Here is a 144,179-nt window from a genome sequence, read left to right as displayed (position 1 = left end):
AAGCATATGCAAATTCATAAGACGCTGCATATGAAAAGTAATCATTAATAATGACCGGGATGAACGGTTGAGAGTTACTAGGTGCAAGTGACAAGTGAAGTTTTAAAGTAGTTTTGATGATAAGCTTGCAGCGTCTGAATTCTTTATCATGTTTTGGAATCAACTTGTTTAGACACAGGGTTTTTTTATTTTATTTTCAAAAGCACATCCTGGCAGTGAGCAAAAACTCACTTTGTATTTGTTCAGCAACTATTTTTGGTTCTGACTTCAAACTTCAAAGATCATCTTTAAATGAGGATAAAACTGCATCTTTATTTCGTTTTGAGCCAGATGCTTCTCTAAAATGCAACTTCATCTTGCAAGTTCATATTAAAACATCAAAGAACATTACATATTACAGTTAAAGTACATTACAACAGTAGGGATTTTTTTACTTGCACATGCAGTTGAGGCAGTAGTCAGATTTCTTGCAACACAAAAAAAAAATGTAAACTTTGTGTGGTAATTTAAATCTATAATATATACTAATATATTTCCATTTGTAATTTCTACTCTTAAATGTACAATTTTACATTCAATATTCAATATTTAAAATGTTTTAAAACATTATTATACATTATTATTGTATTATTCCATTATTATTATATACACAGATAAATATTATTTTATTATAAGTAGCATGAGTCATTATTTATTATAAATGCATTAACAAAAATTAGATAAATTAATATTTTACTACATAATTTGTGACCCTGGACCACAAAACCAGTGAAGTCACATGGGTATTTTTGTAGCAATAGCCAACAATAAATTGTAGGGGTTAAAATTATCGATTTGTATTCATGCCAAAAATCATTAGGATATTAAGTAAAGATCATGTTCCATGAAGATGTTTTGTAAATTTCCTATCAAAAAATATTTTTGTGAGTGGATATGCATTGCTAAGGACTTTATTTGGACAACTTTGAAGGCGATTTTCTCAATATTTAGATTTTTTTTGCACCCTCAGATTCCAAAAATCTAAATTTAAAAAAATTGCCCCTTATGACTGGTTTTATGGTCCAGGGTCACATTTATTATAGAAAAAATAATGTAAAATAGTAAATAGTAAAATAAAATAAAAAGTATGATGCCATACATAGTAAAGCATTACTGATTGGTTAGAAATTTCAGTCTGTTCTTACTGAGATGCTATCAAGGCTGTCACAAGGCTGGGTGCTTTCCATTTTAGCAAAACCTCATCCATGTCAGTCAGATAGATTTTACTTCAAAAGGAGAAATCACAACCAAATATCAGAGAAAACTTCAGTTTACAACTGCTCATAGCTTTTTAAAGAGGTCTCTGTAACTTCTTTGGTGTGTAAAACACATAATAATTTATGCAATGTAAAACAAAGCAGATTGTACTGTGTCTGTAGTAAGAAAACATATGCCAAGAATATAAAAGACAGAGGCAATGCTTGGCACCCACACAGTTGTTTGTGACTTCATCATTGTTCAGTTAGCTGGCCTAACAGAAAAAAAAAACCTCAACATTCATATAAGTGTAGCTTGAATTCTCTGCATCTCCACTTCATTGCCCGTTTCTCAAAGCCGTATACATAGAGAAACGATCCATGCCTTTGTGTTGCATGGCAACCTGAATTGATGTAGATATATGGCCAGAGTTAAATAAGAGAAAGAGAGAGACTGAGCAAAAGGGAAAGATAAGGGCACAGGAAAACATGGAGTTGTCGACAAGATGGAAAAGTGCCTTTCCTGGATACTGTATATCTATTATCTAGATAAGTTTTCCAGACAAATCAGTGCCTATAGAGGCAAGAAAAAGAGTTATGATTGTAAAGAGGTCAAATTAATTTTTTCATTTAACCACATCAGTCTTTTTCCTGTAATATTTTTACAGGGAGCTGCAGTTGTTTTTGTTTTTTTTTTGTCTGTTTGTTTTTTAAATATATTAGCAAGCAATATCAGCTTCAGTATGTGTGTAATTCAATGAAGGACATCATCTCTCTAACTGACTTCAACGCCTTTCTTTGTTTTAAGACAAAGAAGATACTTAACCCAAGCCAGCTGTTATTAAGTCATCAAAATGAAAAGCAAAGATTGAATACTGTACATGCAACAGTTTAAAACTGTAGGTGACAACAAATCGATTTGTACTCATGGCAGGACATCTTTTAAGACTTTAAATGCACAGATCAGCAAAGGATGGTATTTTATGCCAAATGGCAGAGTGATTCATTAAGACACACCTTTGCAACGGGGAGGCAGAGAGCACATGTCGATAAGTACTCTCAAAGCTGGTGTAAAACCAAGGGTAAATTTGATTTGCTGTTTATGACCGGAGTTAACCCAGTGCTCTGTAAATAAACTTTATGGTACAATTGCTTTTAATACTCCAGCTGTGCATCTGAAAACGTGAACTGCAACCATCAGAAAGTGGGAGAAAGAAGGCTTTTCACCTGTGTTTGACTTTTCAGACTGGCCAATGACTCTGAAATGTGGAAAATGTACAAGCCAATCACAATTTCCTTCAAAATCTCTTATTTAAAAATGACAGAAAAGTTCAGTTTTTCCCACTGTGATCTCTTTGGCGATTTTCTGCTTTCATCTGTAAAGTATGGTTCTGGTACATACACTAATATTCAAAAGTTTGGGGTCGGTATGAATTTTGTGTTATGTTTTTGTCTCATATGTTTACCAAGGCTGCATTTATATAATAAAATTGTAATAGTGTAAAATATTATTATATTATAAAGAGGACCTGTTATGCTTTTTCTTTTACCATTTTCAGCTTTCTTTAGTGTAATGTTTCTGTTTGAGCATGAAAAAGGTCTGCAAAGTTACAGAGCACAAAGTCCACTCTAAAGGCAATTATTCTCTATATCAGAAATCACGGTTTCTAAACTCCTTGAAACGCCTCGCCTCGTTTTGTAGTCTTGAGTTTTCTTCCGTGAACGTATGTTTCACAATATTCCTCATTTATATAATTCTCCCCAAGGCATACAAAGTGGGAAGGCTTAGTTGACAATTGTTAACTGTGCTAACAACTGTTTTTTACACCCTAAATCTAAACCCCCTTTTTTCACACGAAGTTCGCACAAACTTAGGAAACAGTGGTTAAAATGTGTTTTAACACTATTCCTCAGCAGTATACAACCACAATCTTTTGTTGTATCATAACTTGACTGCTGAACCTTGCAATTTGATGCAGATCAAATGGCCAATGACACAGCTGTAATATCACATCTCAAATGTAAGAGAGGTATAAAATAAGGAATTACCACTGTGAGGTTAGGGTTGATCAGCTTGTTCTTCTCGACTGTCATACTCTGACTCAAGCTCGAATTGATACGGCTAAAGTGACGCCATAGTTAGGTTCATTGGTTCTCATTGGTTATGGTAAGGGGGGTTACATTTAACGGAAGACCAATCACAACAGACTGGGAACGGCTGACCAATCAACGCAGACTGCTATTTTCAGAAGGTGGTTCTTAAAGAAACGAAAAATTTAAAAAAAGGTGCTGCAATAATGTAAAGTATAAGAAAAATTGAGTTTTTAAACATTAAATGACGTATTCTAGTAGACCACATAAACAAAAATTTGAACTTCGAAGTGAGCATATAGGGGCCCTTTAAAACAACTGTTTTCTGTTTTAATATATATGTAATTTATTCCTGTGATGGCAAAGCTAAATTATCAGCAGCCATTGCAGTCCTTAGTATCTTCAATATTTTACTGATCCCAAACTTTTGAACTTTTTTATTATATGCATGGACAGGTTTGTATAGCTGAAACATGAAACATGCATTATTAATGTTTTGACAGCTTCTAAAACATAAGCATTTTATGTACAAACAACTTTAGAGACATGCAAATGTTTTCCTTTTAGGCTAATTAAATATTATACTTATGGGTTTAATAGTTTTAATCAATGGCATTAATTATATATATGTTCAAAGCCATTATATTTTACCATTTTATTCATGTTCTGAGAGATTTCTAGTGTTTTAGGTTTCTATGAAAATTTCAGTACTGTTTCAGTGTTTATCCAAATGTTTTGTACAAATACTTGCAAACAATAAGATCTGTCTGGTTTTTGGCACTCGTTATTTGATATTTTTCTCTATTCTGATGTAGAGCTATGCAGATGAACTTGCCAATAACCAGCAAAAAAAGATGAGCAATTTCATCTTGAAATAAAATTACAAGGTAGCGGAGTAAAAGATAAGATGTGAGATAATCAAGGACAAGGGTTTTCCACAGAAATGAGAAGCAGATGATGGGGGTAAAAAGTAATCCAATTAAGTAGCTCCCAGGAGGGAGGTCAGCACAGGATTTTATTAGGGTTCAGAACAGGTCATTAAGCATTTATAACATTTCAGAAATGCAATTAGAAGACTACGAGGGACATTTCTTTTGGTTATTATCCAGTAGCTTTCAACTGAATGACTCGGGACTCCCATCAGTCTCTGTGGCTCAGATCTGTCAGAGGTGTTATGACGGCCTTCTTAATGCGTTTTCAAGCTGCTGGGGTAGAAAGACACCCAAAGAATTGCTGCAGAGCCCAATGATATGCTGTCTGCAGATTAGTAGCCCAGGGGTCACATTGATCTCCAGCAGCATGAGGAAGGTCTCTGTCCATGTTGTTGGGCTTATTGCTGTTACAGAGTTTCTGTAGCCTGATATATAATTAGATTAATAATTTTAAAAATGTGTGTATGGTTTTATCTTAGTTTAAGTAATGATTTGAAACATATTTCATGCAAATATCATTTATTTTATCATATGAATGGCTGACTCAAACAACTGTAATCCATTAAAGAACAAATATACTACACGAAAGGGCCACCAGCGTGAAAATGGCACAGCGTCAATCCAAAATAGCACACTGGCACTCAGCACTGCATTTCCTCTCAGCTGAGGTATGCTAATTGCCTTCTAAACAAGCATTGTAGCATTATTTCGAATGCTAGCTCACAGGTTTAAAAAAAAAAAAAATCTTTAATGTTCACTCTTCATCTGTCAAACCTATAAAAAGACCAGGCCTGCCAGGCCCATTTACTGCTGCCAAAAATGAAGCCTTGTCTCTCTGGCGTTTGGCATATTGCACCTGACAGGACCCAGGGCAAAGACCGAGAGCCAATTTCAGCTTCTTGGCAGGGCTGCAATGAGAGTTCGGTGTGGCCTTGCTGAAAGGTGAAAGACTGTAATAAAGAAGATGTGAGGTTTTAATATTAATGTTAGCAAGGGTGAAAATGGAGACGTAGGATCAGGTATGAACAATTGAGAGGGCACTCAGAGAGGCCTAGAGGTTGGAGAACTGTTTGCCTGCTGGGTCGTGCGGCTCTAAGTGTGTGCTGAGTGCAGAACATATTGACTGATTGAAGATTGTGGGACTAGCAAAGTATGCAAAAATACCTACGCTCTTCAATCATTCAATATTTAAATGTGTTTGAAATATAAATGTGGTAAATTTAACGTGTAGAGGAATATTTCAGGTTCAGTACAAGTTTAGGTCACCTGACAGCTTTTGTGGCATAATGTTGACAACAACAAAAAATTTATTTTTTTAAAAAAGGCACTTGAATGGTGAAAGGCGAAGCTTATAAGTTTATAAAAGCACTTACATTAATTAATCTGTTAAAACTTGTGTATTTTCTGAGCTGTAAAAGCTTTTATGTTGTTTTAATAGTTGTTTTAGGGTTTATGATGTTACACTGTCATGACAACAAAGTTGTAAACTTAGATTTATTTACACAAAAAAGGTTAGAAAGTGATTTGTTTCAAACTAAAATCATGTTAACACACATTTACATCTTGTGGCTATACTTTCTAAGCAGTATTTTATCCATCGAACGTGTTTTTACACGTTGTAATATACTGTAAGTCTAAGGTGTCCTCTGAATGTGTCTGTGAAGCTCAAAATACCCCATAGATTTTTTTTAAATACATTTTTTTAACCGCCTATTTTGGGGCATAATTAGAAATGCGCCGATTCAGGTTCAGCCCTCTCCCAAGCTCTCGACTCTATCATTGCATAAACAAAGTTCACACAGCTAATATAACCCTCAAAATGGATCTTTACAAAGTGTTTGTCATGCAACATGTCTAATCGCGTAAGTACAGTGTTTATTTGGATGTTTACATTTGATTCTGAATGAGTTTGAGGCTATGCTCCGTTGCTAACGGCTAATGCTACACTGTTGGAGAGATTTATAAAGAATGAAGTTGTGTTTATGAATTATACAGACTGCAAGTGTTTAAAAATGAAAATAACGACGGCTCTTGTCTCTGTGAATACAGTAAGAAACGATGGTAACTTTAACCACATTTAACAGTACATTAGCAACATGCTAACGAAACATTTAGAAATATCATGATATCATGGATCATTTCAGTTATTATTGCTCCATCTGCCATTTTTGTTCTTGCTTGCTTACCTAGTCTGATGATTCAGCTGTGCACAGATCCAGACGTTAATACTGGATTGTCTAATGCCTTGAACATGATCTGGCATATGCAAATATTGGGGGCGTACACCATGACTGTTACGTAACAGTCGGTGTTATGTTGAGATTTGCCTGTTCTTCGGAGGTCTTTTAAACAAATGAGATTTACATAAGAAGGAGGAAACAATGGTGTTTGAGACTCACTGTATGTCACTTCCTGAACTCTTGTTATTTAATTATGCCAAGATAAATTCAATTCAAGGGCACCTTTAATGCTTATGAATCAATCAACATTATGTCACAAGTGTTCTCGACTGAGCTTAACTTCTACTGAACCAGGAATATTTTTTTTAACACAGTAAAAGGGAAAACTATCAAATATGATTCTACGCTATAATCTCAAAACCAATAACCACTGTGCACTGCAGCGATGGAGTGATGCTCAGAGTCTGAAGAAATCTTCTCCTATTGATTTCCTCTTTTGCCTTCCTTTGACACAGGCAGACCTCCTAAGGGGAGTTTCCTTATGCCCAGATGCCCCCAGTAACTTACTTGGGTCATGAATCATTCAAATCATCTTCTGCTGAATAAAGACCCGTGGCAGCAGCGCAAACAGACAGCACAGGTTTGGAAGTGTGGTTGGCTCTGCTTTTAGGCACAAAGAATACATGTCTGGGAGTATGTTTTTAAAAAAATAGACATGGCAAATAAGACTTTTGATCTTGTACCCGGAACTGTTTTTAAAAGGAATACCTGTACCTCCTATCAAAAAGAGATTCACAAAAAACAAAAATGCTTTTAGCAAAAGTGAATTCACGACTTGATAAGAACCAGCCTAAGGTGGTTTGCTAGTCTTAGCTGGTCTCTCAACCTGGCTAAACTGGTGTTAAGCTGGTCTATAGATGGTTGCCCAGCCTGGCAAAGCTGGTTTAACCAGCTATATTCCATACTGAACTGATTACAAGGGCCGGAAGCCCCTCTAAAACCATTAAAACAGACATTCCTAGTCAGTTTAGCCAGGCTGAGAGACCGGCTAACCACTTTAGGCTTTTTTTCCAGCAGGGAATGTAAAATAATTGTATTTTAATATACTTAAAAGCTTCCCAACATGGAGATATATGCAAATATCAGATCTGTAATCACTATGACTATATTACAGCAATAAAATACATTCATATTGCAGGTCTGGTTGTACCAATTTATTTTTACTGAACTACAAATCTTAATTTAATTGTCTGTAATATTTTTTATTTTAACGCACTAAAAAAAAAAAAAAAAGCTGCAATAAAAAACTGAAACAATTGATTACTCAAATATGACTTTTTATACTTTTATACCAAATATTAATATTAGAATGATTTAGAATGATTTCTGAAGGATCATGTGACAATGAAGACTGTAGTGCTCGCAGAAAATTCACAGGAATAAACTGCATTTTAAAATATATTCGAATAGAAAAAATAATAATATTTCACAATATTGCTGTTTTTTGATCAAATAAATGCAGCCTTAGTGAGTAAAAAAAAACACACAGACCCCAAACTTTTAAACGGTAGTGTTCATGATGATCAAGAAAAAAATATATATATTGTTACTGATATTATTACTTATTATTAAAAACTAATAATAAATTAGTCAATTAATATTGAAAAAAAAGGTAATTAGAAACCAGCAAAGCCTTTGAAACTGCTGAAAAAACTGCTGTGTAATCATGACAATGGCACCAATAAAATGTATACAACCCGAATTTCAGAAATGTTGGGACATTTTTTAAATTTCAATAAAATGAAAACTAAGCTGAAAAGAAAGGACTTTCAAATTGCATGAGCCAATATATTATACACAATAGAACATAGATAACACAAATGTTTAAACTGAAAAATTTTACACTTTTATCCACTAAATGAGCTCATTTCAAATTTGATGCCTGCTACAGGTCTCAAAAAAGTTGGCACGGGGGCAACAAATGGCTGAAAAAGCAAGAAATTTTGAAAAGATTCAGCTGGGAGAACATCTAGCAACTAATTAAGTTAATTGATATCAGGTCTGTAACATGATTAACTATAAAAGGGATGTCTTAGAGAGGCAGAGTCTCTCATCATCTAAAGTGCATAACATCATCAAAAGATTCAGAGAAACTGAAGAAATCTCTGTGCGTAAGGGTCAAGGCCGGAAAACCATACTGGATGTCCTTGATCTTCGGGCCCTCAGACGACACTGCATCACTCATCAGCGTTATTGTGTCAATGACATTAATAAATGGGCCCAGGAATACTTCCAGAAACCACTGTCGGTAAACACAATCCGCTGTGCCATCTGCAGATGCCAACTAAAGCTCTATCATGCTAAAAGGAAGCCATATGTGAACATGGTCCAGAAGCGCCATCGTGTCTTGTGGGCCAAGGCTCATTTAAAATGGACTGTTTCAAAGTGGAAAAGTGTTCTGTGATCAGAAGAATCCAAATTCTTGTTGGAAATCACGGACGCCGTGTCCTCCAGGCTAAAGTGGAGGGAGACCTTCCAGCGTTTTATCAGCGTTCAGTTCAAAAGCCAGCATCTCTGATGGTATGGTGGTGCATAAGTACATACAGTATGGGCAGTTTGCATGTTTTGGAAGGCACTATGAATGCTGAAAGGTATATAAAGGTTTCAGAGCAACATATGCTCCCCTCCAGACAACGTCTATTTCAGGGAAGGCCTTGTTTATTTCAGCAGGACAATGCAAAACCACATACTGCAGCTATTTCAACAGCATGGCTTTGTCACAGAAGAGTCCGGAAGCTGAATTGGCCTGCCTGCAGTCCAGATCTTTTACTTATAGAGAAAAATAACTCTTCAGCAGCTGGAAACCTTTATCAGGCAAGAATGGGACCAAATTTCAATACCAAAACTCTAGAAACCCATAACCTCAATGCCCAGACGTCTTCAAACTGTTTTGAAAAGATGCTACACCATGGTAAACATGCCCCTGTAACAACTATTTTGAGACCTGTAGCAGGCATCAAATTTGAAATGAGCTCATTTTGTGCATAACATTTCTCAGTTTAAACATGTATGTTATCTATGTTCTATTGTGAATAAAATATTGGCTCATGTGAAAGTCTTTAAGTTTTCATTTTATCCAAATTTAAAAAACGTCCCAACATTTCCGGAATTCGGGTTGTATTTATATTGCATGTCTGCCCATATTAACTCAAGGCCAATTCAGGAGCAGCCACTGCAGCCATTATGACTTAACCTTTTAAAAGGGAGCAGCAGAAAATCCCTGTGACACTTGGGCATTGCATAAGCAATCAAAAAAAAGCTGAAAATACCACACTCAGAGATGTCACTGCCCTGACTAGGCCTGTTGGAAATAAGCTCAATACCCCTGGCAGACACAAAAAAGACCCTCACTCTCCCACACACACATACACACACAGAGAGAGACACACAGACAGACTGCAGCAGCTCTGTGAATGTGTAGGAATCCCCTCTCTGCTCTCTGTGAGCTTGATGTAAATGGGCCCCTGGTGCGTTGATAATAATTAATGATAATAAGAGGAATGATGGATGACATTGTTACTGCACTAGCAGACACAGCAGAAAAGTTCTCTGCTTCTTCTTTCTCTTTGTGACTCGTTCCCCTCCTCTCAGCATCCAGACTATCTGTCCGCAATTTTATCTGTCAGGCCTCAGTTGCACAAACAGGCTCCTCAGCACACCAGCCGCTCTGGATGGCCACAGGCAAAGCAGCTGTCAGCCTCGCGCTCTCGCTTTCGTCTCTTTCCATTCCCCTCTCCTGTCCTTGTCACTTTCTCAGCATTCATATTTACGCTCCCTCTTGCTTCCTCTCTAGCTATTTCGAAGAAAATATACAGTATGGTTCAAAGACATCCTAATGGAAAAAGTGACAGGACCTGGTTTTAAGCTTGGCTCATTGGAAAAATGCACCACTAACTACATTTTCTAACTCCAAAAACAGAATTCACTGGAGTTTCCAACTGAAATGAACACTAGTGTCAGTAAAACACCAACAACTTTTTACACAAATTATAATTGCAGGGGCAAATTATTGAGTAATACAGACTTATTTTCATATGGCTCCTTGCATAATACTACGTTATGACCCCACTTTGCCATAGTGCATCATTTCTAAACTAACACATTTGCATTACATAACCAGCTCCATATGTATGATTTTTCAGTAGTAAACTTGCTCAGTGGCTCACCTGGTACAGAACTGCACTTGTGACACAGAGTGTGAATCACAAGTCATGATAAAAATGGAATGATTGTTTTAGTAAATGCGTTTTTATCTCATAAAACGCGTTTACGTTTTTATCTCATGTTTGCTTTTGTTAACACTATCGGTGAGGTTTAGAGTAGGATTAGTGTAGGCGGTACATTATATTCAAACGTAATAAAACATTAACCTTTTGTGTTTCACAGATGTTCACATTGTCCCTCTCTTATGCAGACCAAAAGCAGGTGCTTCTTTCCCACCAAGAGTAGCACAATATCCCAGAGGAAACTTTAGTTAGGCTGGTGCTGGATTACATGTGGATTAGTGCTCCTAATGGCCCTGATCTCTCCTAATTCCCATCAATCCTTCTCATCTGAAACATGAAGAACGGTAAGAGGAATCACAAAAACCCAGCTTACACAAATCGGAATTTTTGGTATGCACTGAATTTTCTATACAACAGAAAGGCAAAGCCGCTCGGGTCAATGACATGACGTGCATATTTTTGTGTCCAAGTGCATCATTTCCTTTTCAAATAAAATAAATAAATTCATGACATGTTTCACTTTATTCATTTTCAGTACATTCAAATGATAAATATTATTTAATGTTTTGGTATCTTAAAGGATTAGTTCACTTTAAAATGAAAATTACCCCAAGCTTTACTCACCCTCAAGCCATCCTAGGTGTATATGACTTTCTTCTTTCAGACAAATACAATTGGAGTTATATTAATAAATATTCTGAAGCATTCAAGCTTTATAATTGTAGTGAACGAGAAACAACAAGTATGAAGCTCAAGAAAGTGCATCCATCCATCAAAAACATACTCCACACAACTCCAGAGGTTAATACAGGCCTTCTGAAGCATTTGGAAGCTAGATTTTTTATTTTATAACTTGTTAAATATGGACATTTTTCTTACACAAATGCATTGATTCACTTCAGATGGCCTTTATTAACCCCCCAGAGCCGTGTGGAGTACATTTATGATGGATGGATGCACTTTCTTCAGTTTCATACTCGTTGGTCCCGTTCACTACCATTATTAGGCTTGGAGGCGTCGGGATATTTATTAAAGGAACACTCCACTTTTTTTGAAAATAGGCTCATTGTCCAACTCCCCTAGAGTTAAACAGTTGAGTTTTACCGTTTTCGAATCCATTCAGCCGATCTCCGGTTCTGGCGGTACCACTTTTAGCATAGCTTAGCATAGTTCATTGAATCTGATTAGACCGTTAGCATCGCGCTTAAAAATGACCAAAGAGTTTTGATATTTTTCCTATTTAAAACTTGACTCTTCTGTAGCAGCAAAGTTTCTTGATTATTACGCCTGAATGAGAGTATAGTTCCTAGCCATATCAGCCTAGAAAATCACAACTTTTTATTTTCCGTTGGTCTTAGTACACGATTTAACTACAGAAGAGTCAAGTTTTAAATAGGAAAAATATCAAAACTCGTTGGTCATTTTTAAGTGCGATGCTAACGGTCTAATCAGATTCAATAAACTATGCTAAGCTGTGCTAAAAGTGGTACTGCCAGAACAGGAGATCGGCTGAATGGATTCGAAAACGGTAAAACTCAACTGTTTAACTCTAAGTGAGTTGGAAAATGAGCCTATTTTCAAAAAAAGTGGAGTGTTCCTTTAATAGAACTCCGATTGTGTCCATCTGAAAGAATAAAGTCATATACACCTATGGCTTGAAGGTGAGTAAAGCTTGGGGTAATTTTCATTTTAAAGTAAACTAACCCTTTAAAACCCCAAAAATGTCAGGTAGCGCAATGGTCCACACAAATGAACAGATTAAAAAAAATTATTTAAAATTGTGTTTTAATAATAATAAATTCAAAATAAAATACTATGACATAATTTTATGTTTGAAACCTTTCATCTAATCAAATTTACAAATATCAGTAGTTTTAGAGATAATTGGCACAACTGTAAACATGGGTCTTTTATTATGAACCGACAAAGTAATAACAGTAAGTATGATAATGTGGGCTCCAGAGGACCCCAAATGATCCTTGTGGCAGAGACAAAAGGTTTGCAGATTTCTCTCAAATACTGATAAAAACAGCTACTTTAGTATAGGTAGGTTGGTACACTTTTCATGTCAAATGGTACAACCAATGTAAAACTAGCAAAATACTATTTTATCATAAACTTCTTTTGATAAAGTTATTGTATTTTTATATTGTATTTAAAAACTATTTAATATTTAATTTGCAGTCTGAATCATAGTGATACCATGTTCATTTGTTGACCAGAGGAGAACTGGGCCCCCAACTGAGCCTGGTTTCTCCCAAAGTTTTTCTTCTCCATTCTGTCACCTGATGGGAGTTTGGGTTCCTTGCTACTGTCGCCTCTGGCTTGCTTAGTTTGGAACATTTAATATTCAACAATATTATTGATCTGACTGTACTAACTAACGCTGTTGTATGAGAAGAACTGAACTGAGCTGGACGATGACATCATTTATTTTTTGCAGAACTGCTTTATAGATTAAATTAACTAATTTAATAATTGATGATCTTGACAATGGAACTGAATCAACACTGAACTGACTTTAGCTAAACAACAGCCGAAATGCATAATTTTTTCCTGTTATCACTGTAAAGCTGATTTGAAACAATCTGTATTGTATAAAGTGCTATATAAATAAAGGTGTCTTGACTTTAAAAAATAATATTTTTATGAGCTTGCGAAGCATAGGCAAAAATTAATACAGGCATCCAAGTAGAAGTCAGTTCAATGTAAAATTAGTTGCAAAAGTCAGGTGGTGCAACCCGGAAGTCAGGTGGTGCAACTGCAATGAATGTCCGTATATGAAAAAACAAAACAAAAACAAAAAAAAAGTTATTTAAGCTAAATAAATAATACATTTAAACTAAGGTTGTCTGTTATTACTCTATTGTTTATTATTGTTCTAAAATATCAGTTTTAAGTTAAAGATTTTATACTTTCAATTATTTTCATGATTTTAGATGCCACAATCGTATCGAAGGGTAATTATGGGTGTCATTACAGAAATTAATTACTAGATGTAATATGCAGGCTTTTTTTTTTAAATATAACTTGCAGCCCTACAATGTAAAACATGTATATACACAATAAGTGCATTGTAATTGTAAAATAATCAAATGATTAATTTAAATGTTAGTAAATGGTAGTTAAAAGACACTTAACATAAAGTGGGATTGCACTACACAGGGAGCACTTTAAAAATGATCCAGCTGCAAGAGAAGCATATCGTGCAGAAAGAAGAGAGATGTGAGTAAGACCTTCGTTTAAACATTTTGATGAACGCACTTTTGATATTTTAATTCAAAATTCTCAAGTGACTTAAAGGGTTAGTTCACCCAAAATTGAAAATTCTGTCATTTATTACTCACCCTCATGCCGTTCCACACCCGTAAGACATTTGTTAATCTTCGGAACACAAATTAAGATATTTTAGTTGAAATCCGATGGCTCCGTGAGGCCTCCATAGGGAGCAATGGACACTTCCTCTCTTAATGTCCATAAAGGTACTAAAAACATATTTAAATCGGTTCATGTGAGTGCAGTGGTTCAATATTAATATTATAAAGCGACAAGAATATTTTTGGAGCGCCAAAAAAAAACCGAAATAACGACTTATTTAGTGATGGCCGATTTCAAAACACTGCTTCAGGAAGCTTCGGAGCATAAATGAATCAGTGTGTCGAATCTGCTGTTCGTAGCGCCAAAGTCACGTGATTTCAGCCGTTGGCAGTTTGACACATGATTCGATACACTGATTCATTTGTGCTCCGATGCTTCATGAAGCAGTGTTTTGAAATCGGCCATCACTAAATAAGTCCATTGCTCCCTATGGAGGCCTCACGGAGCCATCGGATTTCAACTGAAATATCTTCAGTTGTGTTCCGAAGATTAACGAAGGTCTTACGGTTGTGTAACGGCATGAGGGTGAGTAATATTTGACAGAATTTTCATTTTGGGTGAACTAACCCTTTATCTGATGAGTCTTTTTGTATCAATATAAAACATAACTTTGTTCAAATCACAATCGATTTTCGTTTTCATCAATTTACTCATTCTAGAGACTGTTGACTAAAACACTTGTATTTGTATTTTTTATATGTAATTGGTTGCTCCTTGTTTGAAGCTTTATTTGTCATTGACCCGCTTGTTAACTTTTTTTTCCCCCTCTAAGCAATTGAATACATTCCCTAATCAAGAACAGAGTCTTTCGAATTGAAACGAGAACCTTCCTCTTCAGACGGTTCCGCTAATTAATGTTTGCTTGAGGAAGAGAGAAATGTGTCGCGGTAACCTTTCACAGCAAGCTGCGTGAATTGGAAGATAGTGTCATGGGGAGCAAGAGTGTGACTGAAAAAAGAAGGCATAAGAGATCCTGATGAGGGATAGAGAGCTCTTTTCCCCTGGTAGCAGTTGGTGACTCAGTAAGGGAACGGATGTGCAGAGCCGAGTGCAATTAGCAAAGTGGCCCTAATGCCAAAATCACACAGAGAAGCAGAGGATGGCAAACCAGCCCTCTGGAGTACAACACAAGCCTTGGTGTAGTGTACGTCGCACCGTATGTCTCCTCATTCCAACAACAAAGAAAAGAGTATTGCGGGTGTAAATTGAATAAAGCTGCAGGATCAGAAGGTGGCACTCAAAACAAATGCAATCTGATAATGCTATCCCTCCTCTCAACTCAATACATTTTATGTTGGTGTTATGCTCAAAAGCGTTTACAATCACTTCAGCTGTCACTCGCACAAGCGCCGTCAGTGTCAGTTAATAGACGGCTTTATAATATATTTTGGTTTTCACTGTTTTTTGTGATCCTTAAAGTGATTCATGGTAAAGATAGCTTAGTAGTAATAAATGACAAACAGGGCGTCTGATGCAGATATAATAAAGTCAAAGTCGTAAAACTGTCATCTTCACAAATAGGCTAAAACAGAGAACATCTTTGCTTCATCAATTACCCGCCGAATTTCCTGACAGTCATAGCAGTGAGCGTTTTCTTCCCCTCTCTGCATACACACACACACACACACACACATATATATATATATATATATATATATATATATATATATATATATATATATATATATATATATATATATATATATATATATATATATATATATATATATCAGGACTGCAATGTAAATTGCTGAAAGGTCATTGGCAATTGAAGTTTGTCAATGGCTGCGTTACTTGTACAACATAATTTCCCCCACTTGGTGAATGCTTTTTTAATGTTCTGTGCACTACTTTAGTTTCGAAATTACTGAACATTATTTTCACAGTCAGAGTGAGCTTTAGAGCTGTCAGCTATTTCACAGGTTTCTAAAACAAACTGGGGAACAAAAATGAATAAATGTCCTGAATAATCAAACGATGATTCATTCATAATGACTTATCCTTTCTAAGTAGTATTGGAAAGTGAATTCTTGATTCTGCGCTCTACAAGCCTTTTAGTGACCCTTGAAAATGTAATGGATTTAGTACCAGGATTTGTTCCGCACCTTATTGGCACACAGCTGGCACTTAGTGCACCATGATTAGGGTTATGAGCAAAAAAATTAAATAAAAATAAAATGACATTATGACTTAGTCACATAAATACAGTACATTTTCTGCAGGTTTTGAATACTAAATACAAGAAATATCTTTGCTTATTGTTGCTTATATCATATGATTATACTTTTGTGATGGGTGAATTAATGAAAAAAAGTTTTGGCATTATCAACTGGCAATTAGCAAATACACACAGGAAAACACATCTAAAATTAACAGGCCTAATGTATTTCATGTAGTAACTTGTTTTATTAAAGACTAAAAATATTTTAAACTGACTAATATCAGGTTACGCCAATGCAATTCAGTTTTAACGATCAGATCAAGTAGAAATCGCTCCAAATCCTTATAACAGGCCTCTCTACTGGTAGAGCACATTTTGAGTCATGATATCCTGTTGTAGCTCAACTTGATTAAATCATCTCTGCTATGCTGTGCTAAGCACAAAACATATTCGTTGTCACTGCAGTTTTCAAGAATACACAAATAATTTCAAGATGTAAGAAAGAGTGAAATCACTCATCATGTGTGACTATTTTCATAAATGTTTCTAAGGCATTTAAGAGAGCATGTTTTGTTGTTTGTCTGGTTGTGCCAATTACCAACTGCATATTTTCCTTAATTTTTGTGCGCCTACATTTAGAAGTTAGATGATTACTGTTGTTCTTCTAGCTCTTTTTCTGGCAAAGCAAGAAGAATTTGATAAGCTTTCGTTACATAAAAGGCAACAGACCTAAGGACATTATGAATTATTATTTTCAATAAAGGAAGAAGCCACAAGGATGCCTCAGACATAAGATCTTGAGGAACAGAGAGAGAAGCTAGAAGGTTTCCAACTGTAAAAACTTCAAGAGTTTATCCAGGGCTCCATACATTATTTATAAATGCTTTTTTTTTTTCTCTCTCTCTTTTTTTCCATTATCACTGACTGTAAGATTTTCCCACACACATGACTCAACCATCTGAAGAACTTTTTGACAGTGGACAACAATTTAGACATCACAAAAGCAGACTTCCATTAGTTACCGGAGACTTTGAGATTAGCAGCTTGGTGCGGTGCATATTGAATTATGCGATGGCGTCGCATCAATCAGAGAGCAGTGACGCGCATTCAGCGAACTGAGCAAAGTAATGAAGCCCTAAATCTCCCTGTGGGTTTGTTGTGGCGCCGTTCATCTTGCAGCGTTTTAATTGATTTCGGACTTGCTCGCAAGTAAAGGTGATATGCGTTGCTGCATGGGGACAGCTGATGAAACCAAGGTTTATGCTGCGTTATACTGGAGTGTCACTGAAGCGAGGATGTGGAGAATTTGTGGAACATTATTTCGCATTCATTGAAAATGCTTGTCTATATAATGTAAGGCCTCACACAAAGGCACAGAAGAGATGCTGTGTATTTGAGAAGTATTGTATATATAGTATAGAACAGTATAGTATAGTATAAAGTAGTATAGTAGAGTAGAGTACAGTTCAGTATAGTGTAGTGTAGTATAGTACAGTACAGTACAGTAGAATAGCAATGAGTTCCCTCAGGAATTTCCAATGGGTTTGCAGAATAGCGCTTTTGATTTATGAGTGAAATAAGATCTGTGGTTACTTGAAGAGATGTAAAAGACACAAATTCATACCTCTAGTGAATTTGGAAATGTTGTTTTTTATTTTATTGCCATATTAGCATCAATGGCTATTTTCATGGCAAATCAGAGTATTTTTAAAGCAACAAACAGTCAAACAGGCTTCTTGCAACATTGCAATAACAACTATATAAGAACTTAAGAATATATAAGGAACAAAACTATTGATTGATAATTCACATCCTTGTGTCAGTTGTAGTTTAGCAACTTATACCTTTAAAGGTCACACTTTATATTAGGTGGCTTAAACTACTATGCACTTACATAAAAAAATAAGTACAATGTACTTATTGTGATCATGTTGTATTGTAAAAACACTTTTGCTGCTACTGAGGTGGGACACGGGTAAGCTAGGGACAGGTTTGGTGGTATTTATGGTTCGGTTTAACGGTAAGTGAAGAGTCAGCGGTGTAATTATACATGTAATTACAGAAATTAATTAAATATGTAATTATATGCAGGTTATAAGTGCATTGTATCAAATGGTTAATTTTAATGTTAGTACATAGTAGTTAAAGGGTTAGTTCACCCAAAAATGAAAATAATGTCATTTATTACTCACACTCATGCCGTTCTACACCCGTAAGAGCGACGTTCATCTTCGTAACACAAATTAAGATATTTTTGTTGAAATACAATGGCTCTGTGAGGCCTGCATAGCCAGCAATGACATTTCATCTCACAAGATCCATTAATGTACTAAAAATATATTTAAATCGATTCATGTGAGTACAGTGGTTCAATATTAATATTATAAAGCGACGTGAATATTTTTGGTGTGCCAAAAAAAACTTTTATAAGTTAGCGATGGCTGACTTCAAAACACTGCTTCATGAAGCTTCGGAGCATAATGAATCAATACTTTCCTTGGGAACTTTATGTAGATTTTAGCTTGATAAAAAAAAAAATTTAAGAGAAGGCAGACTATGCGACTGAGGTCACTGCTATTGCACGATAGGCTGAGAGGTGCCGCACGTGATTAAGTTAACCGTTATGCTTTCTCCAATGGTAAGAGATACAGACCCTCTCATCTCCCTATAATATACAATCTCTAGCCAAACTGCTGAAATCACGTGACTCTGGTGCTCCGAACCGCTGATTCGACAAACTGATTCATAATGCTCCAAAGTTTCATGAAGCAGTGTTTTGAAATCGACCAATAAATATATAAGTTGTTATTTTGTTTTTTTGGTGCACCAAAAATATTAATATTGAAACACTGTATTTACATGAACCGATTTAAATATGTTTTTAGTACATTAATGATTTAAATATGTTTTTAATGCATTAACGAAGGACTTACAGGTGTGGAACGACACGAGGGTGAGTAATTAATGACATTATTTTTATTTTTGGGTGAACTAACCCTTTAAAGGTACTACTAACCCAACAATGGTACTTCTTCTCTCAAGGTACTAAAGGTACTAAAAACATATTTAAATCAGTTCAAGTGAATTCAGTGGTTCTAATTTAATATTATAAAATGATGAGAATATTTTTTGTGCGCCAAAAAAAAAAAAAAAATGACTTTTTAACAATATCTAGTGATGGCCGATTTCATAACACTTCTCCTTGAAGCTTCAGAGCTTTATGAATCAAATCAGTGGATCGGAGTCATGTGATTTCAACAGTTTGGCGGTTTGATATGCAATCTGAATCACTGATTCGACTCAAAGGATTCATAACGCTCCGAAGCAGTGTTTTGAAATCGGCCATCACTAGATATTGTTTAAAAGTCATTTTTGGGGTTTTTTTGGCGCACAAAAAATATTCTCATCGCTTTATAATATTAAGGTAGAACCGCTGTACTCACATTAACTGATTTAAATATGTTTTTTAGTACCTTTATGGATAATAAATTACATTAATTTCACTTTTGGGTGAACTAATCCTGTAAGGATACCTAATATAAAGTGGGACCCATTCAGCGGCTTCATAATTATGTATAATTGTAAGGTATAACACAAAACACGAAAGTCTCTTCAAATAGCGTTAACCACAAACACTGTTTCCACTCTATATTACTAATAAATCTTAAAATAATGTAAAAACTGATAGGAAATTCCCAGCCTAAATTATCCATTTTGGCCAACAAACTGGCATCACAATTAAGCTATTGGTTTGACAACAGAAGTAAATCTTCACTGGTCACTCAACATCTAAACTACAACTGCTGGTACAGAAGAGCCAATGCTGCCTCAACAACGGCTGTCATCCTCGTACGTTTAACTGAGTTCAGCTCAATAATAACACGCCACCTACTTACACAGTAAATGTGAGTGTTAAGTAATGTACTACCACTCAGTGCAAAGCTTCCCTTCACGGGTCATGTCTCAGGATAATGGGATCTCACAAGCATGCCTTGTTTTAACATAAAAGTCACTACTATCACATGCAAAATACTTCAAGGTTTGTCACACAAACAAACAGACAGACAGACAGACAGACAGATAGACAGATAGATAGACAGATAGACAGATAGATAGATAGATAGATAGATAGATAGATAGATAGATAGATAGATAGATAGATAGATAGATAGATAGATAGATAGATAGATAGATAGATAGATAGATAGATAGATAGAGATTCATAGATATATTCATTCATATTTATTTGCCATTGTATCTAATTCTTTTGTCCCAGCAAATCGCATCTTCTGCAACAGATAAAAATAGGACAGAGCGTCAGATCGAACTAAGTAAAAACATTAAGAGGTGCGAGCGATTTCAGACCAAACAACTAAGACAGAGGCACAATTGGAAAGCTGAAAGTCTCTTCTCTCACTCACTGACTCACAGCCCTGCTCTTTGTCTACGTCTGTCACATTGAACTGTTTTCTTTGGTCTGCTCTGTATTGTTCTCCCATGAGACTGGATGGCTCATTGGTCTTGCTCCTTTGTGCTAGCCTCAGAGCATCACTCCGTTCCTGCGGCTTGTCAATACTGTGATCAATGCGAGTGCGCAGCCAAGTCCTGTGACTGGCGGATCTCCTTGCAATGTGTTTGGTGCCCTGTTAATCAAGTGATGTTTATGAATTGCTCATGCATTATGAATCTCGTCTGCAGTAAGTAAAGTAGACAGAGAATAAGAAAAAGGTATTCACTGGAATTGGAAAACATTTTCCCCAACAGACGGTTTTGTACAAAATTAAGAGTGCAAAATCAAGATTCAATAATTTCAGTATAAGGTCAAAAAGTTAACTTCAAAATAATATTTCTCACTGTAAATACATAAAATCAAAAACTTAAGTTTGATATCTTAAATTTGTGTGGTGTTAAAAAAAGTATCCGTCCTTTTAATTAGTAATGTAAAAAACTCTTTGAAATTGCAAATGGATGAAAACAAAAATGTTTGTAATAATAATAATAATGAAAACATTTTACAGTGCACATGTGACCCTGGACCACAAAACCAGTCATAAGTCGCACGGGTATATTTGTAGCAATAGCCAGCAATACATTGTATGGGTCAAAATTATTGATTTTTCTTTTATGCCAAAAATCATTAGGATATTAAGTAAAGATCATGTTCCATGAAGATATTTGGTAAATTTCCTACCATAAATATATCAAAAATGTATTTTTGTGAGTGGATATGCATTGCTAAGGACTTCATTTGGACAACTTATTTTCTCAATATTTTGATTTTTTTTTTTTTTTTTGCACATGCAGATTCCAGATTTTCAAATAGTTGTATCCTAACAAACCATACATCAATGGAAAGCTTATTTAATCAGCTTTTCAGATTTCAAAATTGACCCTTATGACTGATTTTGCGGTCCAGGGTCACATGTATAAAAATAAATACAGGCTATTTTCACCAATATCCTCTTTTTTTCTCTCTCTCTCTCAAACAAACAACTGCAGCTAACCTTGTCAGGTTTCCAAAATAAACCAGCAATCTTATTATACTATTGAAGTTTGTGATGTGTGCTACTGTTCGTAATCATAAAAGCATCCATGTGTAATGGAGTAAAAACAGAGTACAATCACAAACGAGACCACAGTGCCTGTTATTCCGTAAGCACAGCAAGAGATGTGAAGTCCGTGTCGGAGCTCAAGTACAGCTGACACTGAAGCAGCACAACATCCATCAGACGCGCTTTCAGGTATTGTCTTGCTCTGGCAGCCAGATTAACTTCCTTATCGATGCGATCTACAAACGCATCTCGATATAAACAAGAAACAACTCGGCGCTCTTCTAGCGCTATCAAGCGTTTGATGACTAGAGGTAAGTCTCGAGACTTGCACGCTGACATTAAAAAGCAATAATTGGATAATTGGCCTACATATTTCCCTAAGGCAAGTGATGTTGATACTGTGGGAATCACGCTGAAGTAAAACTGCTTATTGACTACAGGAGAATAAAACTGAGTTAAAACAATATAGACCAGCATACACTAGGGATTAAAGGCAATAAGTGTGTTTTGACACGTAACATAACACATAATTACTTTGCTCTCAGTTTACAATACGATATAAGTCTTGCTAGACATAAAGAAGCACCCACTTCTCGCGCGAAGCTCCTCAAGAATGTAGCACACACTGTAGTCTGTGCTTTATTCTCGGGGATGTGCCTAGGACAACATTAAAACATCAATAAGACACCAGCGCAAAGAAGAAACGCATTCCACCTGCTGTGTGGCCAAAGTGCAGTAGCATTGAATGTGAGATAGGCTACGGCCAAGCCATTCAGTGCTGAAGTACTTCAGCACCAGCACAAAGGACAGCTCCACTGCATCAAGATAGAGATCTCACTTCAACCCTCACTGAGCGACTCACCTCCGAGAGAGCAGAGAAAGGTGTAAACAAGCAACAGGATCTCCAGGCGGCCCATCCCCGACCTAAACCCTTCCAGCCACCACATCGTGATAAACTGACTGTTTACGCCCCGACGGCACGGACGCGATTTTTATATCGCTACGCTTGTCCACATTTTCAGCTCTTGCAACGGACCAGCTGTTCGCGCATGACGTAATAGTGAAGAGGCTATTCCGAGAAAGCCCCGCCCTCTGTCTGCTGTGATTGGAGGTTCGCCACACATCCATTCAATTGATTGGCGGATGAGAACGTCAGTCAAAGGGACTGGCGTCTCTCTCTGTCCTGGTAGGAGACATGAGCAGTTTGTCCGACAAATGAGCAGCATTTCAAGTTTACTTCCTCAAGAACCAAGTTACAGCGATGGTGTTCCATGGATTTAATTTCCAAAAAACGTTTTTTATGACTGTAATTTAATTCGTTTCGTTTACAACTGCTACTTATGACATCATTTATACGACTTATGCGATTGAACGAAATGATTTTGCTTTTTTCACTTGAATTGTCACTAGCGTTATTTCTTTTCATTACTTCGAAGGTAAACAGAAAGGAAACATTTTTTTTTTTGTATGCGGTTACATTTGAGATAATGTTCATTGGATTTCGTAGAACCTGTCAGCCTGTCGAAGACGGAGGGCAATACTGCCATCTATTGGCCGCTGACTGAAACACATATCTCAATAACTGAAAACTTTCATCCACAAATATTAGGCCCACTGAAGCACTACAAGCACTGGTTTATATATAAACATTTTTACAATGTACTATAGCATATATGTTCTTAATTTAATCTATGTGACGGTGCAGTAGGAGAAATGACCAAAAATAAGCTTGACCACCTTAAAGGGTTTGTTCACCGAAAAATGAAATTTCTGTCATTAATTACTCACCCTTATGCAGAACCCAGAAGCAGGGATGCAAGCAGGAGGTGTGGCATTGTGTGGCACACTCAGGACGGATTTGCTTTACTTGTTCATTAGTAGTAGGGATTTTTTTATTTATTTTTTATTACCTTATATGTCCAAAACTGTAATTTTTCATGAAAAAAACAAACATATTGTTGTAACATTTTACCAAAATCAAGATTGAATACATATGGACAAAATCTCATGTTATAGCTTAAAAGATGAAGTGCAGGATATTTAAGACAATATTGGCTGATTAGACAGCAATACTGAGCTGAACTGCAAACTGTTTGCCTGCACTGTTCCCACATCTCAGACCTCACATACATAAAATAAAAAAATAAAAAAATAAATAACGACTTATATAGTGATGGCCGATTTCAAAACACTGATTCATGAAGCTTCGGAGCATAATGAATCAGCGTGTCGAATCAGCGGTTCGGAGCGCAAAAGTCACGTGTTTCAGCAGTTTGACACGAATCATGATTCAACACGCTGATTCATAACGCTCCGAAGCTTCAGTGATGTTGCTGCCTATGGGTGGTTCAGAAACCTCTTGGATTTTCAAAAATTGAAACGGCATGAGGGTGAGTAATTAATGACAGAAATGTCTTTTTTGGGGGGGGGTGGGGGAACCAACCCTTTAAGCTGCCGCTGTGAGCTGTTAATGCTGGTTCTAGCTGGTCCAATAATAACTGGCCAGCCTGGATGAGTTCAAACCAGATAGAAATGAGCTTGAACAGCCATGTTCCAAAACACAAATATCAGCTGAATTAATTTTTTTCAGCACGGTGAATTTATGTTGAATAGTGTTTAAAAAGCCATTGTAAACCATGTTGTAAACCTTGTCAACGCAGTTTTATCAGTAGGCTAATTGATTTTGATAAACTTTCAATCACTGATAATACTGCGTTTACAAGGTAAACATGCCACCAAACTACTGAAAAACATACGCAAAACTACTGAATGACAACAACAAAGTTTACATCGGCATCTAAAAAAATTAGCCAGACAATGTAATCCTCGGTGGACGTGAGACAAAGTGAATCAAAGCTCACTTACCTTTAGGCTGAATTTTTCGGTAAGACCACTTATAAAATGCATATGTTGGACATCTTCTTGGTACAGTTGTTTCCACAGATATTTGAATTATTACTGAATGAATTATTTGAATGTAAACCTTGACATATGCATGCCGATGGATTGACAACAAGCTCAAACGTTGCTAGTTCAGGTGCACTGAAGTTCATACTACAACTTTTCTCAATCACAGCCTTAATTCACGCTTTCACCGCAAGATGTCGCTCCTTCCACATCACTGATCAGTAGTCGGAGCTACACAGTAGTTCTCCATTCTCTGTAATGATTAAACATTTAAATCTAATTAGACCATTTCATTTATGGTATTTGCAGATTATTATCTTCTTTGGTACTGTATTGTAATTAACGCGCAGGCTTGTCATGATATGTTACAAAAACAGTAACTAATAATAACAAGACTTCATCCTCTACTGTTTCTTATCCCATTCAGGAACTTTGTATAAGAACTGAATTATATATATATATATATATATATATATATATATATATATATATATATATATATATATATATATATATATATATATATATATATATATATATATATATATATATATATATATATATATATATATATATATATATATATATATGTATATGTGTATATATATATATTTTTTTTTTTTTATACAATACTTAAGCAAATTAAAGAAGGACACTGTTTATGATAATCTCATCTGATGCAGTTCGTTTTCACCCTAAATATGAACAATAGTTGAATAAATATTTAAATATAGGCCTGTAAAGAAAATATTAGACGCATGCAGTACAAGACGTGAGCAGAAAAGAGATGTCAATCGTATCGAGAGAGCCAGTGAATTTCCCTTCAACCATTATTGTTTTCATTTTTTCATTTTAAAAACTGCTTATTTTGTCACCTATAATAATAACATTTAATAAAATCTAAATGATGCATTTGTTGAGAATACATAGAATAATGAATTATTCTCTGTTAGTCAAACACCATCGCTGTTTTTGACAAGTCTTAATAGTTCCCAGATGCCTCTCTGTAGGCCTGAGGATCCATCATGCTGTTTTACTTTGGCCAGCTGGCCCCCCCACAGCTGCTTGAGGCTCACGTGCTCGCAGTTACTGCTGTCAGACCTGCATGAATTCAGCCTGTTGAACTGGACGGGCAGTGCGGAAACTCTGTTTGTGTGTGTGGCTCAGGTAAACCCTATGTTATGGGGACAAAATGTCCCAGAAAGTTTTCTGTGATGGGTAAGGTTAGGGGTAGGAGTAGGGTTAGGGGATATAATCTGCAGTTTGTACAGTACAAAAATCATTTCTATGGAAAGTCCCCAAACATGTGTGTGTGTGTGTGTGTGTGTGTGTGTGTGTGTGTGTGTGTGTGTGTGTGTGTGTGTGTGTGTGTGTGTGTGTGTGTGTGTGTGTGTGTGTGTGTGTGTGTGTGTGTGTGTGTGTGTGCTTTTGTTTATATTACATTGTGGGGACCAAATGTCCCCATGATGTAATATAAACCTGAGTTCACCTACATCGTGGGGACCAGCCAGCGGTCCCCACAATGTAAATGGGTTTATAAATCATATAGAATGAGTTTTTGTGAAAAAGTAAAAGTTTGCACAGTTTCCTGTGAGGGTTAGGTTTAGGGGTAGGGGCAGGGTAGGGGGATAGAATGTACAGTTTGTTCAGTGTAAAATGCATTGAAGTCTATGGAAAGTCCCCACAATTCACAAAAACAAACATGTGTGTGTGTGTGTGTGTGTGTGTGTGTGTGTGTGTGTGTGTGTGTGTGTGTGTGTGTGTGTGTGTGTGTGTGTGTGTGTGTGTGTGTGTGTGTGCGTGTGTGCGTGTGTGTGTGCGTGTGTGCGTGTGTGTGTGTGTGTGTGTGTGGGACCACCCACATTACCCACATGCTTAGTCAGCACTTTCTGATCCTTCTGGTCTTGCCCTCTCTTCTGCTCAAAATGTTTGGAGTTTTTATTAAGAAATTAATACTTTTATTAAACACAGACACAATAAATTGGTCAAAAGTGACATTAAAGAAATTTATAATGTTACACAAGATTTTTATTTCAAATAAATGCTGTTCTTTTGAACTTTCTATTTATCATTGATAATAATAATAAATGTTTCTTGAGCAGCAAATCAGCATATTAGATTGATTTCTGAAGGATCATGTGACACTGAAAACTGAAGTAATTATGCTGAAAATTCAGCTTTACCATCACAGAAGTAAATTACATTAAAAAAAAAAGTTATTTTCAAATATTTCACTTTTCATTTTTTTTTTTTTTTGTTTGTTTGTTTGTTTTTTTTTTTTTTGGTTATGTTCATATACAGTAATTACAGTCTTGGTGAGACTTCTTTCAAAAACATTAAAAAATGTATTTTGCATTCAAAATTAAAGTAATTGTGAGACTAAGTTTAAAATAACAAAAGTCACAATCATGCAATATAAAGTCACATTGAGAGATAATTATGTAATTATGAGAAATAATTGTGAGATTATTGCAATTGTGAGACAAAGTCACAATTACCTTTTTATTTCTTTTACTCTGAAGCAGAAGCTGCATAGACATACAGAAAAGGTACGGTATGTATACACTTTGAGCATTATAATGATGTTGTTTGTGTGTGAAGTCAGATAAGAGAGAGAGAAAGAGATGGATTTAAATGCAGGTTTACTTCAATTATATAAATGAAGAAGATAACAACCAAGTAAAACAATGAAACATAGAGAAAAAAATATACACAACACCCATGGAAGGACAACAACCAACATTGAACAGAGGAAACACAGGGGTATATATACAAGGGTTGGTAACAAGCTAACAAGACACTCCTGGAAACAATCAACACTAATCAACAGAGAAAACTACAAACTACAATCATGGCACTCAGTCCAAACACAGCACAGGGAACATGTAACAGTTTGGTACCTAACGCCACTTCAGGAATACCCTCTAAAATCTTTTATTTGAGAAACGAGTACCAATGCACTGTTTTCAGTGCAGTCAAAACCAGTGTTGTATAGGCTACTCGAGACTCGGACTCGGTCTCAAGACCATATTGTAATGGAACTTGTGTGCATGTTGACTCGTACTCGTGCATAGATATATACACTAGATGTCGCCTTGGGGTTCTAGGCATGCGTCCAAACCGCCGCCATCTTGGAACAGGGGTCTTGTCATAGGAAGTAGCTAGTTAACGCTGCTATCTCCGCCTGTACTTTGAATTCATGGACGATGGTGGACTTTTGTGCAGCGTATGGATGTTCAAAAACGAAAGAAATCTAAAAACCAGACAGCAAGGGATTAGCTACATTTTACAAGTGAGAATGTGTTTTATGATATTGAATGTTACGAAATTATATTGCTGGTTACGTTGGTTTGTTTCAATCCTTGGTTAACGACCACAGCTAATCCATGCTAGTTACCCATTAGTCTTTGACAGTTAGGAAAATCTTTGCGTTGCAGGGGCACCTGCTACTGAGACCATCATCAGACCCTTTCTGGTCTCGGTCTCGGTCTCGACTCGTACTTGACCCTCTCTGGACTCGGTCTTGACTCGGACTCGAATGAGCTGATCTCGACTACAACGCTGGTCAAAACAACAATCTTTAACAGGGATTACACTGTCTGGTATGATAATGCAGCATCTACTCCAACTGTACAGGGCAGGCATATGTTTGAAGCGGGAGGTTTTAGGGGAGATATCCTGTGCTGTACAGTCATGTTCTAAAGTTCATTGGGGTTGTGTGGTTTTGTCAGAGGGGGAGTAAACTCAACCTGAGTTGTGGCAGGAAACCATAACAGGTGCATCCTGAAGAAACATTTTCCCTTTCACCAGCATCTTCCAGCTTTTACAAAACTTTTTCCTTTTTCTCTTAACATTTACCAGAGAGTACATTTTGTTTAAATGAGTCACTACAAAAAAAAAAACATATTTCTTTGAGGGATTCAGAAAAAAGAGCTGATCGGACAAAAAAAAAAAAAAAGAAAAGATGGTTGCATTTCATCAGAGGTCAGAATCTTTCAGGAACTGGTTATGTTCATCATTTTTCCCAAAAGTGACTGCAAGAAAATAAAAAATATATTTTTTTTTAATTCTGCCCTAAAATGGCCTGTTTTCATCATATCATACTGTGTAATACTTAAAGACAAAATTATATACAAAACACGGAGAAAGGGAGTGTCATAAAGAGAGAAAACATGAAGAAAATGATTGTCATAAATCCCTCTTGGAGCATTTAAAACTATAATTATTGTGACCACCAAGAGAAAAGGATAAAGAAATGCACTTTCTTTTCACACTATGAATGAGTGCTGTTTTCCCAACCTGAGTATTATCCTTCTGAAAACAGCACAGTAACACTACATAAGTGGGGGGTTTGATGAGGATTTCTGCTTTGAATGCACTCAGGCCACTTATGGTGTTGGAGGAGTCCTAGCATTGTCAATGCACTGTTTAATGTCACTCTAAGTCTACCCACAAACAATACAGGCAGACTTTGAATAGCTGAAGTGTTCCAGGGCAGAAAGCCACTTTACACCAGAGTCAAATGCAGCATTTGTTCGCTCATCAGAATGATAAAAAAAACAAAACATATATATATATATATTTCTCACATAACCAACATAATTTCAATTCAAATCAATATTGCATGGTCATTGTATTTATCATACATTGATAATAAGTCAGACAATATATGATGTAAGTCAGCTGATCATTATCTCAAAACAAACCAAGGGTTTAAGATATTTTGATAATGGCTGGCTGACTGCATTGTAAACCCTGATAAGTTGAGACTACTCAAATGATTTAAGGAAACCCTTTCCCTCAATTTAATTGAGTAGTGGTGCCTAACAAAACTTGCTATTGAATTCATTTGAATTAACGGTCTGACAAAGATGCTGAGTGAGGACAAAACAGCTTTTAAATATTGAAAATACCTTGCAAAAAGTATTAAAATAAAACATATAATGTGATTAAGAAAAAAAGTGTATAACATCTACCTTTTAATTTAACATTCTCAGGGCATTGTTTGCATGATGAGTTTGTCAGAACTGCTGCGTAATGGAAATTCTCAAATATTTATGTTGCCAAAACATAGGCCTATTTTAAGTAAGTGATAACTTGATTTCTTTATCAATGACAAAATTAGGATTTACAGTGTACGTTATTCCACTTAAAATCTAAGATTAGAGAATCTAATGAATCTATGGGGATTTTTTGGGGAGAAAGATGTATCTGGGATTTAATGTGAGAACAGACTATAAAACTATAAATGTAGTAAATGAGGTTTTAAATGATGCGGCAGGCTTTTCTGTAAAACTGGCTGTAGTGGATGTTCTCAGATGGTAAATCTGTCTCAAAGAGCTCAACAACTCTCTGGGTGGCTCTTCTATCCTGAACAGCTTCTTGGCCAAATCAGATGGTAATGTTGGCGCTGAAGATGCTCTCAGTGGTTCTACTGAGAAAGCATTTCAAAACTCTTGCCTCATTTCCTCAAACACCTGAAAACAAGATGCCAGTCTATCTTGTTCAGATTTGCCATTTTGTCTGAGTACTTTCACAAGAGACATTTTATTCCTTTTTAATTCACAGAATTACAAAATTTTCAACCTCCTTATTGCTGCCTTAAAGATGCACTGCATATTTCTGGCTTTTCTATGACAATCTGTGACTGAAACTGGCGTTTGAAAAATTTGAGGCCTACATATTCATGGCTGACTATCAGAACGGACCTCACTTTTGGGATAGTTCACCCAAAAATGAAAATTCTGTCATCATTTATTCACATTCATGTCAGTACAAACCTTTATGACTGTGGGACATAAAGAAAGAGATTTTGAAGAATGTTGGTAACCAATTGGTTTTGGTTCCCATTGACCTCCATTGTATTTTTTGCGAAATAAGTCAATAGGAACCAAAACTGTTGTTTACCGACATTCCTCAAAATTTCTTTTATGTTCCACAGAATTTGAAATGCCATGGTAGTGAATTAATGATGACAGAATGTCTCAAGAGCACAATGAAAATGTTTACTGAACTGAGCCTTGTCTACACTTTTAAACACAGAGAGTAACCTCAACAAAAAAAACAAAAACAAGAAAGCCGCTTTAGTGTATCTGTAGTTTTATTCATATTTTGATTTCTTTTGGATTGTTCATTGTTCAGTATAAGTATAAACAGTATCTATGTAATTTTTAATAACTTAACAATGTTAATCCACAATGATGAGATCATTGTACAATGCATGTAAATGTTGTCGTATACCTACTATTACATCCCCAGGTTTTTAATATCTCTCTGTAGATTGGTGCCCTATAGATCCACAATAGCATTTCTCTTGACTTTAGTCTTCTCTCAGCAAACTAATAAGTTCCATATGTGGGTCTGTAAGAATTTTTTTCTCCATCAAGCACAGAAATGTTTTACTTGACAAGAAGGAAAGGGGTACGGCACACTGTTGTACATTTTATTCAGCATTCGACAAGGCAGCCTCTGTTGTACCTCGGGCAGCAAGCCAGGCTTCCCTACCTAATACACTAATACAACCACTAGTTGGTGTAAAAAGGTACTTTGCTCATGTTTGAGCAGCATTGTCTCTTCTAGATTTGAACACACTCTCACCCACAAAAACACATAAATGCTTAAAGTCCTTTGTGCTCGCTGTGTAAGACTGCAGGAGCCCGGGCCAGGATTCTCAGAGCGACTGGCCTCTCACTTCAAAGGAGAAAGACCACTAGCTTCCTCCTCTGACAGGGAAATGAAAACACTAAGTGACTTTAAGAATGCTCAAAGACACTTGTAGAAATAGGGAGCCTCTCTTAGGCTGGAAAGAACTGCCTGTGTTTGTGAAGGGAAATTATAATGTAAAGTTTGTCACCCACTGAGGCATTCCTCACCAGTTTGGCACGAGCTGTGGGGTCCTTTAGTGTCCACTTGTGAGGTGACTTTTTAGAAAGACTATGGTAAACAAATACAAGAATACTGACTAACTCACATCCAAGCACAACAATGTCAGGATTTACTGGAAAAATTGTTTACTGTTCTGTTGTACCAAAAAAAAAAAAAAAAAAAAAAAATTATGAAAACACTTCTAGGTATCTGTTACAACATCATTTGAGAGAATTTTGGGAAAAGATGCAACTCCTACATTCCGGGAATGCTCTCTCTGTCATTCTCTCTCTCTTTTTTTCTACTTTTCCTGCTGTGAATGGGATTTAATACATTCCAGACTGTCATTGTAAAAACCATCAGCATTGTGGGGGAAATACATCTGGTGTCCATTTCTGGATGATAACCTGTTTTTGCTTACGCCACTCACATTGGAAATGGTAGGAAAAAACTATGGATAAAGAGAACCAGAATTGCTCATCATAATTTTTTGTTTGTTTATTATTCCTTGATTTACCATTTTCATGCAAGACTTAGAAACAGAAACTGTTCATGATCTTTGAAATGCAGTCTTAGGACTGTTTCATGAATTGTTCTCATTTGAACTGCAGTTTTCTGTCAGATTCAAGCGTTTAGATGTAATGCTCTCTTCATGATGAGCTGCCGCCCTCCCACACACACTCTGACAGTGTAAACTTGGCACATGTTTGTGTCTCACCGGCTCTTGGAATTTAAGTATCAGCATTCTGGGAAAAGCAAAATACAGAGTGAGAAGAACACATTGCCGCTCCAATGGGCTAAATGAGAGGATGATTTATGATTATCTGATTCTTAAAGTGCTCCACCACAAAGGCATTTACCATAAATGCATCTCATTTTATGTATTGAGATATTTATTTTAAACATTCTTTACTTTTCTGCATTTTTTTCTTCTGCTCTAGTATCGCGTATAGCCAGACCTTCAGACTGACGGCAGAAGCTTTCATTGGCCAAGGACCGCCCAAGAGGATGTTTGACTGACATGTAACGCAACCAATCACAGTTTGTTTTGTTCCACATCATGTTTATGGGTGTGAAAATGTAAAGTCGATGTCCCTACAATAAAGTACCCGTTCCATCACCCAAAGTCTGTTTTTTTTTCTAAATCGCCTGAAATAAGGTCTGTGGTTAACAAAGCCTCTAAATATTTTTGGTCTATGACATAAAACATAGCAGTTATAACCTGCTTGTGATTATTTTTTATTTATTTATTTTTTTGTGTTTTTTGTGTCTTAAAAACGGTGGTTGCGAACAAGTTACTAAAAGGGACTACTTCCTTTGGCGGGGACTTTAGACGTCATCGTGACAAACAGGACATTTGGACAGCATTTCTCATAAAAAAGTGTATAAATCATATACAGTGCAGATCATAATCAGTGAGCATGTTTTAAAATAAAGTTGTTTTTTAAAGGTGCCCTAGAATTAAAAATTGAATTTACCTTGGCATAGTTAAATAACAAGAGTTCAGTACATGAAAATGACATACAGTGAGTCTCAAACACCACTGTTTCCTCCTACTTATATAAATCTCATTTGTTTAAAAGACCTCCGAAGAACAGGCGAATCTCAACATAACACCGACTGTTACATAACAGTCGGGATCATTAATATGTACTCCCTCAATATTTGCATATGCCAGCCCATGTTCAAGGCATTACACAAGGACAGCCAGTATTAACGTCTGGATCTGTGCACAGCTGAATCATCAGACTAGGTAAGCAAGCAAGGACAATAGCGAAAAATGGCAGATGGAGCAATAATAACTGACATGATCCATGATAACATGATATTTTTAGTGATATTTGTAAACTGTCTTTCTAAATGTTTCGTTAGCATGTTGCTAATGTACTGTTAAATGTGGTTAAAGTTACCATCGTTTCTTACTGTATTCACGGAGACGAGAGCCATCGTTATTTTCATTATTAAACACTTGCAGTCTGTATAATTCAGTGTAGCATTAGCCGTTAGCCATGGAGCACAGCCTCAAACTCATTCAGAATCAAATGTAAACATTCAAATAAACACTGTACTTACGCGATTAGACATGCTGCATGATGAACACTTTGTAAAGATCCATTCTGAGGGTTATATTAGCTGTGTGAACTTTGTTTATGTTGTTTAAGGCAAGCGCGAGGTCCGGGGGCAGGGAGTGTGAGGATTTAAAAGGGCCGCAGCCTGAATCAGTGCATTTCTAATTATGCCCCAGGCATAATGGCAATTAAAAAAATTTATTAAAAAAAATCTATGTGAAACTTCACAGACACATTCAGGGGACACCTTAGACTTATATTACGTCTTGTAAAAAAAACTTTTGATGGCACCTTTAAATAAAGTTTGAGGAAGCTTGGTGGTGGTGACGTTGATCTAGGACCATATTATAGCCTACTGTTAATGTATAAAACTTGTAAAGATTATCTTGATAGACAAAACGTGTAAGTGTCATAACCCTTTGTTAAACACAGAGCTTATTTTTTGTGATTTTCCAAAAGTCTATGGGAAAAATGCATAGGCTTTTGATCGAGGGAACCCGTGTGCCGCTAACTTCCGAGTTGGCCTACAAAAACACGTCATCTCTGAGGTACTCTATAATAGTATATTTAAAAATAGGCTATATTTAGATACCACTTAGGCTATAGTACACTTGAACCCATAGTGTACTACAAGTGGTAGCTAAATATATTTTTTAAATACAGAGATAGTATATTAAAATCACATTTTAGTTCATATTTCATGCTGTCTCAAAATAGCACAGTTGAGTACACTTAGATGTTCTCAAGATTACCTTAAGTAGTACTAAAGAAGAATTTTTATTATATTAAGTACAAAATTAGTGCGCGAAAATAAAGCACTATAAATACATTATAAAAATGTACTTTTTTTCACCTGGGACAAACTTAACATACTTTTGAAAATCCAGCTTTTAGTTGATCCTGCCTAGATCCTTCATCTTCTACGAGGGAGTTTGGCATCATGTCATTTGTTTCTATGCGGACCGTTAAAGAACACGTCACGCGGACATCCTGTAGAATTCAACCAACCAGATAACGACTTCGAAAATCCAGTTTCCAGTTAAGTGCTCCATATGCATCAGACATTCAGCCAACAGTCCGTGGGTATGACGTCTGAGGCTGAGACTACTTCTGCTCTAGCTTCTGTAGTACTCTAGCTTACTCTTGAAACTATTGACTTTGCGGTGCAAAGAAATCTCAGCTCTTGTGTAAAAAAAAATTGTGATGTTCCTCATTTGTATGTTGCTTTGCATAGGAGCATCCTGTGTGAAGGAAATGTCTTTGATGTTTTACTTAATTCATAACCACCCAAACATTTGGTGTAAAACAGTTCAGCAACAAAGACACATCAGTGTTGGACCATTCGACACACATACAATTGACTGGATTCTTCCTCTCATAAATGCAAGACCCTCGGAGCCAGTGAATGCAGCCTTTATTGGCAAGCCCCAACCCATTGAAGGGGTTCCTGTAAAATATGAGGTAACGTCATTTGACCACTGAACTTGGGAAGCCTTGCATGAATAGCTTGCAGTGGCCTTAGAGGAGTCGAGCACATTTCAGAGCGGAAGATCTACACCCCCTACTTTCCTATAAAGAATTTTCCATCCCTCCTTCATTTATCCATCCACACTTCCTTTCTAAATCTGTTTTTCAGACATACTATCCAGAGAAAAACACCTTCATATGTCTGGCATTATTTGAAAAGTCAAATAGTAAAACAAGCTCTGGGCATTCAGCCCTGTTATGGACCCATCACTATGGTAACTAAGCTTCATATTGGTCCAAATAAAGACTCCCGTAAGCAGTGGTTTAGAAGATGTTAGCTTTAGAGTTTGAAGACACGTCTGGTGTGGATTAAACCTGCTTTGTTTACAAGAGCATTTTTATTTTGCTATGTTTATTTTAACACTAATAGACACGATATATCTCAAGACTGGTGTCGTCTTTTCTCAACACACCATTGCTAATCTGACTATTGATTGACAGTTTAGTTGGAGATGGACCATATATTTCTTTTAGATAAGGGAGTTATCTAGACCTTTGCCTTATTTTGGCTCTAAGCAGAAATAGTGACAGTTTTGCGCTCAACAACAATTGTGGAGCAAAAAAGATTTTAAAATGCCTCTTTTTTGATGCATTTTTGCAACGATTTTATGAATGTGACTCTTTTTCACGTGTTTGATGAGTCAGCAGAAAAAAAGGGAAGTGAAAGGGACAGAAGGAGGGACTGTCTGTCATTTCAAGGGCTTTGAGACAACCACTCATATCCTTTTCACCTTTTTGTGTCTTTCCTGTGTCACAATTCATCTGTTGGCAAAATTTGTTGTGTGAATGTGCAATATGAGCATATTTATGTATGTGCTATATACAATACATCCTGTAGTACACCAAGGTTTAATACATATTTTCCTCTCATTGTTCACATTTAGCCATATAATGTATTTTATTAGAGCCAGAGATTACAAAACAACATTTTTCCCTTCTGACTTACACTGGAACACAAGCATTTCTTTTCAGCGTAGTACTGTACATGTTGTTCATTCATACACTGACGTCAGGGAACAAAAACATTGCTTTCAGCAGCAGTGCTCTCCTTAGGGCCACATCTTAACAGTTTCCTGGCCTGAGGTTCTTCATGACAGACTTGAAGAGTGAATATAAAAAAAAAAAAAAAAACACGAAACTAAAATACTGTAAACAAAATTAACAGAATGAACAACTAGACATACAGTATAGATTCGATTAATCTTCACGCCTCACAGTGTAACATCATTGTTTTCAACAGGATCCAATTTTAAAACAAGGGCAATGTTCTCTGAAACGATGCAAAACCTGCTCTAAAAATACTGACCGTTTAACTGTCAATCAACTGGAACACTGAGAAAACAATTCCCTTGCTTTCCTTCACTCTCCCTCACTATCACTAATTTTCTATCTCAACCTTCTCTGTTAAAGATACATTGTAATTTGCTCTACAAGTTCATAGATTAAACAAGGGTAAAAATCCCATAAACTTTAACTGAAGGAAGGACCAAAGTGATATATTAGGCTATTACAATACCCATGTTTTCTAGTGCTAAATCTCAACCCGTTGTGCAATTCATTTATATGATCAGTAATATTACTTTTCAAATATAATAATAATACAACCCAAATTGTTAGGATGTATTTTTAAATTTGGATAAAATGAAAACTAAAAGATTTTCAAATCACGTGAGTCAATATTTTATTCACAATAGAGTGCCCCAGGGATGACGCGTTTTTGTAGGCCAACCCGGAAGTTAGCGGCGCACGGGTTCCCTCGATCGAAAGCCTATGCATTTTTCCCATAGACGTTTGGAAAATCGCAGAAAATAAGCTCTGTGTTTAACAAAGGGTTATGACACTTACACGTTTTTACTATCAAGATAATCTTTACAAGTTAACACAACATTTATAGATTTTGAAGCCTAAATAAAGTCATCAGATATAAAAGGCTAACAGTAGGCTATAAACGGACTAACGGACTGTGCTGTTATGAATACTTTTCCACTTTTTCATGAGAAATGCTGTCCAAATGTCCTGTTTGTCATGATTACGTCTAAAGTCCCCGCCAAAGGAAGTAGTCCCTTTTAGCAATTTGTTAGCAACCGCCGATTTTAAGACACAGTAAAAGTTTAAAAACTCACAAGTTGGTTATAACTGGTGTGTTTTATGTCATAGATCAAAACATGAAAGTATTTAGAGGCTTTGTTAACCACAGACCTTATTTCAGGCGATTTAGCGTTGGAACCGGAACTCCTAAAATGCTAACTCGCTTCCGGGTTTTGCCTACAAAAACGCGTCATCCCTGGGGCACTCTATAGAACATAGACAACATAACAAATGTTTAAACAGAGAAATTTTACACTTTTATCCACTAAATGAGCTCATTTCAAATTTGATGCCAGCTACAGGTCTCAAAAAACAGGGGCAACAAATGGCTGAAAAAGCAAGAAATTTTGAAAAGATTCAGCTGGGAGAACATCTAGCAACTAATTAAGGTAATTGATATCAGGTCTGTAACATGATTAGCTATAAAAGGGATGTCTTAGAGAGGCAGAGTCTCTCAGAAATAAAGATGAGCAGAGCTGTGAAAGAGTGCGTGAGAAGATTGTGGAATACTTTAAAAACAATGTTCCTCAATGTCAAATTGCAAAGGCTTTGCAAATCAAGGGACAAGGCCGAAGACCTTTATTGGATGCCCGTGGTCCTCGGGCCCTCAGACGACACTGCATCACTCATCAGCATTATTGTGTCAATGACATTACTAAATGGGCCCAGGAATACTTCCAGAAACCACTGTCGGTAAACACAATCCGCCGTGCCATCTGCAGATGCCAACTAAAGCTCTATCATGCAAAAAGGAAGCCATATGTGAACATGGTCCAGAAGCGCCATCATGTCTTGTGGGCCAAGGCTCATTTAAAATGGACTGTTTCAAAGTGGAAAAGTGTTATATGATCAGACGAGTCCAAATTTGACATTCTTGTTGGAAATCACGGACGCCGTGTCCTCCAGGCTAAAGTGGAGGGAGACCTTCCAGTGTTTTATCAGCGTTCAGTTCAAAAGCCAGCATCTCTGATGCTATGGGGGTGCGTATACGGTATGGGCAGCTTGCATGTTTTGGAAGGCACTGTGAATGCTGAAAGGTATATAAAGGTTTCAGAGCAACATATGCTCCCCTCCAGACGACGTTTCTTTCAGGGAAGGCCTTGTGTATTTCAGCAGGACAATGCAAAACAACATACTGCAGCTATTTCAACAGCATGGCTTCATCATAGAAGAGTCCGGGTGCTGAATTGGCCTGCCTGCAGTCCAGATCTTTCACCTATAGAGAAAAATACATCAAAGATGACCACAAACTCTTCAGAAGCTGGAAACCTATATCAGGCAAGAAAAAAAAGCACAAAAACTCCAGAAACTCCTCACCTCGATGCCCAGACGTCTTCAAACTGTTTTGAAAATGTAGTGGTATGAACTCAAGTAGTTATGTATGTATTGCTTATCATTAATATTATTCGTTGTCATTTGTAAAATATGGTTCTTGTGTTAAATGTATATCAAAATATATTTGTATATAGTATTGTGCAATGATGCCAACTTGAACATCACGTAGACCTGTAGACGCTGGCGGGTGACGCTAGAGGGCGATCGTGAGCCGCAGGACATAGAGCTTCATTTATATATGAAGAAGCCACTCTGGCAGTCACTGATAAACAGTTGAAAATAACTAATTCCTATCTCTGTTTATGTGTTTTTACAGGTAAGATGAGTGATGTGGCATCACAGTTTGTGTTCATAAAATGTTATACGTTAGTTATATGTGTTAGTTTGATGAATTTGTATATTAATTCGATAAATTTAACGGTTGAGATGCGGCCGGCGGCGCCCGCGCGATGGATTGCGCAATCGCGGCTGGGAGGCGGCCGACTCCGCTGGGCTGGTGGAGGCCGCGCGAGATATTACAGCAACATAATCATATTGCTTAATGTTGTTAGTATTACAATATAATTGTAATAATTGGTTATGAAAGAGTTTATATTTGTTTATTGTTACGTTTGTGTTCTGTAAACCTGTCATGGGTTAGGAATAAATAAATTGCTGATACAGATCGTTTATAACAGAGCACACAGAGAGACATAGCATACTAAAAAGGAAACTAAGTGCTTATACACCGTTTGTGTATGTTTATTGAGTATTGAGTATTATTGTCTGTCTGATGTAATGGAAATGTTAATGTGTTACAGACAGTATACAGCAATATATTCTTATTTTCTTTTGATGTAGTGTCATAAGATTGTGCAAAGTGAGTTTAAGGACATAGAGCTTAATTTATATATGAAGAAGCCACTCTGGCAGTCACTGATAAACAGTTGAAAATAACTAATTCCTATCTCTGTTTATGTGTTTTTACAGCAATAAAACAATATATGTGCCACCAGAAGTCTCCGCCTCTTCTGTGTGTGCAACAAAAAGAGGAGATGCTACACCATGGTAAACATGCCACCGTCCCAACTATTTTGAGACCTGTAGCAGGCATCAAATTTGAAATGAGCTCATTTTGTGCATAAAATTGTAAAATTTCTCAGTTTAAACATTTATTATGTTATGTTAGTTCTATTGTGAATAAAATGTTGGCTCATGTGATTTGAAAGTCTTAGTTTTCATTTTATTCAAATTTAAAAAAAACGTCCCAACATTTCCGGAATTCAGGTAGTAATATTCTAATAATAATTTCCAATATTCTAATTATATTCTAATTTTGGGAATATAGCCTATATAAAGTCTAAAACACATAGCACTAACTGATGTACAGTAGAAAGACGGCAAGACAGCCCCTTGTCTCTCTTACAAAATCTACAATATTACATACAAATGAACAAATTACTCAGTATATTACTTTAATAAAAAAAAATAAAAATAAATAAAAAAATAAAAGGTTAATGTAGTTAAATGAAATAAAGAGTTTTGTTGACAGTACAGCATGTACAGCTTGCTGACGGTCAAGTATTGCATAATTTCTTTGACTGGAAACTGCATAACGTGTTGTAATGTCCTACTGAAATATGACTGTCACTACATGTGCTGTAGATGTAGGGAAAAAAGTGCAGAGGCTAGCAAATTGCACAATAAAAAAAGCCAGTGAGAGCACATTAGAAAAATTGGATGACACGATCATGTGTTGTGTGATGCAGTAGACGCAGTGAGTTTGAGGAGAACCGCCGTCTGGTCTTGAGAGGGTTAAATTTCACTTTGAGGGGGAGTTACTGAATCTGCAGTAACATCAGAGCGCATTCCTCAGAGCTGCCAACATCCCGGGGATAAGACCTTCGCCGTCAACATCTCAGAGCCACATCCCGGGAATATACCGCAGTACCGGACACGCGTCGACTCTATTGTCAAGCCGCGTTTTCTCTGCTGGTTCGGAGTAAGCGAGCTCCAGGATCCGCTCAATGTCTTAATGTAGGTGAGTATAACGTTGTCCTTAAATGAATCAGTAGCCTACTATGTCAGAAAACCTGGCGATTTTTGCAAGCTTTCGAGATGGATCTTGTGCTTTAATCAAACGAGTAAAGGGAAGAAATTTTAATTTAGTATTATTATTATTATTATTATAATTTTTAATAATAGGCTACAATGTTTTGTTTCCATTCACTGCAGCAGGAGCCCTGTTACTGTCTAAAGTCCCCATACTGTCTTTCGCAATGCCGTCTTATAGGCTTTATTCAAAGATTTCCCACGTAAACACTGAAAACATTATCACAGTAACAAGTGCTAATGCTTTAGCACTGACCAGACCAATGAGATATTCGAACGTCTTTCAATAAGGTGTTACGTTTTTAATGAGTCGTCTATACATTTATGAATACAATACATTTACTAGTCTCACAGAAATGAGGAATATTATATCTCTAATTAATGTCTGTATCAAATCTGTCCCTATCTTTATTCTGTTTGCCGATAGAACCTGTTGATTTTAAATGATTCCCTTTAAAAGAAATACGTAAAATTAGGTACTTGATATGACACTGATGTTTGCTGCTGGTCTGACCTAAATTCACAGATGTTTGCATTCACATACAATGACCACATCCTTTATCATGCAGCTTCATATTGACACCACACTCAAATGCACTTTGTGTAGGTTACTTGTATCTAATATGGCATAAAATGATACATGCAACAGCATAATCAGTATTTTTGAAGGAATTTGTATAAGTTTGAAGACACCCAGGAATACTAGAGCTCCTTGTCTTCATGTCTGAAGTCCAAACATATTTCTAAGACTGCCATTTAGACTAGATTTATATTTTATCATTCAAAGCGCATCATTTCTGAATCTGAACTTTTTAGACTTCCCAGCGGAATCACAGGAGGCCCAAGTTTGATGTAATGACCTTAAATAATAGTGCTTATTATTTGCTATAAACAAAATGTTGGATTGCTGTGCTGTTTTAAGTGGCATGTGAACTTTGGTGACCCTGTTTACCTTTTGGTTGTAACTATGATCTCAGTTAAAGGGAATGTATGTCATTAAGTCCTGGTTGCTCTTAATGGCAGTGCAAAAAAATCTAAGCCTTAAAGCGTGAGTGGCATTAGAGTAAGAGTGATGAGAGAAATTTCAGTATAATTTTAACTGTAAAGCGTACAGTTACTTTCTATTCCCTGCCATTTTCATCCCGTTTTGCTTCACCATCCCCCACAGTACTTTTGGAGGAGGAAATGCCACAGTAAATATGTTCCTCTCTTCCTCTTACAAAGATGGAAATGTCGAGGGAATGTAACTTTTTAGTGAGCTCACTTTGATGTAGTCAAAAATAAGACCCATTTGAAACACTGAAGGAAAACTTCTTTGTTCCTCACATTGGACATGGACAGATGCTTTCAATCTTATTGAAAACAGCAAATGTGCTTTTACTTAAGTATGTGTAAATTACTTTACCAAGGACAAGGAGCCAACACTGTGTTTAACTGTTTTAAAATGATGCTGGGTATGACTCACGTCAAGACATTCTTCTTTCTTTCTCCTGTTGGTACAGTGTGTGCTGTTTTATTGGAACCAGATGTTGGCACTCAATGTAGTTTCTCTTCTGTCTTTCATTCTGAACTCTTCAAATGCTATCCAGTACCTTTCCCCCTCGCTCTCTCTCTCTTCATAAAAAGACCAACATATTTCAGTGGAGAATGTAGTCCAAAAAAGAGAGAAACAAAGGCAACTCTCCATCACTTTGGACTCTTCTCCACTAACTCTGCTGTCTTTTCCATCCTCTGTGACTTTTTATTAGACAAAAGGGACTGCTATTGTATTTCATTGTAGACATATATAGGTCAGTAGAGAAGTCATGGCTGCCTTTTTATGTGTAGAATGGTATTTCACTGTGGTGGCCACATACTGAGGTAAGTGACCTTTGCCCCAAGTGTTTGTTTGTACTGCACTTTCCCCCTCAGAAAAAAGGAATGAAATTGGGATTTTTCCTTTACACGGGTAAAGAAAGAAAAAGTGTTTTAGGGACACGTGCAAGCCTTTGCTTTTCTTATCTGCTAGGATAACATTTGACCTCCACACACTTAAAGGGTTAGTTCACCCAAAAATTAAAATGATGTCATTAATGACTCACCCTCATGTCGTTCCGAACCCGTAAGACCTCCGTTCATCTTCGGAACACAGTTTAAGATATTTTAGATTTAGTCCGAGAGCTTTCTGTCCCTCCATTGAAAATGTATGTACGGTATACTGTCCATGTCCAGAAAGGTAATAAAAACATCATCAAAGTAGTCCATGTGACATCAGTGGGTTAGTTAGAAGTTTTTGAAGCATCAAAAATATATTTTGGTCCAAAAATAACAAAAACTACGACTTTATTCAGCATTGTATTCTCTTCCGGAATCCTTTCCATTGAATTGATTCCATTGAGTTGATTCCATTGAATCCTTTCATCTGTCGGCGTTGGTAATGCACTTTTACGTCGCCGTGGTTGTTTTTGGCGATTAGGACATCCACGACATGCACACTTGCGCACCATTTTAAATAATATAGCAATACTAAAATACGAACAATGTAGAATAGCTTGAATACAGCGTGCGTCTCCCTCAGACTGTAAACGAAGCTCGGGCGCACCAGATAACACGTCAGCAGCATCACTGCGGAGTCGTGATCCACACTCCGGAGCAGAAGGGGGCGGTAATGCACCAATAAGCTGGATGCCAACCGCCGTAAAACAGGAAAGAAGAAGAAGAAGAAGCGGAGTCATGAACGCGGATTGACAACAGACCCAGAAGAGAAGACAATGCTGAATAAAGTTGTAGTTTTTGTTATTTTTGGACCAAAATGTATTTTGGATGTTTCAAAATGTCGCGGATGTCCTAATCGCCAAAAACAACCATGGCAACGTAAAAGTGCATTACCAACGCCGGCAGATGAAAGGATTCAATGGAATCAATTCAATGGAAAAGATTCCGGAAGAGAAGACAATGCTGAATAAAGTCGTAGTTTTTGTTATTTTGGACCAAAATGTATTTTCGATGCTTCAAAAACTTCTAACTAACCCACTGATGTCACATGGACTACTTTGATGATTTATTTATTTATTTATTACCTTTCTGGACATGGACAGTGCACTGTACATACATTTTCAATGGAGGGACAGAAAGCTCTCGGACTAAATCTAAAATATCTTAAACTGTGTTCCGAAGATGAACGGAGGTCTTACAGGTTTGGAACAACATGAAGGTGAGTCATTAATGACATAATTTTCATTTTTGGGTGAACTAACCCTTTAAAGGGATAGTTCTCTGGAAATTCTGTTATCATTTATTCACACTGATGTTGTTCCAAACCAGCATGACTTTCTTCTATGGAACACATCTTTCCTGGATGGGCTTTTAAAATGCAACATCCTTTCTTAGTCAGAGTCTCTGAATGGAATGCAAGTGAATCAACTTTTCTACAACTTTTATACTGACACTGTCCAGGCTTTGACCCATGACAGGACAAACCCTCTTGCCCATCTTGTTCAGGACAGAAACTTTGGAAATCATTTGGTCATTGTGCTGCAGAACTATTAAGAACTTTCCTGAAGCTTTCCATTTTGGCTTTTCTAACCACAGTATAGGTTCATAAATTACATACTTTAATCCTCCTTAAGAATATTGTGACCAAGGTTTGTGTATTGGACACAAGTACTTAGTCTGTTCATTTAGTAGGTCTTGAGCAATCCCGTGGCTTATTGCACTGTTTGTCCTCATTTCATTCCATTAAACATCATTTCAGCAAAGGTTGAATCAAACCGCTTACAGTACAAACTGGCCTCCTACCTCGAGTAGAAGACAATTACTGTGTGAAAACTGGATTTGCATTTGCTTAGTTTTCCATAAAGAGTTTGTTGTGTCACCAGATGAACCCAGTTATGGTGTTATAGTGTTATGGGTTAGGCAGTGTTTGTACAGCAGAAATTTTAATGCCTCTTTTGTAGCAGGTCTGGAATACTTGAACGACCACACAAGCAGAGAGCTAAAATTGTGGTTTACTGTGCTTCTGAAATGTCTTCACTTTTAAAAACCTCTACTTATCATGGGACCTCATGCTGAGAAGATTAATTATATAATAATTTCCTGTGAGGTAAGATCGCATTACCTATAACCGTTATGTCATGTCTATGAATATCATTGGATAACAGTTTAACAATGAAGGAGCAGTCTCCTTTTGCTGTCCTAGGCCTATTTTAAGCACAAGTTAGAGTAGTTGTCTGTAGTACATTAACATTGCACTATAGCACTCAGTTGGAATTTGGTATGGTAGCACTAGTTTTATTGTTTTCATGTTTGGATTAATAGCTTCTGTATTATTTTGATTTATAATTCCAAATGAATACATGTAAATGAAGCTAAACTTGTCTGCAGTACTTTGAATGTTTAATGTTCCTTTTGTATATTATTTATACCGTCTATGAAATATATTAAATAGCTTTTATAAAATTAGGATGTATACCATTCAAACGTTTGGGGTCAGTAAGATTTTTTTAATGTTTTTAGAAAAGTCACTTACAGTATGCTCACCAAGGCTGCATTTATTTGATCAAAAATACAGTAAATATAGTAATATTGTGAAATATTACTGCTATTTAAAATTCTATTTGAATATATTTTACATTATAATTTATTCCTGTGATGGCAGAGCAGAATTTCTGCATCATTACTCCAGTCCTCAGTGTCACATGATCCTTCAGAAATCATTCTAATATACTGATTTGGTGCTCAAAAACATCTTATCATTATCAAAGTTGAAAACACACACACATATATATATTGTTGTAATTGTTTAACATTTCGTCTTCTGAGGTGTGTACTGTGTGCCTTGCCCTCATTTTGTTTGATTATGTGTCTTGGATGATGGATTGTGTGTTTGCTGTGCAAAGACAGCCTGCGAATGCAGCGTTATGAAAAGAGTTGCCCATACCTGTCATCGGTTGCCATAGCAACCATGGCAATCCAAAGCCATGAGGGTCATACAATAATTGGCTAGCCACATGTTACATTTAAATTGCAAAATGTTACAAGAATCAATATCATTATCTCCTTATCCTCCTTTTCTATGGCCAGCTTCTGCTCTGATCCCCTTCCTCAGGCAGTTCATTATCCTCAGAAAGAGTCTTAAACGCAGAGGTGTTCTGAGGCCATTAAATGCATCGATTGGTGCTGCATGTGGCACGAGTACAATCAGGTCTTTGTTCCTGGAACCCTGTGTGTTCCTTCTAGTTATCCAGTGTCCTGTTGACATCTGACAACACACCCCTGGAGTTTTTGTCTGTCCAGTGTGTTTACCTCAGATTCTTGGCATTGAGCTGGGGAGGATGTGTCTTGGCTTTCTTTCTTTTTTTTTTTTTTTTCATGTGGATATTTACACATAGTCCATAGCTTATGTTAAGTGACGGCCTTGGGGCCAGGAATAGGGAAGAGGAAAGATGGTGTTTATATACCCGTTCTTAGTCCTCTCTGGCTGCTGGACCAAGCACTGAAGACCCGCTGAGATGCCAGGCAGGAGAAAATGGAGACTAAGAGGGCTTCTCAGGCCAGCAAGAAAGTGCAAATATTGATGTTTTCCTTGCGCTTTGACTGGGAAACACTAAAGTCATGTGAGTTAGAGTGTAAAAAATATTTTAAAGGCACAAGACCCCATGCATGCACAAATAAGGGCAACTTATGCCTCATATGGTGACCATATGGTTGGCAGAATATACAGTTCACTAAGTTTTATTGGCCAGCAGAAGAGCATGAATTGTCTGTTTAGACAAAGCTGTCCAGTTCAATACTTGATACAATGTAGTCATTGGAAATTATCTTTTTTTTTTGAAGAATTTACACCACAGTTTATGGAATGATTATGGATAATGTGTTCTTGTGATTGAATTGTCACATTTGTTTTTCAGATGTGTCACATTAGGAGGTTTTGCTTATGCAGACATGCCTCTTTCTAGCAAAACACCCCACTAGTGTGAGGTCTGTGTATAGGGATGTTATTTTGAACCACTAACTCCTGCAAATGTTTACATTTTTCACTCATGTTTCCTGTATACTGTATTTCTGTACCTTGGACAGGCTCCAAAAATGAGCAGAAACTTTTACTTTTTAAAGCTTTTCACATTGTGTGGTTTATTAAAGGTGCCCTCGAATGAAAAATTGAATTTATCTTGGCATAGTCAAATAACAAGAGTACAGTACATGGAAATGACATACAGTGAGTCTCAAACTCCATTGTTTCCTCCTCCTTATATAAATCTCATTTGTTTAAAAGACCTCAGAAGAACAGGCGAATCTCAACATAACACCGATAACATAACACACTGTTACGTAACAGTCGGGGTGTACACCCCCAATATTTACATATGCCAGCCCATGTTCCCAACATTATGAAAGGCATTAGACAAGGGCAGCCAGTATTAACGTCTGGATCTGCACAGGTGAATCAACAGACTAGGTAAGCAAGCAAGAACAATAGTAAAAATAGCAGATGGAGCAATAATAACTGACATGATCCATGATATCATGATATTTTTAGTGATATTTGTAAATTGTCTTTCTAAATGTTTCGTTAGCATGTTGCTAATGTACTGTTAAATGTGGTTAAAGTTACCACCGTTTCTTACTGTATTCACAGAGACAAGAGCCGTCGCTATTTTCATTATTAAACACTTGCAGTCTGTATAATTCATAAACACAACTTCATTCTTTATAAATCTCTCCAACAGTGTAGCATTAGCCGTTAGCAACGGAGCACAGCCTCAAATTCATTCAGAATCAAATGTAAACAATATAACAATATACAATACTCCGACGCATGCATGCCGCATGCATGACGAACACTTTGTAAAGATCAATTTGAGGGTTATATTAGCTGTGTAAACTTTGTTTATGCACTGTTCAAGGCAAGCGCGAGCTCCGTGGGCGTGGAGCAGGAGAATTAAAGGGCCAGTAGCCCTGAATCGGCTCATTTATAATGATGCCCCAAAATAGGCAGTTAAAAAAATGAATTAAAAAAAATCTATGGGGTATTTTGAGCTGAAACTTCACAGACACATTCAGGGGACACCTTAGACTTATATTACATATTTTAAAAAAAGTTCTAGGGCACCTTTAAAGCAATAAGGCGTTGTGTATTCCAGTGATTTTATGTGTTAAATATTTATTAATTATTATGACTACAAATAAATAAACATTTAAATAATTATAATTTATTTAAACTGATCTTAGCCCAAGTAATTTTCATCGTTTAAGGGTCAGTAAGATTTTTTTAGAAGGAATCAATACTTTTATTTAGCAAGAATGCATTAAATTGATCAAAAGTGACAGTAAAGTCTTTTTACATATACAAAAAGATTTCTATTTCAACTAAATAAACCAAAAAAGTATCACAGTTTCCACAAAAATATTGAGCAGCACAACTGTTTTCCCCATTGATTGCTATAAGAATTGTTTCTTGAGCAACATCAGCATATTACTGTATAATGAAGATCATGTGATACTGAAGACTGGAGAAATGATGCTGAAAATTCAGCTTTGCCATCACAGAAATAAAATACACATTAAAATATATTCAGATAGGAAAAAATATATTTTATTGTAAACATTTTTCACAATATTGCTGTATTTTTGATCAACTAAATGCAGCCTTGTTGACTTCATTCAAAAACATCTTACTGACCCCAAATTTTGTATGTTAGTGTAATTAATTGTTCTAACTGTAAGCTGTATGCTGTTACCGCAATGTAGCAACTTGCCAGTTCAATATAGAATCTGCAGTGTGCATTTATAGTCATTTGACAGCTGCTTTAAACATAGAGATAATTCAGTCAGATTTTAGAGTCAGAACTGTTTTTACTTCAATGAACCCTCATTTGTTGTTTCGTAGGATGCACCATGTCGGAATATCAAAAGTGTCAGTTTCTGTATCTGTTCACCTTTGAACACCTGAATGGTCTAGGAATATAGTGCTTGTAAAATGATAATGCAAAGATAATGGCATTTTGAAGATATCTTTGTACTTCTATAAATCTTTGAAACTACATAAACGTGTATGGACATAAATGTGTTTGTAGCACTGTACAGATATTCTCACAGTCATATCTAAATTATTATTTAGATGTGCTCGCTGACAGTGTGGTAGATGTAAACACGATATGTTTTCTTTTGTCTGCTGTTGTAGACTTAATAGGATCAGGATGTCAGCTAGATAGATACCAAGACTTCATTCCTGTCTAGAATATCTTAATACCTCACCTGCATGACAGATTCTTCCTCTTGTTCCCTCCTTCCTTTTACATAGAAGGGAAGTCACATGTTTATAAAAGGACACTGCATTTGTAGATATTTTGTGCCAAGGTTGCTCTCTCTACCGTAAGTTGCCAACAGCTGTCATTCAGGGAAGGGCAGCTGGTACTCTTTGCACTTATAATAGAATCTGTTCACTATAGTTATAGATGACCAGTAGAAGTCTGGGGTCACACGTGGGTCGCCAGTGTGAGAGGTGAAGCTGATTATGGGTTAAGAACTATTTATGTCTGGTGAGACACAAAAGCATACCATTTAGAGTTGGACTAGAAAACAACTTTGATGAGAGAAAAAAAGAATGTAGTTTATTTTAAAAAGTGCATTTACTCGGGTCTTTGATTCATGAACGACTGCTTCTAAAATGTCTTTATTTTATTATTATTTATATACTATTATAGTCATAGTTGTCAGTTTTTATTTTAGTTTTAGTTTTTTTTTTTTTGTTTTTTTTTTTAGTAATTTTGTGATGTGCTTATGTCATTTTTATTAGTTTTTATTTTTCAAATATTACTATTTAGGTTTAATATATTTTTTATTTCAGTTTTAGTTTTAGTTCAGTTCTACTTTTATATTATTTCCACAGTAACTGTTAAGCAGCTTTTCTAATTTTCATATAGTTTAAGTTTTCAGTCTAATATTTATTTTCTAATATTTTATTTCAGCTTTTTTTTTTATTAAAAAAATGTTATAGTTTTTAATAGTTTTTCTATTTTTTTAGTTAACAATACTAACCTTGTAAGTTGTTTTGCAATTACATAACATTATTGCAACGTTGTATTGAATGTTCTACCGGATGTCAGGAGTTTGGTTTGATTCCTTTTTTGCCTTTCTCTTCTAATTGCTTTCACTCTCCCTCAGCTGTTCGCTATCTTAATCAGCGGTTGCGCTCTGCACAGTCTCTCACCTGTTCCTCCTTTGCCCTGATTACCTTGCTATTTAATTCTCATGCCCTTCTCTCGTCTTTGTCGGGTTATTGTTTGTTCACTCATGTCTGCAGTTTACGCCTTGTCGTTGTGTGCTCATCTAGTCCTGTATCACAGTGTGTGCGTGGCGAACGAGGATTTCACCCTGTTTGTTTCTGCCTTCAAGTCTGCGCTCCTGTACTGCCGTGACTGCCAAGTGGACTGTGTGATCGGCGTTTCCAGCGGGCACCCTCTGTCTGCAGGCTTCCTGTACCAGGCATTCCGCCTGTTTGATCTCTGGTTCCTTTGAGTTCTCCTTCTCCTGATCTGCGTCCGCCTTGCACGGCCGGTGACCGGCAGACAGCCTATTTTGTCCTTTTACTGACTGTTTAATAAATTACAAGAACCAGCATTCGCTTCTGGGTCCCTTTCTGCAGTGTGACAGAATAACCCGAACACTATGGACCCAGCGAATGAGACGGCCATCCGCTCAGCGGTCGAGCTCCAGGGAGCTATGCTAGGAAGACATGCCGAGGAGTTATCAGCCGCCAGACACGCCGTGGATACACTTACGGCCCAGGTGACAGATTTGACCAGCCAGCTACATCACTTACGTCACGACCAGTCCTCATCTCCGGGGACGCGACAAACGGCCGAGCCTCGTATTAACAATCCTCCCTGTTATTCCGGTGAGCCTACCGAGTGCCGGGCTTTTCTCACCCAGTGTGAGGTGGTGTTTTCCTTCAGCCCGTCACGTATGCTGCAGACCGCGCCAAGGTTGCGTATGTCGTGTCCCTTCTCACGAGCCGGGCCCGGGATTGGGGTGCGGCTGTCTGGGAGGCTAAGGCTGTTTGCTGTAATCGGTACATTTCATTTAAGGAAGAGATGTTGAAGGTATTTGATCTCTCTGTTTTTGGGCGTGAGGCTTCTCGCCAGCTGGCGGCTCTTCGTCAAGGAAGGCGTTCTGCAGCTGATTATGCGATTGACTTTAAGACTTTATCCGCCACCTGTGAATGGAATGAGGCTGCTCTCACGGCTCGCTTTTTGGAGGGATTAAATGATGAGCTGAAGGATGAAATTTTTGCCCGTGAGTTTCCCTCACACCTGGATGAGTTGGTGGAATTAGCCATTCGTTTAGACAAACGTTTTGATCTGCGCAGACGCGCTCGTGCTGACGTCACGGGATTCCGGGAATCCCCTTTCACATCATCGGCACCAGCTGAGGCTCACCCAGAGCCTGAGCCCATGCAGCTGGGTAGAATACACCTTTCGTCCGCTGAACGTCAACGCCGCATCCGGGAGAGGTTGTGTCTTTACTGTGGTGGCACTGGACATTTTGCTGCCGCATGTCCAGCAAAAGAGAGAGCTCGCCAGTAGATCGGGGAGTATTGGCGAGCGCAACTCCTCTATCCCCATCCTTCAAATCTCGCACCATGATTTCGGCCATTCTTCGCTGGGGCACCTCTTCAGTTGTCTGTTCTGCCCTGATTGACTCTGGGGCGGAGGGAAATTTTCTTGATGAGACCTGGGCTGTTGAACACGGGCTTCCCCTTCTTGAATTAAAAGAGACTCCCACAGCTTTTGCCTTGGATGGTCGTGTGCTTTCTAACATTCGGTGGACTACTGCCCCGGTGAGTCTCACCACATCGGGCAACCACCAAGAGACAATTTCTTTTCTAGTATTTCATTCACCTATGGCCCCTATTGTCCTAGGACATCCTTGGTTAATACAGCACAATCCCCAGATCAACTGGTCTAATAGTTCTATTATATCATGGAGCTTGTCTTGTCACACTGATTGTCTTGTCTCTGCTGTTCCTTCTGTTTCATCTTTGTCTGTTTTTCAGGAGGGGTCTATTGATTTATCTGGAGTTCCGGAGGAGTACCACGATCTGCGAGCGGTGTTTAGTCGTTCCCGGGCTGCTTCTCTCCCCCCACATCGTCCGTATGATTGTAGTATCGATCTTCTTCCGGGTACCTCTCCTCCCCGTGGGCGTTTGTATTCCCTGTCCGCTCCCGAACGCAAGGCGCTTGAGAGATATCTAGACGAATCTCTCTCGGCAGGTACTATTGTCCCTTCCTCCTCTCCCGCTGGTGCGGGATTTTTCTTCGTAAAAAAGAAGGACGGCTCCTTGCGCCCCTGCATTGATTATCGTGGGCTGAATGACATCACCATTAAGAACCGGTATCCTTTACCTCTGATGTCATCGGCCTTCGAGATCCTGCAGGGGCAAGGATTTTTACGAAGTTGGATCTCCGTAACGCATACCACTTGGTGCGCATTAAAGAGGGGGACGAGTGGAAGACGGCGTTTAATACCCCATTAGGACATTTTGAATACCGGGTTCTACCGTTCGGGCTGGTCAACGCCCCAGCCGTTTTTCAAGCGCTCGTAAACGATGTGTTGAGAGATATGCTCAACATATTTGTCTTTGTGTATCTGGACGACATCCTCATTTTCTCTCCATCTCTCCAGGTACACACCCAACACGTACGTCGCGTATTACAGCGATTATTAGAGAATCGTCTCTATGTCAAAGCGGAGAAATGCGCGTTCCATGTCCAGTCGGTTACCTTCCTTGGTTCAGTCGTATCTGCAGAGGGCATTAGCATGGACCCCTCCAAGGTTCAGGCTGTCACGGATTGGCCCGTTCCCGAGTCGCGCTTGGCACTTCAGCGGTTTTTAGGGTTCGCGAACTTTTATCGCCGCTTCATACGTAATTTCAGTCAGGTTGCCGCCCCCTTGACTGCTCTTACGTCTGCTAAGTCCCGTTTTGTCTGGTCTAAGGAGGCTCAATGCGCGTTTGAACGTCTTAAAGGATTGTTTACATCCGCTCCCATTCTGATTTCGCCTGATCCAGAGAGACAATTTATTATTGAGGTTGACGCGTCGGATGTCGGGGTGGGAGCTGTGCTTTCGCAGCGCTCCGCTCTTGATCAAAGGGTTCACCCGTGCGCGTTTTTTTCACGCCGGCTCTCACCTGCGGAACGCAATTATGACGTGGGTAATCGGGAACTCCTAGCCATTCGGCTGGCCCTGGAGGAATGGCGCCATTGGCTGGAGGGTGTCTCCACTCCATTTATTGTCTGGACGGATCATCGTAATCTAGAGTACATCCGCTCTGCTAAGAGACTTAACTCTAGGCAGGCTCGCTGGGCTCTTTTTGGGCGTTTCGATTTCTCGATCTCTTTTAGACCTGGGTCCAAAACGTTAAGCCTGACGCTCTTTCTCGCCAGTTCTCTTCCTCTGAGGGCGATTCCTCCACAGAGACCATCCTACCAGAAGGATGCGTGGTGGGGTCCGTCACATGGGGTGTGGAACGGCTGGTGAGAAGGGCGCTGGCTCACACTGTCGTTCCCCAGGGTGTCCTGAGGGTAGGCGTTTCGTCGTCAGGTCAGTTCGTCCAGCTGTTCTTCGTTGGGGTCACGCCTCCAAATTTGCTGCGCATCCGGGGGTGGGACGCACTCTGGCAGTCGTTCGCCAGCGATTTTGGTGGCCTGCCATGGAACGTGAGATACGTCGCTTTGTTGCGTCATGTTCTGTCTGTGCTCAGCAAAAGTCCGGTAATTCGCCTCCCGATGGTCTGCTTCGGCCCTCTCTATTCCGTCCCGTCCTTGGTCCCATATTGCCCTGGACTTTGTCTCGGGCTTCCCCCCTCCAGTGGCAATACGGTGATTCTTACGGTCGTTGACCGCTTTTCTAAGGCAGTTCATTTCGTTCCTCTCCCTAAGCTTCCGTCCGCTAAAGAGACTGCACGTGCGGTCGTTGACCATGTCTTTAGGATTCACGGGCTTCCTACTAATGTGGTTTCGGACAGGGGACCCCAGTTTGTCTCTAATTTTTGGAGGGAATTCTGCCGACAGATTGGGGCTACTGCCAGTCTGTCGTCAGGGTTCCACCCTCAGACCAATGGCCAGGCCGAGCGCGCTAATCAGGATCTTAGTCGGATGCTTCGTTGTTTAGCAGCCCATAACCCCTCCTCCTGGTGCGAGCAATTGACGTGGGCGGAATACGCTCATAATTCGTTGCCGTCATCGTCCACTGGCCTGTCTCCTTTTTCGTGCTGCTTGGGCTACCAGCCGCCTCTGTTTCCTTCTCAGGAGACCGAGGCCGCTGTTCCCTCGGTCCAGGCTTTCATTCAGCGCTGTCGTCGCACTTGGAGAAGAGTGAGATCGGTTCTTTGCCGAACAGGGGAACGCACCCGTCGTGCCGCTAACCGTCGTCGGTCTAAAGCACCTAGGTATGTGTGTGGTCAGAGGGTTTGGCTCTCCACACGCAACTTACCCCTTCAGACGCCCGCTCGGAAATTGGCTCCCCGTTTCATTGGTCCCTATGCCGTCACTAAAGTTATCAGTCCAGTGGTTGTACGGCTCAGGTTGCCCCATTCCCTTAAGCGCGTCCACCCCGTTTTCCATGTCTCATGCATTAAGCCTGCGGTTCGCTCTCGTTCTCCCCCTCTCCCCCCCCTGCTGTTCTCGCTAACTCCCCCGTCTTTAGGGTTAAGAGGCTGCTTGACGTCCGACCCCGGGGTCGGGGCCATCAGTACCTTGTCGATTGGGAGGGATACGGTCCGGAGGAGAGAAGCTGGGTACCGGGAAGGGATGTGCTGGACCGCTCGCTCATCGAGGACTTCCTCCGCTCCCGTCAGTCTTCCTCGGGGGCGCCAGGGGGCGCCCGTCAGGGAGGGGGTACTGTCAGGAGTTTGGTTTGATTCCTTTTTTTGCCTTTCTCTTCTAATTGCTTTCACTCTCCCTCAGCTGTTCGCTATCTTAATCAGCGGTTGCGCTCTGCACAGTCTCTCACCTGTTCCTCCTTTGCCCTGATTACCTTGCTATTTAATTCTCATGCCCTTCTCTCGTCTTTGTCGGGTTATTGTTTGTTCACTCATGTCTGCAGTTTACGCCTTGTCGTTGTGTGCTCATCTAGTCCTGTATCACAGTGTGTGCGTGGCGAACGAGGATTTCACCCTGTTTGTTTCTGCCTTCAAGTCTGCGCTCCTGTACTGCCGTGACTGCCAAGTGGACTGTGTGATCGGCGTTTCCAGCGGGCACCCTCTGTCTGCAGGCTTCCTGTACCAGGCATTCCGCCTGTTTGATCTCTGGTTCCTTTGAGTTCTCCTTCTCCTGATCTGCGTCCGCCTTGCACGGCCGGTGACCGGCAGACAGCCTATTTTGTCCTTTTACTGACTGTTTAATAAATTACAAGAACCAGCATTCGCTTCTGGGTCCTTTCTGCATTGTGACACCGGAAGGATATTTCATGGAAAAAAACATTGGAGTGTATGTATTTATAGGCAGCCTGAGTCAGTGAACGGATGAGGGAAAAAACATCCCAAATATTTTCATGTAAGAGTGACTTTGATTTTTTTTTTTTTTTGATTGAAAACAAATGTGCAAAAATAGCCAGTCTGTGGTATGAAGAAGGTGGAGAATGAATAGATCCCAGATGGAAGGGAAGCTCTGACTTCCTGTCTTTGGGTGCAGGGCGGGATAATTGCAATGCAGAGACAGCGGGAGATAGAGGCTAAGGGTACTGTGGTCCTGTAATAGATATGCCAAGAAAAGACAGGTTAGAGAATGCAAAAATGTCTCAGTGACCTATCACCTCAGATAAGTCTGGAGAGCCAGTTATCTGTATTAACTCAAAACATGATGTTACGTGGGTTGTTAAAGGCAGCGAATGGAGAGTATTTATGGCTGAACAATGCAGTCACCACAGCAAAATGCTCCAGAGTTCAGGATGTTTGTTCAGCTTCTGTTTAAGCACAGCCACTTTGATTTATAGTATTGCATGTTTATTTATTATGTCCACTGGGATGAAGCTGGTTAGCACATTATTGGAAAGGTAACCAGCGTGAGTTTAGAGAGCAAACTTTCACCTTGCGCTAAACAATGTTCACCAACATCTGACATGGAATCCGTTATCAGCTATTGTGTTTCATGTTATAATGCTTGTCTCAGCACTGCAGACTGCGACTAATATGTGCATCCATATGCGGTTTCATCAGATATGAGCGCATACCAGTGTTTTTAACAAGTTAGCCTAAAAGGTTCACAAAACAGACTCAGTACTCGCTGATGAATTAGAGGCTCGAATCAGACTCAGTCCATGAATCGTTCAGAGCTGCTAATGAGTTCACAACTGACTCTATCACTGAACCTCAAGTCATTTTTCAGTTATGTACAATTTGATTGATGTGTACTTTAGGTCGATGAAACTAATTGTTCATATGACAACGTGGAAGTTAAAGTGTTAGTTCACCCAAAAATGAAAATTATCCCATGATTTATTTAATATAGCAAAGCGATGGGGTTTTGTAAGAAAAATATCCATATTTAAAACTTTATTTACTATAATAACTAGCTTTCGGCAGACAGCCGTACACATTGATTTGTGGCAGAAGAGCAAACTCTGACCCGACGAATGGCATAATGACGGACACGGAAGCACAGAGGATAGAGCAAAGCAAAACACCAGTCACGAATTAAATGTAAAACTAAAACGATCATTTTTAAAGAGAAATGTCTTAGGATTTCGATGTAAGTCAACTGGAAGCTAGTTATTTGAATGTATTAAGTTTTAAATATGGATATTGTTCATACAAAAATGCATCACTTCACTTCAGAAGGCCTTTATTAACACACTGGAGCCATATAGATTAGTTTGATTATGGATGGATGCATTTTTTTTTTGGCTTCAAAATGTGGCCCCCCATTCACAACCATTATAAACCTTGGCGGAGCAAGGATATTTTTAAATATATCTCCGATTGTGTTCGTCTTAAAGAAGATAGTCATATGCAGCTAGGATGGCTTGAGGGTAAATCATGGGATATTTTCATTTTTAGGAGAACGATCCCTTTAAGATACATGTTCACAACAGAGTTTTGCTGAAATAAGTTAATAAAGTTTTTTTTAATTGTTTAACGTGCAGCCTAAATGCAAGGTTGAATTGATGTGAAGTTAAACATTTTGGAAACATGATGAACAAAACATTTAGCTTTTTTTCTGCAAACAAGCTGATATAAACAAGATCAAAAATATTAAAATATGCTAAATAATGCTTCAATAACTGCATTTTTTTTTTTTGCTTTGATTTGTAAATATGTAAACCTCTAATAAATATGTTTCCTGTTTTGCTTTCTTTCTCTGTCTCCTTCCTATCCAGTGCGTGCACTGTTGATCATGGTCCACTGCTGAGTCAAGCTGTGGTGCACACACTGCAGAGAGGAGAGCAAGAGGGCTTCAACCAATTCTGTCTTCACATTTGTTTTGCACAAGGCTGGCCTTCAAACATGTCTGCAGAAGTGGAAACCAGCACACCCCCAGTCGAGCAGGCACCTTTTAAGACACCCTCCAAAAAAGAAAAGAAGAAGGGTATGTGACAGTGACACTTTGCACACCTCAGTATCTTGCTTTGTTAGTATACTGGCCAGACCTTGGGTGATTCAAACGGTTTCAAGCACAGCTATGCCAGTCATTGTTTGAAAGGCTGCTCTCGTTTTTCTTTTTACTTAATTGGTGGTTTCTCAGTAAAACGTATCTATTAGAGAATGCAATGGATTGTTATAAGAAAGAACAAAAACTAGACGTCTTTGCTGACCTACTTGTGTCTACTGGTACATCATTAGCGGAATAGTGAGTATCCAACTGAGATTTACTGCGAGTGTTTAGCTGTGTGTAATGTGAGTGCGAATTGCTCCCAGCGTCCACGTCTCCAGAGTACCTACAAAAACCAAGCTTGATCCTCAACAAACATGTAATGAACCTATTCTGAGGTAAAACTAAGCCCTCATAAGAGTTTTGTAACTTGAAAATACATCTATTGTACTTGCCACCTCTCCAGATGAAAAGGCAGTTTGTTTAGAGATTTGATCTCAGAATTTACATGAAGTTATGTGCTGGTTAAGAAAACCATTCTGAGATTACATCCATGATTTATGGCTCAGTCTGGTATCCAAAGAATTTGCCATATTGTTCTCGGACTGTACAGTTGGTATCAGACAAAAATGATTCAATAGTTATGTCTTAACCTAAATTCATCAGTTTATCAGTAAATGTGCGCTTTCTTTGGAAGGTTTCAGTAATTAATCTTTGTTGTGGAATGTTAAGCATGGGTGGGCTTTTATTAGTTTCATAAGATATTGCTTTAAGCCTTCTGGCTTAAATATCATTTTAATATATTTTGATTTGTTGTCTTCTTTATCTAAGGGCAGATGTGCAAGTTTAACTTATTTATTTAAATATATTACCTTTTCCTTTTCTCATCCACATTTCTTCAGTCTGTGGAGCACAATTCGAAACATTGTTCTTGTTTTCAATCTAATTACTTTTTGAATTACTTTTTGTGGGGGGCCGGGACCCAGTAGTCGCATTAATATTGTGTCATGATGTATATGACCCAGTGATTACAGCTAATAAAGAAGGTTCTTTCTGGTAAAATAAGGCACTGTTTCCTCTCAAGAAGACAGTTTGAGTTCATCAAGTTCCTTGACATGTCATGTAGCGCAGCGCAAAGTTGGCGAACAGCCACCTGCAGAAACCTAAAATCCTTCGTCCAGAGCTCCAGGGGCCTCTTTGACCCAATATTTCTCTGGATTTATTTTTCTAAGCTGGAACCTGGTGCACAGTGGTATTGTTTGTCTGGCCTAGCTCATTCATACCAACAGAGCACACTAGTGATGGATTCCATTACAGTCCTGTTGCTGTTTCCACAATACCTTCCAGCTGCGACGGCAAGACACTCTCCAACATGTCTATTTATGAGCCTTTTCCACAGGCATGAAAACAAGCAAGATGATTCCCACAGTCTCACGCGGAGGAGCCAGCAGTGATTTGGGCGATGAGGTGCATCTGGGGTTGAAGAAGGTCTTTCATAGTCATGTGTTGGACATAGAAACAAAAATATATTGCTGCAACATCACATTTCATCTTTCAGCCACATTGTTATTGCTGTTCATGTATAGGCCCATTTTTCTTTCTTGATTTGGCCTACCTTCATGATCAGGCTCATTTGTGAGCAAAAGGGCTTTTTCTAATTGTTCACTTCTTCACAAACACCACTCATGAGTTCTGTATGTATTTACTCCCAGACAGACAAAAATCACTTTTCATCTTGGTTAAGACCCTAATAGTTATAGGTAAGCGTATAAATGACTGTGCTGGCGTATTACAGTATTACAATTCTGGCCGATAGTGGTCAGCCAATAATTAATTTTATATAATGGCCAATATTTATAAATTAAAAATAAAAACACTTAAAACTCGTAGGGCCGGTTTCACAGTCAGGGCTTAGGCTAAGCCAGGATTAAGCCTTATTTCAGTTAGGGTTTTTAAGTAGCTTTTATAAACATACCCTAGACAAAAACATTACTGGTGTACATCTTGAGACAAAACAATGGCAGTGACACATTTTAAGATATGTCAGTGCAAGTTGCTTTCAATTAAAAAAGCTCAAACATGAATTTTAGTCTGAAACTAGCTTAAGCCTTCTCTATGAGACTGGGGGTATGATTCTCAAACTCATAGATAAAACATTTTACATGCTACAAGTGAATTTAGGCATCATAATATTATAATGTACAGTATGAAAAATAAAAATGGAAATATTTTTGAAATTTGATAAAGATTACATATAAAGTTAGCATGAAATTAAAATGACAATTCATGCGTGCATGTTTAATTTTTTTTTTTTTTGATGCGTCAGTACAGAAGAAAATATCTGACGCTTCTTCCATTTATTGCAACATTAACAACGTTATTATATCATTAGTGTTTTTAAAAACATAACTTTGAGTGAGAGTTAGATGCGACAAAGGCAATATAAATGTTAAATTGCTAATTAAAAATTAGTATGCACAATTAAATGTCAATGTATGTTTAAAAAAAATCTCAAAAATCAGCCAGAACTGTAGATCTTGTTTTAAAAATTGAATCTCAATCTATTAATATTTTGTTTATTTTGACCAATTAAAACCAGAACAAAAAGGTCTACACATGCCATTTTATGAAAACAGTAACTAAACCAAGCACTCATATTTATGGGTATTATACGTTCACGTTGGGAGGGGGTTGTAGAGCAGAAACCTCAAGCCTGTAGAGTCCCTGCATGGGATGAATGTCAATGTTGTCCCTCAGCTTGGCCACAGAAGGCATGAGGTCTGGGCCTCCGCCAGACTGTTCTCTCTCAGTCTCTTTTTGTTTCTCTGCGTCTGGTTCACTCCCTCTTTTTCCGCCTCTGCCATCTCAGCAGCTCCACTGGCCAAAAGAGGACATCGCCACATAGTCAGCTGAGCTCCGGTTTTGAAGTGAGACACAGGGCAGGCAGACAAAATAAATGTCAAAATGTCCAGAGAATCAAAAGTCATGAAGAATGAAAAATGATAGTGAGATACCATGGAAGACCCAATGAAGAGTTCACAGAGAAGAGATTAGTTGCTTCCAAGCAAGAAGGAGGATTGATACAAACTCTCAGTCTAGTAAATCATGCTTTGGGAGCAAACGATAAAACACCACGATCAGCATATTGTCAAAGATTTGTTTAGATTCACTGTGTTTTGGTTTGGTTCTATTCTGTTCCTCTCTGTCTGTGCCTGGTTCTTGTTTGTTTCCATGGTTTTTGATTACGTTGCACACCTGTTTATAGTTCTGTTGATTGGCCTCCTTGCTTTGTCTTGCATTAACATGCTATGTGTAGTGGTCTTTAGGTCTTTCGTTCTGCAATGTTTGCATGTGTAATCCACACATGCAAACATTGCAGAACGAAAGACCTAGAATAGTTTTTTTTTTTTTTTTTTTTTTGTGAAATACAAATATGGACTTAACTGCTGTGCATCCCTTGTTGCTAGAGCAGGGAGATCGCTCACCTCAGGATCACACGAGAGACTTTTTAGATCTGGTGCATCTCAGCCACTATCCAGGCCGCTTGCTCTGCTTATTTTTCCACAGCAGCCTCAGCAGGTGGTTCACGGAACACCTGCCCATGAATGGTCCTCGCAAGGATTTCGCAGCATTTCTAGAGTGGGTACTGTTGAAAAATGGATCGCGTTCACCATCTGCCCTGCTGAGGATGACATCACCAGTCTCACTCTGGACCCAGAGCCCAGCCAGCCACCTCTTACACCTGCATGGAGAACATGCCAGGATCCACAGCAGACACAAAGCACGAGCCTGCCGCGATGCCATCGCCAGAGCGGACGCCTGAGCCAATCATTGTCCCGGAGCCTAAGCCCAACAGAAAGTCAGACTTGGTGTGTGATCCAGCAACATTGCTCATCCCAGTCGATGTGCTTGTGGAATACGAGGGGATGAATTGGAGCCCCACCCATACTCCTGCTGCTGAGAGTGAGCTTTGCCTGGCCTCCTGCATCTCTGCTGGTCCCTCCCAGCTCCAAGTCTCCTGCATTTCCAAAGATCCCAACCAGCCTCCCTCTCCCAAAGACAGGCAGTCCTCCAGCCTTGTCTCCAATGGTCCCCTTCAGTTCCTTGGCTCCTCGTCTGTTTAGTCCACTCTACTGTGTGGATCTGCCTCAGGTCTTCTGGTCTCCGGCTCCCCCTTGGCAAATGGCTCCGCCTCGGGCCACCAAGACCATCACTCTACCTTGGCTGTTGACCAGTCAGCTCCACCTTGGCTCCTTGCCCCCTCTGCTCCACACAGGACTGTGGTCCTTACGGCTCCACCAGGCTCCCTCGTCCCTCCGACTCTACCTTGTTCAATCTCCAGGACCTGTCGCTCAGTCTCTGTGTCTCCTCGGCTCCATCTGGATCTTCAGCTCTCCTGGCTCCACCACTGGTGGTCGGATCATTGACTCCACCCTGGCTCCTCCTACCATCGGTTGCACTGTGGGCCTTCTTCCTGGCCATATTCTGGAACGTCAGCTATCTCGTCCCTCCAGCATCTCTTCCCTGTCTTCTCCCTCCGTGATCTCCACCGTGGTGTCTCCATCTGCTGGCTCCTCCCATTTGTTGTCTGTCTCTGACTTCTCGTCCTCCTCCAGAGGATGTTTTGGACTTTATTTAGTTATGGCGTGAGGGCACGCCTTCCGGGAGGGGGTGTTATGTGACAGAAATGTTTCATTTAGTTTCATTTTGGTTTGGTTTGTTCTGTGTTTGTTTCCATGGTTTCTGATTATGTTACACATCTGTCTATAGTTCTGTTGATTAGTCTCCTTATGTATTTAATCCCTTAGTTCTCCTCAGGGCTTTGTCTTGTGTTAACGTTGTGTTCCTATGTGTAGTGTTATATGGTTCCTGTTCATTTAAACTTAATTGATCGTTCGTTCTCTCTCTCTCTCTCTCTCTCTCTCTCTCTCTCTCTCTCTCTATCTCTCTCTCTGGTGGATTACACACAAACGTTACACATATCAGCAGCTCTCTGACGCACTTTGTCTTCATTTTAATCAGCCGCCTTCAGATCTTTTTGTGTCATTGAGTAATCGCCCACATTTTTGATGAGCGTCTGGGTAACTTGCTGACATTTCCAGTGATTGAGTAACATTCAGACTGAGATTCAGAGCTGAAATGCTGCTAGAGATAACTCTGTATCACAGACAGCTGGTACCATCAGTTCCTTCCGAATGGCATCAATCCCAGCGACACCCATAATTATGTCTCTGAATTGTTTCTCATTCCTCTAAGAATAAAGGATTTCGTAAATGATTCTGCACTGCACTATTCATTCCCATTTTAGAATGCTTTTGTTTTGAATGACAGCTGCATTTGTGATGAGCTGCATTTGCCGGCTGTAAACTGTAATCAGTTAATTATATGGGGCAGTATTTTAAAAAAAGGTTAAATGACAGAGGCTTGTCCTGCACTACAGAAAGGACACTTAATTAGTGGTTTCATGTATGAGTGAAGAACCTGCTTTTTCAGCTCTTTTCAAAATGATAAAACTAGCCAAGAAATCTAGGGTATTTTTTCAGGATTCTTTGAAGTTCAAAAGAACAAGGCTTATTTGAAAGAAAGTTTTTGTAACATTATAAATGTCTTTACTGTTGCTTTTGATCAATTTCATGCATCTTTTCTGAATAAAAGTATTAATTTATTAAACTGAGCCCAACATTTTGAATGGAAGACTGTATATGTACATATTAAAATGTATGTGCATATATTTTTTGAAAAAAAATTATTTTGATTATGTTGGTAATTACTGACCTTTGGTCATAAAAACATAACTATATAAGTCTTTATGTCTATATGTTGTCTCAATTTCTCCAAAAGCATTTGAGGTAATTGCAGTGTATAAGTTCATGGGAATCTGTGTCACAGCAGTGTATCTGTTTAACAAAGGATTAAATGATTTCTCCTTTGCAACACACTTTAAATGCAATACTTTTAATTCTCACAATATTTCATTGTATGTTTTAGATTAAAATCTCTCTCTTTATCTCCCTTTCTCAGCTGCAGCAAGCCCAGAGAAAACAGATGAGTTCCTCCTAGCCAGGTTCAAAGGTAATGGAGTTCGCTACAAAGCCAAGCTGATTGGTGTAGATGATGTCCCTGAAGCAAGAGGAGATAAAATGAGCCAAGACTCCATGATGAAACTGAAGGTCAGTGAAAGGTCAAGCTTGTTTGCTTTTTACTACAGTATGTCTTAAGTGACTTCTAGTAGCCTAAACTAATGGCAGAGACATAGGATAAGATGGATTTATTTGTATAAACTTTTCACAATAAATGTTGTTTCCCAGCTAACAGGGAACATTCTCAGAACAGAACATCTGTTTTTTTTTTTTAAATGTTCTCAAAATATTAGTACAAAAAATATGTATTTATATATCATTCATGGAACTTGTTAGTTTGATGTTCATCTATTTTTGAACCGTTGCTAATTTCAGAATGATTATAGAATGTTAAGAACATTAAAAAGTAACATTCTCATAATGTTTGCAAAATGACAAAATAGATTGTTCACTTAACTTTTTTTGCTTGGTTGTATGAATGTTTTTAAAACATTTGGTTTCAAAGATAATGTTTTTGTAACTTAAGGGAATAAAGGGAACCTTAGCAAAACGTGTTAGAATATATTTTTGTTATCTGTGTTTAAAGCTTTATAGAAAATAGTGCCTTAATATCTCCAGAGAGCAAACTGTGTCAACCCTTAGATTGTTAGATTTGAGGAGATACATCTCTGGAAGAAAGAGAATAATTGAGTCAACACAGCATTTTCCAGTATTTTTTACATAAATATTACTGGCATGAAGTAATTCTTATGGCTGTTTTGCTTCAGTATTTATGATATTAGAAGAGAGAGAAAAATCCCTGTTTCCTACACAACTTATTTAGGAGTCCAAATGGTTTGATAGACATTTATTTAGCAGGATACCGACTACATGCAAGAAGTCAAAATGATTTGTTTTTTATTCTCAGTAAACATTTATTTGTCTTTTTTTTCTGCAATAACAGGGCAAGGCAGTGGCAGCTCGCTCTCAGGGCAAACACAAGCAGAGAGTCTGGGTGAACATCTCTCTCGCAGGAATCACTGTTACTGATGAGAAAACAGGGGTCTGTCTTTCTTACTCTTTTATTTATACTGGCTAGAATAAACACTTCAACAGATGTCATTTGATACCCAATATACAGTATTCATTGTTACTTTGTTTTGATTTCTCCAGGCAACAATACTGGAGCATGCAGTAAATAAGATCTCCTTCATCGCACGGGATGTCACTGACAGCAGAGCATTTGGCTATGTGTGCGGTGCGGAGGGCCAGCACCAGTTCTTTGCCATTAAAACTGCACAGCAGGTCCAGTGAGATTTTATGGAGCAAAGCTCTTTCCTTCTTCACACGCTCATGCCTTAGGCACACACAGACAAACTTGTTCTCTCTTTATCTGTTACTCATTTCCCAGTAGTGCATTTTTCTAAAGGCATACCCACAAAAACACATTCCACCCTGCTCACAAACATTCACTCATAAACCTGCTGGAAAAAAATGCCTTTTAACACATTGTTTGTGTTTCTACTCAGGCAGAGCCTCTTGTCATTGACCTGAAGGATCTTTTCCAGTTAATCTTCAATATGAAGAAAAAAGAAGTTGAGGGTTCAAAGAAGGTGCGATATTTTTAGATGAATCTAGACTGTGTATGAGCCAGTGATACTTTAAATGTATCTCTTTAAAGGGATAGTTCACCCATAAATGAAAATTTGATATTTATCTGCTCACCCCCAGTGCATCCAAGATGTAGGTGACTTTGTTTCTTCAGTAGAACACAAATGATGATTTTTAACTCCAACTGTTGCGGTCTGTCAGCCGTATAATGTGGGACAATGGGAATTCCATCTATAAGAGTTAAAAAAACATGCACAGACAAATCCAAATTAAACCTCGTGGCGACACATTGATGTCCTAAGACACAAAACGATCGGTTTGTGCGAGAAACTGAACAGTATTTATATAATTTTTTACCTCTAAAACACCACTATGTCCAACTGCCTTGTACATCCGGTTAGTGAGGTCTGATTGAATCTGACAGCGGAAGTGATGTCTAACACTCATTGAAGCAAAGCGTGAGACATCACTTCCGTCATCAGAGCGCATTTTCTGACCTCACTAACTGGATGCTGAACACAGTTGGACATAGTGGTGTTTTAGAGATAAAAACATGATATAAATACTGTTTGGTTTCTCGCACAAACCGATCGTTTCGTGTCTTAGGACGTCAAAGTGTCGTCACCGCAGGGTTTAATTTGGATTTGTCTATGCATGTTTTTTTTTTCACTCTTATAGATGGGGTTACCATTGACATGCATTATACGACTGACAGACGGCAGCGGTTGGAGTTAAAAATCATCATTTGTGTTCTACTGAAGAAACAAAGTCACCTACATCTTGGATGCCCTGGGGGTGAGCAGATAAATATCAAATTTTCATTTATGGGTGAACTATCCCTTTAATAATGCAAGAAATGTATTTATTTCTAATCATATCTTGTTTTCTTTTCAGGATGAAAGTAATAAAGTGATGGAGGTAAGTACTGAGACATTAAATTGAACATCTGCTAAATTCATCTGCTAAAATCTGCTTTTTTTTTGCCTGTGGAACTTGTATCTCAATTTCTGTCAATCTTACCTCAACAGAATGGCAGTGAAGGCTCACACAATGACAGAAAAGTGAGTATGATTTACACTCACCAAATGGTTCTGATATTGCAACACAGCAGTGAAAGACTTTTGTTAGTGGCCTCTAAAGGCCAATTCACACTACACCGACAGACGGCAACAGATACTTTGTCGGTTTTTGTCGGCTCAATGTGTTAGCCCTGTCGGAGTCTGTTGGAGCTTGTTTTCTCTGACTGAACATGGTGAATCAGAATGTCTGAGAAGTGATGTGCTGTAGTCTGACTGTCGGCGTTGGTCTGCGTCTGTCTGTGCAGTGTGAATTGGCCATAACCTGTAGGCTCCTAGATATGCCAGTAGAGTTGTGTCTCTCTGGCCCAGCTCCTAAAGCCCCCTGCTGGGTTGCCTTCATGTTGTTGTTCACCATTTGCACACTGCACCTAAACTAGTCTCCTCAGGGGGTGAAAGCTAATGAAGTTAGCAGACAGGAAATAACTGAGATGCATCACATAGCAGCTCTGGACATTATCCCACCAATCCTTTCACTCACAGTCTTTGGAAAAAAACACAATTCTCCTCATTCTCTTCACTGCTCATTTCCTCCTATTCATCTGCCCTCAGCATGAATGGCTCTTGTCTTAGGTGTTTTGGTCACTCTGACTCGGTTTGGTGTCCATAATCTGGTCTGAATCTTGTTTTTCTTTTTCAACTCTGTTGCAGGGCATTGAACAGCTGGACTTGTTTGGAGACATGTCGACCCCACCTGACTTAAACTCTCCCTCGGTAAGACTGTCGGGCAAGAATGAGTCATGCATGTTGATGTATAAATATACACATTCAGACTGAATGTGAGACTTTTTCCCTCCAATTTTCCTTATTAATGGTTTGTATTGACGGTGACACTCTAATTTATTAACACAAGAAAGATACACTAAAATTATTAATGTTATTTCCCTGAAAATCTATTATACACCAGCTCATTTACCAGATGAAGGCAACATTATCCAAATGAGACATTACATTACTAGTGGCGTTTAGACTCTCATATCCTGCTATAGTCCTTGTTTAGTCTCTGGTGCTTGATTGACCTCAAATGAAGAAAATGTCGTCATGGGGAGTAGAAGGCCTGGGCTCTGGCCAACAAAAATAACAAGCTGTAAATACTCAACAAGGCTCAGTTGTTTGAGGAGATTTACAGCCACATGAGGCAGGTTTTTTCTCAGTATGATGAATTTGAATGCCTTTGAAAGTGTTAAAGGGTTAGTTCACCCAAAAATGAAATTTATGTCATTAAATACTCACCCTTAAGTTGTACCAAACCTGTGAGACCTTTGTTCAACTTCAGAACACAAATTAAGGGGGGTGGGGGGTTCTAATGCTATTTCATGCATTCTGACTTATGTACACGGTTAAAGAGTTGCATTCTCATGCTAAACATGGCCAAAGTTTCAAAACACGAGTTGTTCTCTTTGTGGGCTCTGCCCACAGCAGGTATGCCTTCAGGAGCTCTGCTTTTTTCGGAAAGACTTGGTACAGCTTATCTATCTTTTATAAATATGATAAAACTAAAGACTTTTCAGAGATATGTAGGATGCACTACTACTCTACAGGTACTCAAGATTAACATGAGATTGGTAGAAACTGTGTGTGTTACCTACCCTTTAAGATTTTTTTAATGAAATCTGAGAGGGTTTTTTTTATCCCCCATAGAAAGCAATGTAATTACCACATTCAAGGTCCAGAAAAGTAAAATAGTCGTTAAAATAGTCAACGTGTCTACAGTGGTTTAACGTTAATGTTGTGAAGCGACAAGAATACTTTTTGTGCGCAAAAGCAAAACAAAAATAACAACTTTATTCACCAATTTCTTCTCTTCCCTGTCTCCTGTGCAGAGAAGAAATTGTTGAATAAAGTTGTTATTTTTGTTTTGCTTTTGCGCACAAAGGGTCTCATTCATGAAACACGAGCAGAACGAATTTTTGTGTAAATCGTGTGTAAAGTGGTTCTGGCGTAAATTTTCGGATTCATTAAAATGTTCGTATTTTCCAAATGTTAGTTGGTACGAAAGAAATCTACACCTGCTCCCAGTCACGCGTAAATAGTGCGTTTAACATCCGAACGTTTTGCTCATTAATAAGGCTGCATTTTAATTCACCTTAATAAGGTACATATTTACAGCATTTTGTAAAAATATTATATATAGTAATCACATACGTTTTTTCTTTTTACTTTTGTTGTGAGAGCCAGTAATAAGCTGCGTTCACGTCACCTTGTATTTACCGCTATCTTGAAATGACGTTATATTCGGAGCTGTTCACGTCCTTTTGGTCCTTGGACTGGAAATTATGTGTTTCCATGGCACCACTATCAACGCCTAATAAATCAATCTACAGCGGTCAGGTGGTATAGTGGCCACATGTTACATGTGGGAGCTTTCAGAAAACTCCCAGCTTACAAACTGTAATTACGAACTCTACGAGGACGTGAACGCTTTTTACAAGCTAGAATCTTGTAACTACAGGAATTACGAGGCCGCGTGAACGCACCTATAGCATCTGCAAACGGAGCACTTAAATCAAATAATGAATTGCTTTCAATAGGGCTGGGCAAACTATGGAACTTGTTTCCTATAAAATGGCCAAAATCCTTCATTTGGTGTCATAATATGATGCCCATATATAGTTGTCAGTCGGATTTAATGGGCGGGATTTATGGTAATTGAGAATGAACGTGCACGCGCGTCCCATTTACGACTGATTGGAATTCATTAACACACACACACACATTTCACTATCACATCTGACGTTTACGAAGTATTTGTGAATCAGGAGGAGAGTTTTCGGGAAAGTCTGTTTACGCGCAAATCACTCACATATTTACTCGTACATTTACGAATGTTTCATGAATGAGACCCAAAATGTATTCTCGTCGCTTCACAACATTAAACCACTGTAGTCATGTTGACTATTTTACTTTTCTGGACCTTGAATGTGGTAATTACGTTGCTTTCTATGTGTGATAAACAACCTCTCAGATTTCATCAAAAATATCTCCGTTTGTTTTCTGAAGATGAAAGAAGGTCTTGCGGTTTTGGAAAAACATGAGGGTGAGTACTTAATGACAGAAATTAAATTTTTGGGTGAACTAAATACTTAAATAGGTTATATGTAAAATACATGAGTTTACACAAAAGGAATAAATCTTGCCCTATACGGTCTTTATATGTTCCTCTGTATATCCTCTGCTTTCTGTTCACGGTGAACTTTTTACAAGTGGTGTTGATGCAGATTTTGTTCTGTTCTTCTAACTAAACATTGCAATGACTGTGAGAGAATAAGTTCAGGTAATGTGTGCATATACTGTGAATTTTATTCATCCATTTGTAGCCATCCATTATTCAACCAGTGTTTTGTTGACAAAAGCATGGTATATTGGGGAAAAACACTTAAGTAGGGTTGCCAACTTCAGTAGAGGAGTATAAGGGAATGAAAATGACAAATTATTGAATCTTGTAAGATTTCACCATTATTAGCTAGTAGTAGCTGCCCTCCCTTCTTTCTTGATTCTTCTCTCACTATCAAATGTGTCTGTGTAGCAGTTTCCAATATCAGGGCTCTCATTTCACAACTCTCTAAGTTTCAGATTCGTCTTTTGCTATTTGTTCATGGCTATTCTGTAGTTTTATTCCCAAGTTTTTCTATTAAATTTTCTGCAGACAGAGTTATTACAACAATTATTACAACAATTACAAAATGAGACAAGGTGTCTGATAAAGAGAAGTACCAGCAACAGCAACATAGATCCCCACTAGACACACACACACACACACACAGTTAGGCCACCAGAAGAACCTCTTTAGTTTTTAACATTGGCACTTTTGGGGTTTGAGGTCATTAAGATTTTTTTTACGTAACAATACTTTTATTCAGCAAGGACACATTGAATTGATCAAAAGTTACAGTAGAGGCATTTAAAATGTTACAAAAGATTTCTATATCAAATAAATTGTTCTTTTGAACTTTCTATTTTTTTAAAAAAAAAATCTATCATTGTTTCCACAAAAATATTAAGCAGCACAACTTTTTTTCAACATTGATAATAAAAAGAAATATTTCTTGAGCATCAAATCAGAATATTAGAATGATTTCTGAAGGATCTGGGGTAGAGGATTGGACTAAAGATGCCGAAAAATCCGTTTATTTTATTATTTATTTATTAAATGCAGCCTTGAGACTTTTTTTCCTCTTCAAATCTTGCCAACCTCAAACTTTTGAACGGTTCTGTAAGATTGATTCAAATGCAAAAACATATATTGTTCTTATTTGTGTTGGTACAAGACACTAAAGACAGAAAAACAGAGCTTCCCTTAAAGACAGAACAATCCTGTATTATACGAGACGGTTGGCAGCCCTACATGCCTTATGTCATGAATGCCCATGTTTGACTACATAGCATCTATCTATGGAGCAAGTTTATTGTACTTCATGCATGACTTCATCTATATACCCCTCAAACATGCATTCATGTTTTATTGACATCAGCGTATTAATTATTCTTCTCCAAATCTTCCTATAGGAGTCTGAGGACATCCTGTTGATGGATCTGTCCACTGAGATAGACAGCAATCAGAACTGTGTTAAAGGAAACCCCTTCACCTCGTCTTCTGTCTCCAGAGCCCTATCCAGCCTCTCGCCTGAGAACTCCTTCTCTTCTCAGCTCAACTTCTTCCCCGCCCCTATCCATGACCCGTTCAGTGATGATCCATTTTCAAAAAGCAACGACCAATCAATCAGGGATGACCCTGCCACAGAAAACCACAGCCCTAATAACTTGTTCAATGGTGGCCCTAAGAATGGTGACTCTGACTACTTGGGCCAGCAATTTGACCAACTCTCCAACAGGACAGTCATCCAGGCTCTCAGTAATGGCCACTGGCCTTTAGATGGCAGAGCTGCAGAAGCCGCTAGCTGGACTCAGAATACTGTCCCAGTTCGAGAGCAGAATGGACATGGGAAAGTGACTCCTAATCCGTTTGTCGGAGATTCAGAGAAGATGCAGCCGGTGCAGAATGGAGTGAAGCATGAGAATGGAGGCATGGGAGAGCCAACTGTCAATCAAACCAAGGATTCGGTTATTATAAGCCCTCCACCACTCAATATGAAAGCAGGGAGGGGCAGGAGGAGTGTAAAGGTGAGGTTACATTAATGACTGTATTTTTTTTTTTAATGCTTTTTAAATTGATAATTAAATGGCCACTTTTCTTCTTATTGTTTTCTTATTTATATCTAACACCACTTCATGATCTGGTAATGTTGTTTGCCTCAATTTTTAATGCTTCAGTGACTTGTACTTGTAAGGTAAGGATTGATTTGCTAATGTCTTTTCCATCACATTAGGCTACATGTGAATGCACACACACACATCATATATATATGTATATGTATATATGTATGTATGTTCAACAAGGCTGCATTATTTGACCAAAAATACAGTAAAAACAGTAATATTGTGAAATAATTTTATAATTTAAAATGACTGTTTTCCTTTTTCATATATTTCAAATGTAATTTATTCCTGTGATGCATAGCTGAATTCAGTGATTTGCTGCTCAAGAAACATTTATTTTCAAGAAGCACAACTGTTTTCAACTTTGATAATAATACTTTTTGTGGAAACCAGGATACATTTTTCCCTAGGATTGTTTGATGAATATAAAGTTCAAAAGAACAGCATTTATTTAAAATAGAAATCTTTTGTAACATTATAAATGTCTTTATTGTAAATTCTGATCAATTGAATGTGTCCTTGCTGAATAAAAGTATTAATTTTTTTTTTTTAACTTACTGTATATAGTGTGTATATATAAAGTTTCCAAAGGTTCCTTTCTGGTGGTGTATAAATAATATTTATTTAAATTACAATTTATTATGCTTGTTTAATCCCTGTTATGTACTTTTTTTTTTAACTCAGACTGGTCCCATTGAGAACTGAATCTGTTTTATAACAATTTTTAATCTCTTTTATAGTCCCCTTCAAATGAAAAACTTGGGATGGATCTATTTGTTTCACCAAACCAATCAGAATCGCCACCTCCTCAACCTGAGAACGGCCCTGTCAACACTGTCAGTCTGTTCAGCAGGAGCCCTTCCTCCACTGACACACTCACAGTTCTTGGTAAGACACTCGAGACAATAAATAAATAAATAACTTGACATTTGTGAGCTTGCAATAAAATGCTTTTTCAAAATGTCAGTGATTCGTACTCAAATGAATGTTTGAGTCTGGAATGAGTGTTCTTCTGTTTATATATTCCTGTAGTTCAAACAGTTGAGTACGGTGCTAGCAATGCCGAAGGTCATGGGTTTGATTCCGAGTTTGATAAAATGCTGAATGCGGTTGAATGAAATTGAATAAAAGCTGACATCGTCATGGTCCAAAATGAGCAATTGGCAAATGCTGAATGCACAAAAAATGTTAAGGTTAATCAGTGTCAAGCAAACATTGGATCGGCTGTCATGTGGGTAGTGAAGTTCCAATCTCAAAACTTTTACGTGATGTTACCTTTAAACAGTATATTATAAAAAATAGAGCTTATAGAATTACATTTCATATACACTACCAGGGTTGGTAAGAATGTTTCTGGTGTTTTTGAAGTTTCTTATGCTCACCAAATTTGAAATGATTTGATCAAAATAAAGTAAAAACAGTAATATTTACAAATATATTTTTACAATTTAAAATAACAGTTTTTATTGGAGTATATTTTAAAGTGTAATTTATTCCTGCGATGACAAAACTGAAGTATTCAGTGTCACATGATCCTTCAGAAATCATTTTAATATGCTGATTTGGTGCTCAAGAAACATTTCTTATTATTATCAATGTTGAAAACAGTTGTTAATATTTTTGTGGAAACCGTAATGCATTTTTTCAGGATTCTTTGTTTCCTTTGAAGTTCAAAAGAACAGCATATATTTGATATAAAAATCTTTTGTAACATCATAAATGTATTTACTGTCACGTCATCAATTTAATGCATCCTTAAAAGAATTAATTTCTTTCAAACATTTGAAGGATAATAGTAGAATAATATTCACAAAAGGGGCAGCTGATATGGTGATTACTATTCTGTTTACCACAGTAATTACAAACTTAAAGTAAAAAATAGTTCTTTGTGTCAAAAGGATTGCATGGTCCATTTAATTATGGGACTATGAAGAACACTGAATAAGTGTGGCTTTTTATTATTTAACATTCTTTTTATTAAAGGTATAGTTCTCCCAAAAATATATTTTTTTAAAAATTAATTACTCACCCTCATGTTGTTTTAAACCTGTAAAACGTTTGTTCATCTTCGGAACACAACTGAAGATCTTTTTGATGAAATCTGAGAGCTTTCTGTTTCTCCATTGGATAAAAGCCTAAATTCAATCTGTTCATCATATAAAGTGATCATGTCTCTTCAGAAAATTTGGACTAACCGCTCAAAAGATCTTTTTGATGAAAGCTCTCAGATTTCATCAAAAAGATCTTCATTTGTGTACTGAATATGAATGAAAGTCTTCCAGGTTTGTAATGAAATGAGGACGAGTAAGTAATGACAGAATTTTCATTTTTTGGTGAATTAACCCTTTAACTCTATATCTTCTTTTAAGAAGGATTGTCTCTACAAGCTCCACCTGTAGTTTCTACTCCTGGAGCAGCTCTGTGGAATCAGCCCCACTCCTCCATCTTCCCCAGCACCACCAGTGCCTCTCAGCACTTCACTCAAGCTCCTATCTTCACCACTCCTCCTGGGCCTGCCTGGGGAACTACTTCTGGAGGTTTTGGAACCTCTACCCCAACCCAGCATCTTCCATCATGGACCACCTCCACCACCCCAGTATCCAACGGATCCAATGGATCCTGGACCCCTAATACAACCCTGGGGAACCCCTTTCAGACCAGCATATTTCCACCCAGTCTTGTGCCCGATGGACAGCAGAGCTCCAGTCCCCCTCCGCTGGTCCCACCTCGAGCAGTAGCCACCAATGAAGCTCCAAAGGTGGACAGTAATGCTTTTGTTGACCTGGATCCTCTAGGAGAAAAGGAAAAGAGAGATATCAAGGACATGTTTAAGGATTTCCAGATAGCTAAGCCACCAAATGTGCCAGCAAGGAAAGGTGAGCAGATATTGCTGTGTTTGTAATTAAAATCTCACCCGTTTTAATGATTAAATCAGAATTTCATTAACACCTTCTCTGCATCTGCTGTGAGTATGAGTCACTTATAATGTGCATTTGGGAACATATGCCAGCAGGATCACTTTATTACACATTCACATAGTTTTTGACATTTTTGTGGACATAAATGTTTAGCATTTCACCAGATTTATAATGGGAGCATTTATAAACCCATTGTCAACTAAACACAGAGGTCTTCCTGCAATTTTCTGACAAAATAAAAGCTTGAGGGTTAAGGACATAAATATTAGTATTGTACCTTGTAGTGTAAAATAAAAAAATAATTTAAAAATTAAATATTAAAAATATTTTATTTCTTTACCAGTTTACCTATATCATGTGACCATTAGCCAACATCAGAGAACCACAAACATGTGAATCTGTTGTTAAATTATTTAAATATTAACTTAAAATCTTAACATACTTCAAGTTAATATTTTGTGTCAAAGGGGTTTGGCTGAAAAAAAAAAAAGTAAGGGATTCTCTGTATTATATTATTGTAAACATCTTGACATGACAAATAATTTTTGTCACTGCAGAGCCATTGAAGATTGGAGGTCAGAACCCATTTGACAAATCCTTTGGAAAAGATCTGTTTGGCACGTCTGTACCTGCAACTGTACGTATATGTGCATTATGAAACATTTTATCCTACAACAAATTAAATGTTTGTTTTTTTCTTTTGAGAACCTCAAAAATATTTACATTTATTTTCTTCTTTACCTTTACAGAGTGCTCCTCCCATAAAGGCAGTGGGCTTAGATCCTTTCAGAGACCCATTTGGAAACCCATTTGCATGATAGCCGGCCACCTTGATGACTCCTTAGGGTCCAAGTATGGATCAAACAAAGATCATTGAACAAGAAATTATGCAAAAACAATTCCATCCCAGATGCTTCTTACAGCTTTATATTGTTTTGGTTGAGCTCATGGATACAGTTGTTTTTTTTGTTTGTTTTGTTTTTTTACAGAGCACCATTTTATGTAGCTTTCCCACTAAAGTGCATCCTGTTCAAGAGCAGGTCTCTTAGCTCTGATGTCACAGCCAATGTCTGACAGCCAAATGGAGTGTGTGCAACCCTCCTCCTTTCATAAACCAGAATTGGATCTGCATGGTGGACGTGGGCAGGCTGAAAATAAACCATCATCATCTAGTGCTGGTATCCTGTTAAAACATGAATTTCAGTGCAGTTTGTCTCTGAACAACATGGTGAGAGTGGTTTTGTTTTGTGTACTAAAAGCACTCAAAAGCAATTTTGCCATTTTTGCACCAGTAGACAAGGCCTCTGCCTTGTTTCTTCACTTTTTTCTTCATTGCAGTATTATTTTGACTTTATATGTTTACTTTTCCACATTTATCAAACGCTTTAGGGCATGATTGGTCACTAATTTTGACAAACGTTTTCATGAACTGGCATACAAACTGAACAAGATCCCAGATTTTTATAAAATCCAATCCTGGATTATATTACATCATGCCCAAACACAAGCCAACATGATGGACAGCTGAGAGACAATGTATATAATATCTGTAGGGATGCTTTGATATGATAACTGTGCAATCAACATCTGATGATCTGCTCTGTACTAATCACATGATACATACTGTACTGACCTGTTCATTATAAGAGAGCAACTGACTCTAATCAACCTGTATTTGAACTGAATCCCTTGTGAGACATTATTTTCTTTGATCTGTATCCAGTGTATTCTGTTATTTGTGAGGTTGTGAGCTTGCTGCATTCACTAATATATACAGTATGTACTGTTATCAGGTTAAAAGTTCTCTGTTTTTGTTTTGATTTGACATTGTATTGAACAAGTAATCTTTAATTGTGACCACTGGCATGTTGTCAATGGTACTGCAACTATAAACACATTCAAAAATAATGTCTATCCATAGTGTTGGAGGATGTTGCCTGTATGAATTTTAGGCGATACTTATTAAGCACATTGTTTTGCGTGAAACATGATCATCCAGAATGTTTCAGGTAATACTTGATATAAGTATATTGATGTGTCTGTCTAAACGATGACATTTTACTACACTGCTCTTTATTTTAATGTTTTCCTTTTTGATAGATGAGGATATAATCGTTTTCACCAGACAAATTAAGTGGGCAAACATGAAATTGCAAGGCTTAACAGTGTAACGGATATGCACTCATCTCAGTGGATTCATGATTTTTTTTTTTTTTAAGGAATGCGTGTATTATACTGTATGTTGAAGCCTTGTCAGAATGAACTTTGTGAATTGTATCTGTGTGTACATATATAAATATCTGCTCTGTTATGCACTATGCCATCTCTACCTTGGATGTTATCAAACTAAGGTGTTTAAAAATGTAGTCTCGCTGCAATAAACTGGAATTTTAGTTAGTGGGAATAGATTCAGAATTGTCCTATTTATCTTTTGCAAAGTTTGTATTCAAGTCTGGAAGACCAGTTAGGTCTACTTCACATTAAAGTGATGACTGACTGATCTGAGTCTCACATGTCTCATATATTCATATTTGAGGAGTCTAATGGTTTATATATTCTCTGAATAGGATCAGCAGACACAGTTTTATAAATGCAAACATGAAGTATGTCCATTAATGTCAAGAAATACTTGAAATAAAGGTGGTAATTAACATTAAATAGTATATACTAGCACTACCATGATTAACAAACACAAGCATGTAGCCACATGAAAAAATACTAAAGTAATTTCTAGTAAATACTATAGTGTTTTTGAACCATACTATGGTAAATTGTAGTTTATTACTGTATATATTATAGTATTTACAACACTTTATTAATGAATGCTAAAGCATACTGTATTCATTATAGTGAACTGATAAACTGTAATAAATACTGTAGTATACTTTAGTTTTTACTACAGTAAAGTACTGTAGTGTAATATACCCTATAGTTATAGAAAACGTACACTTATTGGGTAAAGTAATTTGCTTATATTATATTACTGCTTATATTACGATATTTACAGAACTTTCTCTGTAAATATCGGGTCATTCACTTCACCCTCCGTGCCTATCCATTGCGGTGTTCCGCAGGGATCCATTTTTGGCCCTCTTTTATTCTCCCTCTACATGCTTCCTTTAAGTTCAATATTCCAGAAATATAACATAAATTATCACTGTTATGCTGATGACCTCCAACTATATCTTCCAATCAAACAAGGAAATGACTTTTCATTGGATCATCTCTTCTCATGCCTCAGTGAAGTCAAGTCCTGGATGACAAATAACGCACTGAAACTGAATGAAAATAAAACCGAAGTGCTTCGACTGGGTCCTGCTGCTACCAACAACTCTATTAAAACACAGTTAGGTTCTTTAAGTAACAACCTGCACAATTATGCAAAAAATCTTGGTGTCTATTTTGACCCTCTTTTCCAATTTGACAAGCACATAAATGCAGTCGTAAAAAGTAACTTTTTTCAACTTAGATCCATAGCAAAAGTGAAACAGTTTCTTTCTAGGAAAGACCTTGAAATTGTGATCCATGCACTAATTTTTTTCTCGATTGGACTATTGCAACTCTCTTTATGTTGGCCTACCTCAGTCTACACTGTCTCGGTTACAGATGGTTAAAAACTCGGCAGCCAGATTGCTGACAGGAACTAAAAAAGAGGGACCATATCTCCCCTGTCCTTGCCTCATTGCGCTACCTATAAAATATAGAGTCGACTTTAAAATCCTTTTTGCAAACAAATCATTGCACAACTTGCCTCCGGATTGCTCTGGAAGCTCTGGAACAGTCTACCTTTGGGTATCAGGGCCTCTCCTTCACTGGATGTTTTTAAAACCAGTTTAAAGACTTATTTTTACCTTTTAGCTTCCGAGTGATGCTGTATATATATATATATATATATATATATATATATATATATATATATATATATATATATATATATATATATATATATATATATGTTATTTTTATATTTTGGTGTTCCATTTTATGTATATAGAATTTGTTTGATTGATTTTGATACTTGACGTTTATTTCTCTTTTATCTTCTCCCCCCCACCCCCTCCTTTTCTATTTTAACTTCTGATTTACAGTAAAGCACTTTGGATCAACTGTAGTTGTGTTAAATTTGTGCTATATAAATAAAATTTGACTTGATTTCACTATAGTTGTTACCACAGCAACTATAGAATTACCACAACACATCAATTCAAGTACTTTACTATAGTATGGTTCAAAAACACTGTATTATTTATTATACATTACTATAAATATATATATATATATATATATATATATATATATATATATATATATATATATATATATATATATATATATATATATTATAATTATTATTATTATTTTTTTTTTCATGTGCGCAGCTTATTTGCATTTCATTCATAGATTTTTTTCCCATAATGTGCACATATCACTAACTGAGGAAGTAGTAAGAGTAGTATGCTAGTCCAAACAGCCATTCAAGACAAGACAATGCTGGTATGATTATCTTTTGAAAAAATAAGGTTAAGTATAGAGTAAGAAAGAAACACTGTAACGTGCTTTAGATGTTGCAGCATTTTTAATTTCATAGCATTGCATATGCTCAACGACGTGCCTTCAGTCAGTGTTGCTCCACGTGTGAACTCAGTCACAGCTGACTTTCTGAAGCTGCTGGGTATTGTAGTTTTTAGCGAGAGAAACGAGGCGATGAGAGTGACGGTAAAACTACAAAGACCCACAATGCCTTTCGCTGAACGAGTAGAGGTCTCGAGCGGCGTGGTTTTTCACACCGGCCGGTGAGCAAGGAAAGTTACTGCAGGGGAACCATGCGACCGGCAGACACGACATTTTACCACTTTAACCGCGGCAGTCACACTGACAGGGTTACACTGTGATTTGAACTGAAGTAAGGCGTGTTGCTTTTCTGTTGTCATTACACATTTGCAGTTTTATCGCACGTAATTCAGCTTCTACATTTCTGTCAGCAGTGCAATGGCAAATGAGTGTGGACTGTATAAAACAAGGTGTGGACACTGAGGCATGCGGGAATCTCGAGTATCTGTGTGTCCAATCTAGATTTATAACAATTCAGAGATGCCCCTTTTATATTTTTAGTCTCAACCACTGTTGGGGTTCACAATTCACTCTGTGAGCAAAATACATAAGCCCACTGGTTAGAAATATTAACATAATAATGCATTAATAAAGTACTGTCCATTATATAATTCTCAACTTAGCAGCTACGCGAGAGATGACCATCATGATATTGATGAGATCAGTCAGTCTTGACCGCATGATAAAGTTGTAATCATGTAAGGTTTGTCCTGCAGTGACTGAGTGCAACTTTAACTCAGTCACGTGACGCCTCATCCTTATATGGACGTGTATGTATGACATGCAACCGTATACATGACTTGATCTTACCACAGTTACCTGACGAGGATGCGAAGAGCAAGAATTAGTATTAAGCCTAATGTCAGGCCTGGGGCTCGAAGTGTGGCGCCCGCAGCAGAGGACAAGAGCTCCCAAAAGTCCACAGCTGTTGACGACACCCAACAAACACCGTCACCTCCAAAGTCTCAGCTGGACGTGAGAGAGTCTGCTGTGGCGACAGGAGATGGAAATGTTCCCGGCTCTCCCTCTGAGAAAGCATCACTTAACACGTAAGCACACCCCTGAAAGCATCGCCAGAATTTACAAAATTGCTACAATCATTGCTTCCCTGTTGGAAAAAACAGCTGGTTAGGTATTTTTTGAAGATGGTTTGAGCTGGTTTATGCTGGTCCTAAGCTGGTCCTGGCACTTGACCATCTTAAACCAGCTCATGACTAGCTAAGGACCAGCATAAACCAGCTTCCATGCTTCAAAACAGGGTTATAAAAAAATCATTTATATATATATAATATATATATATATATATATATATATATATATATGTCAAACCAAAATTTATTCAGACACCTTGAACATTTCATTCATTAATACAGTTTATTCACTATAGTTTAAAATGGTAATAAAATATGACAAGATCTCATATTTAAACTGTCTTTAAAAAAAAAATCTTAATTATGTCAGATAACACTTAAGCAAAACATGGTCAGGTCAAAGTGTCTGAATAATTTTTGGTTCCAAATTTTTATCAATTTTACTGGTAGTCCACTGCACTGTATGAATAATTTTTGGGTATAATATGTCACAGATTACTTTATTTTGCTATCCCCACTATTTTGCACCCAGTGGTAAAAATATATATACACACACTATATATATAATATATATATATATATTATATAATTATATAATTATGGGGTGAATTTGCACAATGACAAATTACCTTCTACCTGCAAACGGTGTAAACATCAAATTGAACATTTATGATTATACATAACTACCATTCAAAAGTAACAATATTATTACTTGAGTTTATTTCTGCCTGCTTAAACTCTTGATGTGCTGCTACTGTTATGTGTAGTGATTAAAACCACTGATATGTGTAGTGAATATTAAAGGCTTTTATTTAATTGCTTTAAACAAGTGTTGCCATTTTGTTACATTTTTGTTAAGCTGCTCTAAAGGCACTTTAGCTTAATAATACCTGTACAGAATCCAGAATGATTTCTATGTACTGACTTTTCTAGCACAGATATTGTGCTGTCTGATATTAGTGTTTTTATTGTCGAGTAAGTCCCTTAGTTTCTGTTGGTTTGAAATAAAATTTAAAAATTAAATGCACAAATTTTAAACAATTAAATGAAAAATGTAAATGTTGCCTTGGTTACAAACTGAAATAAATTAAGTTTAACTTGAATTAAAATTGCTAAAACTAAACTGAAATAAAAATAAATTTTAGCTAAATAGAAACACAAAAACACATAATAAATACCATGAGATTATATAGTACAAAATTACAAATCTTGTTCTGTTAATATGTTTTATCCTTATTCTTCTGTTCTGGTTCTTTCTTCATGGTTTCATCATACTCCTTGACTCATCTTTGTATTTTTCTTATCATAATCTAGATTTATCTTGCTGTGTTTTTAACTGTTGCTTTGGTGTTGCATATGAATGTGAACTTTGAGATTTCAGATAATATTTTTTAGCTAGCTACTTTGAAGGAAAAAACTGTCAGACAAGCACAAGAATGTAAATATGTGAGATGGAAGAGGTATTTTTGCCTCTTCTGTAATGTCTTATTTCTGACTTAACTTAACTGCCTAAAGTACACTAAATGACAGTTAAATTGCAGGTATGCTTGAGTCTGACGTGATCAAACCTGTCGAGATTCAAAAGCTTCTCAAATAGAGTTTTTTTTTCAAATAGGTTTTTTTTTCTGTTCATTGACAGTAATGATGGACCGCCATCTAGTGGCAGCACTCCTGCAATTACAGCACTTCAGAGGAGGAGCAGATTCTCTGTCACACCAAACCTGGCCAGACCCAAAGTCCGTCCTGCTCCTCCTTCATCTCCTGGAAAGACTGCTTTCCTTCTGTCAGGGCCATCCAAGACATCATCCCCTGTCCCGTCAGCCAAGTCCTTTCCTCAGTCCCCTGTCCCAGTTGCTATCAGCAGAGACAATTCTCAAAACTCTACATTATCAGATGCCACTACAGAAGCCAACTGCCCTCCATCCTCACCATGTCTTCCTTCCATCTCTGGCTGCCCAGAAACTCCAACATCTACACTGTCTCAACAAGAGCCCCACCAAACACCCCAAAAAATCCCAAACGAGGATTCTGGGCCCAAAGAAGGAGCCACTCCAGCTTCATGCACACTCTCACCGTATGTGAAGCTGTCACGTTTTGATGGACCAGACTCTCCCCTCAGGAACAAAATGTCCTTAGTCCAGCAGCAGGTCTTGAGAGCCCTCAAATTGAAAGAACTGATGAAACTGGAGAGAAGGAAACAAAGAATGGTAAATTCAATAATAAATCAATTAAACACATTTGGACCAGAGAAATGCCACATTTAAACTTTTCACAACAGTTAGAAAATAAAAAAATCCATCAAAAACTCAACAAATTTCCATGAAGCAAGTACAATTCAAAATATTAAAGTCTTATATGCTTTTAATCTTAGATTTTTTTTGTTTTTGACATTTCAAAGGAGAAGTGTAAACTGCGTAAGCGAAATCATTGCATTGAGCTGGATCGTGACAAAATGTCCTTAGCTGACTTCATATATTACCTGCCAGAATCAAATCCTATGAAGTAAGTTTACCCTAAGATAATACATCAAATTTTTTATATTTAACAATTTTTTTTTTTTTTGCTTTCTTTCTGCTTGTATGCCATGTATGATCAGGATACCATAGATATTATAATGCTAAAACATGTGGGCATGAAGGATATTGATATTATTGTACGTGTTTAACGCCTTGTATGTCATTGGTTGTCTCTTCATTACATGAACAGATCCTCCCTTTCGACAGAGGAGACTCAAACAAAGACCACAGCTCCTCCGTCTCCCATGTAAGTGAAATGAAACCTGTATTGTATTTTTTATTTTTTTTTGTGGCAGTATTTACTAAATATTTAGTTTTAATGTGCATGTTTTGATTAATGTCTTTCAAGATAATGTCAGTTTTGTGTCTCAGTGTGCAGAAAAATATGGCAGAAGAAGAGGAGGACAATGATGATGCTGATGACGCTATGCTGGTTCCCAAAGTCAGGGTGGCAGAGGATGGCTCACTGATTTTAGATGAAGAAAGGTACGGTAGTCTAAAAGAATCAGTAAAATCCAGTGCTTAGTAAGGGAAACCAGTAACACTTTATTGTAGTGTCTTGGTTACACATTACATGTACTTGCTGTAGAGTTAACAGTAAATTATGCATAATTACACATAGAGCTAGGTATTGACACAATTTTCACGATTCGATTCGATTACTATTCACATGCTTTTGATCCGAAATCGATTATTTTGGATCTAGTATATCAGTTAAAGTACATGGCAAATTTTCAAACTAATGCTGTAAGCTACACATGGGAGTCATTTGGTACTACTATGATAATATTAAAGGTTAAATTAACTTATTTATATACAAACACTTAAATTACACTCAATGTTTTTATTGTAAATAAAGTTTAGAATTACATAATCATATTTCTACTCCAATTAGTTTTTTTTTAAATATAAACATTTAAATCACGGCTGTCATAACTGATTTTTTCAAATATGCATTAAATATAGAAGAACATTAAAAATTATAATGAAAATGTAAAGATGCATAGCTATATTTATCAGAATGTTGCTTTCTAGAGTACATTTTTCTAGCTGACTAATGAGTTTATGGTCACTGAATATAGTTTTTCTGAGGTAAATGTGACGTTACGTGACATTGTTTACAAGCTGTTTTATTGATGTCTTTCCGAGGCTGAAACACTGATTGAGCGATGCGTTTACACGAGACATGGTACGGATTTTGGTTATTTGTACTGTATCTTTTAACATACCTTCAGATGTTTATTCATGTTTATTTTGCGCTGTAACTGGTATTAAAGCGGAGGAGAGGATGTTCACATGCGCTCCGTTCTGCCGCTTCTCTTTAACTGAGGTGCTAAAGCGATCTGTCACGCCACATTAAACAGCGCCAAAACGGTATTTATTTTTGAATCTCATAAGATCATTTGAAATCAGAGACTTTGCTTCATATCAAAAGTAACAAAGCATAAAGATTATTGCGATTTATTGGATGGGAGGCACTACATATTCTGCTCATTCATCAACTGAAAACAGACTAGACTAATCGATTCTTTGGATTTAAGAATCAACATTGGTTCATAAAAATGTTTTTTATTTTTTTACCCAGCCCTAATTACACACAACCTTAAACCAAGTACTGTCCCTAACCTTATAGTAAGTACATGTTTTTAATTGATATTACAGTACTTAGTACTAAAATTTATAACTACACTTTAATAAAGACACCTTAAAATAAAGTGTAATCAGGAAACAATTCACAACAGCATTAATTTTGGATTGATTGATGTTAGTTTTTTTGTTGAAAGTGGAATTGCTTGCTTTTATTTCCCATTCTGCTTCTCAGATGTATGGTCCAGGCAGTTCTTATTAATAGAAACACTTTCACTTTACACGTTCATTGCATATTTAAACATATATAATGCATAATTGTCAGTAATTACTGATTGATTACAACGTTGTGTTCAGTTTGACAGTGCGTGTTCAGAGGACGTCTGATACAGTTGTTGAGAATGCCCATCCACTGTTTGAGCGAGGCTCTACTACAACATACGCAAGTTTCAGGAAAAATAACTATGTGAAGTGCTGGTCTGTCAGAGGTATGAATACTAAATGTTACATCTGTTGGCTTATGATTTTGTAGGAACATAAAATTTGATGTTTGCTCATGTCAAGCATAAAAGTAGGTTGAATGTTAATTGATCAATACTTTATTGGTGCATTCGGTTATGTCAAGAAACCCGTCATGAGCATCTTAAAATTTTAATTTTAATGTGTGTGTGTGTTTCAGAGACAGATATGTTCTATTTAGCCATCAGTATGGTGGGAACAGACTTCTCCATGATTGCTCAGCTGTTGACTCACCGTTCCAGAGCAGAAATTAAGGTACCGGCCTTAGTACAGACATAACCCTGAGTATAAATGTGATGCCTTAGGTTTGATTTAAACTGGGTCTTAGAGAATTTATCTTTTTGGGTATTTTTTGTCTTTCTCTTTTTTTGTTAGCGGAAATTTAGGAAGGAGGAGAGAGCGAATGCATGGCGAGTGGATAATGCATTCAGTGAGTCTTTTGTACTTTTTACTCAAATACATCCAGAAATCTGTCTGTCTGTCTAGTGTTGTTAAGAATTTACTGTACAATCCTTGGTCTGACATTTATTTAGGAAACAAGCGGCCATATGATGGGGAGTTTTTCAGTTTCCTGCTGAAGAGGATCTTGGCTAAAGACAAACAAAAAGGCACATCTGTAAAACTGGTTGTGAAATCCAGTAAAGCAAAGAAAGGCAAAGGTAATATGCTCAAATGTGGTGGCCTCAGATCTTTGGATCCCACTGTAGTGTGTGTGTGTGTGTGTGTGTCACATTGTTTAATTTTTATTTTTATTTTTTATTTATTTACTCTAAACCCCTTCTCTTCACCCAGGTGGTAAAAAAGCCAAACAGCTTGAGGTTGAAGACTCCATTAATGATGATGATGATGAATTGTGCAGTGTGGACAGTGTCTGTTTTGATTTAGAAAAGGAGAATGAGGACAGCTGTAATGTGAATGAAGCTGATGTGCCGTCAAGCACAAGCAAGAAGCGTAAACGCACAAAAGACACTAAGCCAAATGTTTTGTCATGTGAGAAAACATGCAAACCGAGGAAGAAAAACAAGACACTGAAAAAAGGTTTCACAATAAGTGTTTATTACAAAATGTTTAATGTGATTCCACATAATTGCAATTTAGATTTGTCCATGTTGTCATTTGTAGTGCAGTATGGTCCAAATCTCACACAGTGTCTAAAAATATGCAACTGAATGACAGTTCATTCTGTTTATCATTTCAGGCAAATGCTCAGTTGAAGGTGAAGATGGTGACCTTGTGTGTGTGGACAATGACTTAGTGGAGGGAAGCACTGTGAACGCAGACAATGAAGATCAGTCATGTGTGCCTGTATCAAAAAAGAAACACAAACAATCAAAAAAGTGTGACCGGGAGGGGCAGGAAGAAAAAACAGATGCTGAAGGAAAATGCCTGAAAAAGAGGAACAAAAAGAAACTTAAAGGTTTTTGTTTGATATATTTACTTTATTGAGCTTACGACCCCCTGAAATCAGAATGAGAGTCAATGTGTGGTAGCTGTGAAACCATCTATATTTTGCAGGACTACTAAAAACATTCCAGTCTTCAGAGTCACATGGTCCTTCAGATATTCTAATTTGCTGAGAAGAAACATTTTTCATTATTATCAATGTTTAAAACAGTTGTTGTACTTAGTATTTTTGTGGGAACCATGATACTTTTTTCAAGATTCTTTGATCAATAGAAAGTTCGAAAGAACAACATTTGCTTGAAATGGAAATGTTGTAATATTCATTTTAAATGTATTTTGTGACTAATTTAATGCATCCTTACTGAATAAAAGTATTAATTACTTTCCAAAAAATGTTACCCTATATTACCCTAACCTTTAGAACTTGATTATACATATATAAAAATATACTCTGCTAACTTGACAGTACGAAATGAAGAACCTACTGATGGAGAAAGTGGTGCAGTGAATGAGAAGCTCAATGAGGTGTCTCCCGTCCAAACTAAAAAACGTAAAAGCTCCAAAGAGTGTGCGAAGGAAGAAGAAACCACAAAAAGAAAACGGAAGAGTAAAAAGAGCAAAATGTCAATGGAAGGTTAAGGATTTTTTTCTCTCCATGTTAAAGTACACACTAAAAATTGACATTTGCTTTGTAAAATTCATCTGATTTTTATGTTCTACACAGAGTGTACTGGATCTGAGCTGGGTGCTGATGATAGTAAAGTCTCAACAGCAGCCCCCGATGCTGAAGAGGATCAAGGGTATGCAAAATTATCTTCCCAAGATCACAGTATGGGATTTTCTTTCAGCAGTCCTCTAATTACAAATCTTCATCAATTGCCTCATAATGTGTCAGGGAGAAGCTCAGTCTAGGGAGCACCGCTCAGGAGCAGATTTCACAAAGCTCTTCCAAACATTCAAAGAGGCCTTTGCCCAATTTGGCAAAAAGAAAAGCCAAAAAGTGTTCTGAGCCAAAAGCAACAGAAGAGATTGAAGACACGGTTGAAGAATCTCAAGATGAAAGCTGCAAAGAAGCTGAGAATGCGGTATGTTTTCACATTTTCAAGTTTGTTTCCACACCTGCTAGTCTTTTTTTCACAAAAGGCACATAGTGGTTTGTTTAACACTGTATATTCACCTTATTTTTCATGTAAGAGTGTCATACCCATTTGTAAATTTAATGTGTCTGGATTCTGGTGTCATTTGCTTCTAGTTATTTTTAGTCGTACAAAACGGCTTATGTTGCTTGACATTGCAAACTGGTATTTCTCACTATATAATTTTAAAGTATTGTCTAAATTAACACGCTGGTCTTACTGACTTTACTTACTAGTTTTACTATTTACAACGCTTTGTTATTCTCGTTATTTCCCTATAGCGGCTAATGAATCGGAAGTCTTGGACTTTCACAGAAAACGGCTTACTTCCACATTGAAAAATAAGGTGGCTAGGACAACCCAGGATAAAACAAAGTTTTAAAGGGGTAGTCACAAAAAAAAAAAAAAAATCTCATTTACTCACTTTCATGTCATTCCAAACCTGTATGACGTTAATTTTTCTGTAAAACCCAAAGGAAGATATTTTTAAGAATCTTGGCATACAGTAATTTACCGTTGACTTCATTTATATGGACAAAAAACACTGAGATGTTCTCCCCATGTCAGCATGGGTTTCCTCCGGTTTCTCCCAAAGTCCAAAGACATGCAGGTTAGGTGGATTGGATATGCTAAATCGGACGTAGGAGTATGTGTGAGTGTGTCTCAGCAATGGGGTTGCATGAGTTAGTGCACTCTCAATGCTGGGTTGAAGGGCAAGGGCAAGAAGGGCACCTGGCATAAAAACCTGTGCCAAATTCAATGTGTGGATAATTCTGCTATGGGACCCTTAACGGGAGATGGATTTATTTACCACACAGAAACTTTATGCACACAGAACAGTATGAAACTGCTGTTGCATCTACCAAACAAACCAAATTTAAACATTAAACAAACTCCACTCTGCCAAAAAAATCAAGTGTAAAATCAATACACCAGGGACCCACTTTATATAATGTGGCATTAACTACCAAGTACTTAAATTTAAATTAATCAGTTGATACAATGCACTTATTGTGTACATGCATGTTTTTACATTGTACTTATATTTAAAATACCTGCATGTAATTACATCTGTAATTAATTTCTGTAATTACATTTATAGTTACACTATTGACCAATCCCTTACACCTTAACCCACCCTTAAACCTACCCATACTGTACCACTAAACCTGACCCTAAATTTACCCATATCCCACTTCAATAGCAGAAAAAGTCTTTTGCAATACAATATGAACACAATAAGTACATTGTACTTATTTTTTGATGTAAGTACATAGTAGTTAAGGCCACCTAATATAAAGTGGGATCAACACCAGTAAATGTTAGTAAGCACAAGTTCTATTCTGTAGTGATCACTGGAATTCATCATTAATGGGGATAATCCTGAAATATTATTCATTATTTGATTCTTATAGTTCAGCATCTGTCTTGCTGAGGAACCGCTCCAGAAAGAACAAGTAGCTGTTCTTGAGAGAACTCCTCCAAGGTAAATGGTTCATTCTTTCAGCACTTCACTTGTTACACAGTGATCTCTTGAATTACTGCTTATTAAAAATAATAACCTTATAATATCACAGGCTTAAAGATTCACACAGCTCATCTGAAAGCCAAGACAAGCCACAGTCCTCTCGGAGCCCACTTCATTCTCCTGGATGCCAGACGAGAGCGGAGAAGGTCAAGCGCAATCTGACTGCTTCAGATGATTGTAATGAAGTCTCGACAGCAGGCCTCTGTGCTGAAGAGAATCAAGGGTATGCTAAATTATTTCACAAGATTGGAGTATGGGGTTTTTCTTTCACCAGTCCGCTAATTAGAAATCTTAAAGGGGTCATGAACTGCGTCGTTTTATTGTTTTATAGTGTTTCCTGGGGTGCACTTATAATGTTAGTATGCTTTTTACATCAAAAATTGTCATAATTTATAAATAAAAGGCATTTTTCCTACCCCTCTGGTTTGAACGCTCTGTTTTAAGGGGCGTGTCTGCTGTGAGACTTCAGTGTAAACGGCCACTGCTGTGATTGGCTGACTTCTTTCCATTTGAAATTACTCTTTTAGCACGTTTTTACTATTACAGCTCTCAAGGTTAACTAATTGTGAAAAGTGTTGCATTACATTTAGATCTATGGCACTATATTTAGATTGTGGCATGAAAGGTTGCAGTGATGAACATTGTAGCCAATCACAGACATGTTGAGCACATGAAAGCAGTGATCTCGTCATTGCAGCTCAATTTCTGCACACTAACGAATGCTTTCATCTTCACTAACAGTGCAAAAGTGATATAACTAAGAGATTTGTTGAATAAAAACGGTAATTTTGCATTTGTCAGTCACTGATAAACTCAGTTGATCATCTTCTACAGAGGCGGTGCTTGCTGCCCTTTGACATAGATCCCCACTTTGAAAATCCTGTCGTTTGCTGGGTCTAGTGTTAATAAAAGCTTTTATTGGACTAACAAGGAAGAACTTAGAGGATATTCTTATAGTATGATGACCTCTTATATGTCAAAACTCAAGGAAAATTTGATTTCTCAGTTCATCACCCCTTTAATCAATTTACCAGGGAGACGGGCAGTCTAGAGAGCACAGCTCAGGAGGAAATTTCACAAAGCTCTTCCAAACATTCTCCTAGACGTCAGAGGAGAGCGGAAAAGGTCATGCACAATCTGACTGCTTCAGAAGGGGAAAGGATGGACCAGTGTCAGACTGGGTCAGATGCTTCACCAGAGGACATGAGCAGAACTGCCATGCCTTATCAAGTGGTCATCCAAGACTGTAAAGTGATGGAGGCTGATCAATGCATGGAGCAGGTAAAACTCTTATTGCGTTTTCCATGCATTTACATGAGAGTGCCAGTAATCATGTTGAGTGCATTTTTGCTCATAACATGTTGGCCTTTTTGTGTTCTGTAATGCTTTGAAACCTCAGAGCATAATGTTTATACCGGTGATCTTTATATGTATGGATCTATGATTATCTGGTGCATTGTACTTTAAGAAAAAATCAAAGAGGTTCTTGTTATACAGTACTTTGTTGTGGAATATTATTATTATTATTATTTTTTTTTTTAATAAAATCTCAAAATATCATGTTATGTTCAAGTTTTGAACATAAACAGACCAATAGAAAGACTTAACTACTTATTTTATATAATAAACCTCTGTACAGATGAGACAAATGTTTTTGTTTGTTTGTTTAGGGTCTTAATTTGCCTCATTTAGAGTTTTTGACTTCATCTGGTGTAAAAGGTAAGTTTACTTTCATATTGTTTTTGTAATAAGACCAATTAAACAAACTGAGCACTTACTGTGTGTATCGTAGAATTTTGTACTCATTTGCTTATTACAATTTAAAATAACCTTTTTTTATATTAATATATTTTGAAATGTAATTTATTCCTGTGATTCGTCAGTGTCACATGATCCTTCAGAAATCATTCTAATATGCTGATTTGCTGCTCAAGAAACATTTATTATTATTATTATTATTATTATTATTATTATTATTATTATTATTATTATTTATTATCAGTGTTAAAAACAGTTGTTCTGTTTGGAAACTGAAACAATTTTTTTTTTTTTTTCAGAAATGTTTGATATAAATTTCAAAAGAACAGCATTTATTTAAATCTTTGTAACTGTAACACTTTATTTTACAATGTCTTTGTTAGACATGTTACATGAAGTTACTATAGTGATAACTGTAAATTATGCAAAATTACATGCAACTAACCCTAAACCAAATCTAATCCTATATTAAGTACATGTAGTTACTTAATCTTACTCTGTACTTAAATGTATAATTACACTGTAACAAGGACAACTTAAAATAAATTGTAACCTTTGTAACATTATAATACTTGCTGATTAAAAGTGTTAATTTCTTGAAAATGTGTTAAGTTTCTAAAAAACTTACTGAACCCAAACTTTTGAACTGTAGTGTATTTGAATACAAATGGATGTTATTGCCAAGAGTCATTTTCTGGGCTCTTTATCTAATCTCAAACACAGATCTTCACATGACCTCTTTTGTTGGGGAGCAACACATAACGGTTGAAACGAGTGTAATGCTTCTTTTAATTTGCCCTCAAGGTCAGACATTACTGAAAAGACCAGTTGTGTTAGTGTCTCAAGAAGAAGTGCAGCACTACCTACGGATCCAAGCACAAACTGCTGCAGAGGAATCAACAGCCTCGAGAGGCGATCATGTCAGTACTGGAGGAGTTTATTGTGTGTGTGTGATCTGTTATTGTAATCTGAAGATGTGATGGACAAGCCAAACACACACAGTATCTGACCTTTCTCTACTTTATTGTCTTTTTTTGTAGGTCCAGGACAGTGCATTTACAGTAGATGATCTTCCTTCCTTAGCATCAGTTGGTAGGATTAAAAGCATTATGGCTTTTTGTTACATTCAGTTGTTTTCTTTCTTTCTTTCTTTCTTTCTCTTTCTTTCTTTCTTTCTTTCTTTCTTTCTTTCTTTCTTTCTTTCTTTCTTTCTTTCTTTCTTTCTTTCTTTCTTTCTTTCTTTCTTTCTTTCTTTCTTTCTTTCTTTCTTTCTTTCTTTCTTTCTTTCTTTCTTTCTTTCTTTCTTTCTTTCTTTCTTTCTTTCTTTCTTTCTTTCTTTCTTTCTTTCTTTCTTTCTTTCTTTCTTTCTTTCTTTCTTTCTTTCTTTCTTTCTTTCTTTCTTTCTTTCTTTCTTTCTTTCTTTCTTTCTTTCTTTCTTTCTTTCTTTCTCTCTTTCTCTCTTTCTTTCTTTCTTTCTTTCTTTCTTTCTTTCTTTCTTTCTTTCTTTCTTTCTTTCTTTCTTTCTAATTTACATATTGACCTCTGCCACTTCTTTAAATAAGCAACTTCTCCAAGACCTTGTAAGATGGAGGACCAGGAGATTTCATCTTTCCTTGAGAAGCCTCAGGTTCCTGACACCACACCATCAGATAAAGGTGCAACATGTTTTAGACATCAAAACCATTAATTAAGTGCTAAATTTGGTTTTCAGCTAAAAAAAAAAAAGTACAAACAAATTATCTTTACAGATATGACTGAAAGAAGAACAGAGCTTGAAAAGTCTTCATCTCAAATTAATGGTCAAGAGGAACATGATTCAGAGCTTAGTGAGTCTGTCACAGACACTATGATTGAGGAACCTCAGACAGAGGTGAAGAGGATTGTCCCAGTCAGGTGTGCGCTGGCAGTTAAAATTAATAGATAATTCCAGTTGACAGAGGGTTAGTCTAGAATGTCTTTTAAAATGTCTTTACTTTATGGTGTCATCTGTACAGCTGTTCCTCTGATGGATCCTCAGTTTGTACTCCAGACAGTGTTGCTCCAGAGAAACACAGTCAGGTTGCTAAACCCACATCCAACCTAGAGTGGGCATCTCAGGTCATGATCAGCCCTCAGCAGACCTCAGAGCTTAATGAAGGTGATATTTATGTTGTTCAGTTTGAGAATGTTCCTTTAAACGTCACTTGTTATTGCCAATGATTAAGACAGCTTGTGGTATATGAGGTGGATTTGCAGAAACATAAACAGGATGAGAATCTCATGTCTCCTATCCTGTTACTTGGCCCAACAGAAACTTCAGCTTCAACCCCAGATGTTTCTGTGGACAGCACTGGTAAAGGAAACGAAGAACAAATTGGTGGGTTTTAAACTTAAATTGTTTTTATGTTATATGCTTATGTTGTTGTTTTTTTTCTATTAAGTATTTATGTCTTTATTAAGCTTGATTTAATTTTGACAGTGTAGATGCTTATTCTTTACAAAAATATTTAGTCCACGTTTAAACTAACATAACGTTGAAACATAAAATTGACTAGGAACCCGCCATCATGGTTGCACACAAACAATTCTGTTCATGTGATCATTTCATTCCTTTCTCATAGACCCAGTTCTTGATGTTTCATCAGCACCATTTGAAGCACACAGTCCAGTTTCATCTTTTTATGATCCGGCCACTGAACATACAAGCAACATGTGTGATATGGATACGTATGTACAGTTAGTTTGTAGTTTTTTGAGCAGCTTTAATTGACGATTTAAATGACAGATAATATACTGTTTAAATGTTTCTTTAGGATGCTGCTTAGTGAGTCTGCAGCTGAAAACGTTCAAATACCAGATGAGCAGGATTCTGAAAAGCAAGATGGCACAGAAGAGCAGTCAGAAGCTCCTGAGGTAAAGCATCCTGACAAACTTTACGCTTTGTGTATTCTGTGTTTGCTGAATGAAAGAAACTCCTTTTATTTTTTGTTTTCTGGTAGGATTGCATTGCCTCTTTAGATGGAGATGCAAAATCTGAAATATCAGGTTCAGCTGGAGTGGAAACGGGAGAAAATGGTAATGGTGACATGAATACATGAGCCAGAGAAATTAAAATACACTGTATAATATAAATATTTCTAAAATATTGTAAATGTTCTATGCAGTCATTGCCATTCAAAGTTTGGGGTCAATATTTTTAATGTTCTTTTATGTTCACCCTTTTATTCATGCATTATACAAATACATAAGACAAAAAAAAAAATTATAAAAGAAAGATATTTAGATATTTTATTAAGATATAATTAGTTCAAATGGTAACTGATTTCAGTTCACAGTATTGTTCACACATTTACTAATACATTATTAAAATCAAAATTTGTATTTGTTAACATTACTTAATGTACTGTGAACTTTCATGAACAAACATGAATGGTTGTATTTTTATTACCTAACATTAACAAAGATTAATAAATGCTCTAACAAATGTATTGCTCATTGTTAATACATTAACTATTGTTAATGAATGGTGTTACTGTTCAAATGAAATAAGATTCTATATTAAAATGAATATGAGGGACATAAAAGGAAAAGATTTAAAAAAACAGTGCAATGTGATTGGTGCAGTGCAGAAACAGTGCTCAATCAGGAAATGCACAGTTAAACAGATATGTCTTTTTAACTGGACCTAAAAGTAGCTACAAAAGCGGGCACATCTGACATCTTCTGGAAGCTGGTTCCAGCTGTAAGTGGCATAATAGCTAAATTCCATCTCACCCTGTTTTGAATTTACCCTTGGTGTTAATTGGCTTGATCCTTCCGATCTGAGAGCTCTATTTGGTTTGTATTCTACCAACATATCTGCCATGTGTTTTGGTCTGAGACCATTATGGGGTTTGTATACAATTTAAAATCTTACTGACCCCGAAACTTTCACATTTTTTTTCCTTCTCTCTCCATGTCAAAGGTGACCAATCAGAGGAGGAGCCCACCTTTATTTTGACTCTATATGAGATTCCAACCTCTCAGCTGTTCCTTGAGGCTGACTGTGGCCAGCAGGACATGTCCCCTTATGAATTGCAGCCAGCACAAGTCCAGCCACCCTCACTGTTTACATGCAGTTCACAGTCTCTTTCCTTTACATTAGAGGCTTCCAGGTACATTTCCCCTTCCAGTCCAGATTTAATTCAACTTTTTTCTCAGTGAAGTAATAGTCCTTAATCTTCCATTCCTTTCATCCTTGATGACCTTGTTTTGTAGTGCATCTCTGCACGTGGAGTCAGAAGAGACCAAACAATGTAAAAGTGTTTCTCACAAGGTGCTAGACGATTCCCTGGTTCCTCATTCTAAGGATACAGCAGAAGATGCCAGTACAAAATTGACATCCTCACAGGACAGCAGTCGTGATGATGTTAACTTTTTAATTAGTCCACCTGAGATGCTCTCCTGTAATTCTGCCATGGTATGATTCAGTACTCCCTTTTGTTATCATAATTTATAGAGTGATTATATTTTGTAGCAAGTTTTGAAAATTAAAGTTTTCCCTTTTGGTAAAAGCCAACAGATGTTCCAAATTTGGATGAGATCCCGACAAAATCTCCAGAAACTAAAGCTCCCACTCAAAGGAGAAGTAGGAAATTAACTTGCATTCAGCTTTTATTTATCATGTCAGTTATTATTAAAATAGTATGTTCAAGTAGACAAGTAGGTAATGTCCTCTCTGATTTTTCCATCAAGGTAAGATAAAGGTCAAGCTAAAGCCATGTGTGAAGGTTGGGCCTTCAAAAAATGTCCAGCATGACTGTGCATCCAGTCAGAATCCGCTAACATCCCGAGCTGAGATTGAGTCCAACCAGGAAACAGTTAGCTCTAAAATTCACTTAAGCCATGAAGACAATGAGCAGGGAGCCCATCCTAGACATGATGGTGCCATTGTGCCAGGCTCTGAAGATATGAGAGATGAGAGTCCGGTGAAGTGCGAAAGTCCTCTCAGAACAGGTCTCCAGATGGATGAGGATTCGGTTGTTGACCCTCCAGTGAGTCCAAGGCTGCTCTCTGTTGAAGCAGACAATTCACGCAGTGTTTTGCTGTATTATAGTTTAAGATAAATCAGTCATTCACGTGTTTCCTCACAGGTGCACAGGGTGTTGGCTGATGCCATTGTACTCTCCTCAGGAGAAATGAAAGATATTTTTAATAAAGAGAAGGAAAGCCCTCATAATACTGAGCTCCAAAAACTTCCAGAGAGTGTGAGATCTCCGTCTCCAGTAAATGACCAAGTAAGTGGTTTTCTGTTTTTACTTAGACAATTTCAATCCTTTTTCTCCAGCAACCTTTCACAATTAGCAAACAACCACGATCCAATAAATTCCTGATCCAGACCTACACCCCCCACCCCACCCACACACACACACACATTTCCAAGAAGCCATTTTGCATGGATATACATCAAAATAAGGGGAAAACAGATTATTGCAATTTCTGTTTCATGCCATCTTTAAAAGTTTAAAGTTAATGTTCTAGCACATCACATGAGTTTAGTACTTCTGTCCACAGAAGGAAAAAATGGCAGATATTTCTAAAAAGCTGGATACTTGCAGAGAGGCATCAAGTGTGACATCATCAGTTTCTCAAGAGACGACTGTGCCTTTACAAAGGAGAGGTAAGGATATTATTTTCCATTCATTGGGCCTTTTTAACCTTTAATAAGATTACCAAAAAATGATTGATATGGGGAAAAAAAAATAAACATACCAAACTGAAGTTAATGTAATTATACATTTTTATAATTATACAGTTTTATAATTATATTTATGCATTTAATTTCATTTACATTTTATTTGTATCTTGTATGTTATCTTTTCAAGGCAGGTTGCAAGTGAAGCCTAAAATCCCCCAAAAAACATCTACTAAAGATGATATCTCAAGACAGGAGCAAACTGACATTGGGTGTAATGAACCAGCCACAACTCAAATAATTTCACCAGCACCTTTGATTAAGGAAGAATCCGTTAAAGTAGAACAGAGATCTGAGCGAGAAGATTTCTCTGATATTCCAAAGGAGGAGTTAGACACAGATGACACTGAAGAAGTCATGAAGACAAAGCAGCAGACACAATTCACCTCTGTGAAAATGTCAGCATGGTAAGACATGTCTATCTTTATAAATGTCCTTGAATCTGTGAACAGTCCTTAACTCAGTTTTGTTTTAACACTCTATTATCACAGCGTTGAATCATCATCTGTGGAACTGAAATTAGAGGGTGGGCAGGAGGACGTGTCACACGTAGTGTTGTCTGATATATTGGTGCCGGTTTCTAATAAAATGGAAGTTAATGTTAATATGGAGAGTGTAAGTCCTGTCCAAAGCAGTCTACAGATGGGTGAAGAGAGCCAGCAGGTCTGCATTACAGAGGCAGACCAGGAGACACATTCACATGAGGGTGTTTCACACATGCTGCTGACTGATATATTCATACCCATCTGTGAGGACATGCAAGATAATCTGAGCAAGGAATGGGTGACAACTGGAAAGAGAAGCCCTCATGAAGCAGAAAGATCTCAGGTTAGTTATCTGAATGAAATTGAGTTATTGGTATTTGTGAATACTGGGTATTTAAAGGTGCACTATGTAATATTTTCTGTCTGCTAGAGGTTGCTAGAGGCCTAATCAAAACAAAGGCGTAGCTTGATGACGCCAAGCTTGAGCGAGGAAACTTGGGACATGTGGTCTTCACATCATAGCCGGTGGAAATAATCGGGGTAGGACTCGGGAAGTAATCATGTTCATGGATGCGATTATTAACGTTACTGTAGTATGAAGCAGAGCAGGACCGAGTGTTGTGGGGGCTGAACGAGGCCACTGAAGCGACTGCGCAACACACACTGCAAGCGGCTGAACTTTTATTATGCCACAGTCTCCAGTGCCGTTTCCGCTTTTCCGGTCATGAGTATGAGGTAACACAGCGCTGTGTGTTGAAAATGTTATAACGTTACTCTGAGCGTTCGCTTGGTGGCTGCTGCGAGACACTTGTTGTATACTGCAGAAAGACAGATCGATTTTAGAATATCATATTAAAGGTGCAATATGTAATATTTTTGCAGTAAAATATCCAAAAACCACTAGGCCAGTGTTATATATTTTGTTCACTTGAGTACTTACAATATCCCAAATCTTTCCAACTATTTGTAAATTGTGAGAAAAATTGGCTCCGGGACGTGTGAGTCGCCGCCTGTCAATTGCGTCATACCCACGTTACCCTCAGTTTCCGGTTTTATTTTGTAGAAACCATGGAAATACCAAAGACGCTTTAAAATATTACACGTTTTAATAAACAAGGGAACATCTGTTTTGATATATTTATAGACAGAAAACAAATTATTGTTATATAGCTCTACACGTTTAGTCTTATTGCTTAAATCTAATTTTCTTTATTTTTTTTTTTTTTTTTTTTTTTTTTTTTTTTTTTTGGCGATTACCATGCTTTACCATGCCTCAGAGAAAAACACTATTTTCTAACATAGCATAATCAGATGCAGCTTTACTTTTATTAACAGTAATACAGAATTTTCTCCATCATACAATGCGTTTTAAAATTAATTGCATGCCATTTATCAACACAAGCCATCCAATATTTAATATGATATTTTAAAATCGATCAGCTTACTGCAGTGTGCAACAAGTGTCTCGCAGCAGCCGCCGAGTGAACGCACAGAGGAATGTTATAACATTTTCAACACACTCAAATGTATCTAATATGATAAACAGAGCTGCATTACCGCATAGTCATGACCGGAAAAGCAGAAGCGGCGCCGGCGACTGTGGCATCATCTTTTGTTTTGAATAGGCCTCCAGTGACCTCTAGTGGACAAAATTGTTACATGTTGTACCTTTTTAAAGGTGCCCTAGAACTTTTTTTAAAAAGATATAATATAAGATATAATGTAATATAAGTCTAAGGTGTCCCCTGAATATGTCTGTGAAGTTTCAGCTCAAAATACCCTATAGATTTTTTTTAGTTCATTTTTTTAACTGCCTATTTCGGGGCATAATTAGAAATGAGCCGATTCAGGGTGTGTGGCCCTTTAAATCTGGTGCTCCACGCCCCAAGAGCTCGCGTTTGCCTTAAACAACATAAAAAAAGTTCAAACAGCTAATATAACCCTCAAAATGGATCTTTAGAAAGTGTTCATCATGCAGCATGTCTAGTGTGTTGATTCAGCTGTGCACAGATCCAGACGTTCTGCCCTTGTCTAATGCCTTTCATAATGTTGGGAACATGGGTTGGCAAATGCAAATATTGGGGGCGTACACCCCGACTGTTACGTAACAGTCGGTGTTATGTTGAGATTCGCCTGTTCTTCAGAGGTCTTTTAAACAAATGAGATTTATATAAGAAGGAGGAAACAATGGAGTTTGAGACTCACTGTATGTCATTTCCATGTACTGAACTCTTGTTATTTAACTATTTAACTATAATCTAGGGCACCTTTAAATGCTGGATGGCTTGTGTTGATAAATGGCATGCAATTGATTTTAAAACCTATTGTATGATGGCTACTTCACAAAATAGTGTTTTTCTGTGAGGCATGGTAAAGCATGGTACTCACAAAAAATCAAGAAAATTAGAAAACAATAAGAGCGTGTTGAGCTATATAACAACAATTAGTTTTCTGTCCATAAATGTAACCAAACAGATGTTCCCATGTCTATTAAAACATGTAATATATTAAAGCATCTTTGGTGTTTCCATGGTTTCTACAAAATAAAACTGGAAACTGAGGGTAACACGGTTATGACGCAATTGACAGGCGACTCGCACATCCCGGAGCCTTGGTTAAAATTGCAATTTTCTCACAATTTACAAATAGTTGGAATCATTTGGGATATTGTAAGTACTCAAGTGAACAAAATATATAACACTGGCCTAGTAGTTTTTGGATATTTTACTGCAAAATTCTTACATATTGCACCTTTAATTGTACATTCTCGTTTCCACCTACTTTACATTTACAAAAATTATCTTAATCTTCAGTAACACTAATCACATTGTTAAATAAAATCCTTAACCAAACTGGCCATAATTGTAATGTCCCTGATTAATATTTGATGACTTCTTCTATTTGAAATCTATACTACAGATGAGAGAGGATCCAGATAACATAGACCTGTTATGTGCAGTGTCACAAACATCAAATGTGGGACCATCAGTATCACCCAGAAGGAAAAGACCCACTCAGGAGAAAGGTGGTGAAAAACTTTTAAAATAATGTATCTCTTCTTGACACACTGCTTAGTTTCTGTAACAATGTGATGATTTTTCTGCTTTTAAGGCAAGTTATTGTTAAAGATGACATTTCCCAAAAGGAAGGCTGGAGATTCCACTAAGAGTAGCGAGCAATCACAAACTGTGCCTCTGTCAACCTTAATGTCAAAACAAGAGGTTGAAGCTACTCTAAATGCCCCAGAAACTGAATGCATCTCAGAACTCAAAGTGGAGTCAACACAATGTAGTTTTGAGACTTTCACGTGGTATGAGTGGCTTAATTCTCTGATCTGATCTGAAATGCACTGAAATTTTGATAAAAATTACACTACTGATGGTTTGATCATTCTGTCATAGTTCTGACTTGCTGCCCGTTGGCTCAGAAGACCATGAGGTGGCGTGTGGGGGGATTTCTCACATGGTGCTCTCTGATGTTTTGGTGCCTGTATTGGACGAGAATACAGAGAACATTCTTCATAAAGAGGCCTTAACAGTTGGACTTCAAGAAGATGCAGTCAAAGTATGTTCATGTGTTTTGACAGGTCATTGGTCGAGTACTTTTTATCCTAATAAAAATTTCAGGAAAAATGTTATTTACTGGGCATCTATCTAACTGTCACAGGTTGAGAAGTCATCAGATGTTGAGAGACGAGCAAATACTGAAACAGATAAGCCAACTGCAAGTCAGTCTGTGTCTGTGGAATGGAAAACACCTTGTAGGAGAGGTAAGAATGTACATTGAGTAAAAATAAAAATATAGTGCAAAATATAATTTTAAATAATGAGGAACATATCTTACTCCCCTGAAATAGCAGTTAAAGGGTTAGTTCACCCAAAAATTAAATTTCTGTCATTAATTACTCACCCTCGTGTCATTCCAAACCCGTAAGACCTTTGTTCATCTTCACAAACACACATTAAGATATTTTTGATGAAATCCGAGAGTTTTTTTTTTCCTCCAATAGAAAGCAACATAATTATCACATTCAAGGTCCAGAAAAGTAGTAAAGACAGTGTTAAAATAGTCAATGTGACTACATTGGTTCAAACTTAATGTTATGATGTGACAAGAATACTTTTTGTGTGCAAAAACAAAACAAAAATTACGACTTTATTCAACAATTTCTTTGCTTCCCTGTCATTATCCAGTTTATGTTGTATAGAAAGTGTGGCGCTTCTGGTTTCTACGTCAGAAAGCCAACTAAGTACTGCCAGGCTTCTGCGTCAGCCTCACACGCATGCATCGTGGTGCTCACATGAACAGCACTGGCCAATACTGAACCCGCATTCTGATGTAGAACCCAGAAGTGCTGCACTGTCTATACAACATAAACACCGTACAATACAATACAATAATGAAAGGGTAGAGAAGAAATTGTTGAATAAAGTTATTTTTGTATATAGCTATATAGTCACTTTGATTTATTTTAACAATGTTTACTACTTTTCTGGGCCTTAAATGTGGTACTTGCGCTGCTTTCTATGGGAGAACTCACAGATTTCATCAAAAATATCTTAATTTGTGTTCCGAAGATGAACGAAGGTCTTGGTGTGGAACATCATGAGTAAGTAATTAATGACAGAAATTTCATTTTGGGGTGAACTAACCCTAAAAAAAAATTAATTAATTAATATTTTTTGCCTTTTCAATGGGAGAGACAGATCCAGAAAAAAAACAAGTCCACCATGATTTTGTTTAATCTGAATTCTTTTTTAGTCAAAGTTAACAGTGTCTATCAACATTTGATCAGATAATTTTGATGGATTTGCTTCTAATTTCATGCTTGGATCCATCCCTCAAGGCACACTGCGTCCAAAGCCTAAATTATCAAAAAAGAGAGATGATCCTTCAGAAAGCAACCTCTGTCAGCCCGGCTCTACACGGACCTCTTCAGCTACACTTCAGCAGTCCCTGGACCCTCATGCAGAGGAATGGTCCCTCAAAAGCAATATGCTGCCCATGGACTCAGATGAGATTGAGAACTGGTGTGAAGGAGTTTCCCACATGTTGCTGTCAGATGCATTTGTGCCTGTTTCTGAAGAAATTGAAGAGAACAGCACAGACCTAAAAGTGTTTGTCTCAAGCAGTTCTCGTGAGGATGAGGAACATGCTCTTAGTCAGCCAAAGAGTGAGGAGATGCCCTCTGAGATTTCAGATGAAGTATGCCATTTTAAGAAGCTTTTAAAAAGTTCATAGTAAATGATTTTGTGTGGGTAAATTTCATGAAAATAATAAATATATATATATAAATTTTTTTTTTTTTTTTTTTTCATTTTTATGTTGTGAGGAAGATTTTAGATACAATATAGACATTATATACCTTATGTATTTTATGGTACTGCCTTTATTCAAAATAATTTATTTTAATAATTTAAAAAATGTATCCATTTCAAACACCTTATATTTGAGGAATAAAAGGGTCCTAAGAGTAGAATTACATTTTCTTCATGCAAAAAAAAAAAGTATTCATTTAAAGTTTGGAGTGAAATGTGACCTGGACAGGTTGTTTTGAGATTCCCCTATATCAACCTTTTAAACGAGGCGCAGATGATAATGCAAACATCTGTTTTATAGGTACATCAGTTAGACACCATTTCTGACATGCCAAAGACTGAGGAGTCAAATAAGAGTCTGCCGGCATCACGAGCAAAAAAATCACCAGCGAGAAGTCAGTCATTCTTCATCATACACAATATTATTTTTCTTTGTTCTCATTATACTTTGAACTACTAATATTTTTCTCCCAAATTAATCACATTTTCTCTGTCAAACAGGTACATTTCAGATGACACTAAGATCGCCTGAAAGACGCCTTCAAGATCAAGCCAATGTGCTAAAGACACCCCGAGCTGCCCCAACAACACCCCAGCGAGCTCAGACATCAAAAGTGGAGTCCATGGGAACCCCAACAAAGCAACACACAGGAGAGATCTCAGATGTGTGTAGGGTACAGCTCGAGAGGTTATCTGTAGAGGAAATCTGCTCTGCCCACAGTGTCCTGCAACCAAAGCATCACAGCACACCTGTCACTGTGAAAACCACCTCCAAAGGGTAAGAATGCTTTCCATTCCATGCCAGTGACGGTATCTTTTATCATCATTTTCAAATTGTTGAAATAAACTTCAACACTGTTCACAGTAAAAAAACAACTACTCAGTTGCATAGTTAAATTGCATAAAAATGTGTTTTTACTCTTAGGAATGTGATGCTCAAGGCATCTCTGGCTTTGCATGGAAGCAGAAGCCCTGGTTTAGAATTGCATGCTGATGAGGAGCCACCCCTGTTGCCCGGATACTCACCAAAGGTTGTCCTTCATCGTATACCAATAACTGATGTGAATACTTCCACATCTACCTCATCCCCAGCTAGAGTGTCCACCGCGGCCTCCAGACAACCGGCAGACCATCAGGTATGTGCTGTGTATTATGTACATTACTAAGCCTTTTATTCTTTTTCATTAATATTACATCCTCTATCATGCAGTTCTCTGAAAATAGCCTTCCAATCTCCAGTTTGGACACTGATAAGGATCCTGTTCAAGTGTCCCAGTTCTTCCTGGATGACATCTTCACTGAAGTCGTGGATCCGGATTGATTCCTATTTGAGACCTCTTTCACTGCTGCTATTCCTGTTTATTGCACTAGAGGGAACAATGTGTAACATTGTTACACTGCTAATTGCAGACCTGTTAGTAAATTGTTAGTAATTTTAATAAAATTGCTCAACTTAAATTTTGTCCACGAAGGAAACGCTTGCATACATAGATTATATAAGTTTGTTATGAGGCCTTTGCCATAATTGTTTTTTGTTTGTGATGAGACATGCAGTGATGCATGTTTAGTCACAGCTGTGTTATTTATTTCTATTTATTTAATGCTGAACATCACACCACTTTTTTTCCAGTGTGGTTTTTACTGACTGCTTCCGAGTTTAAAGATCTTGCTTTGTTCAATGCGAATATTTGTTTTTATGGTTACTGTATGTTACTTTTGTTTTTGTTCTGAGAGCAACATCACTTTTGTGGATTATAAGTATAATTCTTTATATTATAGTTCTCCAGTGAGAATTTATTTTCAAGAATGTTCATAAGTAATATTATCAATATTATTGTCAATTGTATTGGCAATTTGTGGCAAAGTCTGGATATTACAGCAGAGAAGTAGTTATAAAGAAGTTAATAAATTGATATTCACTTTAAACTTTAAAATGTTTGTTCTTTCTCAGGAAATACAGTGCACTTAAATATGAAAAATTGGGAGGGGTATATAGAATATAGATATATTTGTTATATTTTGAGTTTACATTTGTTAAATGTTAAGTTTACATTTAAATACTGTAATTTTAAAGACACGCAAAGATCGCGTTTCTGAAAGAAAGGGGTGTAACGTACAGTTTTTTAGCACATGATGAATTTTTGAAAAAAAAAAAATAATAAAAATCGTATATTTAGTTAAACTGTATGTAAATGGTATATGATGAATGTGGCTACGAGTCAACTTAAATTATTGACATGTTATTAGCACGATAAATTCTTACTGCAGAAAGTTCGAGTCGAAATGAAAATGCAGATCGTAAATATTATATTTCTTAAACAAGAATGTTTGCTGGCCACAATCACTACTAATAATGTTTTAAACTGATGTCCCGGCACACTATTATTGTTTCTGACAGTGTTTTATATGACATAACCGCTTGTCAAAGGAAAGGGGGATGTTCCTATTCCACCAGCTTTTATTGGTTGAGCAAGGGGGAGCAAAACTTCAGCGTTAACCGTTTGCTGTCCGACCTGAGCGGTGAGGTCAGAGGACGTTGCGTGCTGAATTCGTCCTTAGACCTGTCATTTAGAGGATGAATCATGATTCTGCACTATGCTAGACCAGTGGTTTCACTCATTCGGCACAGGAGTGTAAATGTTGCAGTTTCCAGGCTATATCATGCGGATAAAGTTGCAACAGTGGGCTCGCTGCCCGACTCTCAGTCTCCGGTCTTTCAGGTAGGCCACGCATGAAGCCTCGGACTCAAGTTACTGCAGCCAACCGGCAGTGGGGATTCATCTGCTGCGGGAGTAGTGCATGTCTTGCCCTTGTGCACTTATTTAAAGAGACAATGAAATAGTTCATATATAATACACATACGATAGACGAGGAAACTTATTTGCACCCTGCACTAACCGGACAGATTTTTTTTTTTTTTTTTGGCTTGGGACAAAATATATCTCTAACGTTACAAGTTTACCAGACTTATGACGGCAACAGTTATTACTTTACCACTTTAAAATCAATCCGATATGATGTGACCATTATCCGGTTTTAACACAAATTTCGTTTGAGTTACTCTTTATGGGGAAAAAATATGTAAAAGGTGGTTATGGTTATAAGTTTTCAAAACACAAATATGAATATAAATACATAACTATAATTTTTTAACTATATAGTTATGTTACTGCTTTTAATACATATGTGATATGCAGTAACGTTATGCTAAAAAAAGGTTATTTTGACATCGTTAACTGTCTGATGATGATGATGATGTCTGTCTGGTGACACTACATTAAACCATATTTAAGAATTTTGCCATTCTGTCTCATTATTTATATAATAAACTTTGTATATGGTAATTTACCAACCAGAAATCTTTCACATTGTAGGAAAATTATGAGCGAATGCAAGCACTGGTGAAGGAGTTGAAGGACAGAGCAGAGAGGATCAAACTTGGTGAGCAAGTTTAAAGCATTCACTTTAATAGCACTAAACACGGCCAATGAAAACATTACATAGGGGTAGTTTGGGGCACCTCTAGCGCATTTCCTCACACTAATGTTTACACAACATTGCTACTTTCAAAGGAGGTGGAGAAAAAGCGAGAAACCTTCATACATCCAGAGGAAAGCTGCTGCCTCGGGAACGCATCGACAGGCTGTTGGATCCTGGGTAAAAACAAACTCAGTATTATAAACAAACTAAAATGCCATCATTAAAATGTTGTCCATTCAGATTCAGACCAGTTTTATGCTGAACTTGTTTTTTGTTTGTCTGAATGCAGATCTCCTTTTCTTGAGTTTTCCCAGTTTGCTGGTTATCAGTTATATGGTAAGGAGGAAGTTCCTGCGGGAGGCATAATCACTGGGATTGGTCGAGTCTCAGGGTGAGGAACATACAGTACAGTCAATAGCCCCTTTCACACATTAAACCCAGTCAGTTACCATAAAATGACCAGATTTACTTTTCTGGTGAATACACAAATGTGCTTTTCAGACAAGCAACTTTGTTCCTTTTTTTTTTTTTTTTTTTTTTTTACCTGTAAATACCATTCACACATCAGTACCAAAATACAGGTAAACTCTGTGATGTCAGTCATCGGAATTTACCTTTAAACACTGCACCGTTTTCTTCATCCACCTGGATGAGGAGAAGCGCTTTAGTTTCACTATCTGACAGGCATAAGGAGATGATCGCAGAGAATGTGTTTTTGCTCTTAAAAACACATGACGCACAATACTGTGTGTAGTTACTAACAGTAACTAGGCTTTAGGTCGCAGTAATAACTGCAGAACCACAGCGCTGGTGAATGGAAAAAAACAGAGGGTTTAGAGTGTTAGATGCGGCACAACGGTAAGATGTCAGTCTAGCACATGTTTACATGGATGTGCTCATACTGGTAGTCCTATTCTTTGTTTGAACACACCATCATACTGGGGATTTACTGCTCATATTTAAGATTTCTGACATTCTGTCTCATTCTCATACCAGAAAATTGCTAGACCAGATTTTCTGGTATTTTTGAAAAGTTCCTGTTCACACACACATTGTCTCTAAATTGTAATTTCCTGGTAAATTACCAGTAAAGACTGTATGCGGGGAAAGGGTCTAGTATGCATACGTTGATAATACTGTGCAAGAGCTTATGGTTTATAACATCCTTCCTGTGTACCTAATAGGGTGGAGTGTATTATAGTTGCAAATGATGCTACTGTCAAAGGTGGAACTTATTATCCAGTTACTGTGAAGAAGCACCTGCGTGCCCAGGAGATCGCACAACAAAACTATCTACCATGCATATACCTGGGTGAGTTCTCTCAGACTCTGAGGTTTCATATTTTGTATAAAACACCATTTTTCGATAAATGCTTTAATTTTTTTATTTTTTCTCTAGTGGATTCTGGAGGAGCCAATTTACCCAGACAGGCAGATGTGTTTCCAGACAGAGATCACTTTGGACGCATCTTCTTCAACCAGGCCCGCCTTTCCTCAGAGGGAATTGCACAGGTCTTTTTTTTATGTGAAATTTCTATTTACATATTAGCCTGTGATTCTATTTTCTTTAGCTCCACACCATCAGAGGCAGCGCGGAAAGCACTAGTGAAAAACTTCTCACGCCAGCGCTTCACAGAGAATCGAGAAACAAAGTTGTCACCTTGTGACTCCGATATAATAACCCCTTAACACGTCAACTCGACCTCTTTCTCATTCTCGCTTGAGTGAATCAATTGTGACAATATTTTGTGCAGCTTGCTGCTGAAGAGTTCTTCAGGATATATATATATATATATATATATATATATATATATATATATATATATATATATATATATATATATATATATATATATATATATATATACACAGTACAGTCCAAAAGTTTGGAACCACTAAGATTTTTAATGTTTTTAAAAGAAGTTTCGTCTGCTCACCAAGGCTAAATTTATTTAATTAAAAATACAGTAAAAAACAGTAATATTGTGAAATATTATTACAATTTAAAATAACTGTGTACTATTTAAATATATTTGACAAAGTAATTTATTCCTGTGATGCAAAGCTGAATTTTCAGCATCGTTACTCCAGTCTTCAGTGTCACATGATCCTTCAGAAATCATTCTAATATGCTGATCTGCTGCTCAATAAACATTTATGATTATTTTCAATGTTGGAAACAGTTGTGTACTTTTTTTTCAGGATTCCTTGATGAATAGAAAGTTCAAAAGAACAGCATTTATCTGAAATACAAAGCTTCTGTAGCATTATACACTACAGTTCAAAACTTTGGGGTCAGTAAGAATTTTTATTTTTATTTTTTTGAAAAGAAATGAAAGAAATTAATATTTTTATTCAGCAAGGATGCATTAAATCAATCAAAAGTGGCAGTAAAGACATTTATAATGTTACAAAAGATTAGATTTCAGATAAACACTGTTCTTTTGAACTTTCTATTCATCAAATAATCCGTCCTTCGGATGAGACGTTAAACCGAGGTCCTGACTCTCTGTGGTCATTAAAAATCCCAGGATGTCCTTCGAAAAGAGTAGGGGTGTAACCCCGACATCCTGGCCAAACTTGCCCATTGGCCTCTGTCCATCATGGCCTCCTAATCATCCCTATACACTGATTGGCTTCCTCACTCTGTCTCCTCTCTACCAATAAGCTGGTGTGTGGTGGGCGTACTGGCGCAATATGGCTGCCGTCGCATCATCCAGGTGGATGCTGCACATTGGTGGTGGTTGAGGAGATTCCCCCTTTAATATGTAAAGCGCTTTGAGTGCCCAGAAAAGCGCTATATAAATGTAAGGATTATTATTATTATTATTATTATTATTATTATTATTATCAAATAATCCTGAAAAAAAATATTGTACACAAATATTTTGTACAATTGTACACATTAAATGTTTCTTGAGCAGCAGATCAGCATATTAGAATGATTTCTGAAGGATCATGTGACACTGAAGACTGGAGTAACGATGCTGAAAATTCAGCTTTGCATCACAGGAATAAATTACTTTGTGAAATATATTCAAATAGAAAACGGTTATTTTAAATTGTAATAATATTTCACAATATTACTGTTTCTTTACTGTATTTTTAATTAAATAAATTTAGCCTTGGTGAGCAGACAAAACTTCTTTTAAAAACATTAAAAATCTTAGTGGTTCCAAACTTTTGGACTGTACTGTATATAACGACATATAAAATGTTGTTTGATAACTGACATGTCATATGGCAGTTTGCTGCTTTCATGCGTCTATCTCAGTGGGAGCCGATGCATCACGGTACATCAATTTTATCTGTTATGTTTCAGATTGCTGTTGTGATGGGCTCCTGTACTGCAGGGGGCGCCTATGTGCCTGCGATGGCTGATGAGAGCATCATAGTGCGCAAACAAGGGACAATTTTTCTGGGTGGACCACCACTGGTACGTGTTAATGTCCTAATGAGCGCAATATGACTAACTGCTAACATTTAGCAATGGTAAATGTCCATCTCTGTATTTAACAGGTAAAAGCTGCTACAGGTGAAGAGGTGTCTGCTGAAGATCTGGGAGGTGCAGACCTTCACTGCAGGTTAGAGAAACACTTGAATGTTCACACTTGTTTCGAGCTTTATTGGTCTTATGCATTTTTCAACATTTGTGTCTCTTTAGAAAGTCAGGTGTAACTGATCATTATGCCCTGGATGATAATCACGCCCTTCATCTTGCAAGGAAGGCCGTACGAAGCTTGAACTACAAGAAAAATCTTGATGTAAGGACACAACTGCACTCCTGAGAGATGTTCAGTCTGTCTGATTTTTCATGACTTGATGCTGATCTTCTTTCACTTGCCCAATGTTCATTAGGTTACTGTGGAACCTCCTGAGGCTCCTCTGTTTCCTGCCGATGAGTTATATGGTATTGTGGGGGACAACCTCAAACGCAACTTTGATATTCGAGAGGTACTGGTCACAACTTGATCACTGGAATACAAGCCTATTAAAATGTTGTCTCAACAGACAGAACTTAAAGGCAATTTTCTTTCAGGTTATCGCTCGTATTGTTGATGGAAGTAAATTTGATGAATTCAAGGCCTTCTATGGAGACACACTAGTTACAGGTGGATGTTTTTCGATAATCATCTTTTTGTTTTTGAATTTCAGCATTGATTTCTTACTTGCTTTGTACTGGCTTTCTGCATTTGCTGTCTAGGTTTCGCACGGATATTTGGCTACCCTGTGGGAATTATTGGCAATAATGGTGTGCTGTTCTCTGAATCTGCAAAGAAGGTGAGCATCTCCCAGTCATTGTTCTGACCTTCCATACGGAAAGTTCATGAGACTAATAGACTATAAATGATCACATTTAGCCACATTTAGCCTTATGATGCAGTGCATTGTGTATGGAAATTTAGAGAAAATTTAGCACAAAATGTAATCTTGAGGAAGTGTCGCAACAGGACACACGTAACACATGAGAATGAACCTCATTGGTTCTCGCACATCAAGCAAACATGCTTGAGCTTTCATTTACCACAACTGATATGGTGTTGATGAATGTTTATGTGAATAAAAGCCTAAATTCAATCTGTTCATCATATAAGGTGATCGTGTCTCTTCAGAAAATCTCTTCGCTCAATTCATATGGATTAGTTTTACAATCTCTTTATGAAGCGTCAAAGTGGTAGTTGCGTAGCTGTCAATGTAGGGACAGAAATTGCTCAGATTTTATTAAAAATATCATTATTTGTGTTCCGAATATGAACAAAAGTCTTATGGGTTTGGAATAACATGAGGTTGAGTAAATGATGACAGAATTTTCGTAGGCATTTGGTGTGTCTATGTAGATAATATGATCCAGTCCAGTTAGATATATGATAGATTCCATTTTACTTCAGTTAAATAGTTCACATAAAATTGAAAATTCAAAATCTACTCGGGCTCTTGAATCATGCATGTCTTTTTTCTTCTGTGGAAGCCAAATTAGTTTAGTAACATGATAGCATCTTCCAGCTTGCTCTCTTCCATAAAATGAAACAGTAGAGGCTTCTGACTGTAAATTTTGGTATGGCAGATTCTGGGTCTTAGTGCTAGTTTATGTTAAACATTTTGTAAGCTTTATATTCTAATTGCTGAATATTCAGACACTTCTGGCACAGGTTTAGTGTCCTTACATTATTCAGCCTGAGGGTGGTGCTCTAATGTTGATTAAGAGGCTTTAAAGGGTTAGTTCACCCAAAAATGAAAATTCTGTCATTTATTACTCACTCTCATGCTGTTCCACACCCGTAAGACCTTTGTTAATCTTCAGAACACAAATTAAGATATTTTAGTTGAAATCCGATGGCTCAGTGAGGCCTGCATAGGGAGCAATGGACACTTCCTCTCTCAAGATCCATAAAGGTACTAAAAACATATTTAAATCGGTTCATGTGAGTACAGTGATTCAATATTAATATTATAAAATGATGAGAATATTTTTGGAGCGCCCCAAAAAAATAAATAACGACTTATTTAGTGATGGCCGATTTCAAAACGATGCTCAAAGTCATGTGATTTCAGCCGTTGGCAGTTTGACACGTGATCTGAATCATGATTCGACACACCGATTCATTTATGATCCGATGCTTCATGAAGCGGCGTTTTGAAATTGGCCATCACTAAATAAGCCGTTACTTGTTTTTTTTTGGCACTCCAAAAATATTCTCGTCGCTTTATAATAATAATATTGAACCACTGTACTCACATGAACCGATTTAAATATGTTTTTAGTACCTTTATGGATCTTGACAGAGGAAGTGTCCATTGCTGGCTATGGAGGCCTCACTGAGCCATTGGATTTCAACTAAAATATCTTAATTTGTGTTCTGAAGATTAATGAAGGTCTTATGGGTGTGGAACGGCATGAAGGTAAGAAATAAATGACAGAATTTTCATTTTTGGGTGAACTAACCCTTTAAGTACACACAACACAATGCTTCTGCTCCACATAAGAAGAACAGACATGTCAAATAGTTACTGACCTGATGCACTAATGTACACATAGCTGAAGCGGATTCATATCGTCTTGGTCTGGAGCGAGTTCCATTTTTTTTTTTACCACAGATTTACATTGGAAACTGGGGCGCTGTAGAGCTGGGCTTGGCCTGGGCTCAGGCACCGCTTAGTATCATAATACATGCCTGCCGATGCAATTCGCTAAATTTTAACATATCCCACTCACTTTATGACTTAATCACTTTATAAAATAATCTAGAAAATCTGAAGAATATTTGTTCATGTTCATGAATAAACGTTCAACACATTTAATATTTATTAATGAATCAGTTATAGAGATCTATATTTTGGATGAATAGTTCGGTGCCCTCACCTGCCCTCATAGACAAGCCACAGCTACAAAGAAAGTGGATAGACAATGTATACTTCCAAATGATTGCTAGAAATCTCTGGAAACATGTTTTCAGAAATATTTTTTTTATTTAATAGGGAACTCATTTCATTGAGCTTTGCTGTCAGAGAAACATTCCACTCCTCTTTCTTCAAAATATTACAGGTCAGTATGCATAATTCATCTGAATGTATACATTTAATGTTGCAACATTGCTCTGATTTTGAACGAGTCAGCATAGAAACGTGTGTATACCTAGTAAAATTGCTACTAATGTCAGCTTGTGATGTTCTCTGTTACTCTTCTTATTAGGCTTCATGGTTGGCAGGGAGTATGAAGCTGGAGGTATTGCTAAAGATGGAGCTAAAATGGTGACCGCTGTGGCCTGTGCCAATGTGCCTAAGATTACCGTCATCATCGGAGGATCGTATGGTGCTGGAAACTATGGCATGTGTGGCAGAGCTTATGGGTAAGCGTTATTTATAGCCATTGTTATTTCCTACACTTCCCTGCTCAAAGGTACAGCACTAAAAAAAACAAAACATGCCCAAGGCATCCAGTTGACATCAGGATATAGTTGAACAGCACGCAGTGAGCTACCTCGTTTGTTAATGTGACCCTATGTGCACCTCGCAGCCCCAGGTTCCTGTACATGTGGCCTAATTCACGCATTTCTGTGATGGGAGGAGAGCAAGCAGCCACTGTGCTGGCAACCATAACTAAGGATCAAAAAGCCAGGGAAGGAAAAGAGGTAAAAAAACAACAACAACAAAAAAAAAAACCCAGCAAATTTATTTAATTTCATCGTTCATCAATCTAATACATCTATGACTTGTTTTCTCTTTCTTTTACAGTAACTTGTAGTTAACTTGTAATTTTCTTTTTCTTTTTTTAAGTAACTTGTTTATTTTCCAGTTTACCCCAGAGCAGGAAGCTGCAATGAAAGAGCCAATTATCAGACGCTTTGAGGAAGAAGGAAACCCATATTATTCCAGTGCCAGGTAACTAGATAGACATGTAGATAGTATGAATGTTTGAAATTACATAATGCTTTACATGATTTTGTTTGTTTTTTGTTTTTATGTTTTTGAATTAAAGCATCTTATGCTCACCAATATTTTAATTTCATACATAAAGTTCACTCATATTCATCTATTATAAAATGTAATTTTACTCCTTCTCGTAATTTAACGACTTTATTCTCGTAATTTAACGACTTTATTCTCAACATTTTATCTTGACGTTTTTCTCGAAATTTAACAACTTTAATCTCGAGATGGTTTTATTTTTTTATTATTGCTTGGCCCTAATCCTCTTCCGTAATTTTCAGCATCATTACTCCAGTCAAAAAAAATATAAATTTGTGCTCTGCATTTCACCCATTCATGTGTATACACAGCAGTGAGTGTGGCACCCAGGAAAAATAGAAATATTTTGTAACTTATAATAACTTTGGACATCTTTTACAGTCACTTTTGATGAATGTAATGCATATTTGCTGAATATAAGTTTTTATTTCTTTCAAAAACAAAACAAAACAAAAAAAATCTTACTGGTCCCAAACTTTTGAATGGTAGAGTATGTACGATACCAGATGGCAAGGGCAAATTAATCACTTCCTACTACTCCCTGTGTCATGTCTAATTTTCACTTTTGTTGCACTTCCTCTATCTAGACTGTGGGATGATGGGATCATTGACCCTGCCGACACTCGGCTTGTCCTGGGCTTGAGTCTGAGTGCTGCTCTCAACGCCCCCACCCAGAAAACTCGCTTTGGTGTCTTCAGAATGTAAATCTAGTTTTGTAAAGATTAGACATTTTGAATTAAATTCATTTCCTCTGTCTTTTGGGGAGTACACACTAACTTTATAGACTTGTATGTGTCTTTGTATGTTTGACAACAGTAAAATCTGTAAAGCCAATCATTGAGTGTTGTATCTCATATGCTGTGTGATTTATTTTCTTGTTGTCTTGTACCCTTGATATTTAGGACAGTAAAACATCTCAAAATATTGGCTGGTGTAAGAACAGAAAAGTAAACATATGTTGTGACAGCGTAAACTACAAAAACTTGATTTTGTGAAAACTGAGGTATAGTTTCTCTTTACAAAGTGACCTCACCAACTACTGGCCTGGCATGCATAATGCAGCGTTTTTAGTCATTTTTGCGGATCTGTGTCAACATAATGTTGTCGTCTGTACGCTAAAAACGCAAAGGAAAAACTTTTGTTTTAAGTACAGCGTTGTTGTGTAATCATACCCTTAGTACCCTTGAGTAGTCAATAGTTTAAAGGCAAAGATATTGTTCATTTACATTACATCATTTTTAACAAAACTATTACAAAGTCATTTTTTTCACTAATGATTTTTTCAGTTGACTTAAATTCAGTGTTCTCTCTGGAAATCAAAATCACCATACAGTACTGTGTGAACATCAGTTTCAGTGTAATTTTAGTATTATTTATTATTAAAGTATTTATTCATATTTTGATTCCATTTTTTTCATTTTGCTTTTAGTTTAGGTTTTATTAAACTTGTATGTGCTTTTGTCATTTTGTTTTTAAATATTTCTACATGGCTTTTTTTAATGTAGTAATTTTATTTCACTTAGTTGCCAAAGCAACATTTCTAGGGTTTTTATTATTATTATTTATATATTTCAGCTTTATTTTAATTATCAAAAACTATTTTTAATGTTTTTAGTTAACATTAGAGGAGACTTAAATATTAAACAACAGAAATTAGGAAAAGGTTTATTTGTTGAAAAATACACAGTGATCCAATTTGATTAATTAAAAAAATCTCAGGACATAACAGATGGAGATCATCTCATGATTGTACACTAACTTTGTGTACAGAGACAAAATGGTCATATCCAGACAATATGAGGAACCGCAAATGTGTTGTATTTGATACATTCACCTGGAGAGAAAAGACAGAAAAACTCGTGAGATCTCGGTTTTGTGTGTAGCTGGAGATTAAAATCTTTTTAAATATAACTCACAGAAATATCATTAGCCTGTAGGCTGTTCTCTGTGTGCTCAAACTCTGAAACAAACAATACTCGCATGAATAACACTCAAGATCAGAGGAGGGAAAATAAATAACGTTTTCAGACCTTACCTGTATCTGCAACCGCCTCAAATTTATCAGCATCGTCTGAAGTGCCCTTTTCTATTCTCAGCCTTTTAACTGAAATAAAATATAAATGTGACGACATTACAATAAGGTATTATTACCATATTAAAGACAGATAGAGTAATGATGCTTGTTTTTATATATTTACTGTTGTAGCTGTGAATGGAGACTGTGAATATTTTCATGTTATCTGGAAAGCGGATGATAAACTCTTGTGGAAACATGCCAGTTGAAATCCAGAACGTCTCTGTTTTTCTGTAGAAATAAATAAAATCCACCAGTTACATCAAAAGATATGTATTAAGTGTTGTGGTGACATTAGCAAAGTTAGCTGGCTTTTCTTCCAGCTTTTAGCAATCTACAGACCCGTCGATAATGTTCTCCGGCGGATGATTCTCATCGCTTGATGTAGCCAGCACAACCTGGGCTCCGTATGAACTTAAAGCAGCATCCAGCATTGTGAACTTTGGATATTTAAATATAGATTTATGTCAGAGGCAGGAGTTTTCACGCTGAGGCAGTCCGAGTTGCTAAGCAACATAAGCCCGATGTGTCTCGATGTGACTCATTCCCGCGAATCGGTTCATTTGAACAGTTCGTTTCAAAGAACCGGTTCAAAAAAGAATTCCGCTGTTATATATTTTATGTCGTATTTTACTTCGTGTTCAACGCACTATCTATGACATTAGCAATATGCATGGCTGTTAATTGTAATTTCATGTATCCCATTTCGTTTCAGCCGTGATTTGGTTCACAAACAAAGTAATTTAGAAACGTCATAAATGCATTAATTTATACTGAACTTTTTTTTTGCAAATGCTCGGTTCATTAATAATCGCACAACTGAATGAAACGGTTTTAGGGAGATTCCTAAACGAATCATTCAGAAATCATCCGACTGAACGAATTAAACATCTCTAGCGTCGCGTGATTTGAGCGTCATCAGCTGCTGGCGTACATCAGTGGCGCACGTTGCACTTGGGAAATATTTTGCTATACGGTTTTATATGTAAAATTCTCATGGCAAACGGTGCGGAAGATGTCATATTTTGTCGTGGGGCGGGTCAAGTGAGTATTGAACCATTTTAAAAGAGAATTCACGTTATTAGATTTAGCTTGACTCGGTTGTATTTTAGAGTCCTATTAAAAATATATTTTTTTGCTCGTTAGCTACCATTTTGTTGGTTGCACAGTTGGAAGTCCAATAGTCCTAGTTTGTGCTTCTTTGACTTTGTGGTTTTGGTCTTGCAATTAGTTGGGGTAACAACGTCCAACAAAGATATATAGCTCGCAGAAGAGTTGAGTGGTTCATGATCTCTTCTCTTTCTTCAGAGTGATGATTCTGACATTTGGGATGATACAGCTTTGATTAAAGCCTATGATAAAGCGGTTGCGTCGTTCAAGGTAAGAGATGCGACTATGCAGCTGATATAATTCCGTTTACTTTGCTTCTTCTGTAACCCTGCTGTTGTTTTGCTCCTCCTTTTTTACTCACCAGAATGCATTGAAAGGAGAGGACAATGAGACACCACACAAAAGAGATAACCCCGGAAAGAAGCGGAAAAACAACAAAAAGAGTAAGAGCAGAAAAAGATGTAACGCAGCACCTGATAAAGAGGTAATCACGCACAGCGTCAGTACTTGAGTATCACTTTGGAGTATCACTATCCAAATACAGCTGAACTGAAATGTGTTACACAGTGGCAGGTTGGGGACTCCTGTAATGCTTACTGGTCTGAAGATGGCAACTTGTACTCTGCTACAATTTCCTCCATCGATCAGGAGAAGGGCACCTGTGTGGTCCTTTATACTGAATATGGGAATGAGGAGGAGCAGAACCTCAGCGACCTTCTGACAGAGGCTTCAGATTTGGATGAAGACACTCTGAAAACTTCAGATGTTTGTGGAGTATGACATTATCAATTAGACACTGACTGTAGTTATATGAGGGATTAATGATGCAGTTGTTTAATCCTTATATTAACTTGCCTAAATGCAGGTCAAAGAGGCTGAGTCCTCAACAGAGGAGAGTGATCGATCTTTAACCCCAAAGCAGTCCGGTCACCAGAAGCACAAATCTAAAGGCAGATCTCCCATGGGACCTCCATCGTGGATTCCTGGTTTCCCTCCTGGACTCCCTCCTGGACCCCCACCTGGACCCCACTTCCAAAAGGTGAATGTTAAAAATAGGCCTGTCGTGATTGATTAATGACGTCAAGTCACCTTTATTTATATAGCCCTTTTATACAGCTTGTTTCAAAGCAGGAAAATAATCCAAAGGAAAATAATATTCAATGATGCAAACAGAATTCAATTCCACTGTAAAGCAACTTTAACACTAGCACTACCGGAATTCTATAACTACTAGAACTGCCAATAGCAGTCATTTTGACTGTTCATACCAGACAGCAGTGAATGTCATTTTTGTCATGTTATATTTACTTCAAAGCTTCTATGGTCATGTTTTATGAAAAATGTGGGGTAATTTAAGCATACATAATATAATGTGTTCGTGATATTATTGTGTAAGAGACCAAGAGACATCGCTCTCTGCTCCTCCATCAGACTCTGCATCATCAATGTTCTCAAGCAAGGATAAAACCTCAGTGACAGTCATTTTCTTTCTTGTTGCCATTTTGACGGTAAAGCTAAGTTTTAGCTTAGCAAAAGCATACAAAACTGCCAGAGAATGGTTGCTAGGCAACAGCTACGCACATCTTTAACGGCGGGAAAAAGCGCTGAGGAGATACAACGCCTGTAATATGTGCGGTCAAATTGACCGCTATGGCCATTCAAGGTAGAAATACTCAGAACTCTTTTGTGTTTTGTAATTTTAATAAAATAACAATGTAAAAATAAAATTTACATTAATTTAAGAAAAGTCATGGAACTGTAGTTATATGGGTTTTATTTCAACAAAGTTATTACATTGAAAATCTTTAAAACGGTCAAAATGACTGCCTTGGTAGTTCTAGTGTTAAAAATACAATAGTAAACAGTCATTATCCAGCTGAAATCAGTTCAGTGTTGATTCAGTTTAGTTCAATAATTATGTAAAGTTTGTCAATTATGGAATGGGTTCATTTCAACTATAAAGCAGCTCTGGGGAAACCAGTGATCATCACCCAGCTCAGTTCAGTTCTCATCCAATAGTGTTAGTGCATTCAAGTCAATAATATTGCTGACTATTAAGTGTCTTTACCTAAGCAAGCCAAAAGGTGACAATGGCAAGAAACTCAAACTCCATCAGTGACAGAAATGGAGAAAAAGTCAGACTGGATTAATCAATCATATGATCATCGTTTATCATTTGATCTAATTGCAATTATTTGAGATGAGCACAATAATTGTGTTGTTTATATTTCAATTAAATTTTCCCATCCAAATAAGGGAAATTTAAGCACTTTAAATGGTTAGTTCATCCAAAAATGAAATTTCTGTCATTAATTACTCACCCTCATGCTGTCCCACACCTGTACGAACTTTTTTGGATGAAATCCGAGAGCTTTCTGACCTCCTTATACACAGCAATGTCATAACCAATTTCAAGGCCCAGAAAGCTAATAAAGACATCGTTAAAATAGTCCATGTAACTACAATGGTTCAACCTTAAAGGTCCCATGACATGCTACTTTTTCGATGCTTTTATAGAGGCCTAAGTGGTCCCTAGTACTGTATCTGAAGTCTCTTTCCCGAAATTCAGCCTTGGTGCAGAATTTCAGCCACTATGAGCTAGTGTTGTCACGATACCAAAATTTTGACTTCGATACGATACCTAACTTAAATATCACGATACCGATACTTAAACGATACTATGGCAAAAACCTAAAACAGCAGGAAAAGTAAATAAATAACATATGACAGAACTTCTTTCTTCACCAGCGTTCAGGCTGATAATTCTGGATTTGAGCTTCATTGCTGTGAAGTTAGTTAATTTAATATATATATTATTTTCATGCTCAATAAAATTGTAAATTATTTGCTGTTACGCTTTTTTGCTTTTTTATACATTTAGGTGTTTTTGACAGTAAGATTATTGTAAAAAATTAGATTACTGTAAATAATTAGAGCAATGCTATTAAAGCATAAATTGGTTTAAAATAACTATATACCCTTCACATATTTATATAGTTTTAAATTAATTTTATTTTTGCAAACAGATATCACTTATTAAACTAAGACTCAATAATACACGTCTTTGCGGAGATCTGCTTGCACGAGTTAAATAAATAAATAATACTCATTTAATGTTTGAGAGCATAAACAATGCTGGTATCACATTCACTAACCTATCGCTCTTTAAATTCTTTGTACAAATCGGGATGTTTGATGGCAAGATGCTTTTGACTCCCTTCGCTTGCATTATTTTGTAACATCTTTTGCAGACGGGCTTTGTGGTGTCCGTGGGCTTGCCCTGGCTGTCGGCAATGTAAGCAAAATAATGCCATATTTCGCTTCGTGCATCTGCTTTCTCAACAATTTGTGGACGGTCTGCAAGAGCACCTGTATTTACAACCATGCCTCTCGTTCCGTCACCATAAAAGTCGTTGCGCAGTTGAGAGGAATAAACATGCACTCAGTGTGCCTTAGAAGCAGCGCGCTGCACGCACACTGCCCCCTGCTGTCGCACATTAGGAAATACAGCTGGCACTCAAAGTACCGGTACTAATAAAATGAAGAACCGGACCGTTTTTAAAAGCAGGCTATCGCGATACCTTTCTAGTACCGGTATATCGTGCAAGACTACTATGAGCTAGTCCCACAATGAGCTTTCCTCAGGACGTGTTGTTTCTGGGTCTGTAGCTTTAAATGCTAATGAGGAGGAGAGAGGCGGGGCAGGGTGGAGGGTGGGTGTGGCCTTAACCAGCTTGCGGCTATGGTACCAAGCGCTAATGTTGACAGTGGATGTATCGCAATGGCTCGTAGACACGCAGTTGTTCAAGCATTTCAGTTTGACCCAGAATCTGATCCGGATGGAGAAGTTGCAACTCAGCGGCTACAGCAGGATGTCTCCGAATGGTTAGTTTAAAACATTGTGTCTGGATACGCACTTTTGTTGGTTTATGTTACTCTGATTTGCTATCGTGTATATATATATTATATATATAATTATTATTATAGACACTAACCAGCGCAACTAAATTAGTCCTCTGCCATTATTACAAATACCTTTTTGCATGGGTGCCGTTGTGGAAAATGTGCTACCAACATCATTTATTTGTTTACATATTTTATATTTCATAAATCTTAAAAGGTTTTACAATCTTATTACAATTAAATCAAGCTCTGCAATCTGGAAATGTGGATATCGCGTGCGCCAACAGCAGTTATCCGAACAACAAAGAAATGTACAACACTCGCGTTACAGTGTGTGTATTCACACATATAACGTTACTTGATGCGGTCTACAATAGCGACAGTAACTGGGCTGTATTGGCCCACGTTGAGGAAACTGTGTGGCGCAGACCTACAAAACTATGGGAAGTTGTATCCGCGTATTACCAGAGAAAATAAAATTAACCCACTGTTTCCTCATAGGCTCGGATGAAGGAACTAAAAAAATACTTTGGTGTTCATTTGTACATCCAAACACTGAGCAACTGCCATGCTTCGCTCGTTTACAAGCCATGATGTCTCTCGAGGGAAAAAAATATATATATTGTGCTCGAATCTCACTGTAGTAGCTCATTTTCTCATGGGCGGGCAAAGCAGAGAAAGGGGAGGTAACCTTTCCCCGTATGACGACATATAGGGAAGACTCCAGATTGGGCCGTCTGAGTTTTCATTTTCTCAATTTGCCCAGGGCTCGGTTTACACCCATCGCCATTTCTAGCCACTGGGGGACCATATGCAGGCTAGGGGAACTCATATTAATGTTAAAAAACCTCATAAAGTGCAATTTTCATGCCATGGGACCTTTAATGTTACGAAATAATGATAAATACTTTTGTGTCAAAAAAGACTTTATTCAACAGTTTCTTCTCTTCCCTGTCATTCGCCTATGCTGTTGACGTTGTATAAACAGTGCAGTGCTTCCGAGTTCTACGACAGAACGCTGGCTCATTATGCATTGTATTTATATTTTCTTAAAAATAATTATTATATAAATATTATTATTTTTCACAGAATTAAAGTAAATCATATTTTAATCATATGGTAAATCATAAGCTAAATCATACTATAAATTGTATTAAATGATATACTATTGCAAATGAAAAAAATAACATTTTACGCTTAAATCATTATTCGCAATTATTTGAATGACAATTAATCGTCAGTGCAAAATTCATGAAAGTGACAGGCCTAATTAAACATCTGTGGCTGCCATCTTTTCTTGTTATATTCAGCATTACAAAGTGATTCTCAGCTTGCCAGATAAGTTGCTTTTATATTGCTTCACAGAAAAGATTAAAGGCCCATCGACATTAAGAACAATAACTATAATGAAAACTATATTAGCATCCACACCAATGCACAATAATGTTATGTTTAAAATAAGCATCCGCTGCTGTTATTTTGTCTGCCGCTTTAAAGTCTCTTTAAAATCAGGTGGATTCTGATTGGCTTGTTTTTATCCTTCATCTGCTGGAAATAAAAAAAAACTTTATCATTGTAGTTATCATCCTCTGTGTAATTGGGCCTTAAGACTCTGTTCTCTCCAGACGGATGGCAGACGATCAGAAGGTCCTGGACATTTGTTCCCTGGATGGCCTCCCATGATGCCACCAGGTCCCCCGGTAAGAAGCAGCAACTTATTCTTATATGAAAAGTGATCTAGTAAAACATTTACAGCTTTTCATGGGGCAGATTAACTGTTTTTTTATTTTTAATGAAAATGTGAATGTATTGTTGGTCCAGATGATCCCACCGCCTCCACCAATGAGTCCAGACTCTCTAGAGGATGACGAGGCTTTGGGCAGCATGCTTATTTCCTGGTACATGAGCGGCTATCACACAGGATACTATTTGGTAGTTATTCTTTTTGCTGTTCACAAACATCTTTTTGTGCACCTGGTTTTATATTATCAGAAAGATCTCTCAACTCTTGTCTCTTGCACAGGGTTTAAAACAAGGTCGTAGAGAGGCTGCAGCATCTAAGAAGTCACATCGGAAATAAAGATTCAGCGGTTTGTTTTTCAGCCCTATAATTTCACAGATTGTTGCTAAAATTTTACCTTTCACAAATTACTTTAGGCTTATGGGGAATTGGGTTGAGTAGATATACTACAATGTATACATAATAAACCCAATTTGTTAACATTTAAGTGTTTCTGTAAGATAAGTATTTTATGAATTTTACTGAAGTACTACTTTTTTTCCCCCCATATAGAACGAAATATGAACGTGATGATGCAGCAGACTTGATTCACTTTTTTTTTTTGTATTCTTTGTAAATAAATAAATGAATTAAAACTGTGCTCTTTTCCAAAGCGTGTTTGTGTGTGCACATTTTTATTAGATCACTTTGACTGCCTACAAACAAAAACTCAATCTGCTTGATGTAAGTGAATCACCAGCATCACACCATGATTCTCTTCATTTAGCTTCATACTTCTCAGTTTGTTTTCAGCAATAACTTGGAGAACCTCAGTTTTCTTGTTCTGTTCCTCTTTCTACTGCCACATCCACATTCTCCACCAAGGCTTTCACTTTTGTCTTTTTTTCTTCTTTCTTCCCACAACGGTCTTGGTTTCTTTTTGTCTCAATTTTTTTTTTTTTTTCATTGAAAAAGTTTCTCTTGCAAAGTTTTACCAGACAGGAATTTACATTTTCAGAGTATGCCGGTTCTCTGTGTTTTATTTTCATTGTCTCTCACTATCGTTCTTCTCTAGACACTTTCTGCTTCCACCTCATCCTAAACCACTTCAGTTGAATCTCTTTACTAACTCCACTCATCATGATGCCTCAACTGTATATAGAATGTTCATAACCATATGATTAATGTAGCTTGGTTACTGTTGCTATGGGTGCATGCTTAAGGAACATATGATGTCTTGAGAGAATTTAAAGAAATAAGAAACCTATATTTCAATGTTTGATTACTTCTTTAGATGTTATTAAATGTATGTACTATTAATATAGTAGCGCGCACATACACATCTTTTAGCAGGAATGAAGAAACATTTTATACAAATCTGACTGTTTATTTATTGTTTTTTTTACATTTCATAAATGCATACATTTCATCTACATCTATTTTTATGTTGCCCTAAGTCCATTTCACCATAAATTATTTAGAATAGTATAAATTATAAAAAATGCTGGTGACTCATGGCTGCTTAGAACAATTATTTTGAAGAAAAAGTCATATATTACATAGAAGACATTAGAAAATGTCAGAAGTAGCTTTCAGAAATGAAATATAAACAAAAATGTGCTCAAACTAAAGCCATACATTTTCCTCTTTAAAAAAAAAGAGCATATTAAATCACAGCGCTTTGCCCACCAACTATAAGGGTACAAGTGAAATCAATTCCGATTTGATGTAAATAAAAACTAAATTTGCATCAGCTTAAAACTGTTCAAGATCATAAATAGAGGAAGACATTAGAATTGCATTAGTTAAATGTAGTTCCCTGTACCCCAGCTTGTGGTAAAACTCTGATTTTACTTTACACGATGCAGCAGATTTCTGCCATTAGGCTCCAAAAATATCTTCATGGTATCTCTTCTCCACCTGCCAACAAAAAGATCATGATGGTGTGAGTTCACTGGTCACATAGCAGTTCGTACAAGGCCACGAGGATTGAACCAGCGAATCTCACCTTCAACTTCTCCAGATATTCTCCAGCTTCTGTGATGGTCATGCCTGTTTTATTCACCAGGATATCTTGCAAAGTGCTAGCAACATCACGGGCCATGTTCATGCCACCGCAGACATACAGATGACCTGCGTTCTTGTGTAGAACCTCCAAGGCCTTTTCAGATAGCTGCTCCCTCAAGACATCCTGTACATACATCTGTTCCGAACAACACAAGCTTACAGTTACAGACAGAAGACAAACTGATGCCAGTGTAAGTGCATCTGATGAACAGTGCAGACTGAGAAAACCTTATTGAATTTTGACACAGTAAATAGTAATAAATAAATTTATTTTTGAGTACAGCGTAAATAGGACTTTAGAGATGTACCTTTTGTTTACCAGGCTGGCGAGAATAAGCTGTATTGACATTGTCCAGAATGCCATCAAGTCTCAGCTTCAGTGTTTCTACTTTATACAGATGGTCTGTTTGTGAATCACGGCACCCAAACAGCAGTGTCATAGGAGTCGTTTGCAGACCTAAAAATGAGGCGATTAAATAAGGCAATTAATTTAGGACAAAAACTTTGAGGATTTATAATATGAATAAGAACTAAAGACGGTTCTATTTTGACTTATATATCTAGAAAATACAACGGTACTGTTTAAAAGCTTGGAGTCGGTAATATATCTTATGCTCACCAAGGCTGTATTTATTCAATCAAAATACAGTAAAAACAGAATTATTGCGTAATATTATTACAATTTAAAATGACCGTTTTCTGTTTGAACATATTTTAAAATGTCATTTATTCCAGTGATGGCAAAGCTGAATTATCAGCATCATTACTCCAGTCTTCAGTGTCACATGATCCTTCAGAAATCATTCTAATATGCTGATTTACTCAAGAAATATTTCTTATCATTATCAATTTTGAAAACAATGCATTACTATTAGTTTTGTGGAAACGTGAAATTTATAAATGTGAAATTTACTTATATTTAAATTATGTAAGTCTTTACTGTCACTTCTGATCAGTTTAATTCATCCTTGCTTAATTAAATGCATTTAAAAAAAACCTTATTGACACCAAACTTTTGAACAGTAGTGTATAACTGGTCAAATAAAATTCAGGATATTGTGATAACTGGTTTGTCATCATTATATGCTTGTGTGTCTAAACTTCATGACCTGGGTTAAGGGTTATGGGTCACCCCATAAAGGTTAGTTCACCCAAAAAATGAAAATTATGTCATTATTTACTCACCCTCATGTCGTTCTACCCCCGTAAGACCTTCGTTCATCTTCAGACCACAAATTAAGATATTTTTGATAAAATCCAATTGCTCAGTGAGGCCTCTATTGCCAGGAAGATAATTAACACTTTCAGATGCCCAGAAAGCTACTAAAGACATATTTAAAACAGTTCATGTGACTACAGTGGTTCAACCTTAATGTTATAAAGCGACAAGAATACAAAATAACGACTTTTCAACAATATCTAGTGATGGTCGATTTCAAAACAGCTTTACGAATCTTTTGCTTCGAATCAGCAGTTCAGAGTGCCAAAGTCACGTGATTTCAGTAAACGAGGCTTCATTACGTCATGAGTGTTTTGAAATTTCAATGATTCACCACTGGGGGTCGTGACTTTGGCAGTTTGATACACGCTCCGAACCACTGATTCGAAAGATTCGTAAAGTTTCATGAAGCAGTGTTTTAAAATCGCCCATCACTAGATATTGTTGAAAAGTCGATATTTTGTTTTTTTTGGCACACAAAAAGTATTCTCGTCGCTTCATAACATTAAGGTTGAACCACTGTAGTCACATGAACTGTTTTAAATGTGTTTTTTTAGTAGCTCTTAAGCATCTGAAAGTGTTAATTATCTTGCTGGCAATAGAGGACTCACTGAGCCATCGTGATTTTATCAAAAATATCTTCATTTGTGTTCTGAAGATGAACAAAGGTGTGGAACGACATGAGGGTGAGTAATTAATGACAGAATTTTTATTTTTGGGTGAACTAACCCTTTAAATTAGGAGCTCACATATATTACCTGTCTTTTTCATGTCGTGCATGCGCTGTTGCCAGAAGCTGCGGAAAGGAGCAATACCACTGCCAGCCCCTATCAGAATAACTGGAGTTCTGGGGTCCTCTGGGAGATGAAACCCACCCGAGCTGAAATAATGAGCAGTAAACAAGTCAAGTTTTCTATATTATTAACATATGGAGTACAGAATGTTAAAATGCCTTAATAAATATTTAAATGAGATATTCATATTCAGCATTTAACTAACTAACATCAGTACCGGTGGATGAAGCAGGGAACTGTGTGTCCTCTTTTGATGGTGTTAAGCCATGTGCTGCAGGTGCCAAAATGCATAGGGCCCTTTCCTCCTACGATAAAACAGAACAGAGCGTTATCCTCATGACTGGTGAAACATGGCATTTGATTATCAAAGAATTATCCATTATATGTTTTTGTTTTGTATGTTTGTTATACGTTTAGTATCATACCCTGTGTGTGGTACTCCACCACAGACACCGTGAGGTGCAGCTCGTTCGGATGACGGTCCAATGAGGAGCTGACAGAGTACAGACGGGGCTTCAGCAGAGGAATCTGACTGAGAAGGAAGGCGGTAGGGACTTTTAGAGAGGGAAATTCTTCAAGCACCTCCAAAAAGGTGGGCCTGTAGAAATCTTTCCATGTAGAATATTCCTGGAAATCCTACGGAGAAATGGTACAGTGCTGTAAATCTACTGGTAATATGTTTAATTTAGAATAAAATCATAAACAAATGTCCCATTTAAATTCTTATTAAAAAAAAGAATGTAACGCAATTACCGATGCAAGTGCCTCAAGCCGTTTGCGATCCTCTTCTTGACCAGCCACTGTAGAGAGTTTGCGCAGCAGACTTTGTGATGGTGGAGTCGTGACATCAAGGAAGTATGTTAGAGCCTGGACCAGAGTGCAAGCAGGCATACGCTCATCTGTCTGCCATCTCATTTCCTCTGAAAGACAACACAGGAAAGAGCCATATAAGTAAGCTTGGATTTTGGGGACCTTCTTAACTATACTTGCATATAGTTTATTATAACTGCCATTAGTGATTGTTACCAGGGCTAGAGTCAGAGAGGGACTCCAAGTGAAGGCTCTGGTTAATAGGAGGGGCATCTGGGAGATGCTTCACAATACCATCCACCAACTCTGCAGAATTCTCAGGAAAAATCCCCACATGATCTCCAGGGGCAAAGTTCAAGGCTTCTGTGTTTCCATCCGTCATCAGCTCAACCAGGATAGTAGAACGACTGAAAGTATAAAAAACAGCACCGTCAAATGTGTACAAGCCCAGCTAACAGGGAATGTTCTCAGAACTTTAGCTCACGTTCTGACAAGGTCCTCTCAGAGTTATAAACAAATGTTCTACCAGTAATGACAATAGAGCGTAAATTAAAACATGTCTGGTCTTTAATAATGGAATTTTCCCTTACCGTTGATAAAAAAACGTTTTTAAAACATTTAAAAACTAGATGATTGAACGTTCAGAGAACATTCAGAAATAACCTTACTATAATGTTACTACAATAGCTTAATTGTTAGCTGGGAGTTAGTTAGTTAGGTAGTGAAATTGTAGATTCAAACCTTGACTGAGCGCTCTGCAGTTTCTGCCTTCTTTTCAGCGTCATAGGAAACATAGTTTTAGAGTGAAGAGCAGACAGTGCTGTAAAAACATATATGCAAATACTTTAAAATAATATAAAACCTGGTGATTAGTGAGTTTAGATAAAACCTAATTAAACTTAGTGTGTTGAAAAGTAGAGTTAGAGGTGTACCTGTAATTTGGTCCAGAGCGCAACTGTCATGCTGCAGTCTGTATCTCTGTGGTTCCCAGCCGTCCGACTGTTGCTCAACACTCTTCAGCTTTGTTTTAATGTTGAACTCCTCACATGCATCCTTAAAAAACAGAGGTATGCCATTCATTTGTTGTTCATTTCTGTATTGGTATATGATTTATTTATTTGATTCGTTGAATTATGGAGGTAATTATTGAAGCCTCGCCAACCTTAAAAGCAGTGCAAGCCCAGGCAGAGAAAGCCTCATCCTGCCCGTTAAGTTCATCTCCCTCCCCTGTGGCAGTCAGACGCTTGGCCCCCAGATCAGCAAGCTTGTCATCCACATCATGGGCAAAAGCACAGAACTGTGGGTACACGCGTGAGCCAAGGCCAAACACACTGTACCTGTATTGAGAAAAGGAAGTCAGGGATCCTGTTCTACAAGAGCAAATTTGACAAGTGAAAAAAGTGAAAATCTTTGCATTGTTAGGCTACAAACCTGACATCGTTTTTCAAGTTTTGCAAGCTGAAAAGCTGCTTCCTGAAGCTCTGAGGGAAACAAAATATTAACATCAAAATCAATTCCTGTGGAAATTACCATTTTGGTACAATACTTCAAAAGTAGAAAATGAATACTTTCATTCTGGATGCTTTAAACCGATTAAAAGTGACAGTAAAGTCGTAACGTTACCAAATATTTCTAAGTCAAATAAATGCTGTTCTTTTGAACTTTCTATTCATCAAATAATGTAACACACTTTCCACAAAAAAGCAGCACAAGTGTTTCCAACGCTGATAATAATAAGAAATGTTTCTTGAGCAGCAAATTAGAATGATTTCTAGAATAATAGCTGCTGAATATCATTATTTAATATGATAATATATTACTGGTTTTACTGTTTTTGCAGCCAAAACATAAAAGAAATCTTAATGACCCCAAACTTTTGAATGGTAATATACAGTATTTGTATTATATATTTCTACATAATAAAATTAATATAACCATTCACAAAATTATGCCCATACCACTCCATTTCCTGGACTTTCCCCATTGCCGAAAGTACTGGTGACGACCATCAGAAGGCTCTCTGTCTCAAGCTCACCGAGATCATAGTCCTCCATGCATACCAGCTGTATTTGAACACAAGAATGAATCTTAGTTTTGGATCACATGCTTTTGTTGTTGTTCATATACTGCACTGTAAATAATACAGTATTTGAAAGCATTTTTCAAAGACAGCATTTCTTACCCTGGAGTCGAAGGCACGGCTGAGCATGGTGTTCAGTTTTTTGGCAAAGGTCAGTGACTTCCCTGTTTCGGTGGCATAGAGAACAGTGCAACGCACTCTCTTGGCCATGACTGCTTTGATGAGTATTTGAGAAAAAAACACTGCTCTAAAAGAGAAAGAACAGTATTTGTATGTAAATGGCATTGCTCGTTGGCATTAATGTAGTACATCGTTGTTTTGTTTGGAAAAGATGCTGGTCTGTTAGTACCTTATTAGTCCTTTGAAGTTGACCTTACGTCTCCAAAGTCCTTTCTTCTCATCTTTCCATTTGTGTGTTAGCCACGCATCAGCCTTAAAAAAAAACACCACATATACACTATATAAAGAAACTTTGGCAGTGTAAATAAACACTGCTGTTCAAAAATTAGGAGTTGGTAAGATCTTCCAACATCTTCAGTCTCACAAGACCCTTCAGAAATCATTCCGATATGCTGATTTGCTGCTTGAGAAACATTTATTATTATTATCAATTTTGAGAACAGTTGTGCTGCTCAGTGTTTTTGTGGTGATTGTGATACATTTTTTAGGATTATTTGATGAATACAAAGTTCAAATGAACAGCATTTATTTGAAATAGAAATCTCTTGAAACATTATACATGTCTTCACTTTCACTTTTGATTCATCCTTGCAAAAAAGTTGAATCTCCAAACTTTTGAACAGTAGTGTACCTGGACAGGGGTATCTGTCTTGTTTATATGTTACATCTCTAGTGGTGTCTATGATTTCCCACCAATTCCAAAAATATGTTTGATTTTTAATCAGAATGTTTGATACCTGATAAAAGAAAAATGGAGAAAGGATGTAGTTGAGCATCTCCTGATGGTACACGGGGGTGAGGGAGCCAGACATGGGCGGGACCAGCCACACCCAATCAGCTGGACAACCTCCACGCAGACGAACCTCTGTCTCCAAGTGCTGCATGAAGGACTCGCTTGCTGAATGATGGTCCGTGATAGTGACCTTACGTTTCTGCGCAGCAATAGCAACATAAAATCCAATAAATATCTTTCCAAAGTCTATTTTTAATATGTATAATTTCAGATACAATAACAGTGATCTTAAATCAGTTATCATATCAGTATTTCAACAGTACAAAAAGGACACTTTACCTGAAAACTATGAATCACCGCAACATTGATAGCCACGAGTGCCTGGTCTTTCCACAGTGAAGACAGCTTGCGTGTCTCTAAGCCCATTAGCTGGCCAACGCGCTACAGGACATAAAGCAGTAAAAGCAGATCATAAGTATCAAAAGAATCAAGATGTGCTAAGCTACCGCCATGAGACAGTGAGGCCGAACTACCTCCAAAATGTTGTAGCGCTGGCTGTCACAGAAGTCCCTCACTCCAATCTCTGTGCCCATGTACCAGCCGTTGAACGGACATGCTGTGAATTCCAGACCGCCGATTTCCATTAGCATGTTGGCCACTGCAGGAACTGCATACCACTTGAGGTTTAGATCTTTGAACCATTCATACCTGGACAAAAGCAGAGAACAATACTGTTTAATTAGAGGATAACCTGTGATAATATTTTTCTGAAACTATAATTTTTCAATTCCTCAAATTTAGAAATCAAATTTCACCCTCTTTTTTCTAAAATTACCCAAATCACTTACTCTGGATGCTCTATTGGGACCTCCAGAATCAGTTCTGGAGGAATTTCAAAAAGTTCAGGGTCCTCTCCATTCGCCTGCAGGACTAGTGGGAGCACATCAAAGCGACCATACTTCGGTTTCCATCCTAGCTGAATGCACACCTATAATAACAGCAAAGTCCCTTTGTTATTCTATAGTCTTTGATAAGAGTGCACAATTTCCAGCAGTTATCATATATGAATATTTCTTAACAGAGGCAAATGGTTGGCAGGTGCCTTTAAAAAAAGGCAAGAGATCATGTGGAACACAGTACATACATTTGTCCTCTTCAAAGCTTCTATTTTAATTACCTGTGTAAACTCCACACCTGCTGGGTCCCCGATCACACTACCATCTTCCATCTGATAGCCAGCGTACTTTATAAGCTGACCGTTCCATATCCGGAAATCATGATCTCCATCTGTTCTTTGAGGGAACACAGTGATGGCAGACCTGCCAAAACCAAGAGGATAAGAGGAGCTCCTCGATTAATCAAAGTCAAAATTCTTTACACATTGTCTAGTTGATAGTTATTAATGAGGAACTATCTAAATTTGATTTTACTTGATTAGTTAAGCTTTAAGTTTCCATATTAGCTGATAGTAGCTGAAGTGTTAATGTAGTACTGCTCATTTATCCTGCATTACTTCCTGAATAGTTATGTATCAATGACAGTCAAGTGTTACCGCATTGCCTATTCAGTGCTGTCATGGTGCAGAGAGTGCCAGACAAAACAAAGGACGGAGTATCCAAAATAAACAGTCTTTAATGAATCCAACAAGAACAAGCAGGAGATTTCAGGAGTAAGAGTATAACACAACCACAAAGATGATACTAGACAAAAAAACTGAATGAAACTCGGGACTAGAATACATTGAACAGAATCTAATGATCAGTGATTAACCATAAAAACAAACTAGAGCGTGAATGAGTAACCAAGTGATCACATATAAATTATATTACCTTTTAAAATACTCGTAATCAGACCACAGTTTTTTATTGATTACATGTTATTCTTACAATGGCAGTAAATAATTCATAAATTCTCCCAACTACTTTTTTTTCATTTAAGCTTTCCTCTCAAAAAAAAAAAAAAAAAAAAAAAAAAAAAAAGTCTACTGCTTTTATATACGTTCAAAAAATCTTTGAGGTTTGTGGAATTGCACACACAGACTTTTGTCTTATGTGAATTTGTACATTATGTTCATGTCATATTTATATGCAATGCAGGGATTCCCCAACGTTTTTGTCAGCTGAACCTCTTTGCCCCTAATATATTTACCTGAAGTACCCCCTGAGATTTATTAAGTTAGGTCAATAATAAAATTAGTCGATAATAATTAATAATAATAATAATAATTAAAGCTGCAAGCAGCTTTTCCCGGGGTTCAAGCCTTTAAGGCCTTTAATAAACACATATGCATAAAAAGCTATTGAGCTTTATTTAGCAAGCATGTCACCATTTAAATCACAGATGAACAGCTATGATATCTGCTAAACCAAACACAGAAAGAAAAGGCTTAAACAATAATACGCATGCTTACACACACACACACACACACACACACACACACACACACACACACACACACACACACACACACACACACACACACACACACACACACACACACACACACACACACACACACACACACACACCACTTATTGGTTCACTTTCATTCTGTGTCAAAACAGTATCTGTTTTGTGTTTGAAGTATATTTTCCATGTTCACTACATTAATTAAACGTGCTTACAAACACATTTTGTTGCAGATATGGATATTTGAAATCAATAATGAGGTAAGAAAATGCTTATTCCAGGTTTCCCATTAAAAAATAATCATTTTCAGGTCTCAATGTAATTGTAATGATATATTATTGCAAAAAACATACGTCAAATGAACAAATCAAGAGGTAAACCTTGACAAAATGTGATTTGTAATGATATTATAAGGATTTATATAGTTTAAAAGGGATATAACATGACAAAACCTTGTAAAAACCTTAAAAATCTTGAACTATATTAGTGGCCTTCTACTGCCATCTGGTGGCAAATGACAATTTCAGGACATACAAAACATATGAACACTGTCATTCAACACATTTTTAACTGTTAGAGGTAGCTATTGTCCCCATCTCCATGAAATTGCTTATTTAGAGTCATGTCACACGTCCTTGCTTATTTTCAGAAAGATCTGAGCATTCCTCGGAGAGATATATGGCTTTCAGGGACACTTGGTGAAGGCCACATTTTGAAATTACCCTTTTATATCCACTAATGCAAAGGTTCAATTTTTTTTTTTTTTTTTGATTATTATTAAACAACAGAGTCCAGAGAATTGTACTGCATTGGTTTTATTCAGATTGAGCAAAACACCTGATTAGTATGCAAAAGTGGGTTTTTAAAATATTCTTGAATGAACGATTTGATTGACAAAATTAATGATGGGTAACGAAATGTTTACTCCAAGTCTCCTTAAAGTTTCACATAATGTGGCACAATTGTCATTAATACCTCAACCGAAATAAAGTGATGCATTTTGACAAAATGTGATTGTAATCATTAAAGGTGCTAAAGAGGATGTTTTGTTTTATAAATTTTTGCAATATTACTTGAAACTGTCTTTACTAACTGATAAAAGACTATTTATTAGGTGCACTGAAAGGAATAATATTAATAAACATCATCTGTGCACGAGGTAGGGCCTTAAAAACATCAGCCAATTGTCTACGCGATCATCACGTAAACGATTGGCCCTCTGGCTTGTCAATCACTGCCGTGATGTTCCTTGTGAGAGACGAGTGCGGATTGGCCCTCTGGCTTGTCAATCACTGCCATGACGTTCCTTGTGAGAGACGAGCGCAGCTGCGCTCTCCAGTAACTTTCCACACTCTACAGGAGCTGCATGCAATGTTTTTTGTCAGGAGACAGGAGTAACAACTGCAGATTATGTGTTACCTGCGGTGAGTCCGACATAATGAATCCAACAAACACGACACAGCGAATGCCGGTGGTAAACACTCGTGTACCAATATTCGTGCACGAGTTTTGGGAGGCGTTCCTTTGAAATGAGCTGTGTAGGAGGGGGGTTGTTCTTACGCATTTCAAAAACTCAGTAACAGTCTTTGGATTCTCAGTCGACGGAAAAATCCTCTCTATCACCTTTAACAGTGATTTTATCAAGTCTAAATATGCATTATAGAACAATATGACAATATGACTACTTTAACCTGCAGGTGGCAGCAAAGGACCATTCATTAGCATACTTTCATTTTAAAAATGGTCTGTTTTTGGTTTTGTACATTTTCCATGACTGCATTAAACATGCTTACACACACATTTTGTTGTAGATATTTGAAATACATGATAGGTAAGAATCTTAGTGCAAGTTCTGACACCAGAATGATGAATGAATGAATGATGAATGGGAATTTAGTTTTTCGCTTATATCTCGGGAACAGGACATCGAAAAATTCTGAAACTCAGAGGGTAGATAGTGTTTAACGAGTCCTGTTGAATGAGACCATTGTGGGGGTAATGGGTGGTGAGGGTCGGGAGTTACGCCTAGTCTAATGCATATCTTTTTGTGCTTATATCTCAAGAACGCCCAGACCAAATCGCATCTAGTTGGGGAAAGGGCCTTTCCAACGAGCCCTTCCCCAAGGTCCTAGGAGGTACGGCTCGGGAGTTACGGCCGTTTAAATCGGGGGTCCCGCAAACTAGCGATCTGTGGGGGGGTGTGTGTGGGGGGGGGGGGGGGGGTTGTCCCTGAGACCCGGAGAGGACCTTGAAATCCGAGTTTGAGCTCACGGGGACTTTCGGTTCCTGAGTTAGAAGCAAAAATGTACTGGGATTGTGACGTCATTGGCGGCCGCAATTTTAAATCGCACCCGCTGGTTTTTGGCTAATATCTCGGCGAAAATTCAACAAAAATGCCTGAAATTCATAGTGTGGACAGAGTTCATCTAGACAGTTCGAATGCTGGCTGGATTGGTTGAGATTTCATCTATAAACATAGGAACATTGTCATTTTTCATCATTGTAACTGTAATAACTTGTACAACTGTCGCCCAATCTCCACAAAATGTATCATGCTTATTTAGAACCATGAGTGGCAAATGCTCACCTATATTTGTGAAGTTACCAGTTTTCGTTTAGGATTTATAGGCTTTTGAGTACATTTTGCCACACCGATTTTCTAAATAACCCTGTTATAGCAACCCAAATGATAAAGTTCAATTGTTTTCGATAATTATTGATCTAGAGAGTCCAGAGAATTGTCCTGCATTGGTTTTGTTCCGATCGGGTGAAAAACCTAGGACTAGTTCGCAAAAGTAGGTTTTTCACATAATCATGAATATTTAATGAACGGTTTGATTGACAGCATCTATTCTTGAGGCAAAGTTGTTCAGCATGAGGAGATCTATCAAATGATATGCATATTGTCTGTATGTGTGAAACGCCACATGATTACAGAGACGTAAAACTAGTTAGCGCCAACTAGTGGCCGATTTCTTTCAAAATTCTCACAGACCTCTAAGACCATGAGTTGAACATGCCCACTGAGTTTTGTTCCGATTAGTCTAATAGGTGCTCAAACTTCATTGGCCGTTGGCGGCCATGTTTTTGAGATATGTCAGTGTCCTCATAGACTATCATGCCCCCTTGGACCAAGACACTGCATGCTAAATTTCAAGTTGACCGGACCAACGGTTGCGTAGTTACAGCTGTTTTCAGTTTTTTTCCAAGTTATAGTGCCATCTAGTGTCCAATCGACGCTATTTTGTTATTGTGACCAAAAAATGAGCCCATACACATGTGTACCGAGTTTGGTGCAAATATCTCATTTCGTTCTCGAGTTATAGCCATTTTAGTAAAAGTGGCTTTTTTTTTTTGATAACTATTGATATTCAAACTCCAGTGAACATTTCTGCACTGGTTTGGTTCTGATTGGGCGAAAAACCTAGGACTAGTTCGCAAAAGTAGGTTTTGGACAAAATTATAAATGCTGGAAAATTTTTCCAAGCGCAAATGAAATCAGTGATATAAAACACTTGATTCTATGACAAACGGTCTATGAGTTATTAGCGATTTTCAACTTTTGTTCGCTGTAGCGCCACCTATTGGCCAATTTTGACAAGTCCAGGTATCTGAGTAGCGAGCAAGACTACTATCATCTGACAAAGTTTCAAGTCTCTAGGCCTTACGGTTTGGGCTGCCCATTCAGTTTTAGCAAAGAAGAAATAAAATAAAAATCAGAGCAATTACAATAGGTTTTCAGCACTTTGCGCTTGAACCCCTAATAATACATAATCAGATGTCAGCTAATAGTCAAATAACATGCAAGTAAACAAATTTTAAAAATTATCTTTTGTAGTAAGTGTTTTATTTTTATTGTGTAAATTTTAAAATGATTTATTTTATTTTTTATGATTTAATAGCTTTTCATTAAACTTACAAACCCCTGCAGTTCCATCAGGAACCCCAGTCTAGGATACCCTGACATAATGACACAATTCATGTTGTTGATAACAAAGAATTGAATCTATTTTCTTTCTTTTTGTATTTTTATATCAATATGTTACAAGATTATCCTATTCAAATGTGATAAAAGCGTTAGGTCAAAAGTAATCTAAAAGTAGTCAGATTATATTAATACTGTACAATTTATTTATTTAGTTATGAGGGTTTTTTTATCCATTTATTTTTTATTTTCTTTGGTTCTGGCGTTTTACTTGCATTTCAACATTTCTGCCTCTGTAAATCAGCCGCACAAGGACAACATAATTATAGAACTGATGATAATGACCATATTGCAGTCAATACATTCAACTCACCTCAAGTTTCCTCCATTAGTAGCATACTTAAGATGAGTACACAAGGCATGAAACATGTCCTCGGCGGTCTTGCACTGACGCGCATCGAAAAGCTGAAGAAGAGACGTAGGCTTTATTTAGCATAAACTCACAACATAGCTGTAGAAGCTATCATGTGTAAAAAAAATTCCCAAACCTGTAAATTAGCCCACTGGATCCTGCCAATGCACCTCGGGGCGTTTCTCCATGCTTGTTTGGCTCCAAAAGCGAGTTCATCTGTAGTGAGTGAGTAGGACCCGGTCAGGGTGATCTCCAGTGTGACCCTTTCAATCCGAGCCTGGTGCTCCGTTGGATTGGAGCTACACAAAAAGGTAAAAATGAGTTATTCACCTTGTAAAGTAAACCGACTGTTACATTTCCATCCCTGTTTGTCAAATTGAAAGAAATATAATTTATACTATTTTCAGTAGCCTAATAAAAACAAATCTAGCCTATTATTCTACTTTGACGGGTTCCTAAACCTCACACCTCTCATATAAGGAAAATCTGTCAAAGTAAAAATGAAAGGCAGTTGACAGGATCTCCACCGCTCCTCCCACACAATCACTTCTCTCTCTCTCTCTCGACCTACTGTGGGCATGATGGGTGGAGCTGCATACCCTAACCCTTCCCATAACCATATCTCTCCACCCATTAAACAGTTAAGCTCCACCCTTGAGCTCCAGAGAGGTAAAGCTGAGGTAATTTTGCTCTGCAGCGAGCACCACTTGATGCATCATGATGACATTAGTCTATCAACAGGGTTTAGCCATTTTCAGCCAGGCTGGATAGAGAAAATTGAGTGCTGAATTTTAAGTCTGGCCCATAATATTATTCATGAATGTATTAGAATACTTGTCTGTAATGCTTAAATTGCAATGCCATATTTTTATGTAGGCCTATAGAATTCATTGCTCGTACATTTTGAATGATTTGTAGTACTGGTCGATGAAATCCACTGCCTGAGTGAGGATGTCATCTGAGGAAGGTGTGATTTTGGAACGACCACGTATCAGAGTTTTGGGATTCATTATGGAGCCCTCGCAAGTTTTGGAATTGCATGGTGTATTCTGGAAGGGGAAAAAATAAGATGTATTTCAAGTCATTTTTTCAAGCTATAAAAGAAAATTTTACAAAATAATTAAGACCTCATTCACATTTCAAATGTTTTAACTTCTGCATAACATCTACAGTCAAACCAAAAATTATTCAGACATTTTTTTTTATATTTTTTATGAATTTTTACTAGTGGGTGCAGGACACTATAGTTCATTCGTAAGTGAGGACAGCAAAATAAAGTAAACTGTGACATATTATACCCAAAAATTCTTCATACAGTGGACTACCAGTAAAATTGATAAAAATGTGGGACCAAAAATTATTCAGACACTTTGACCTGACCACGTTTTGCTTAAGTGTTATCTGACATAAGATACTTTTTTTCTGACAGTTTATCTATTTAGAGATATTACCATTTTTTAAAACTATAGTGAATAAACTGTATGAATGCATGAAATGTTCAAGGTGTCTGAATAAATTTTGGTTTGACTGTATATAATACTTAATAAGCATCCTCATCGATCCTCCATTGCTACAACAAAAAAAGTTATTTTGATTAAAATGTAAAGATACCTTAGCTGCTCTGTGATGCAGCGTATCCTGAAGGGTCGAGCCATCCTTATAGTTTCGCAAATGAACAGCGAATGGACATCGAACTGGGCGATCGACTGATAACTGCTAGTGTGAAAAAATAATATATTAATTAAACAGAAGGACATAATAAATATTTCGCAAAATAAGAGTTGCATAACTAACCTTAGATTGGACAGTCGTTTTGTCTTTTTCAACAGTTGTGGTTTGGAATTGTTTTCCCATCCTGCTGAAAATATTATTGCAGCCAAAACTTAATAATGTCTATAAGATTTACTGTTTAATATTCAGTTACAGTGTTGCTCTAACCTGACATCAAAAATTATGCAGAATAATTACAATACAGAGGAAAGACGTGTTAATGGCAGTTTTCATTAAATTAATGAAGAGTATTTACCTTTTGACAGTGGGTTTCTGTCTCGGTACCTAAACAGCAGGTTTCAGATTCTGGTTTAATCCGTTTTAACATCCTATTATATAGTGCAGTTAGGGATGCCTCTCATGACTGTATAGGGTGTGAACTGTAATAGATTACAATCAAAAGCACCTCTAACTGCATTCTTTGAAATGTAAAGGGAAGGACCATACAAATTTAAAAACTTCCTTGATCAGAAGCAAGGTGCTTTCCTTTTTCCTGAGTTACATAAATAGTAGACTACCAGACAAGAAGCGCGCTCTCTCTCACTCTCACCCCAACCATTGAATAAGCAAACCGGTGATTTGCAGTGGCGAATTTTGCTGTTTTGTTGAAGGATTTGTTTTTAAGATTTCAGGAAAAATTCACTCCTAATGTGTTTGTTTTAGGATCAAGATATTGTCAAAAACAGAATAAAATGGCAGTTAATTAATTTTATTGTTGGACATGCCAAACTTGCGATTTATATCACAAGAAGAAATAGAATGGAGAACAGACATGGTCAAGATGTTGTACTTATTTTTAAATCTTTTTTAAAGGCTAGGATTGGTGTTGAATATAAATACTATAAACTAATGAATGACACGAAGTCTTTTAAATTGCAGTGGTGTTAAAGTAATATTATTTGTACTGTAATTGAGGGAGATTTTAAATTTTTGATGTTACTAATTTAAATGCATTCGATTCAGTGATTTGTTGTCTGGTAAAATAATTTTTTTTTCTTCTAAAAAAAAATAAAAATAAAATAAAATAAAATAAAAATCTCAAATGCAAGTCAAATGCACACATAATTGTCAAAATGTCCATCATGTGGAGTATCTCACGTAAATACAGTCGGTTAAGGCTTAAGTGGATGTAAACATTTGGATGAAAACAGGATATTTGTCAGTATCCATGGATTCGGTCTTAAAGGGACCGTAGCTTATATATTTGTCATTAATGTTAATAAAACAACAAAATGTTAAATGCATACATGGTAGCCTATATAAACCTGTATCTTAAAAAAACAAGTTTATTCAATTTGTATCTCTATAGTATTTGTTGTATTGTTTGTAATTTGTATATGCAAATAACAAATTGTTGTTTATAACAATATAGCCTATATTGGTAATTATGCCCTTTGAAAGTTATTGGACACTGTGAAATTTTTGTTCTTTAAGTGTGTGACAAGCACATAAAAATCATTACTTTTTTTCATTAGAGTAATAATAAAGAAGCTGCATGTCCTACATTCATTAGTCTCACTGTGTTGTGCTTGGAAAACTGCAACATCACCAAAAAAGAGAAAGAGAGAGAGAGAAATTAAATGTATGTATCGGCGAGTACTAGAAAAAAAAAAAAAGTCCTTAAAAATGGTATCGGTGTGTCCCTACCAAAAATGAGACCTTTTGAACCGTATGATTCAACTACAGATTTCCAGCATTGTAGACAACAGAAAACCTTTTACTGGAAAACAAATATATTAGACAGAAAATGGCAGAAATTAACATATCATGACGTGACTATGACAATTGTAGGACATCTTTACATAATTTGTAGTATGTTGTATTTGTCATCAGCTTCACAGTGCCATTTCCAGTTTACCAAAGATAACGGATGACACTTGTGTACAACCACTGTCTTGCACGGATTCATGATATTTCCGCAATCTTATCTGTTTATCACCAGTCTTGAAGCTTCTTCCATAACTTCAGATTGGCATTTATCCCACTTGGTTCCTTTTCACGCCCATTGACTGATAGACAGGAATTCTTTAAATAAACATGTTCATTTCAGCTGGATTGATAGCAGATGATTTTAAGTGACATTTCCGTGAATGAAATTTGCTTTTTTTGAACTGCACAAATTTTCCATGCTCAAAAGAAGCACACAATGGCATCCGATGAGCTCAAACAACATTAAACAATGATATCACCACTGACGTCCTTTAGATTTGTAAGACTTGATTTTCCTGCTAAGACAAAAGCTGAGATAAATCAATAAAGCGATACCTCATCTGGAGAGAAGATCTCAAAGAAATAGCATAGGACAATGCCTTGCCCAAACATCCTTACACATCTATGCAACCCTCCCCCCCACACACCCTCCTTCCTTTCCCCCAGACTCAAGTCACTGAAAGTTCTCCAGGAATGCATATTCATATCTGGTATCATTTTAAATGTCTCAGTGCGGTAAAATGGTGTCAATTTTACAGCATTCACTGGTATTATGAGGAAAATTGAAAACTAAGAAGAATTCTGTCTTCCTTTCAGGGTGGGTCAAACTGAAGGCTGAATAATTGAAAGTATGGGATACCCAGAATAATCAAATATCTAAATTAATATATGACCAACGATTAATTCTTTAATTAGAAACACGATCTACTAATAATCCTTTGAAATTGGAGTCAGATTAAATGAGCAGTTAAAGTAAAATTGAAACTACATTCTAAAAATTGAGTGAACTTCACAGGGGCACTGACAAGACGCGTTAAACCTTCGCCCAGGCCGTCGATGGGCATTCCTTACAGATTTCCATCAGTGATAGCAGTCAGACAAAGGTGTGTATTCTCAGAAACCACAAATGAGCATATTTTTAACTTAAAATTTTTTTGAAATGGTTTGACATAAGACAAATAAGCTCCGGCACATTTCTGCTTACCACACTGTTAGGGGTCAGAAATAAATCTTTTTAGTTGTCATTATATAACTAAAACATGAAGCTCACTGCTGAAAAACTATCATTAAAAAACATGGACTCATGCCCAGTATTTCAAGTGTGTCTTCTTCATGTGTCATATGATGGATTGCTGTCGGGAAGTGTATGTGTGGAATTATTCATTCTATGAAAAGGCTGCCAAGAAAAATGTTTATGATGTGATCCGAAGTATAATTTTCTTACTTATCTTGATTTTCCTTAATGGTCTAATAATCATAAGTTTTTAAAAACTTTGCTGCTGTTCTTTATACATATTAAAATGGCTCATGCATTGCAAAATATAGCTTAAATGGCTAATATAGTGGATGTTTCATCTTGACAAGTTTGTCCTGTTCACTTCCTCTAGCCCCAGTGTTTACTGTAAATGCGCAGTGTAAACAAGAAAAGGCTGTCTTGAGATAATCAGTGACTTATAATCTGCATGATACTGCATCTGAGATGTGCACGGATATAACTCTAAAGACCCATTGTTGTTTCTGAAAAAAATGTTAATAGATAGCTTATGAAAAGGGTGAATGTGTTTCCTTGAGTTATTTATATGGCATGTCAGAACAGTAATCTTTTGGAACGAACTAGGTTAGCCTTTAGCCTCATTCTGCCCGACCGATTTTGGGAAGGAAGTTTGCTTTTGATGAAAATGAAGAAAAAATAAAGTGATATCTGTAGCCTAGGTGAGTTTATGATGAGCAAATAGTGTGACATGATTGAGGAAAGCAGCTCATTAGCAGCATAATATCTAATACACTGTTTTGAGTGATGAACTCGACCTACAGTAGTATAGTAAAACTGATTTCAGATGCCAAACCTTTGTTGAATTACACTGTGACACCTAGACAAAAAGCAAAGAACCCATTATAATCAGTGTTTCTGTCTACACTGTTGCGATGTAACAATAGATTCCTGACAGTAAATTGATGGCTCATTCTGACGTACTTCAAGTGCTACGCTACTTCTGACACAAAAAACAAATGGTTTTGTTCGTTTTGTCTTGTTCAGAGTAAACAGCCTGAAGCTCTTGTAGTGCGCTGACGCATCCAGTGTAGAATACCAAAAACACCCAAAAATGAAAATCCTTTTTCCAACGAAACAGTGTTGATGACCATTGACTTCCATTGTATGGATAAATAAATAAACGATCCCTTTAATATTTCACAAGAATAGAGAAATTATATTTGGAACATTTATAAATTTGTAAACAGTGCTTTTGCATTTCAGAAGGATCCCTTAATCAGAAGCACCTTTCATGAGCACAGAATTAAAAAAAAAAAATTTAAAAAAAAGAGGATTACTGTTTTAGAACAGAAAATCTTTAAATAGTTTTTATTAAATATAGTTTCTGTTCTCGAGAAAGAAACGTTATTTAAACATAAATAGATAAAAAAACATTTAGTCTGATTGTTTCCTTTTACATTCTTTCCATCTGACATGCTAAACAAAACATTCACTTCAGTTTTAGTTTTTCTTTGATTAAACAGATAGCCTGTTCATTGGTATAGTATAGTGACTGGCCCATTATTCAGGTGTGGAAACTTTGGATTTTTTTAAATAACTGGGATTAAATATGGTGAATTCATGATCTACTTATCTTTCTGCCATTTTCCTTTTTTAAGGAAAAGATTCCTTAAAAGATTAAAAGATTAAAATTCTTAAAAGATTCCTCGATTGATACAATAGATAAAATATACACATTATAATTAAAATTGACATTAACATCAAACACCTAGTGTCAACGGGCCTCATTCATGAAACTTTCATTCCTATAGGAGGAAATTCTGAGTAATTTGCACTTAAATCGGACCTTCCCGAAAACTCTCATCAGGATTCACAATCACTTTGTAAACATCAGATCTGATACTAGCTCCAATCATTCTATAAATATGGCACGCTCATTCACAATAGCATAACCCCCACCAATGAATTACAACTACATTAATTACGTGTCCAGGAACGCTGTGGAATCGTCCAGACTCCCTTCTCAGGGTTGGGTCCAGAATATTGCATTAATGCTAAAAAGACTAGAAGGCCATATGCCTAACAATAAGTAGCCTATTCAGTTTACGTGCGTCTATCAAAGCATTTTAGCTAGTTTGAAAAATGCCTTGTGCTCATTTGAAAACGGCCAGCTGGTGGCGCTAGAGAGCGCTTTTCTACAGCTGAGACACTTTGGTTACTATGAATTCCAGCTCTTTTCAAACATTCGGCTCTTTTGGCTACGCTCCCTTAGAAGAGCCAGCTTTTACTGCTTCCAAATGGCTCGTTACGTAAGTGGGGGAGACCGGGGTCAACTGTTACAAATTTTGGTCATGTCATCATTACTCAAAACCTTTTGAAATATTTGGATACAACTTTTATGTCAGTAACTTGTATCTGTGTTCTACATGTTAACAGAAACTAAATGTTGTTACAAGCAATGTTAGAGTCACAATATTGATTGAAACATTAGAAGTCAAATGTTACATCTGCCCCCATAATGTATTGTAACAGCATATGGGGGCAATTGTAACAACAAATGTAATACCATCATATAAATACCAATGACCACAATAAACTCCAGAGAATATGGATATAGTTAAACTATTATAATATCCACTATATCGATATGATCCAGAACAATTAATTTACTCCACTTGCCGTTTTCCTTGGTCTGAACCTATGCATGCTGTGAACAGAGAGTGTACAGGGCCTACTCAGTAAAATGGATCCCCAGCAAAAACACTTTTCTTAAATTATTAAAAAAAAAAAAAAAAAAAATCTATTTTGATGTCCTTTCTAAGCTGGACACTATTTTGAATGCAGTGTTACAATTGCCCCCGACTGTACCACCCTATGACAAACTATCCTTCTAGCTAGAAACAAAGCTACAGTTTGACAAAGATACCAAATGTTAGACAACAGAATAGCTATCAAAACAAGAGATTTAAATTCATAGACATTAATAGTTACGACAGTGTGAGAAAAATACTGTAGATGAAAAAAATTACTTTTATACCTCAAAAATAAGAAAAGCTTTACCAAGAGAAGGATCTCCACAGAGCACATGCAAAATGAGTTTCACGATTCTGTCTCGTTTCTGATTGGTGTAATTTGAGATGTTAAAATTGCGCCCTGTTACAGTTGCTTCCGGTCTCCCCCATCACTCCGAGCCTTCTATTTTAGCCCAATTAAGCAATTGTGAATGGTTTGTTTTGGTAAGCAATTTTTTACTTAGTGTTTTCATAAAAGCCTTATTTTTATGCAGATTTCG

At 37.1% G+C, this 144,179-nt stretch overlaps 7 protein-coding genes and 1 long non-coding RNA gene across 15 annotated transcripts; 6 read left to right on the top strand and 2 right to left on the bottom strand.

The window, feature by feature from the left end:
• The first annotated feature begins 27,893 nt into the window (after positions 1 to 27,893).
• LOC137034725 (uncharacterized) lies at positions 27,894 to 32,703 on the top strand. Its single transcript, XR_010896971.1, has 3 exons — positions 27,894 to 28,014; positions 28,160 to 28,324; positions 32,528 to 32,703. It is a non-coding gene; the product is annotated as an uncharacterized lncRNA (long non-coding RNA).
• Positions 32,704 to 40,355: 7,652 nt separating this feature from the next.
• On the top strand, positions 40,356 to 76,553 carry si:ch211-204c21.1 (disabled homolog 2). 5 transcript variants are annotated; one of them, XM_067408103.1, is made up of 15 exons: positions 40,357 to 40,625; positions 57,053 to 57,261; positions 63,286 to 63,434; positions 64,288 to 64,386; positions 64,497 to 64,628; positions 64,853 to 64,936; positions 65,829 to 65,852; positions 65,963 to 65,995; positions 66,662 to 66,724; positions 70,517 to 71,131; positions 71,968 to 72,115; positions 73,597 to 74,103; positions 74,703 to 74,782; positions 74,895 to 74,997; positions 75,135 to 76,553. In XM_067408103.1, the coding sequence occupies exons 2-14, from the start codon at positions 57,180 to 57,182 to the stop codon at positions 74,961 to 74,963; spliced, it is 2,085 nt and encodes a 694-aa protein (XP_067264204.1). In that variant the 5' UTR covers positions 40,357 to 40,625; positions 57,053 to 57,179; the 3' UTR covers positions 74,964 to 74,997; positions 75,135 to 76,553. The 5 variants fall into 5 exon arrangements, with proteins under 5 accessions (XP_067264206.1, XP_067264204.1, XP_067264203.1 ...); XM_067408105.1 differs by having other exon boundaries at positions 40,356 to 40,625; positions 73,600 to 74,103; positions 74,895 to 76,553; XM_067408102.1 differs by having other exon boundaries at positions 40,357 to 40,621; positions 74,895 to 76,553.
• A 3,031-nt stretch (positions 76,554 to 79,584) lies between these two features.
• On the top strand, positions 79,585 to 87,080 carry LOC137034301 (transcription factor TFIIIB component B'' homolog). Its single transcript, XM_067407097.1, has 14 exons — positions 79,585 to 79,805; positions 81,463 to 82,054; positions 82,246 to 82,349; positions 82,554 to 82,610; positions 82,736 to 82,849; positions 84,308 to 84,438; positions 84,630 to 84,724; positions 84,845 to 84,899; positions 85,003 to 85,128; positions 85,262 to 85,507; positions 85,668 to 85,886; positions 86,340 to 86,507; positions 86,598 to 86,673; positions 86,769 to 87,080. The coding sequence occupies exons 1-14, from the start codon at positions 79,585 to 79,587 to the stop codon at positions 87,022 to 87,024; spliced, it is 2,460 nt and encodes an 819-aa protein (XP_067263198.1). The 3' UTR covers positions 87,025 to 87,080.
• Positions 87,081 to 89,651: 2,571 nt separating this feature from the next.
• LOC137034300 (uncharacterized) lies at positions 89,652 to 103,555 on the top strand. 2 transcript variants are annotated; one of them, XM_067407096.1, is made up of 28 exons: positions 89,652 to 89,818; positions 90,208 to 90,256; positions 91,100 to 91,215; positions 91,336 to 91,387; positions 91,858 to 91,950; positions 92,044 to 92,188; positions 92,290 to 92,432; positions 92,586 to 92,651; positions 92,896 to 93,001; positions 93,088 to 93,187; positions 93,274 to 93,349; positions 94,239 to 94,428; positions 94,532 to 94,733; positions 94,829 to 94,901; positions 95,009 to 95,307; positions 95,407 to 95,550; positions 95,828 to 95,933; positions 96,139 to 96,415; positions 96,500 to 96,836; positions 99,413 to 99,518; positions 99,605 to 99,803; positions 99,895 to 100,057; positions 100,160 to 100,262; positions 101,340 to 101,698; positions 102,113 to 102,206; positions 102,313 to 102,589; positions 102,737 to 102,947; positions 103,036 to 103,555. In XM_067407096.1, the coding sequence occupies exons 1-28, from the start codon at positions 89,666 to 89,668 to the stop codon at positions 103,060 to 103,062; spliced, it is 4,266 nt and encodes a 1,421-aa protein (XP_067263197.1). In that variant the 5' UTR covers positions 89,652 to 89,665; the 3' UTR covers positions 103,063 to 103,555. The 2 variants fall into 2 exon arrangements, with proteins under 2 accessions (XP_067263197.1, XP_067263196.1); XM_067407095.1 differs by having other exon boundaries at positions 103,022 to 103,555.
• A 761-nt stretch (positions 103,556 to 104,316) lies between these two features.
• mccc2 (methylcrotonyl-CoA carboxylase subunit 2) lies at positions 104,317 to 114,150 on the top strand. The gene is made up of 17 exons (XM_067406470.1): positions 104,317 to 104,531; positions 105,186 to 105,252; positions 105,384 to 105,468; positions 105,581 to 105,682; positions 106,476 to 106,603; positions 106,691 to 106,803; positions 108,614 to 108,727; positions 108,811 to 108,875; positions 108,956 to 109,055; positions 109,150 to 109,245; positions 109,331 to 109,403; positions 109,496 to 109,572; positions 111,769 to 111,835; positions 111,983 to 112,139; positions 112,307 to 112,421; positions 112,586 to 112,671; positions 113,346 to 114,150. The coding sequence occupies exons 1-17, from the start codon at positions 104,394 to 104,396 to the stop codon at positions 113,461 to 113,463; spliced, it is 1,701 nt and encodes a 566-aa protein (XP_067262571.1). The 5' UTR covers positions 104,317 to 104,393; the 3' UTR covers positions 113,464 to 114,150.
• Positions 114,151 to 114,472: 322 nt separating this feature from the next.
• Positions 114,473 to 115,352, bottom strand: hspb11 (heat shock protein, alpha-crystallin-related, b11). The gene is made up of 5 exons (XM_067408078.1): positions 115,175 to 115,352; positions 114,957 to 115,063; positions 114,794 to 114,862; positions 114,675 to 114,718; positions 114,473 to 114,592 (listed from the first exon to the last, which is right to left on the bottom strand). The coding sequence occupies exons 1-5, from the start codon at positions 115,264 to 115,266 to the stop codon at positions 114,500 to 114,502; spliced, it is 405 nt and encodes a 134-aa protein (XP_067264179.1). The 5' UTR covers positions 115,267 to 115,352; the 3' UTR covers positions 114,473 to 114,499.
• Positions 115,353 to 115,562: 210 nt separating this feature from the next.
• On the top strand, positions 115,563 to 122,249 carry smn1 (survival of motor neuron 1, telomeric). Of its 2 annotated transcripts, none has more exons than XM_067406216.1 (9): positions 115,563 to 115,876; positions 116,141 to 116,212; positions 116,307 to 116,426; positions 116,510 to 116,716; positions 116,808 to 116,981; positions 121,471 to 121,545; positions 121,667 to 121,777; positions 121,869 to 121,935; positions 122,139 to 122,249. In XM_067406216.1, exons 1-8 carry the CDS (start codon positions 115,829 to 115,831, stop codon positions 121,923 to 121,925), a joined length of 864 nt encoding a protein of 287 aa, XP_067262317.1. In that variant the 5' UTR covers positions 115,563 to 115,828; the 3' UTR covers positions 121,926 to 121,935; positions 122,139 to 122,249. The 2 variants fall into 2 exon arrangements, with proteins under 2 accessions (XP_067262317.1, XP_067262318.1); XM_067406217.1 differs by having other exon boundaries at positions 115,565 to 115,876; positions 116,510 to 116,707.
• A 675-nt stretch (positions 122,250 to 122,924) lies between these two features.
• On the bottom strand, positions 122,925 to 138,303 carry nos2a (nitric oxide synthase 2a, inducible). 2 transcript variants are annotated; one of them, XM_067406329.1, is made up of 26 exons: positions 138,221 to 138,303; positions 137,989 to 138,052; positions 137,806 to 137,910; positions 137,095 to 137,243; positions 136,331 to 136,493; positions 136,156 to 136,247; positions 130,626 to 130,767; positions 130,297 to 130,436; positions 129,982 to 130,156; positions 129,788 to 129,889; positions 129,453 to 129,647; positions 128,885 to 128,967; positions 128,638 to 128,782; positions 128,414 to 128,518; positions 127,887 to 127,936; positions 127,618 to 127,792; positions 127,388 to 127,508; positions 127,197 to 127,275; positions 126,672 to 126,862; positions 126,399 to 126,565; positions 126,071 to 126,281; positions 125,863 to 125,950; positions 125,610 to 125,731; positions 123,941 to 124,089; positions 123,574 to 123,768; positions 122,925 to 123,485 (listed from the first exon to the last, which is right to left on the bottom strand). In XM_067406329.1, the coding sequence occupies exons 2-26, from the start codon at positions 138,046 to 138,048 to the stop codon at positions 123,447 to 123,449; spliced, it is 3,243 nt and encodes a 1,080-aa protein (XP_067262430.1). In that variant the 5' UTR covers positions 138,049 to 138,052; positions 138,221 to 138,303; the 3' UTR covers positions 122,925 to 123,446. The 2 variants fall into 2 exon arrangements, with proteins under 2 accessions (XP_067262430.1, XP_067262431.1); XM_067406330.1 differs by having other exon boundaries at positions 137,806 to 137,907; positions 138,221 to 138,297.
• Between the last annotated feature and the right edge of the window lie 5,876 nt (positions 138,304 to 144,179).

The sequence above is a fragment of the Chanodichthys erythropterus genome, chromosome 13, assembly GCF_024489055.1.
Source record: "Chanodichthys erythropterus isolate Z2021 chromosome 13, ASM2448905v1, whole genome shotgun sequence".
Lineage (NCBI taxonomy): Eukaryota > Metazoa > Chordata > Actinopteri > Cypriniformes > Xenocyprididae > Chanodichthys > Chanodichthys erythropterus.
This window is presented reverse-complemented; position numbering and strand designations above follow the sequence as displayed.

Excerpts from the sequence above, each read along its gene's own strand:
- si:ch211-204c21.1 (XM_067408102.1), top strand. The coding sequence starts at position 57,180 with ATGTCTGCAGAAGTGGAAACCAGCACACCCCCAGTCGAGCAGGCACCT. Across the intron at positions 64,937-65,828 it reads AAGTTGAGGGTTCAAAGAAG|GATGAAAGTAATAAAGTGAT; the intron begins GTGCGATATTTT and ends TTTTCTTTTCAG. Across the intron at positions 71,132-71,967 it reads GGGGCAGGAGGAGTGTAAAG|TCCCCTTCAAATGAAAAACT; the intron begins GTGAGGTTACAT and ends TCTCTTTTATAG.
- LOC137034301 (XM_067407097.1), top strand. The coding sequence starts at position 79,585 with ATGCGAAGAGCAAGAATTAGTATTAAGCCTAATGTCAGGCCTGGGGCT. Across the intron at positions 85,129-85,261 it reads TAAAGCAAAGAAAGGCAAAG|GTGGTAAAAAAGCCAAACAG; the intron begins GTAATATGCTCA and ends CTCTTCACCCAG. Across the intron at positions 85,887-86,339 it reads GAACAAAAAGAAACTTAAAG|TACGAAATGAAGAACCTACT; the intron begins GTTTTTGTTTGA and ends CTAACTTGACAG.
- LOC137034300 (XM_067407095.1), top strand. The coding sequence starts at position 89,666 with ATGCACAATCTGACTGCTTCAGAAGGGGAAAGGATGGACCAGTGTCAG. Across the intron at positions 95,934-96,138 it reads TGTGCCTTTACAAAGGAGAG|GCAGGTTGCAAGTGAAGCCT; the intron begins GTAAGGATATTA and ends TATCTTTTCAAG. Across the intron at positions 99,519-99,604 it reads AAGACCCACTCAGGAGAAAG|GCAAGTTATTGTTAAAGATG; the intron begins GTGGTGAAAAAC and ends TCTGCTTTTAAG.
- mccc2 (XM_067406470.1), top strand. The coding sequence starts at position 104,394 with ATGATTCTGCACTATGCTAGACCAGTGGTTTCACTCATTCGGCACAGG. Across the intron at positions 111,836-111,982 it reads CTTTCTTCAAAATATTACAG|GCTTCATGGTTGGCAGGGAG; the intron begins GTCAGTATGCAT and ends TCTTCTTATTAG. Across the intron at positions 112,422-112,585 it reads AAGCCAGGGAAGGAAAAGAG|TTTACCCCAGAGCAGGAAGC; the intron begins GTAAAAAAACAA and ends TTTATTTTCCAG.
- hspb11 (XM_067408078.1), bottom strand. The coding sequence starts at position 115,266 with ATGCTGGATGCTGCTTTAAGTTCATACGGAGCCCAGGTTGTGCTGGCT. Across the intron at positions 114,863-114,956 it reads CTCCATTCACAGCTACAACA|TTAAAAGGCTGAGAATAGAA; the intron begins GTAAATATATAA and ends ATTTTATTTCAG. Across the intron at positions 114,593-114,674 it reads TACAGGCTAATGATATTTCT|GTGAATGTATCAAATACAAC; the intron begins GTGAGTTATATT and ends TTTTCTCTCCAG.
- smn1 (XM_067406216.1), top strand. The coding sequence starts at position 115,829 with ATGGCAAACGGTGCGGAAGATGTCATATTTTGTCGTGGGGCGGGTCAA. Across the intron at positions 116,427-116,509 it reads ACGCAGCACCTGATAAAGAG|TGGCAGGTTGGGGACTCCTG; the intron begins GTAATCACGCAC and ends TGTGTTACACAG. Across the intron at positions 121,778-121,868 it reads ATCACACAGGATACTATTTG|GGTTTAAAACAAGGTCGTAG; the intron begins GTAGTTATTCTT and ends TCTCTTGCACAG.
- nos2a (XM_067406329.1), bottom strand. The coding sequence starts at position 138,048 with ATGGGAAAACAATTCCAAACCACAACTGTTGAAAAAGACAAAACGACT. Across the intron at positions 127,937-128,413 it reads AAAGTCCAGGAAATGGAGTG|AGCTTCAGGAAGCAGCTTTT; the intron begins GTATGGGCATAA and ends TGTTTCCCTCAG. Across the intron at positions 125,732-125,862 it reads GTTCCCTGCTTCATCCACCG|CTCGGGTGGGTTTCATCTCC; the intron begins GTACTGATGTTA and ends TCATTATTTCAG.